General features: G+C 46.7%; 1 protein-coding gene across 6 annotated transcripts; it reads left to right on the forward strand.

The window, feature by feature from the left end:
• Positions 1 to 6,574: 6,574 nt before the first annotated feature.
• On the forward strand, positions 6,575 to 91,959 carry DUSP22 (dual specificity phosphatase 22). 6 transcript variants are annotated; one of them, XM_012768505.3, is made up of 8 exons: positions 6,597 to 6,947; positions 20,433 to 20,466; positions 28,042 to 28,124; positions 50,760 to 50,809; positions 59,892 to 59,966; positions 62,161 to 62,332; positions 62,817 to 62,889; positions 91,489 to 91,959. In XM_012768505.3, exons 1-8 carry the CDS (start codon positions 6,927 to 6,929, stop codon positions 91,515 to 91,517), a joined length of 537 nt encoding a protein of 178 aa, XP_012623959.1. In that variant the 5' UTR covers positions 6,597 to 6,926; the 3' UTR covers positions 91,518 to 91,959. The 6 variants fall into 6 exon arrangements, with proteins under 6 accessions (XP_075866535.1, XP_012623959.1, XP_012623958.1 ...); XM_012768504.3 differs by lacking the exon at positions 91,489 to 91,959 and adding an exon at positions 64,771 to 65,312 and having other exon boundaries at positions 6,598 to 6,947; XM_012768503.3 differs by having other exon boundaries at positions 6,603 to 6,947; positions 62,817 to 63,039.
• Positions 91,960 to 105,586: the final 13,627 nt, after the last annotated feature.

Raw genomic sequence — 105,586 nt, forward strand, 5'->3', positions numbered from 1 at the left:
CAATTGTCTGACACAACCCTTGAGTAGAAATTGGTTTCTGCTATGTGTTCAAAGCAGCTGGAACTGCCTGGCCTGCCCAGTAGTGCTCCTTTCTGACATTCCACACTTAGAACTATTTGTAAATAAAGAGGAAGGTGCTTAAATAATAATGAAGTATTTTTCTCATTTAAGCTAACCCATATTTCACAAAAATATACCATAGATGTAGGATAACCAGCTGTCCACAGGGGGTCCTGGGACACAGGACTTTCAATTATAAAGTCAGAAAAATCCTTGGAAAACCAGAGCTGGTTGGTCACCCCACATGATATATGCTTTACACCCCTAAAACCAAATTATCCCCCTCTTTTATGTGATTACTGAACATCTTAGAAATAAGAACATCTATGAAATTAAAGAATAGAAAGTAAATGATACAACTAAAACATATGTCTCCTTAAAGGAAATGGGAAAAGAGGACCAAGGGATTATTTATCTTAACTCTGTGAGAGGGTTGCACTTAAATCAAGAACTGGCAGACATGTTCTGTTTCAAAGGAGTGGTTCTGCCAACCACCTGGTTAGACATTTTACTTCCACGCCCCTGTGATACTCAGATATGTCATTCTAGCAATCAGAAGCAACACTTACACTTACTCTGAAGGTATAGAATTGCTATTACTCAAAAGGAAAATAGAAAACATACTTTTACACTAAAAAGAAGTACATGCCTCAAGTAAAATGCCAACAATGCTGAGAGCTTCCTGAGAACTTTGTTTGGTAGTTATTGCTGCAACAAAAGTAATAAAATTTTAAAAGCAAAAGTTTATCTTAAATTGTATGTATTTTGAAAAGCATTGCAGCAAGGAAAGATATCTACAGAGCACACTGTCTTGCATATCAGTTATCTATCTTTCTGCCCATCCACGGCACTTGCCCAGCCAATGGGCCATTCTACAAAACCCCAACAAGCAGGAGGGAAACTGCCATTTAAAAGTCATGAAGTTTTCTGTCTGGAGACAGATATTGTGTATCACCTTTAAGACAAATCATGCCTTCCTTTGGGAAAAATCATCATCATGCACCCCTGAATTATATCAGAGATCAAGATAAGCACTGCCTTATATTTTGGGATGAGGTGGGAAAACATTGATTTATTATTAAGCCAAATAAATATAAATGCATTTAGATGAAGACATTGCTCTGATTTGTTCAGTAATGCAAGCTGTACATTGATGAAACAGGGCAAACTATGCCTCAAGCTTTTCTGCCCTTTTATTGGGGTAGGGAGTATCTTTGAAAGGTTAAAGAGAAAAATATCCTAACCTCGTGTGCTCATGCTGTAATTGCTTAATCCTCTTAGAGGTTGTTTACGGGGATCTGAAGTTGAGGGCCCATGTAGAAAGAGCACACAAGTGTGACAGAGGAGGGGGAAAGTACAGGTCTTAAAGGTTGCTGGTCTTCTCTTAGCAAACATGATGTCCTGGTACCAGGCTGTTACTTCAGGTGAGATTATCTTGTCTGGGCCAGGGGAAGCCCCTCTCCTGCAGACCAAGTGGTATTTGGTGAAAATATGCAAGTGCCCTGTTTTGGAGAATAAAGAAACTGATCCTGCATCTATTGCCTAGCCCCAGGAGCTCTTTGTGCATGGTGATTTTCTCATAAATCACAGGGCTTTAATGCTGAATAACTAATCAAAATGATGATAAATATTAACAAATGTAAAACCCAACAGAGAGTATTCATAATGACAGTGTTATGTCATACGAAACGGACTTCCCCTCTCAGGGTGAGTGAAATTTCTCTTGGGAGATCCCATTCTCTCAGGAAACCCCCTGCTCCCTACAGCCCACTACCAAGACATTTTTTAGTGTCTTCAGATCAAGTTCAATTTCAGTTTCATGTAAAAGAGTGAATAGCAAAACAAACAAAAGCAAGGCAAAGCTCTGCACTAGAGAACACTACACTACACTACACTTAGCCGTGTGAGGATCTCCAAGGGGTTGCCCTTGCCCGGTCACTTTTTCGGGCTGGGGCTTACCTTGCTGTCCTCCCTCCTGTCTCCCTTTCTGGGCTGCTCCCCCTGGCCCCTGCAGGCATTTGAAGAAGCAGAAATGTTCTCAGGGAGGGCAGCTGGCTATGCAGGTGCAATAAGCACAGGCAGATGGGACCCTCCAATCAGGGACACTTAGGGGCCATCCTGCTCTCCACAAGATTGCAGCCACATGGTCACTTTGAATAGGGTTTTGTGAAGATTTGGAGACTTCGAAGAGAGTTCTACATAGAAGGCAAGTGGTAAGGGCTTCTGGGCACCCCTCCTTATGCCAGGCGAGCTAGGCTGAGAAAACCAGGGCGAAGTTGCGTCTTATTCCAGTCCTGTCAGACATGGAGGAAACACATAGCTGTTCTCCTGAGATTAAAAAGACATTAGTGGTTCAGATTTTGTTAGTGCCTAGGGGCTAAAGTCATCAACCATGAAAAGTTGTTTTTGTTTTGTTCTTCTAAATCATGAAAATGTTTTCAAGGACCTGGTTTGTTGTTTCAGGTAGACTTTCCTTGGCAGAGACAGGGAAGTACATGGATCACATCAAACCATTCCAGATAAGGAAAATAACCACAGGCAACTTGCAAGATGGACATACATAAATCAAGCATGGCTTCTTAGCCAAATCTCAAAGAATAGCATGATGCCAGGCAGCAGAGCCGCTGCAGACTGGCAAAGTACAGCAACACGTGAAAGCATTGTGTGCAAGGGTTCTCTCTCTCTCTCTCAGGTTAAGTGTGTACCAGTTTCAAAAACAAAAAACAATAGGACTTTGGTCACTCCTAGATCACAGAACCATCCACATGGAAACCACATTGCTATAGAAAAGGAAAGACAGGGAGAGCCAGCATTGATGGAGTACCTGACATATAAAAGGATGAATTATTAGTGATTCTCATAGCTGGACAAATTCAACAACCTCCCAGCTATGTTTCTTTCTTTAATCAAAAAACATCTAAATCTTTTCCTGCATGCTAGGAACTATCTTAGAAGCTGGATGCTAGGGTTGATAACAATTGCTCCCTCCCCTCATGTAGCCATAATTTTGGAAAAAAATCAGTTGTACTGACAATACACAAGTATATACGTTATGACCTGTAGGCTAAGAGTGTCACCTTCCACCTAGTTAGGATCTAGGGCTCTGTCCTATTTCCCTTTTGCCTGACGACTTAATTCCTGAAGCCCCTGCCAACACTCCCAGGAACTCCAGTGACAGACTCTTTTGACTCCCAACTACATGCCTGAGAACATCGCTCCATTTACCTATTCCCAACCCCAACCCTGACCTGTCTCTCTATGCTGTGCACTTCCCTAGATATCCATTCCTTTTGCTGCTCTTCCCTGACCCAGACATCTGTGCTCCGAGATCTGAGCTCCTCAAATCCAAGTGAAAGGAGGGAACCATGTTCATAATCAGAAGGCTGCTTAGAATATGGGAGATTGGTGTCCTGGCAAAGGCTGAGACCGCACACCGCAGGTGCACATCTTCATGCTCAGAGATAGGCACTCTCTCTCCGGACAATGCTGGAGAAACGACGGTATTTTGTGCTTTTGCTTCGGTAGTTCTAGACTCCACCTTTTTTTTCTTTCCACAAATCATTAGATTCTATCTCTCTTCTACTTTCAGTCATGCTTTGGCTAGATTAGCTCCTCATTTTAACTTCTTGTTCTTGATTTGTTAAGAATTAACAAGTGCGGCTTAAGAATTCTGCAGAGAACTGACATGATCTATCGGTGCAGATTGAACTGGTTATGGAGGAGGGGAGGCTGGAGACATTTCTGATTGTCACGACTGAGGGATGCTGCTGGAATGCAATGAGGAGAGGTCAGGGATGCTTCCAAACCCGCTGCAACGCACACGACAGACCTCAACAACAACAGTCTGTCTAGCCCTAAATGTCAGCAGTGATGAAGTTGAGAAACCCTGGACTACAGTAGGTTCAAGAGGCCAAGCAAGTTAGCTTGTTTTCACTTGGGCAGAGGTTTGTCTCCATTCTCTGAAGTTATCACTAACAGCTCTAATGATTTGGATGAGCTTAAGGGTTGAGTTTCTGTTTGTGGGCCTTTACACATCCTCACCTTACAGTTCAAAGCTATTGCTCACTAAATACACCATTAAGTGGTTATGCTTAACTGGCCATAACTTGCAGACCACTCCTCATTGTGCACACATGAAGGCTTTACTTGTTTGGTAATTGTTGCCACATATTTTTGTTTGGGATGTTGAAAGTACTGAGACAGAGGAAAATGGCAGGAAGAAAAGCAGAAGTAAAAATTTTACATGGAGTGAAGATCCACGAGGCTTGTGATTCCTTAAATTTTTACAAGTGAGAGACAACATAAATGAATAGATTCTACTTTGGATGTGAAACATGCCACCTTGGTTTTAGGAGTTTCCTTTCTTCTTTCCATAACTAGGAGCTAGACAGAATTAAAGTCATAGAATTGCAAGACATAAAAAACGGGTAATTATCGTATTATAATAAAGAGAGGTGACATTAGGTTCTAAGAAACCACCCCCCCAAAAAAAAAATCTGACTCTTCTGACTTCTGGTGTCAATTGTCTCTTTTCCAATTTAACCAAAAAGAAAAATCTGAGAATTTGAAATGAGCTCTGGGAATGTGGGCCTTCTAAGATCACACTAAATGCAGCCCAGAGTGCTGATTTTGACTCTAGGAGACAGCCATGGCAGGGTTTGAGCTTAGGAGGGATTGTCACGCACATGATCTGAGCTAGAAAAATAAGTTTATAGGAAGAGTATGAATAAGAGAAGAAATGTTTCAAAAGAATTATAGAAGAAATAATTGCATATGGATTTATCATTTATGGGCAAATACCAACTTATGAACTGGTTGTACTCTTAAAAGTTCATCTGACTACTGGAAATGACAGCACAAGGAGAGTGGAGGGAAATAGAAGTAATGCATTGATTGCTGGGTAGGACCTTCAGAAATTAACAGTTCAATGCTCTCATTTTAAAGAAGAAAAAAGATGGTCCAGAAAAGTTGATCACCTTGCCTAAGACCACTCTGAGTTAGAAACAGAGACTGGTCTTGGAATTCCCCCAGCAGTCCACCAACCATCCTGTGTTGTCTCTAAGCAGGGAGGGAGTAAAATAATTACATAATGGCAGTGTGGAGCAGAGGGGCGGGGTGGGGGGGGGACTAGCTGTCCAGGTGACTGGGAGGCAGGAGGGAGAAGAGGACATGAAGGCTGGAGGGAAGAAGCATTCCCACGGCAAGGGCAGAAAGGGCCCTGCCTGGTCTGGGTCCCATCCTACCTACAGAAAACAATGAAAGTGCACACTGAGTGCAGTTTCCTACACTTGGGTTTCTGATACCTTTGATTGCCCAGAAGTTATGGTGTACAAGGAGAGACATGACAAAAGATGGGGAGTCTACAATCTCTTTCCAAAAGATTAGCATCACTCACAGCCTCATCACTGTTCCCTCAGCCCACAAGAATTCATTAATTTGACAAATATTTATAAAACTCCTATTTTGTGCTATGTGCTCCCCAGGGCTTGTGAGTCTAGCGGTGAATAAGACAGACAAGATGCTTTTTTCTTTGAAGGCTGCTGTCTAGAGAGACAGATAAAAAGTAAGCAAATAAATATGATCATTTCTGATCAATAATAGGGAGGAATACGGGTGACTGGAGTATCAGCTCGAAATTGGGTGGTCAGGAAAAGCCTCTTTGAGATGACATTTGGGCTGAGAACTCACAGACAAGAGCAGGTATCCAGGGAACTGGAGACCGAGGTGTCCTGGTAGAGGGCAGAACTCAGCAAGGCTCCTCGACAGGATCAAAGAACACCGGGAAGGCCAGCACAGCAGTGGCTGCCACTCCATGAGCAGGAAGGAGGAGCAGCTGGCATGAGCTCAGCAAGAGTGAGCCAGGCCACCGCAGATTGACGCACGTGTTCATTCAACAAATACTAAGCACCTACTATGTTCGGGGAAATGCTGAGGATACAAAAATTAAACTTAGAAACCCCAGGCTCAAGGATTCTGTCCTGAGAGGAACTTAAGAATTTAGTGGGGATGACAGAATACCCAACCCAATTCTGCAGGTCAGAAGCGATCCGCGCCAGACAGCATCACAGCGCTGACATGATGGGACAAACCAGCTGAAGTCGCGGGGTCTGCGGTCAGAGGGCCTGCCGTCTACTCCCCAGGGCAGGAAGGTCAGGCCTCCCCAGCAGTGAGTCACCTAGCCCACCTTTCCCCACCGCCAGCCTTCTCGGTCTCAGTGGGCGGGGCAGGGCTGTAGGAATCCCCCAGGCCTAAATCCGTTGCACTCAGAAAACCCAGGCAGGGGAGCCCCAAGACCACGGCTCTGATTAGCACCTGACTCACCCAGGCAGTCAGGGCAGGACAGCTACTGCTGGTAACAGGTCCCCCAGCCGCCCCAGGGGAAGAGGCCGGCGGGGACGCGGGCCCCACCCCGCCCCCTGCCCAGCGGGCTCTGGGACCGCGCAGCTGCCGGGTCTGGCGCCGCCTGCCCCAGCGGCCTGCCCCGCCCCGGCGCCAGGCTCGGGGGTGCGGGGCGCCGGGGCCCGGCCGCGAGTCGCGGTGCTGGGGGCAGGGACGCCGGGCCTGCCCGGTGCGCTCGGGGGCGGGGACCCGCCGAGCGAGACCGTTTCCCGGCAGCGGCGCAGGCGCCTCGGCCCTGCCCCGCGGGAAGTTCCGGGCGGCGGAGGGGAAAGCCCTGCCGTCCAAGCCGCCTTCCCGGAGCGCTCGTTGTCTCCCGCACCGCCCCGATGACGACGGCGACGGCGACGGCGGCGCTTGTTTACGCTGGGAGCTCGCACGCCCTCCCGAGCGCCGCCGCCCAGCCGGCCCCGCCGTGACGTGCGGCCAGCGCGCGGCGAGCGCCCAGCCCGGCGGGTCCGGCGGCCGCCATGGGGAATGGGATGAGCAAGGTAACGCGCCCGCGCGGCCCTGCGGGAGACGCCCCCGCCCCACCGCCCCCGCCGCCCCCACCGCCCCGCAGCCGTCGTCCCCGCCCCCCCGCCTCACAGCCGCCCCCCCACGTCCCCCGCCCCCCAACAGCCGCCGCCCCCGCGCCCCCTGCCTCTCCCCGCCTCACAGCCGCCGCCCCCACCCCCTGGCCCCCCTTGCCCCCTCACAGCTGCCGCCCCCACCCCCTGGCCCACTCCGCCCCACAGCCGCCGCCCCCCCCCGCCCCACAGCCGCCGCCCCCCCCCCCGCCCCACAGCCGCCGCCCCCGCCCCCCCCACAGCCGCCGCCCCCGCCCCCTCCCGCCCCCGCCCCCGCACAGCTGCCGCCCCCACCCCCTGGCCCACTCCGCCCCACAGCCGCCGCCCCCGCCCCCCCCACAGCCGCCGCCCCCGCCCCCTGGCCCCCTGACCCCCCCACAGCCTCCGCCCCCGCCCCCCCACAGCCGCCGCCCCCACCCCCACCCCCTGGCCCCCCTTGCCCCCTCACAGCTGCCGCCCCCACCCCCTGGCCCACTCCGCCCCACAGCCGCCGCCCCCCCCCACAGCCGCCGCCCCCGCCCCCTCCCGCCCCCGCCCCCGCACAGCTGCCGCCCCCACCCCCTGGCCCACTCTGCCCCACAGCCGCCGCCCCCGCCCGCCCCCGCCCCCTGCCCCCCCACAGCCTCCGCCCCCGCCCCCTGGCCCCCTGACCCCCCCACAGCCGCCGCCCCCGCCCCCTGGCCCCCTGACCCCCCCACAGCCGCCGCCCCCGCCCCCTGGCCCCCTGACCCCCCCCCCCCCCCCCGCAGCCGCCGCCCCCGCCCCCCCACAGCCGCCGCCCCCGCCCCACCGCCGGCTTCCGGTGAGCGGGCCCCCGCCCTTGCCCCGCCGGCCGGCCGTCTCCTGGCTGATGGAGTCGTGCGCTTTAAAAGCGTTGACTCTTGCTCTGCAGAGATCTGAGCTGAACTCCGAATGTCTGTGGTTTCTTCCTCTCCCCTTCGCTCCCAGGCTGGGCTCTTGCAGCATCACCGCCCACATCATTAGTAAACTGGCGTGGATGGGTGTCTTCTGTGATTTCCTCCTTCTCCCCAGGTTTGTGTGTGTGCCTGCACACGATGAGCTTCTCTCGTGGACAGGGAAGTTGACAGAGGCCCAAGTCCTGAGCCGTCTTTAAATAACTGGGGGTGAGAGAACAGATTCAGAGTTGCGTTATCCCAGGTTATGTGGCTTTTGAAACTACAGGGACCACCTGTTGGCTGGTGGCTCCTGCTGCGTGTTACTCTTGTCCCTGTCCCGACCCCCATCCTCTGTTCTCCAGCTTCCCTGCTCCCCTTCCCAGCTGCGGTGTGGCCTGTGTCCTTCCTGGCGAGAGAGGTCCTGCCCTTGACAGTGGCTATTCGTGATTCGTGTCAACCGCAAGGTTAAGGATTTTGTGATTTGGTAGTTGCTGGTTTAAAGGAAAGACTTGTAAGACTTTGAAAATCCTTCAAGGAAGACAAATGCCTCTTTATGGGTCTTTTGAATGGTCGGGGTTCAGATTTGTTTCTGGCTTTCTGCTTCTCTCTCCCAATTGTATCCACCCACCCACATCTGGACTCTGGACAGAAATTTGGCTGCCACGTTTGGGGAGGTAACGGCGCAGCATTGTCTCCGTCTGTCTCAGCGTTGGGTCAGCAGTGCCTTGGTTCCTTCAGCTGGAGCGTTGGAAGTGGGGATTCAGGGTAGGGAAGGAAAAGTGCAGTGGGGGTCCTGTGTACCTATGTGACTCTTTTCACTGCCCATGTCTTGTTTATTGTATCCTGGAGATGACGCAGGTATGAAAGAACGTTTTGTTTTGGGGCCTGCATATCACTCACTGAGGTATTTGGTAACCAGAATTTCATTTCTTTCTTTTTTTTGGCCAGTGATTAAGTTTGGAAACAGACTCCTTCTCTTGGTATTATTAGCATTAGAATCCATCAGCACCACGAGCCTTTTGCTTTTTAAATTAAAACAGAGTAATAAAGATGTTCATCACCAGGCTGCAGGCTCCCTTTGCCTTTCCCATGATTGGGGCCATGCCTTAGCCTTCTATTGGTTTCTACAGTTTTTCCCACTTGAGTTGTTCACTCTGTACCTCTTTCAGCATTTAATTTGTAATATTTATATATTATAATTTTAAAAATATACTTAGGAATATAAATAATTGCCTAAGGGATCAACATTCATTTCATGTTTTCCAGTAAGAGCAATAGTATTCATATCTTGCTTTTTACCTTTCAAAGTGAATAATACATTTCTTGGCTATTTTATCTTAATTATTTTATCATAATTATCTTGTATTATAAATGGACACACTATCTCCAGAGTAGAAATGGAGACACATATGTTCAGAGAGACTTAGAGACGTGATTAATTTATAATAACACATTTATTGTGTACTGACTGTGTACCAGCTTGTTGTGCTAGTTGGGAGCAGTGTGTGGGGAGGGAGTACAGTGGTAAATGACACAGGCAAAGATCTTCAAAGAACCCTCTGAATAGACTAGTGCTTATTCAATAGAAATATAACATGAGCCAAATGTGTAATTTAAAATTTTTAGTAACCACATTGAAGGTGAAATTAGTTTTAATAATGCATTTTATTTAACTGAATATTCAAAATACTATCATTTCAACATGTAACCAATATATAAAATTATTCATGAAATATTTTAGTTTTTTACTATGCCTTCAAAGCCTTGTGTATATTTTATATTTAAATCCATCTCATTTGGTACTCGCCACATTTTAAGTCCTCAGTAGCCACTGTGTTGCACAACACAGGTCACGTGTGTGTGTGAGAGAGTGAGAGAGAACACGCAAACATAGGGCAGGGAGGGGCAGAGGCTCCAGAAGATAAGATACAGGCAATTTCAGCAGAGTGATGAATAAATAAAAGAAGTATTAATAAAAAGTATTAAATAAGAAGTATTAATAAATAAATAAATATTAATAAAAGACATGATGAAAGCAATCTAGAAGGAGCATTCAGTCCAGGCAATGGATCCTACTGGAATCAACATGTTTAGTCTGAGACCAGGAGGAATTACCCAAAATTATAATACAAGGTTAGTAAGTGACAAAGCAGATTGCTATGAGAGAGCCTGAACTAGAACTCTTTTCCATGTGTAACTGTGTTACTTGGAACAAGGCTTCATACTTTCCCAATCTGTAAAAAAAGAAAAGAATTGTTGATTTTCAGAATCAGTGGAAGATGCTAACCATAGAAATGCTTTTCTAAGAATATTTATAAATAAAAACATGCAATGCCTTTGGAACTAAAAACATAATTTGGTAAATGTGTGCCCTGAGGTTGCTGGGACAAGATTTCTTTCTAATCTCATACAAATTGGTCATCCTTGGGAAAAGAAAATTTATGAACTAGACATTGCAGACTCCATTCTGACTGCTTTGAGGATAGCAGCTTTTATTTATATTTTATGTTCTCACAGTGGCTCGTCTTCTCACCATGTTCCAGTCTCCTATTTGGCAGAATGTTAAGCCCATGTCAGGCATACACAGTGTGTTATACAAAGGATGAAATGGAAAGAGGCTTCTATATTCTGGACGAGTAAAGATGACGAAGAAATAGATAATGCAGCTCAGAAGTTGTGAGTTATTATTTTTTGATCCTCATATCATGTGCCTGCTCTTTATAAAATCTAAGCCTCACTATGGTCCTATGAGGGCAGGCTGTCTTCTCTTCTTACAGACTGGGAAACAGAGACCCAGAGAGGTTAGGCAGCACGATGAAGGTCCTAATACTAGGACTGGCAGAACTGGGTTTGGACTCTAGTTCCCAATGATTGTGAAGATAGAAGTCTTTTCTTTGAGCTATGATGTTAATTCATCCCAAGTAAATTCTAAAGTCCCTAAAAAATAAGTTGCAAAGCTACCCATAGTTTCAGATTAGTTGTAAAATAGGCAACATCACCTTCCCTCTTCCTTCATGTTTGACATTGATAAAGAAGGGGTCAAGGCAGGCAACCAAACTATCTTTTCATTGATTTTGTGCAATTCCCCAATAGCCGCCCTGAGATGCCCAAAAGTGTAATGGCCAAAGAGCTTATGGTGTGCCAGCCCTGCTCGAGTGCTTCACCGTGTAGAGTGATTCATGTGCTCCTCGCCGTGACCTGTGAAGTAAATGCTGTTGTCTTCATGCCTGTTTTACATGTGATGTTCACAGAGGTTAAGGGACCTGTGCAAGGTCACCCAGCTGGTCTGGCTCAGAGCCACCATGCAGAGGGCCTCACTGTGCTGCTAAGAGATAAGGCTAGCCCATGTCTCTGGTAAGACTAGGTTAAACTAAACAGGCTGTTGTATGCAGATGCCATACTTCTATGGGGCCTTTGAAAACTCCTGATTGACTCAAAGTTCTCTCAAGAGTCTGAACTCCCCCATTTTTAGGAAGAGGGCCTATAAACAAAACTCCTGTCCTCACAGTCATCTTATTAGTCTTAAGTACTACAATACCCCCTTTAAAAACAAAACAAAAAACTAGTCGCTCTAGCCAAGCATCACGTCAGTGACCCCAAATGCTTCTCATGTGAAAATCTATCTTGATAACCTAACAATGGGCCAAAGCCTTATCATCCTAGAGCAGGATATGAGGGCCCTCTGGCTCTTGCCGTCCACTGACTGCCAGGGCTGATTCAGCTCATCAAGCATCTAGCTCCCTGATCTTGCAGCTCCCTCCTTCCTCCCTGCTGCATGTCCTCTGAAAGCATCCTGCCATATGGAAAAGCTGCTGTTCCAGTGTGTTTCATGGCATGCTTGCTTACGGTGCTGGAAGGCAAACACTTCAGTTGGCACATCACTTCTCTCTGAGAAGCCCACTGTTGCAAAGGGGGGAGGCTATGAAAAAGCCTGATTTGGGGCATCTCTGCTACCCTGCCACTTCATGAGTGTGATCTTGAACAAGTCGCTCAGTGTTGCTGAGCTTCAGTTTCTCTCTCTCTTCCTGGATTCAGAAATGTTTAGAATTAAAAGGCCTTCAGTGATTGGCTAATCCAGTCTCCTTTTTGTCTCTAAAATTAGTATAATGATACCTTCTCCAATTATTACTCAGGTTCTCCAATTATTACTCAGGAGAAGAAAATAAGTTATTAGAAGACATTTTTCTAAACTGTAAAGTGTGAATATACTCTGTTACTAGTGTTCTTTTATTTGTCCCATCAATTGTGGCAGTGTTGACATCTGCCTTGGATATGGCTGGCACCTATTTTAGGATAGTTTTTTCCTCCTTAGGAAGATAAAGGGAGTGCAGTTGAGAAACGATTGTAGTTCAGGGGGAATATGGGCTGTATAATTATTTGTTGCAGCAACTTCCTTGTGCATTATGAGTTTAGCAACATCCCAAGTCTTTACCCAATAGATGTCAGTAGCATCTGCTTCCCACATTGTGACAACCAAAAATGTCCCTGGACTTTGACAGATAACCCCTTGGGGAAAGAATCGTCCCCAACTGAGAAACACTGGTCTTGGGTTTTTCATCTCAGAATCTCCCAAGGCCTGTGTGATCTGGACATGGATAGTTATCAGAACGTGGAATAGGGCTTAAAAAGTTGAGAAGCACTGTTTCAGTATAGAAGGGCCTGGAAGGTCAGGCAGCTTTGTGCTGTTAAATGCTGCTGTTTCTACAGGGCAGCAGGTGACTTAGCTGCCCTCATAATTCATTCCTCTGTCCATTTACCTGATCATCCAATTACAGTATTGAACACCTGCTGTTGTCAAAGCACTGTGTTAGATCCTGTAGTGGATCATAAATTTGAAAGACATAAAGTCCCTGACACCCAAATTAGGCTCAGGCAGCTTACAGAAAAGCCCATGCAGGAGATAAACATGCAGCTGCAGGACAGATGGCTGGCTGCACGCTGGTGGTCTCTGTCTTCCCTCCTCCACACCACTCCCTCTTTTATCCTTTTAGTGATACATGTTTATTTCACATTGGAAGAACACATGACATCGTTCTAAGGGCACACAAGAGCGTTCTCAGAGTCTTACCTTTTTAAATGCAAACTGGTTAAATGGCATTAAGAAAGTGTCTGTGACATTTAACCCTTCCGGGAATCCACCAGAGTTTCCTTTCATCCCGGTTTTGAAACCCAGAAAATCCTTTCTGACCTAGAAAGAATTATGATTCCACCCCTCCCCCGCCCCACACCCAGGGCCTTACAGGCGGCCTGCCCAACCAGGGATTTGTCTCTTACATCAGTTTGGGTGAGGTTCTTACATTCCACAGCATCCGGAAGCACTAAGAGGAATGTTTAAAAAATAAATTCAAACTGTTTCCTCCCTTAGAAGCAGTATTCTTTTGTGCTTACGTGCATTTTTGTGGCTAAGGGTTTTTTTGCATTTCTGTGTAGCCAGAGTTAGCACAGTGTTACTTGTGAGTGGGAAGGACAGTGACCAAGAGGAGCCGTGGACTACAGAGAAACTTTAGTGTGGTCTTGAAGGCTTTCTGCGGAAGGATTCTGCCTTCATTTCTGTGCTCAGTCTTGCTAACAGAAAGCTTTTTGACCAGCAGAGTGCCCAGGCCCATCTTCCTTTTTGGTGGGTGCTGTTTCATCACCGTGGTCACTGACTCCCTCCTACTGTGCCAGACTATGTGGCCAGTTTTTGAGATACATCAGGGAACAAGGCAGATGCACTCCCTGCTTCAAGGTCAATCAGAAAGCAGATAAACCATTTTTGGTACTGATAAATGAAGAAAATAAAACAGGGTAATATGAGGGTGCCTGGGAGTTTGGTGGACAGGGGATACCTCCCTAGAAACGCCACCCGTAGGAGACCTGAGGACAAGGAGCTACCAGGTGAACAGTGGGGAAGAGCACCTCCAGCAGCAGGAAACAACTGTAGTTTCAAAGGCCCGAAGATGATTAGTAGTGATTCTGTGCTGCTGCTTTTAGAGTAATAGAATATTCCCAGTTGCACTTACAAACTTTTTTCCTACCTGTCCTTGCTTCCTGCCAGAGCAGGTTTCACTCCTACTTTATTATTCTCTGTGAACAGACTGGTCAGCCAGGTCCCAGATGAGCACTTGTTCTTCCCCATCTCCTTGAAAACCATCTCTCTGCCAGAAAATTATCCTATTTTATTTTATTTTATCTTATTTTCTCTTTTCCTATACTCAGGGATTACCAGCAAACAATAACATCACCAAAGTAGGTGGGTCAGAATTTTTGAGTTTCAAGTTTAAATTACGAAGCTGGCTAGTGTGGAAGTTTAAATATTTGTGGGTTTTTTATTTGTTCTCCTTGAAACCAGCCCTCCTTAATCTCATTTTGCAATTCCATGTGGGAGAGAATCACAGTCTGATACAGAGGTGGGTTGAGCAGTCTGCTTTCTGGTCTGGAAAATTAGGTTAAAAGTTGACCGACAACTTTGTCCTCCTTCTACATCGCTTAAAGGTATTTAAAGTGCATGTAAAATACACATCTTACATTCCTTTTAGCAAATTGCCTCCCTAGGTCTGCTGTCTTTGCTGTGGTGGCTGCTCTGGCCCAGCACCAGCCCCGCCTGGGGCAGGGAGGGCCAGCGTTTGATCCCTCTGCAAAGGCTGCGTCAGGCTTTCCTCACCACTGATTTTTATATCTCTCCTTTCCTCTCACCCTGTTCACATTGTCTATTTGTTCATTTATTCATTGAAGAAGGATTTGAGTACCTACCCAAGGGAGAACCAATCACATTTAGAAAAAATATGTTTACAAATAGTAATGCAGCAGAGAGAGGTCACAGAGGTGCATGGGCCACAGGCCATAGATGTGTTTTATTTGTCTATCACAGTATTTAAGTTATTTTTAAAAATTTAGTTGACAGTATTTGAAAATTACAGTTTCCTGTAAAACCTGTATGCTAGAATTTGGGGGCCCCTGCGTGCATCTCTGCATGGCCACATAGGCTGGCTGTACCGTGGCAACCTCCTCAGACGTGGGTGAGATTGGAGAAGTCACTTAGGGTGGGGCTGAGGCAGGCTTGAGTTGGCTGGCTCACTCCTGGAAGGTCTCACCTGCCAAGGCATCGAAAGTAGGTCTCTGTTCCTTGGTTCGTAAACATATACACCTCTTCAATACCAGAGATATTGTTTACTCCTAATTTGTTTAAGGAGAACTGAAGTTTTTTATCATCTGCTGTAGCTGTTCTGTGAACCACCTTCTTTCTGCAAGCAGTTCCTTTCCCACCAATGTGCACTTGTGCCTACAGTTTGGCAAGTTTCTCTTGATTCATGATAGTTTCTTTCATCTTGTCAGAGTATAAAAGGGGCCACATGGGGGACTAGGGTTGGCGCTCAGAGGGTCTTGGGAAGACCAGCTGAGTTTAGGCGTGCACACACGGGGACACACCAAGGAGCAGGGATCCACTTTAACAACCCTAAAGTTCAGGCATCTGTGGCAGCAAACACTTTCACCATTATGGGCCATGATGAGACAAAGCAGTTCACGGAAATGCTACCCAGCATCTCAAACCAGCTTGGTGCAGACAGTCTGGCTAGTTTAAGGAGACTGGCTGAAGCTCTCTCTCCCCAAACAATCTGTGGATGGAAAAGTATGACTTGCTACTGGAGAGGATGATGATAAGTTCCAGATCTTGTGGAGAATTTTGATGAGGCTTCCAAGAATGAGGCAAAACTGAATTGAGTCAACTTCTGAAGAAGATAAAACTTGAAGAAGTTATTGGGAGCTGCTATTTTATATTATGACTGCTTTTTAAAATTGTTTTGTTTATGGATCTGATAAAATCTAGATCTCTAATATTTTTAAGCCCAAACCCCTTGGACACTGCAGCTCTTTTCAGTTTTTGCTTATATACAATTTGTTCTTTGCAGCTAATTAAGCTAAAAAGTCTGAAAATAAAGTTTGAAACAGAGGTTAGAAAAAAAAAAAGAAAGAAAATGGGTCTCATGCTGAGAGCTCCTTTGAGCCCTAGGAGTTAAGATGAGTCACATGATCAACTTGCACCTTGAGGCGGTTAGATGAATCCCTGGGAGGGATGAGCAGTGATTCAGAGGGTAGGTGCTAAGAAGTTGAGCAAAGGTGCTGCACTAAAGTTGGAGGAGGGGCAGATAAATTGGAGACCTACCGAGTAGCAGAAGCAAATGCCAGATGAGGCATGAGGCATGACGGTTCCTGGTTTTCCTGGTTGGGCTTTCCCTGTTGGAGAGGTAGGTCTTAGCAGGGGCAGAGCAGGAATGGGCATGCTGTGCCTGGGACTTGCCTCAAGGTCTGTGCCACTCTTCTGCATGTCTGCATTTCTCCCCACTGAAGCCCACATCAGGGTCCTTGGTTGTAGGCAACAGAATCCAAACGTGGCTGCTTTAGCTAGAACAGGACAGGTAGCCAGAAAGGCTGGGGAGCCAGACTCGGGGGTTATCCTGCCAGGAAAAAAATTCCATAACTGGTCAGGTGAGAGCATTTCTGCAGCTGCCCCAGGAAGCCAAGGCTGCAGCCAGTGGGTGCTGAATATGCTACCAGCCCCTGTGCCTCTGCTGCCAAAGGGGACACTCCGGGTTGTCTCTGGTTCCTACTCTGCAGCAGGAGTGGGGGCCTGTCACACACCCATGCTGTAGCTGCAAAGGCTTATGTGAGAGTGTATCTGGCATTTGCTGCTTCTGTAGTAAGAGCTGGGCTCTGCTTCCCACCAAGACTTCTGGGAGGAGGGGATTTCCCAAACCTAGGAAGAGGCTTTAGAGGCTGGGACACCAATAAAATAAAATAAATGTCCATCTAGGGTTTGTCATTTTTTAGCATATGCAAGGAATGAGGGACCCCAAGCAGTGAGGACCTCTTCTCTGTTTAGAAAAAACACTGGGAGCAAACAAAGGTGATATTGCCAGGCAGGACCCAGAAGGGGTATTGGGAGAACGGGGATTATGGGGCGTGGCTGGAGGTTGGGGAGAAGGGCAAGTCTGTCGGAAGTAGGTGGGAATTGTCCTGTGGAAGCCACGCGGAATGTGTAATTGCAATGTTTGGCTTGCATTTTCTTAGGAAGGGGGTTGCCAAGTGAGCATTTTGATCTAGGAAATGACTCAGTAAGAATATGACTTAGAAAATTAGTTTGATGGGACAGAGAAGTAAGTTCAGTGGCTACTGCAGTGACCCATGTGTGAACTGAGGTTTTTCAGGGGCCAGGGAGGGCGGTGAGAGGCCTGGCCACTTGCTAGGGGGAGGGAGGTACCGTGGTGGCAGGGGCTCCAGGTCTTTCACCCTGGGTGACTGGGAGAAGGTGGCACCATCAGGGGTCAGGAGGAATTGACAGTGGGGGGTGGATCTGTTTAGATAGTCTTGCAGGGAGTTGAAGACAGGACTGGAGCTGAGTTGCAAAGGATAGTTTTAGATGTCATAAAATCATGGTTTTGGAACATTAGAGCACAGAGATGATCTATTCTCATGCCCTCATTTTATTTTATTTTAAAAATAATATAAAATGTATTATTTAATAGTTTATGTTTAATAGAGAAGGTAGTAGAAATACAAAGAAGAAAAGCAAAAACAGGCCATAATCTTTTGCCTAAATCATCCCTCTTGAGAAAAAAGATGACCTGAAGGGATGCATGTTCACAATTGGAGCTTTCAAACCATACAGAAAAGCTCACAGAAATGCAGGGGTCCTCCTTCCAGACCCACCCCGGTGTGCTGCGCACACTGCTTTACCCTTCCTTTCTTTTTTCATGTTGTTTTCAACGTAGATTAAGTAAAAACATAAGATCTTCTTTGTCACAGCCTCACACAGCTTAGACATCTCTGCATTATTTTGTGTCATAGCATGTAACCTAGCATCCTGAAAACGTCTAGTGGCTATCGTGTCACGTGCAGGACCAACTCCAACTGTCCTGCCTCCTCTCTGCCTCCCTGGAGTGCCCTCCAGTGGAGACTGGGCCCTTCCCCATTTCCTCACTGTTCCACTGTTCTCCTGCCTGTCCCTCCCTCTCTCCTGGCCCCACTTCTCTTGGACTACAGGTCCCCTGAGTGTCACTGTCCCCTAGAAGTCCTCTGTGGCCCCAGAGTGGTCAGGTCACCTCCACCATCCCTACCTGAGCAGCTCTGTGAGCACAGAGCCCTGTCTCTCTCAGTCACACGTGTACCTTGAGTGCCCGGCATGGCGCCCACATCTGACAGGAACCGGACAAACGCTGACTGCCTGGCCGCTGTGACTGCCTGGCTGCTGTCACATGCTGTGACTTTGAGCAAACAAGCATGCTTATACTGTCGTCCATTGTCACTGTCGACTGTAGAGATATGGATCCATTTGCAGCACTGCCGTAAAAGAAAAGTTATGCTGACACTTGTTTAAAACAGCAGAGACTTTATGCAAGGCTGTTGCCACAGGGGAGGGACTGGCTTTGACTCCTAGCACAGCAGGGGCAAGAGGGGGTAGAAGGAGACAGGCAGGGTGAGGGAGTGGGTGGGCAGTGGCTAGGGGACCTGGTGAGATATCAAGGGTGGGGGAGGAGGGGCTTGGTGGGGTGTCAGGGGTTGGGGGTCCTTGATAAAGGGGCTTCACAGCACTCCACTCACATTGTACTCTGTAGGCCAAGGACAAGGCCTCGATGAGAAAAGGACTCCAAAGAGCCTCAGTGTGGCCAAGAAGGGTGTCCTTGTCACCACCAGCCAGAAGAGCCCTTGATGATTATGCCCTTTAGTATGCAGTGCCACGTCCTGATGAAGACAGGACAGCCCCGAAGCCTGGGAAAGGCTCTGTCCAGCAGGAGCTGCCGGAGAGCGTCCGCTTGCTGTTTCCAGGGTGGACCCGCACTGGTCTGCTGTGTATGGGAATGGTGAAGTAGCTGCTCCACACCCTTGCTCCCAGGAGGATCCTAAAGGCGGAGTGTATTTCAAGAAAGATCTGTCAAGTGTTCTAGCTCCTTGGCAGGGTACAGTGCTTTCCTCTGAGATAGTGTCCCGTGTGTTCCTGGTTACAGAGCTAACCCACCTGCTGCCGTGTGTGGCTTCTGTCACGGACGTAACTGACCTCACAGTCCCACAGGGCACTCTCCAAGCTAACTTTGCACCCTGGGTATTGGGTCAGCCAACAGGATGGCACGGCTCTGTGCCCAGTCACTCCTGGGACTTGCCTGTTGTCCTAGAGTAGTTGACAGTGCCTCTTTTCATTCTCAGAGTGTCCCAGTTTGGTCCATACATGACATGGCCTGTGGGCTTTTGTGTCCTTCCACACAAGTACTAGGCTATCCCTGGGCCTAGTACTGCTGCGCTGACAGGCCACAGTAGAGACCCTGCAGTGACTGGACACAGCCACCAGTCTTTAGCAAGGCAGCGGTGGTCTGGGAGATGCTTGAAAAAATCAGTCCTTGTGAGGGATGTTACTATGGGCTTCTTTCCACTCAATGGGAATGGACAAAGATAGGGGAGCTGAGAGGGTGGGGTGGCGCTGAAAGACATGGCTAGGACATCGGGTATCTGTTGTGAAGTGTCTCCAAAACCCACCTGCTGTATGCACTTGGAAAACATCGCTGGTGAACACAGTGAATGTGTTTTATGAGCAGTGCAGTGTCCGTATTTGGATTTCAGAGTGTCTGTGCAAGCACTGGCAGGATGAGGGTGGGCTTTGCAGTCTGCAGATCCTGGTATGCTCATAAAAATACTGTGCCCGGTTCTTCCATCTGCTGAGTCATTCCATAGGGGATGCGGGGGTGCTCTCCAGAAATCTGTATTTCCAACAGATTCTGGGGTTCTGATGGGTAGTCTGATTTTGATAACCACTGCTTTAGAAGAAGTAGACATTTTGATACAAATGTGTTCTCAATAGTTTGCATATGTTTAGATGGCTGATCACTCATATAGCAACTCTTTATTGCATGTCATCGTGGTCCTGGAGCTGGGCTGCTGTGCCAGCGACAGGATGTATTTGCACCCAAGGAGCTTTCCAGTCCAGCAGAGGGACAGGCCTTGCCTAGTCATGACCCCGTGACAGCGTCACTGCACAGGGGACAGGAGGGCTGTGGGTGCTGAGCCAGGGGTGACCCCAAACTCAGGGCCCAGGACAGGCCTCCCCAAGGCATGAGGCAGAGCCAGACCAAAGGGTGGGGGCTGGGAGCGCAGCTGCTGGGCAGTGGGCATAGCATGTTCAGAGCGTGGCAGCTAGGCCGTGGTGGGGGAGGCTGGAGGGGTGGTAGACTGGACTCCAGGGCACCCTTGAGCACCAAAGGGCCTGAAGCATGGGAGGACATGGCAGGATCAGGTCCTGATTTCCACGAGCTGATGGGCACCCACGTGCCGCTTCCATGGGCCATGTGGGTGGGCTTCTTAGTGGACGTGGGCAGTGCGAGCCTGGACAGGGATGCCAAGCTCCCCTGCCCTCTGTCTGGGACATGCCAGGAAGTGGGTGTGGCTGGGATGCACTGTAGGGTACAGACCGCAGGTGGGAGCCCCCATGCCCACCCCTGTGCCAAATGCTATCCTCCGGTCAGTGATGCTCTGTCTCTCTCCCTAGATCCTGCCTGGCCTGTATATTGGCAACTTTAAAGGTGAGTTCTCTCTTTTTTGTTATTGTGGTAAAATATGCATAACATAAAATTTAACATCTTAACCATTTTTCAGTGTAGGAGTCAGTGGCATTAAGTAATTAGCGTTGTTGTGCAACCATCACCACCATCTGTCTCCAGAACTTTCTCATCTTCTCAAACTGAGACTAAGGGCAAATAATATTCCATTTTGTGGATGTACCATATTTTTTTCCATTCCTCTGTCCATGGACATTTGGGTTGTTTCCACCCAAGGTGCATTCACTTTTTGAAAGATAAGCTTTAGACTTCTCAGGTCTGATTGGCAGGCAAGATGGTGACTCAGTCTGCACATAGTCTGTTCTGGAAGTAGCCACCACTTGTGCCCAGGCCCCTTGTTGGGTCCTCATTCTGGCGCCCGACCCCTTGACCAAGGGCTGACCCAGCAGTGTGAGGCCATGCAGTTCCTGCTTGGCCTCGGGTCTTCCTGTGAACTCTCCAGGCTTGCAGGGACATTATGATCAAAAGACGATGGACAACAGGCCCATTTAACATCCACGTGTTGATAACTTATGTATAATCTTTTGCCCCTTTAATTTTCTAGTTTTTGTTAATAAATTTCAGAAGACTGTTATTTTTAAATCACCTGGGAAACATGAGTGACAATTTCATCTCTGGCAGATTATTCTCATCTTGGGTTGTCTTCTCCTCTCAGGTGTTTCCCTGATGCTTATTCAAAATTTATTGATTTGCTGTCAGTTGTTGTGTCTTCATTTTAGCAAAGTACAAGGTGGTTACCAGCCTTGTCAGTTTCCAGGGGCTGGGGGCGTCTAGGCCTTCTGCCCTGTGAGGTTCCGAGTTCGTGTAAATGAAAACAGTGGCTCCTTCGCATTGAGATGAGGTGCACTTAATAGGATAGAAATGTCCCAGGAAACTTGCCACAAGTCCTCAACCGTGTTGGATTGGACAGACTAAACTGTGTCATAGGTACCTAATACTCCTCCCTCCTCCAGCAAGCCAGAACACGGGCAGCCTCAGAAAACACTCCTGTGGGTTTTTTGGATGTTGCTTAAATTGATTGTGCCAGTAATCTTTATTACTTCTCTTCATAAGTTTATTTTCCTTTCTTCCCCCCCCTGTAGGCTCCTAGTGCCTCTGATTGTCTTCAAAGAGAATTGAGTGCAGGGAGCTGACAGCTGCTGGTTGTCAGCCAGGAGAACACGTTAAAAATAATACTTAAAAAAATAATAATACTTTAAAATAATACTAATTTAGTTCCTAAATTAGTCAGCTTTGTATTCTGAAAAAGTGGCAGGCCCTTTTTGGTGGTAGGCTGGGATACATTAACTGAACAAGTATCTTCATAGAGTTAGTAAGTTATTAACTACTTTCATGGGGAGAGAAGGTGTCTTTGTTTGATAACAGAGTTTAGGATAAGTTCTTAGAAGTAGAATCGCTAGGTGAAAGGTTTGCTAATTAAAAATTTTAATAAATAGCAACCAAATTCAATACTTCTGCCAGCAGTATATGAGAGTTTTAGCCTTAGTCATGAAATGTTACCTTTTTTTAGAAGGACATGTATGCACAGTTTTAAGGAAATACTTGAAACACCTTTTATACCAAAATCTCTATGTCTTCTAACTATTCAGTGAGGTGGGAACCCCTCACAATTGCTTTGATTCTTGCTTTGTGGTTCCACCTGTTAGAGTGTTCTAAGCAGCCTACCACCTCTCCTTGTTAAGACAGTTCATGTTTTGTTGTTGCCTACAGTTATTCTCATATTAGTATGTGGCATGTTTTATTCACTCATTAATTCACCAAACATTTATTAAACACTGCCTAGGTTAAGGCTTATGTAAAACAGAGGAGTGAGAGTCCAGTGCGTTGGCAAGAAGTTGGGAGGAGAGGCAGTGTTGCTTCTCTGTAGTGCTGTGAATTGACTCATTCATTCCCCAAGCTTCTGAATGGTGCACATGTTCTTGGAGTTGGATGTGCACAAGGGTCCTTGTCTTTAAGTGCTCAGAGTCTAGGGACAGGTACAGAACAGGAAGGGGCCTGCAGAGTGTCAAGAAGCTGTCAGCTGGCCTGCCTTAGAATCCCAGATACCCCACTGGCCATGAGCCGGTGCGTGTCCTCAGAGGAGTAACACACCTGGACGTGCAGAGTGAGGATGGTGATGTCAGTCTCGGGCTGTGGTGGGGCTGAGGCAGATAGTGCGGTGACACAGTCAGTTAGCTCAGTTAGCTCAGGGCCCGGCCTGTACCTGGTGCCCTCCCTGTCTGTGACCTGGGACCCACACACTTACTGTGGGCTATTGTGGGCACCAGACAGATGCTCATGAAACACCGACAGCTGGCCAGGTCTGCAGTGGGCAGCTGGGTGCAGTTAGCTAGCCAGGGTGGATGCCTAATGGAATGTGGCCCTTTCTTTTTCCTTGACGGTGAATCCAGCTTTTCTCTGTGCTTTAGCCTTTAGTCATTTAGCCTACTCTTTTAAAATTGCAAATAATACATGCCCCTTGTAACAACAACCAATGTAGAACCTTATAAGGAAACAATTAACAGTCACTCCCTTTTCCTGTCCCTCCTCCTTCTTCCCTTCCCTTCTTGTCTCTCCCTTCCTTTACCTTTCTCCCCTCCTTCCTTCCTCTCCTCCTCCCTCCCTTCCTTCCTCCCTGCTTCTTTTCCCTCCTTCTTGCCACTGGGATTCCTCACATGTCTCTCCGAAACTTTGGTGTTTTTCCTTTAACTTTGCAATGAGTCACAGTTTTCTAACACCTGGTGATTTCTCCACCTAGGAAAAAAACACAAACAGGCCATCTCTGGAGCCTGTCTTTGATGCTCTGAGAGCCTCTTGGTTGAGGTACCAGCATTCAGCAGCTTGCTGTGCCCAAATGCTGGGAGGGAAGGCAGTAGACGGACACCCGAAAGAGGAGCCCCCCTCCCAGGCCAGAGGGTGGAGTTCATGGCTTCCTCACAACTTGGCACAGGCAAAAGTGGATGTCAGCTGACAGAAGAAGCCCTCTGTTTGAAGATGTCTACAAAAATCTAGAAGAGTGGGAACAAGCTCAGGCATTGTGAGTGTGGGGGTGATGTGCAGAGATGATGTTCGAGGTCTCAGAGCTTCTGTTCTGCGTTTGCCAGCGAGACAGATGTTCCTGGTAGGGGTCCCCGTTGTTCACATAAGGCACAGCTGGCGAGCACAGGCCTGGGGCGGTCTGCTGTCAGCTTGGCCTGGAAGAGCCGGGTTCCAGTGTCGTTGGCACAAGTGTGCATTTGGAAACATTCAGGGGTGATGGATTGAGGCCCATACCCTGGCCTTGAGACTTAATCTGGTCATGATAATATCAGTAGTAATGATGATAGTGAAGACCACACATTTGCCACAAGCCAGGCACTGTTCTGCATCATTTAGTCCCCACAGTAGCCTGTGGCGGTTTCTCCTCTTAGCATCATTCCCACTTCACGGGTGAGAAAAGTGAGGTGCAGGAAACCTGGCTCAAGGTCAGCACAGTAAGTGCCACAGCCAGGGTGTGATTAGGCAGGCCCTGTCCCCCTTGAATCCCCAGCCGAGGTTGGAAGTGGATCGTTAGAGCTCGAACCATCCTCAGCTAATGTGTGTTAGTTTATAGCTCCAGATGCCGTGAATATGTTCCTAAGGGGGAAGCAGAACTGCAAAGCAGGTGGGAGTCCCGCACTGTTGGTCAGCACATTCTCAATTTGGGAGGCAGAAGGTTTTTGGGAAATGACTCAGACATGGGATGGGTTGTAGAGCAGAGCAGAGCAGGGGGTCCTTTAAGACAGAGCCCTGTCTCCACCCTGCCTCCCCACGCTGCACCGTCCACAGGGCCTGCGAGCTGCTCTGCAGGCACTGCCTTCTTGCCTACCAAGCATCCACTTGTATAGAGAGCTCGTGTTGATGGTGTCAGGTTCTAATGCTTGCTCCAAGATACTTTTGTTAATTTTATTCAAAGGCAGTTCTTCTTGACTTTCACCAGACCGGCTTATTTCCTGTGGGCACTCTGGCATGTCCCATGCCTTAGGACTGGCCACCCCATTCATCTCTGCATAAGACCTACAGCACTAATTCTTCTTAAGGAAGCATGTGGCTGCCACTTTCCCTCTGAGGACAGCATCTTCCAGCAAAGCCACCTGATGTCCCAGCGAGGGCTTCCCTGGGCCACGTGAGGCCTTCCTCTGAGCCAGGGACGGAATGTCCGACCTGAAGGGACGGACCGGGGCATTTCTGTGTCAGTGTTCACCCTGTGTGCAGGAGGCTTCTGCTTTTTCAGAAGGCACATGAGGCCTCTGGGGTAAACAGAGGCAGGCAGGTAGAGTGGGGAAGAGCCCAGAGGCTGGGGAAATGCTGACAGAGAGAGGAAGAGGACGTAGTTAGCTGCGTTTATCAGCAGGGGATTGACTCTTCATTTTCCTCTTTTTATCACTTTTATAATAGATTTTGTGAACAGGAAATTTTTATTTGGTTTTCCAGGTTATAAAAGTAATATGGGCTTATCAGTGAAAACAAAAAATCAAACCTGATAGAAATATGTTAAAGAGAGTGAGACTTCCCATAACCTCACATCCTGAGATAACCATGCTTAATAGGTCATCATGTGTCCCTCTAGATGTTTTTTCCGTGTGAATTCTAACCTGTGGCCTTCCCATTGGTTTCAATACTGACTTGTTGCATTTGAGATTGCAGGTGCCTATGAGAGGTGTTTTGGTTTAGGAGTAGCATTACATGCCACAGCAGTGGAGAGGCCCCTTGGCACCAGGGCAAATGTCATTCCTTGCAGGGCTTGGTGTATAGGGAGTATACTGACTTCTGTGTAGGGAGTACACTTGAGTTCTGTGGTTTTTATTAAAGTACACATTCTGATCAAATAGATCTGGGGTAGGCCTGGGAGTCTGCATTTCTGACATGCTCCATGTGATGCATGTGGGTGAGTACTCAGGAAGAGCTTGTTTAAAGCATACAGGCTTGGGTATATGTGCATTAGTAAGCCATTGTCTCCACAACCCGTCTTATGGATATAGGCACAGCCCATTATGCCAGTCCCCATAGTTGTAGGTCACTATCCAGAACAATTGAGAGCATGAAGTCAGTAAGAATAAAAGCCCCGAATCCTTACCCTACATCTCGGATTAGGCATTCTATGCACTCTCAAGTGAGCAGGCAGAGCCTGGGCTTTCTGGCCTGGGTGATCAGCTCTCATACAGCAGAGAGCAGCGGGAGGCACAGCAGCATCAGGCAGGGGTGGCTTCCCTTGTCTTTGGAATCCAACAGTGAGTTAGCTATTTTGTGGTATTGAGTGGTCTTCTGTATCCATAAATGTATATTTTTATTCTCAAACTACTTTTAAAAAATCTTAATCTGTGTTACAACAGTATAGGTATGGGGTGATGAAAATGTTCTGAAGTTAGATTATGGTGACATTTTCACAAGTCTGTGAATGCACTAAAAACCATTGAATTATATACTTTAAAAGGGTGGTATGTGAATTATATCTCAATACCACTGTTGTAAATTTTTAAAAGTATATCTAAACAAATATTAATTGTTAAAATTCAGATGCTGGGCAGGATCAGAATCCCAAAGAACCCTGGGGGAGAGCATCTCACTCCGGCTCCGTCGGCTGCACCACCTCTCCTGGCTTGCTCACCCGCTTCCTCTAGTCGTCTGTGAGCTTCGAAAGCTCCTGCTTTAAGTTTGTTTCACCATTGTCTAAAACATGCACGCTGGTAGCCACTGGAAAATCACATTTTGGTGTGAATGTGGCAACTGCCCGCCTGTGGATTCCACAATCATTCTAGATCCTGCCTGATTCCAGGCCAGCCTTGCCCATCCCCAGCTTGTGGGAGTGAGTGGGGCTGGCGTCGAGCCCCGGTGCGTGATGGAGACAGCTGTGCACATCAGAACCTAAAGCTCAAAATGGTCAGAGCAATGAAGAGAGTCTTAAAATAAAACCAATATTTTAATATTACTTTTAAGGATTTTTTCCCTGACATTGCTGAATATTTAGAACTGTGTTTCTTGATTTCTGCTCCGTCATCAAGGCTTATTAGAAAGGCAGATTTCTCACCCCCACAGTAGAGCGGGAACTAAGTTGTGGCTCAGGAATCTGCCTTTCTAACAAGCCTCTCAGATAATTTACGGACATGTCAGACTTTTAGAACCACTCATGTAGAATATATGCACATACATGCACAGACTATAAAGGGAAAAGACCCTTGTGATCCCATCTCTTAATTGGCACTGTCTTTATGACAGTTCTTCCCCACCCCCACCCCATGTGTGTTTTTCTCTGTTTTTACATAATGAGTTTACATTGTATTTATAGTTTGGTACCTACTTCTTCCTTCTGCTTAACATTATATCCCAAGCATTTTCCCATGTCGTTAAATATTCTCCAGAAACATGATAATTAAACATTTATGTTTCAATCCATCTGACCCTGTATCATTTTAAAAAGCCTTGCCAAGCTTCCTCATTCCTTGCTGGACACTGTTGGGTAGATTAGCCAGAAGAGTTCCAGTTCAGGGCATTACCACAGTCAGTCTTCTTTCTACAGGAGGAGCATTCGAAGGGAATATAATTTTGGTATCTCCTTAGTTTCAAATGCAGATAATTTAATAGCCAACTGATAATTGATGGGAAATTCTGTTTAGAATTTCCAAAAAATGTTATTTGTTTACTTTTGCTCCAAAATGAATATAGACGTTATAAAAGACAGTCCTGTCTGAGTCCAGACCTGCCCCTGCTTTTGACATCAGAGTCAAGAAGTATCAGGCGGATTCCTCTGTCTTCAGTATTAAGTGGGTCTTTTGTATTTAGTTTTTTAAGATTATTAGTCCTTAAAAAGTAACTAGGTTTTTAATATTTTAAACATCTGTGTTGTTATGTGTTTCATGCAAAAGACTGACCTAAGGGTGTACACTTACAAACTTTGCACTTATACTACAACACGACCTAAATTCACTTCCTTTGAACAGCAGCCATCATGATCACAGTGTTTATTAATCTAAGTACATGTCAAATTTTTTTTTTTTTAATTTTTTTTTTTTTTTGAGACAGAGTCTCACTTTGTTGCCCAGGCTAGAGTGAGTGCCGTGGCATCAGCCTGGCTCACAGCAACCTCAATCTCCGGGGCTCAGCGATCCTGCTGCCTCAGCCTCCCGAGTAGCTGGGACTACAGGCATGCGCCACCATGCCCGGCTAATTTTTTGTATATATATTTTTTTAGTTGGTCAATTAATTTCTTTCTATTTTTGGTAGAGACGGGGTCTCGCTCAGGCTGGTTTCGAACTCCTGACCTTGAGCAATCCGCCCGCCTCGGCCTCCCAAAGTGCTAGGATTACAGGCGTGAGCCACCACGCCCGGCCTAATGTCAAATTTTAGATTAACACTTAGATCAAAAGCTGTAGCAATCAGAAATAAACTTAGGCAAAATACATAAAAGCAACAGCTCTAAATTTCCTAGAGGTACAGTCAGTTATGAAGTTTTAAGAAAGAAATACGCTGTGTTTTTTCTTGGCTAGACTTTAGGAGTAATTAATTTGCAAATATTAAAGTGTCATCCCCTTTCTTCTATGACAGATGCCAGAGATGCAGAACAATTGAGCAAGAACAAAGTGACACATATTCTGTCTGTCCACGATAGTGCCAGGCCTATGTTGGAGGTAAGAGAGAGTTGTGGGGTGTGTATGTGTGTACGCATGCACACATGTGTCTTTTCGTCTGTACCCCAAGTGAGTGCGCATGCCATTAATGAAAGCAACCACTTTCCCTCTGATGCCAGTGTGCTCCTGTGATCTCTGGAGGCACAAATTTGTGCTCAGGCCGTGTTTATGTTACTGCCCTGCTGGTAGCGTGGCAGAGGTGTGTGTTCCAGTGCTAGCTTGGCTTCTTGGCTAAATGCCAAGGAATAAGATGATGCTGCATTTCCCTCTGGATTTTAAGGACATTTAAAACCCATTTTCACTCCTTTCAAAATGATCTCTGGTTTTAAAATTCAAAAGAAATCATTAGCCGGGCGCGGTGGCTCACGCCTATAATCCTAGCTCTCTGGGAGGCTGAGGCGGGTGGATTGCTCGAGGTCGGGAGTTCGAAACCAGCCTGAGCAAGAGCGAGACCCCGTCTCTACTATAAATAGAAAGAAACTAATTGGCCAACTAATATATATAAAAAAAATTAGCCGGGCATGGTGGCTCATGCCTGTAGTCCCAGCTACTTGGGAGGCTGAGACAGAAGGATCGCTTGAGCCCAGGAGTTTGAGGTTGCTGTGAGCTAGGCTGACGCCATGGCACTCACTCTAGCCTAGGCAACAAAGCGAGACTCTGTCTCAAAAAAAAAAAAAAAAAAATTCAAAAGAAATCAGGCTGCTCATTTCCTAATTTCTTTCCATTCAAGCTCATATAGCTACTGTTTGGATTCTGGAGTAAAAGAAAACAGAAGGTCAGTTGTCCGTGGTGGTTTCCCAGGCTGCTCTGGCACACAGACTCCTGGTATAGAAGCTGTTGTTGTGTTTTAGGCTTTCAGGGTAAATAGGGTGTGTCTGCTTACGTACTAATTCCAAAAACCTCTCAATTTTACCCTGATGCACAGTTTGAGCTGTTGGCCAGGGGTGAAATCTATTTCTGTTTATTGGCCTTGACAGAGCCCAGGTTACCTCTTTTTAGAAAATAATGCATGTGTGGTTATAATGTATATGTATTCTTCTATTTTAGGGTAAGGTGTTGGAAAGGGAGGGGTAGCATTTTCTGAAAGAAATAATCCTGATTCAGGCTGTTTTCATTTAAATTCATATTATGCAAAAGTAGGTAATATTTTTTGTTTTAAATTTATCCATTTTCTTTAGCCATCAGAGCTGCCAGATTTTGGTTTGTATAAAACAAGCTAAAAAGAATTGAGAACTTAGAATAATAAATGATTCTAATGAATGTCATAGTATCAGAAAATCATAGGTGGTGAACAAACCTCAGTTCATTGCTCCAGATCTGTGAGCTCCTACTTCCTTCTGTTGTTTTAGCTCATAGTTCTTTTGCTAAGGTGCTGTAATTTGTGTTGCAGCATGATTTTATTGGAAACAACAAAACATTTTTTGAAGCTTAACAGTTCCTTTGAAAAGAGCAATTCTCCATTTTTTAAATCTATCATCAACAGTTTGTATTTAAAATATAGCTATGGCTAAGATGGTAAGTTAAACTGCAAACTGGTGATGATTAACTTCCTCTTAAATCACAAGATGAGGCTTGAGGTTTCCTTTATTTTAATAAATTGCATAGATGCCCTTCCAACTCTCAGCCTCCGGGCTGGCCTCGCTACTTTATGCTGCATTTAATAAAACACATTGTCATGTATCACGTGGCCCTTAAATCTGTTCACATTTTTACTTCTGTCTAGATACAAGCTTTTCCAGTGTTAGAAATGAAAGAGCTCTGGTCCTTATCACCTGGGAAACCATGGGCTGGAGAGTAAAGCAGGTGGGATTGAAACCCAGGTATAAAGAGACCACCAATTGCAGGCAGACTGTGTTCCCTCATCGGCGGTATACTATGTGTTCTTTTTTATTTCCTGTATATCACAGTCTAGAAGGACAAATTCTGCCATGAAGAAGAAAGAGAAAGAAAGAAAGGAAAGAAGGAAAGGAAAGGAAGGAAAGAAAGAGAGAAAGAGGAAAGGGAAGAAGGAAGGGAAGGGAATGGAAGAGGAGAGAGGAGGGAGAAATTCTGCCCCTTTTCTTCACAGGGATGAGAAGAATTTATTTGGAGACATCCTGTTATAGTCTTTGGGTGCTATAGTACTACCTTAGCTAGGTAGTAAATACTTACATGTGACCTTATATTTACTAAGGGTTATACCACCATTGTATAGCATAGTGTACTTTAGCATTGCCCCTCTTATCATTTTATTCATTTTTAACTTCACAGGTAGTTCACAAATACACCCATATTTGAAAAATTAAACAATACCTTGTCTGATTGCACACATGGGAGAAATTGGAAACTGAGGCATCAGGCACTATTAAAACTACCATGCCCACATTAAGTCACTGGAGGCCCAGAAGTTTCAGATCTTTGTTTAGCTGTCTGCCTGAGGCATAAAGGCAGTCTTCTGTCTTGGATATCAAATTCGGTTCCAGAAGCCATGACCTCACTCAGTCTGAGGATGAGTCAGGGAAGCCGTGTGTTTGGAGTCAGCAGGGAATAACAGATGTGTTTGACTCCTTAGCAGCCCTTGCTATGCCATACTGCTCCTTGGAGGGACACAGGGCGGGGTGCAGAGAAGAGGGGGATAGTGTGCAGGGTTAGGCAACACGTGAGCTGCTCCACACCTGGTGGTGAGCCCTAATTGAAAGGGAAGGAACAAATGGAGGGGAGAGAGCTGTGCCCCTGTATTTTCTGAGATCTTCAAAATTTTATTTTATTTTGAACGCCCCCTAGCTTACTCTGGGTGGTCCTAGTTCAGGGCTGGACAGAAGCAGGGAGGGGTCACTGTGTAAAACTGAAGGGTTTTCGTCCTACATCAGTGCAGGAGCTCCGCGCTACGAATCCAAGTAGTGGGCACTACACTGTAGATGCTGGTTTGGGTCATTTCCAACGAACATCTCAATGGGCTTGAAAGCTCTGGGGTACTTAGCATCAATTTTCAAAGGCTTTTAGAATCTCTAGATCTGCTTCGGTTGCCATGGAGGCTAAGTGGGAGAAGGTTGTCGGATTGTTGAATGCTGTTTCTAAAATAGAGGTTGTAGGTCAGGGCATTTGTGGACTCCCAAAGGATGGACTGTTGAACAATAGGCCTAGGGTATGATACTTTAGGAAAAGAAGGAAGTTTAGGGAATTTAGCATACTTTAAGGTCCGCTGGAAGTTTCACAGTTCTATTGATGGAATAAAGGTTTGAAAGCTCTGCAGTGCAGACACATTTTGATCAGCCTTTCTGAGCAGGGATGTGCCTCTGTGTGTGTGTGTGTGTGTGTGTGTGTGTGACATGCCACCTACTAAGATCCCCTAGAACTGTGTTCTATGGAATCAGGGGATCCTGATAAAGAGGCCCCTTTGTGAGCCTCATGGGTGGGGTGCTTAGCCAGAGGCTGCTGGGACAGCTTCTGAGCTGAGGCTGCTGGGCAGGAAGAGCCAGCACCCACCCTGGACTCACTGCTGGCTGAAGCTGCCTTCCTGCAATTGTGAGAACCTGCCTTAGATAGAACGAGAAAGTGTGCAGTTTTTGTACCCATTACACCTTATGTGATATAATAGTGTGTAACCTGTCACAGTTCGTGACCAATGACAATGCTATAGTGTGCACCCACTAGGAAAGGTCTGATGAAGACATTTTTAGTCATTATTCATTTATTGATTTTACTTAGGAAGGAATTAAGGAACTTCTGCCTTGGTTGCTTTTAGGTGGGTTAGATCTGACTGTCCATTATTTGGGTAGTATTTTTAGATGGGAGGAGTTCCCAAAATACTACTCGCAAGGTCTCTTACTCTTCCTGGCATCCTGCCTGGGAGCAGAAAGCAAAGGCACTGTTCTCAGTCCTCCAGAGTAGCTGGGCCTGCCTTCTCACTGACTGGAGCTAGCCAATGATGGGTGGTCTCTGATGCTTCTTGCTGGATGAGATGAGATTTTTTAATGCTGGGACATGGGGCGAGGTGGTCAGCCATGGGAAAGAGGCCTGAGACTCCTATTACTGTCACTTCAGAAGAGTATTTAAGGAGTAGATCTTCCAGAGTGGCGACTCTCAGAAAAGCCATGGAAGCCTGGGCCCTTCAGACTCTGTAGAGTTGACCCTAAACACAGGTGAGATTCTGAAGAGCTGTGACTGCATCTCTGTGCCTACTGCTCTTTGTCTGATGTAGAAATCCCAGCTACGTGGGATCCAGCATCATATGGACAAAGGCCCGGAAGTTGGGAGACATGCAGGGACTTACTTGCCCGGGACCCCACAGCTGGTGTGAGTAGCCTGATGGGCAGCCGGGTCTTCCCTCCCTGGCCAAAGGTGCTTCCCAGCATGCCTCAGTGCCTCAGTCTCGTCCAGCAGGAGTATTGCTCTGATGTCCTCAGCGGTATTGCTGGGTCTCACCAGATCAGCTCTGGAAAGGGCGGTACCATCTGCACTCTGACTAGTGGTGTAAGAAATGCCTTTCCACATACCAGCACCAGTTAGCAGGATTTTTGTTTTTGTTTGCCGCAAATGCCCTCTTCATGTGTCCTGTCCGCCTTCCAGATGGTTCTTCCCTTTGAAAACAAGTGGCTACTAATTTATTCATTCTGTGAGCTCCTACTTTGTGCCAGGCCTGGGACAGGTACTGTAGATAACAGAAGAGCATTCATCCCTGGTGGAGCCCTTGGTATGTAATCAAGATGTGCATTATGGCTACTTTATAAATATTCACGACAGTGAGAAAACAACTGTGGCTCAGGGCAGGTGACAAACCAAGTAGAAACAGAGTCTGTGGAAGCCCACAGAGCAAGATCCTTCTTTTGCAACAAGAATCTGGAGGCATCTGCAGTGACAGGGCATTTGACTGGGGCTGTGGCTATGACTAGGAATTCATTGGTCTGTGACATTCAGCTGACAGAAAGCTGGTAGACAGCACAAGAACGTGGCTTCCTCTGGTGCAGCCTGGACTCCACGCCTTGATCTCCTTGATCCCGTAAGAACTCTGAGTCCAGCAAGGCAGGTGGCATTATCCTGGCTCCTGCAGGGCATAACCCAGCAGGGTGACTTTCTCATGTCACCTGCAGCAAGTGGCAGAGCCAGGGCTGGCACTGAGGTCTTCTCACTGCAGAGGCACAGTCTTCCTGCCAGACATAACCCTTTGGGACTGTACTTTTGTATCAAAACTTTGAAGCACATGATACTTATGTTTTAGGGGGAAAAATCATGGTCACATATGTTACTTTCAAATGGAAAGCAAGCCCAGAATTGTAATTGTAATGTTTAAGGGGGGAAACAAGATCTCCTTTGTTTCCATGCTTAGAACTTGGTTGAGGAATTGCTTGTATTTCCTTAAAAGTGTTTTCTTATTTCGGGGTATGGGTATCAGCAGATGTCTTCAGTACCTACTGATGGCTCCAGATTTGAGGTGTGGTGAAAACTCCTATCTCAAAGATGGTGGTTTTCAAATCAGAAATCCTGTTTGTAGGTGCTGAGGCCTTCCCCTGAAAAAAGAAACAAAGCTCTATCTTTCTAATGTAAAAATTTCAGAGTTTGTTTCAATTTTCATTCTTTGTATTTAACCAGAGCACCTGCAGGAAACAAAACTATTTTTCACTATTAACAAAAATGTTTTAAAAAGTATTCTCATGACTTCACTAGGCTGCTAACACAAAGAATTTTAGTTTTTAAATGATGCATATTGTAGAATTAAATAAAAAATTTACACAAATCAGGATATTGTAAGTATACCAGGTAGATTTTATAAGATAGAGCTTGGCTTATATTTAGATATTTTCTACTTTTTGTATCTTTTACAGTTTAAACCATTTAAGTTTTTTTAAATGTATAAAAATAGGATTTTTTTTCATAGGCAGACATTTATTCTTAGTGATTCTGTTTTCTTTTTCCTTCAACATTAAAGATATTTTTTGATGTGTTAGTACCCAGAATTTAATTTTGTTAGTTTTCTTTGTAGTTGGCCACTTCTTCTTTTCTGATATTTGCTGTTACCTCTATATCTATGCTGCTGTCTCCATTTACCTGCTTGCTAATGAGGAAACCCTCAGCAAGTCTAGATGTCTGGCTAGCTTGGGCAGTCCACCCTTTCCCACTGGGTCTGTGCCCCGTGGCTGAGTAGCCCTGAGGCTGGGGGATCCCCATTTCCTTTGAACAGCAGTTTCATTGGCTCCCCAAGTGTTGAGCAAAGCAGAACCAAGGTGGTAAGTGATATTTATAGTTTTTGAAAGCATGCTTCTATTCTCTCTTCATTTTTCCCGCCGCCTCTTGCCTGCCTGAGTGCCCCCTCCCTCAGAGCTCAGCCAGGCTCCTTTGAAAGAGACACTCCCAGGGCCCTCTAAGCTCAGGGCTTCTTTCCTTTTTCTATAGATCCGTAGTTCGTACTGTTGGTTGGGCCATGAATCATGTACGCTCTGTGACAACTTCTCTGTGTGTCGAGTGCTACTTAACCTCCACTTAGTGATGTGTCTTCCAGCTTGTGCTGGGCTCCTGAGCTGGTCTGCAAGCCCTGGGCAGGCAAGGGCCATGCTGGGGCTTCTCTGGTCCCCACAACATTCAATTTGTGTCCAGAGCACAGGCCCCTCTGCAGACACCTGCAGATAAATGGTGAGCTGTGTGCATTTTCAGCTACATCCCAAAGTGAGAAATTATGTCTTTGGTCACTTGTGGCTCATTGGGGTTCTGAAAGTAAAACCATGTCAAGAATGATTTATTAATCATAAGTAATTTGTGGAACTAGAGGATCCGGTTTGTGCAACTCAGCCTCAATTTTGTGGGCTGTTTGGTCCTTCATTTGTCAGTAAGCCTGGGCGTGTGTGGATGTCCCGTTCTACAGAGCTGCTGCGGCCTCTAGTTCAGAATCGTCTCTCCCTAAGTTATTGCAACCAAGAATCCCCTGTGCAGCTTCTGTATCTTTCTCATTGATCTCCAAAGGTCTTTCAGCTACCCTTGGTTAGCATTAAAAGCTTGATTCTACAAGGAGGACCATGTATCCAAGACACAGATAGTGAATAATCAATTAATTAAGGGTTTCCACAGTCAAGGCTTCATGCCCAGGGTAGGCACACAGAATTGGTGGAGATGTTGTCTCAGGTGTCATGGAGCTTATAGTCAAGTCATGAGAAGCTGAGGGAACATTCAAAGCGTGTGGACTTGTGTTCTGGCTTGTAAAGGGAGGGCCTCGTTGCCTGTTGTCCTCTGCTGGCAGTCCTCGAGGCCAACCTATGGGGTGTCACCTGCAGTTCTGCCTCTCTGCCTGGTGACCACATCAAGCCTCAGCTCTCAGGACCTGCAAGTCATAGAAGCTGTGGGCCGCACTTCTCTGAGTACAAGAAGGGTAAACACCCAAAGCCACACATCTCACACACGTAGAGGTATACAGATGTTTGTGGCAGCTCTCTTTGTAATGGCAGAAACTTGGAGCCAACCCATTATTCAGCAGTAGGGTTGTGGTCAGTTAGGGTTCATCCATGAAGGAATATTTGCTAGTAGTTCCCCAAAAAAGTGGAAGATTTCTGTGTGTTCATAGGGAAAAGTTGACTGTTAAGAAAAAGAAGTTGTAGAATAATACCCATAATATAATTTATGTTGAATGTAAAGTTGTCAGTGTACTTCTATACATGTGTACCAAAGCAGGGAGATGCGTATTTCTGGACATGCGTACCCAAGCAGGGAGATGCATATTTCTGGACGTGCGTACCCAAGCAGGGAGATGCGTATTTCTGGACGTGCGTACCCAAGCAGGAGATGCGTATTTCTGGACATGCATACCCAAGCAGGGAGATGCATATTTCTGGACGTGCGTACCCAAGCAGGGAGATGCATATTTCTGGACGTGCGTACCCAAGCAGGGAGATGCGTATTTCTGGACGTGCGTACCCAAGCAGGAGATGCGTATTTCTGGACATGCATACCCAAGCAGGAGATGCGTATTTCTGGACATGCGTACCCAAGCAGGGAGATGCATATTTCTGGACGTGCGTACCCAAGCAGGGAGATGCGTATTTCTGGACGTGCGTACCCAAGCAGGAGATGCGTATTTCTGGACATGCGTACCCAAGCAGGGAGATGCATATTTCTGGACGTGTGTACCCAAGCAGGGAGATGCGTATTCCTGGACGTGCATAGCCAAGCAGGGAGATGTGTGTTTCTGGACACGCGTACCCAAGCAGAGAGATGCATATTTCTGTATGTGCGTACCCAAGCAGAGATGCGTATTTCTGTACATGAGTACCCAAGCAGGGAGATGCATATTTCTGTAAGTGCGTACCCAAGTAGAGAGATACGTATTTCTCTATGTGAGTACCCAAGCAGGGAGATGAGTATTTCTGTATGTGCGTACCCAAGCAGGGAGATGAGTATTTCTGTTGTGCATACCCAAGCAGGGAGATGCGTATTTCTGTTGTGCATACCCAAGCAGGGAGATGCGTATTTCTGGACGTGCGTACCCAAGCAAGGAGATGCGTATTTCTGAACGTGCGTACCCAAGCAGGGAGATGCGTATTTCTGGACATGCATACCCAAGCAGAGAGTTGCATATTTCTGTACATGCATACTCAAGCAGGGAAATACATATTTTTGGACCTGCATAGCCAAGCAGGGAGATGAGTATTTCTGTATATGTGAACTCATGTATGGAAATCCATATTTCTGGACGTGTGTATCCAAGCAGGGACATTCACCATTGGCTCCTAAGAATGGTTATTCCATGTAAAAGAGGATGAGGTTTGGAGGAGGGTATGGGAAGGATGATTTCTACTTTTTCTCCTATTTTCTTTTGTGTCTTGAGTTTATTTGTTATAATGAAAATATCTCTGAAGCATCTCTTTGAATGGAGAGAGGGAGGGGAGGCAGGCAGGGGGGTGCATGGTGTCTGTGGCAGTGACAGGCAGGTGGCATCTGAATGTCCAGGCCTGTCTGGAAGGAGTTCTGTGTTCAGTAGTGCTGTCTCCATGGTTTTCTTAGTGACGTGTGACATCAGACATGCTACATCCTTGTCATCCATGGTCAATAGATACGAAGCAAGTATGTCGTTCACTTCCCTTTAACCATCTCAGAGGGAGAAGATAGCCTAAAACACATCTCTAATGGTATAGACTTCATCTTCAGTGTCAGTGTGCTCTGCTTCTACTTGACTGATTGTATATTGAATGAGCTGAAGTTCTTTTCTTAGGATTCACAGGTGCCCTGGGATGAAACTGGAAGCATTGGGTAGGATTTCCTAGTTGGACTGGCCATTGTGTCCAGCGTGGGTGATTTCGGTTATTTCACTGGTGTCACAGAAACACCTTAACTATCAAGTTGCTAATGAGGTCTAGGGCCTTTGAAAACAAGTCATTGTTTCACCCAGACTGGTTTTCAGATTGAAGGTTGTTTCCAGTGAACCTCAACTCTTTTCACCTCTCTAGGAAAATGTCTTTGATGCAAGAATTTCTACCAAAGGCTTGCAGCAGCTTTCATGTGTTAAGGCAAATTTGTTTGAAGCCAACCCCAGATTTAAATAGATATGACTCAAATAGAAATGATTATGGTAGGTATCGAAAACTGTCTAGTAATCGCTCTTTCTCGAATTAAGCTATATCTAGGTTCCTCGTGTGTGGGCAGTCAGGTGCACGAGAGCGCGCCCTTCTCTGCCTTCTATTGCTCTGCCGCAGACGCCCTCGCAGATGGGGCTCTAAACCGAGAGTTCTGGGGTGAATGGACCAGAAGGACTTGAGGTTTTCTGGCCCTTAATCACTTCTAGGGAGGAAACAGTGTCGTTTAAATCTCTAAATGAAAGAGCTCTGCATGAACCTCCTTTTGGCCTGGCTTCCACTTTACACTTTAGCTGCAGACCTTCTCTCTGGTGCTGGTGCTCACTGACCAACTCCCATGTAACTGAGGACATTCACAAAACTCCCTTCCTAGGTTTTTCCTTCATGTCAAGCTCCAGTTTCTAGAGCAGTTCCTGCCAAGCCCGCATCTCATCTTATCTCCTGACTGTTCTGCGTGATCAGGTACTAAGTGCGTGTGTGCTGAGTACCCGTTCTTGGAGCGGGCTTCCTGGTTTGCATCTCCTGGTCCTCAGTGGGGAATATGCATGTGGCAAGATCTGCCAGGATCTCCAAACCAAGGTCTTGGAAGAAGCATGTAGTGCATGGTCTAAGTGTAGCATGTGTAAACACACCACAGCTGAATTACCTGTGGGTGCGAGGGCGTGACATAGATGGTAAGGGCGCTGTCCATCCATGCCAGGTCCGCAGGCCTGTAGGCTGGGAGGTTTGGGGAAGATGTTGGGAAGAGAGGGGTGTTGAAATAGCCTCATAGTGGGGAGGAAGGGTGCCCGTTTTCAGCAGAAGCAGCTCTTCAGGGCAGGGCAGGAAGGAGGAAATGAGCCCTGAAGCCCTAGAAGATGCAAAAGGAATTCCACCTGATTATAGAATAGAGGGGGGTGGTCAGTACTGGGGGGTAAAGGTGGTGCCATCTTTAGTTCTCCTTTTGGCTAAATTGGGAGTTCTTCCTCCAGATTCAGCAAATATTTATTGAACACCTACCTCATATCAGGGATTGGGGATCAAATACAAAGAGAAGTGAGATGGGGCCCAGCATTAAGGAGAGTCAGGCACATAAATCCTCACAGCAGTGCAGAGTTGCACATGCATATCATAGACAAGGGGCCTGGGGGCACCCGGGGGAAAATGGCTAACCCCACCAGGGCATTCCAGCAAGGCTTCACCAAAGAGGCGACAGTTCAGTGTGCTCCTAAATGGTAAGAGAGTTTCCCTAGGCAGTGATGGGAAGGAGAGACGTTGGAATTGGGGGTAGATTCTGCCCAGGGAGTGTCCAGCAAGGTGTGTCCTGGAATGTGCTAAAGATTCAGCAGAGCAGGTCTGTAGGTGGCCAGACTGGAGATGCAGGCTCAGAGCAGACTCCGAAAGGTCTTGTTTATCAGGCGGAGGAGTCTGAGCCGTATCTTGTGTAAGCAGAGACTCAGTGAAAATTAATGCACAGAATAGGTGACACACTCAGATTTCTCTTCTTGGATGTTGACTTGGGATGGAATGGAGTAAGGGAGATGGGAGACTCTGGGAAGCTCTTGCCATAATCCAAGTTAGAAATGATGAAGTTTTGGTCTGAGACATCGGGCAGTGGGATTTTTTTCTAGAAGTGAAAGACCCAGATTTGATCTGAAAATCTTCCACAAAGTGACACAGCAACATTGAAAATGAAAAAATAGAAAAAGATTCTCTAGTAAACATGACCCAAAAGAAAGATGGCATAGCAATAGTTCGGTCAGATGAAAGTAGACTTGAAAGCAAAAGAAAAAATAATAATTGATGTAAAGAGGGAAAGTACACAAATGGGAAAAGGAACACTTCGTCAAGAAGTTATAATAGCCATGGATTTGTAGGTACCTGATGAAGTACCTTTAAAATGTAGAAAGACAGTCATGTCTCAGGTGGAGGAGCTGGCGATGCCTGAGGTCACAGCTCAGTGTTTGGGAAGCACCCACTGTGCGCCAGCCTGGACGTGAGCCCCCTAGGGGCGGAGGAGGGCAGTCCTGGCTGAGATGCCCGTGCAGCACCCATGAGTGGGTAGGAGCACAGCTCCAGGGCTCAGGGGAGAGGTCTAGGCTGGACATGAAGACTTGGCCATCACAGTGTATGTGGCTAGGCCAGTCGGGTCAAATAAAACCATGCAGGAAAATGCTACGACAGCGTAACCAGATGAGGATGGGGGATGACAGCCCCGCTTTTAGATGGTGTGAAGTTACAATGTTCAGAGTCTGTGAACAGGTGATCTCATCAGTCAGCACATCTGTGTTGTGAGACAGACACATCTTTGTTACTTCTGTTCACACCTTGTGTGGGTCCTAGTTAGACTCATCTCTTCTGAGTACGGTGTTTGGGTTCCCTGCAGGGGTGTCCCTGGGCACTCTGGCCTAATGGAGAGCCTGTGTTTTGCGCCACCCCACGCTGAGCATCTGCAGCTGCTTTGTCAGCAACCCCAGCCCCAGAAGACCCTCGTGCACAGGCCTGTTTTAGGCTCCGTGCGTGCTAGGAAGGGAGAGTAGGCCACATGAAAAGCTCATCTGGGAAGCTTTAAGAAGGGGGCAAGTCTGCAAAGGAGTTTAAAAGGAAGTTTGGAGAGAACAGCCGAAGACAGTGTCTGAGGACAGTCTAGCAAAGGGAAAACGTGGTTGTGGTTCTAGTCAGGACAACACCGTGTGTGACTGGCAGAGTTGCAGAAACCCCGAGAGTCATGGTGGTGATGAGTGAGGATGTCTACACCAAGGGCATCCCGTGGGCTACCAGCTGCTTGGGTACAAGGCCTTGGAGTCTGCAGTCAGAAATTTGAATGGGAATGGGTGGTCGGTTGGTTAAGAGCCAAAGCAGGATTAAAAGGCTCTTGTGGGCACCGCTGTTGTTTTTAACCATAAAAAAAATAATTATTTAAATGTAGGCTGGTTTACTAAAGACTGGTTTAAGCAAATCTGTTGTTTTCAGGTGCTCTTAGTAATTCATTGCCTGGTAGGCGATGCAGGTGGACCTTGTGTCTGCCCACACCTGCAAGGGAAGTCATCTGACCTTATTTTAAAATTCTGAGAGTGAAGCAATAGCATCTAGCTAGTTTCATCACCTTGGTGTAGGCTAAGTGGACAGGCTCTGCTTTTTAAACTGTGCTCCGGTCTCTGTTTTATAGAACTCCCTGGGATGTTTTGGAGATCTGTGTGTGTTGGGGTGAAGGGTAGTTGTCACACCCTGGGTTTGATCCGAGAGATGACTTCTCTCCTTTCAGTTACCACCACAACTAGTACAAATGTCAAGTTTGAACATTCGTCGCTGAGCAGGGGCATATTTAGCTACCCCTTGCTTTGCCACCTTTTCTGATAGGAAAGCGAATGAAATGCCTGGTGAAAGTTCAGGCTGGCCACACGGTAGGTGGCTTCCAGCGCTGAGCCATGGGAGGGAAGCAGGTGGGTGTGAAATCCGAGTTAGAGCCTCTCTCTCCTGAGGTCCAACTTTTGCTTCTCAGGTATTTTCCCAACTAAAAGGGAATAATGGATAGGGCACCCGGCACCCTCGGTGAGAGCCATGGCCACTGCCAGAGTGAGGGGAGGACCTGTGGGAAGCAGCCAATGGGTTGTCCCTATACTGTCTCAGAATAGCCACAAAGGGACAGGCTTCCCTGTCCTTTGTAATTCCGGGCCAAGGCATCTCCGACAAACAGCTGAGCCCAGACCTTGGCTTGAGACTCCTGCTCTTGGAAACTGTTCCCAATCAGAGTATTTCACAGATCATATCATGTCAGGCTGATGTAATGCTGGAGGAGCAGAGCATTGCAGTGGCAGAACAGGGGCACATGGAACCGATCTGTTTCATAAAATACTTTGTTCCGGGAGACCAGCCCCAGGGTGTCAAGGAGAAGGCACTTTCCAATCTACTCTAAATGACTGTCCCTTTAAACCACATTATGGAATGGCTCTACCCTGTGCCCTAAAGAAAGAAGAAATCTCATGGCTAACAAAAGAATAACATTGCCAAGTGCGTTTTGGTTTTTTGGGGTTTTTTGGTTTCTTGGTTTTCACTGTTCCTTTAAACTGAGGTTTCCTGCCTTTTCTGATTGTAAACCTCTCCAGCTGCTCCCACATTGGTGGCAGCTTTGCAGCTAAATAGCTTTGACCAGTCATCTGGCCTTCCTGGTGATCCCAGTGGGGGTACTCTGGCCTCCTGGGTGGCTGGGGCTCTCTCTGTCCTGTGCTTCCCCACGTGGGCTCTGACCAAGATGACCTGGGGCTTCCTTCTGTGCCACGGTGTGAGAGGATGCAGCTGTCAAATAAAAATAGCTCATCAGATAGCTAGCAATGGCAGGCATGGGGGAGGGACTGGTGAAGTGCTGCCTGTCAAGGGAAGGGCCTAGAACACCATCCTGCTGGTCCTTAGGCAGAGCTGGGAGCACACTTGCCCGCACCTGCTGCGTGTGAACATCAGGCAGTGCTATAGAGCACAGAAAGGTAATACATTCACTAATTATTCACATTTACCCACATCATAGAGGATGTTCCTCCTCCTGTTGAGAAACAGAAGAGCTGCCTTGTTCACCTTACCTCTCTCCATGTGCCCAGCCCATGGGTTTTCTTTCTGCCTTGAGCTCCCGTGGCTGTTCTCCTGTGGCCCGTGACTGGCCCTCACCAAGTCCGGCCTTTGTGTGTTGTGAGCCTTAACCTTGCCCATGTAGGACTGGCCAGCCCTGGAGGGCAGCACCCTGCTCTGAGTCAGTGTTTGCCTTACTCTCAGAACAAACTGTTTCCAGGGTCTGATCCCAGAGGGAGCATTCGGAGTTTGGCTAGAGGGTTCATGCATGCTCTTTAGAAAGGGGTTGTTCAGGGCTGCAGGTCATGTCCAAGCCTGAAGACAAGTGGCAGTCTACAAAGCGCATAACTCACCCACAGGTGATAAATTATTCCATTGCAAGTGAGGGAGCCTGCGAACTCATGGGTTAGTCATCTGCAAAAGAGGCACAAGTAATGTCGAGCAGTGCTATGTGCCTCCCCGATAGAGCTGTGTTGGAGGGAGGCCGTCCCATCCTGCCCAGGGGGTGCTGACCCAACAGGTGTGCTCGTGGAGGGGCAGCTCTCTCCCTCTGGACCCAGAGAGTCATCTGCTCTGGGCATTCATAGCTGGTCTGCGTGACACTGTATTGGCTGGTAACCTGGCAGGTGGGACCATTGTCAAGGGACAGCAACTGCAGACAAACCTGTCGCTGCCATTTATTGAGCATCTACTGTGTCCTGGCACTGTACTTCATGTTTCTCACATATTGCATCTAATTTCCTTGTGTATGAAAGTCCTGTATTCCAGAGAAATCCCTCTGTCCCTCTCTCTATTGGAGTAAGGAAGAAAACTCAGCACAACTACTGATTAAGAATGTTGTAATTCTAAGAGAGTGATATGCTGTTATCAGGTATCATTTAAATGTAGAAGAAATGTGATATGTAAAATGAACTTCCAGTCATTTGAACTTCCAGTCAAAATGACTCTGTGGAATGGGACTATCTAGACCAGGGCTTGGCACAACTTATCTGTCAAGGCCCAGAAAGTAAGTCTTTGGGGCCTTGGTGGTCCTGTTGCAGCGGACCCCTACCCCTACCCTCCACTGTGAGGAGCCGCAGACAATACATAAGTGGAGGGGGGCTAGCTATGCCCTGTAAACACGGGGCCCAGTTCGCCCAGACTGAGCTTTACCCCAAGGCAGCAGGTGCATTGCTGGGAGGGGTCTCAGTGCCTTCAGCAGGCTGGGCCAGGTCTGAAGCTCGGGCCATGTAGCCCTCGTTTTAATGTAGCCCTGAAGATGCCCGGGCATCTTTGCCTTGTCTTCACCTGTTAGAATTCTCCCTTGTCGGCAAGTCTGCTCACCATGCACTGCTGAGCCCACCAGGCTGCGTAGTAAGAGAAGGTGGAGGTGCAGGCCTGGCACAGCCACTTATCCTGGCAGCCTGCACTGGATGGTGACTCCAGAGCCAACTGTGGGTGCCTCAGCCAGCCTGGGAGCACCCTGGGTTGGTGGCCATATGTTTAAAATTCTAGAAATGCATCTCCCTCCTCGTGCATGCCTCCCTTGACGTAGCAGCCCTGTACTGGTGATCTTCACGGAGAGAGGTCCTGGGACACTGATGGAAAGGCAGCTACCACAGCACCTGGTGAGCAAGGAACTGAAGGGCTTATGGGGAGTTCAGCTGGAGTCTGTTGAGGGGGGAGGCCCAGGAGGGGTGGGAAGGCCCTCTGGGGAGCCTCGTGGGTCACATTGGGGCAGGGGTTGACGAGGAGGAGCCCTAAGGCTATTCCAGAGAGAAGACCCTAGGAACTTGGCGGGGACAGGGGAGGTGGGGACACTCAGGACATCTGGGGAGACCCACCAGCACCCAGGCTCCCCAGAGTTAGGTGAGCTGGGGTGGTAGCAGGGAGATGCATGGGGGAGGGCAGCAAGGGCATGGACAGGTGTTGAAGGACTTTGCAGATCGGTCTTCTTTATTTTGCAGACAGGGAGGAGTGACTGAACATTTTTTAGCAACTGGGACACATGATGTATACAGAGAATACTCTTGAAATATTTACTGCTGAGTTCTCCTGGTGACTTCTAAGCAGCATCTTTCATCATGGCAGTCTTTGGGTGTGATTGATTGTCCACCATTAATTTTTATTAAGAAATGCCACAGAATGACATGGAGCCACAGCTGAAACTGGCCCATTTTCATGAGTCACGGTGTGTACATCAGCGAGTCCTCCAGCTGAACCGAAAGCACCCAGGAGGGCTTTCAGTGGTGAGACGGAGCCGAGCGAACATCCCCGGCTGCCTTCCCATACCCACCCGTGCTGGCTTGAGGAAACCCGATGTTCTGACTGTACCCACTTCAGCCTTGCACTGCAGTACCTTGAACAAAAATAAGCATTCGAGTCCTCATCTGTTGATCTGACGAGTCAAATGTATGTCATTTTTTGACTAACCTGAAAGAAGCCAACAGGTGTCAAGGGTTCTCATTTGCATCTGTGTCTCACAAAGTCGAACCAAAGGCTAAATCTTGTCTCTCCACTCGGACCTTCCCACCTGCCCCCCACCCCATCTAGTACCACAGCCGTTCTTGGAAGTTATTTGTAGTAATGTTTCCTAAATTTAGCTCATGCAGGAAGAATCAGGGGCAAGTGGGTGCTTTAAGAAAATACATCTTCAGTTTAGAACCTGTTCTTAAAACCATGACTTAGCCTTAACTAAAGGACCATTTTTATCTTTTGCGATGGATTTCGATTGTAATTTCATTGAGGTTGTTGCTATGGTACAAACAATAAGGAAGAAAGGTGGCCAAGAGCTGTGCCTTATAGAGCTCATCTATTTTTATTTTTAATGCTGGCTTCCAGTTCTTAGTCCAGGGACAGACATAAGTGTTCCCAGTTCCCCTGGAACTGAAGACAAACATGGCCATGAATATGACCCAGCTTTTCAAGCTGTGATCTTTCTAGGGACGTGATTTTGAATTCTACTTTTTCCCTTTAACATTATATAATTTCTACAAATGTTATGGGCTGTGAAAATTCTTAATTGAGGAATAATCAAAATGCATGTGCTGGGCACTGAGTTTGGCTTCCACACACATAAACGAGGTGGAAATGTCCATATGCTCCCTCTGGGGTAGAGACATGCTGCAGAGCGGCTGTGGCGGGGAGACTGGGCCGTGTAGGCGTGAGCACACGTCTGAAAGCAGCTCCACGGCAGCGATGGCCATTTCTTGAGTCTGCCGCCTTCAAGAGTGTGGCCAGACTAATTTTTTAAAAGTTTACTTGCCTTTAGGTATATATATAAGTGCAGAAATTAGATTCCTAAAGACAGAAAGGAGAATGGTGGTTGCCAGGGCTGGACGTGGGGGGATAGGGAGGTGTGTCTAATGGGGACAGAGTCTCAGGTTGGGAAGATGGGCAGGTTCTGCAGACAGATAGTGGTGATGGCTGCACAACATTGTGAATGAACTTCATGCCATTGAACTGCACACCTAAAAATAGTTAAGACAGTAAATTTTATGTGTGTTTTACCATAATTTAAAAAAAAGTGTAGAGCGGTTGTCTCCAGTGGGGGAGGCTTTTGCTGTGTGTGTCTTGTAACAATGTTATAAGCTGTGGTCTTGCTTCTGATCAGGTGAGGGGCAGTCCAAATATAAATTTTGTTTGAAACTTTATTATATTTGGGGGGGGGGTCAGGTTTTTTTTGTTTTTTTTTAAGGAATGTGATAAAATTAGCTCTTGATGAGGTGACTGGCTTGTTTCACTGCACTTGCGAGTGAGTGGCGGCGAGCAGCACTCACGGGGGAGTGTGTGCCGAGAGGCTGCCCAGCAGGGCACGAGGGCGCCCTCCAGACTGCTGGTCAGAGACACCATGCCGTCTCAGCAGGATGGTCCTCCTGGGCCACACGCTGTCGCTGGTGCTGTGTGGGCTAAGATGAGAAACCGAGGTTTGTGATTGTGACATTTTTATTAGCAGCTGAAACAACTTTTCCACTGTGTGGATTTCCTGATCCTGTCCCCTTAGGAACTCTCCTCCTCCTTGTGTTTTGAACAGGCGCCTGCAGGGACCCAGTTATATCCTATAACTGGTTTTTGTTAGCTCTCCTGGGAGAGAGACAGTGGCTTCTGCAGAGCTTGATCTTTCCTTGTGGGATGTCAGCTACGTTCTTCAGAAGACTCTTATGGTGTTTCAGAAAGAAAGGCATAGTGAATGTTAGAAATCATACTTGAAACAAGCGAGAGTTTGATCTCTTTTCCTAGTCTTGAAATCAGAATCTTGGCCCTGCTTTTCAAGAACCTGCCTATGTATTGTTTTAAATGTGATCTTTAGTTTCAGGCCCAAAGAAAGACAAAAACTTTACTTTTGGTGGTTACTATACTTGCTGAAACAGAAAACTGAAAAGATGTTAGAACTTTTGAGAAGGTATTGAGGCAGCTCGAACCTTCTGCCAAGAAGAGCGTCTGGACCACTCCTGCTGTCCTGTACCCAGTGACGGCTCTTGTTTCTTTCGAAACGTGAACACAAAAGCTGCACCAGAAAGCTCTCCCTGGCAGGTCCTTTTTAACTCTTTTGCTTCTTTCCTGTATTTTCCTAATGTTTACACCGTATCACTTACTAATTGACATGCTGCTTGGTTCCGTGAATGTGCAGCTCGATGTGGGCCTCCACATAGGGACTTTTTCTCAATTCTCCCCCTTTGCCCTCCCTCCGGCACGTTGTCATCTGTGTGGGTGCCAGTCCCCAGACATGGTAGGCCACTCACGATGCCATGCTGGTCTTAAAACATAGACAGAGCTCTTGCCCTTCGTTGAGCTTATTTTTGTATTTCAGTGCAAAACAAAACAAGTGCTCTAGATTGAAACACTGTGACTTGACATTTAGTTGCCCTGTAGAACTTCGGGGGCTACTAAATAATTAACAAATGTTAATTGGCTTTCCACCAATGGAAAGTGCTGAATTTTTATTTATTTAGTGAAAATTTTATTTCAAAGGAGAAGATAACCAATTTTATTTTTTTTAAATATTAGAAGTAGTATGAAGGAGTCAATGCCATGTAGCAAATACTATACTGATGGAGACATTGCTGCTATTTTTATTACTTATGAATTTTTCAGATTATTCTACAATTTTTATAAGCTTTTTTTAACCTCTGAGTTCACTGTTGTTTTTGTAATTTAGCTAAACACATCCTATTGCTTATCTCTGTCTCTACAAACCTCGACACCAGAGAGTGGTCCTTTGTTTAGGGCCACTGTTACATGAAACACCTGTTCCACATCACATTAAAACACTTTTGCAGAACTCAGTTTGTTAGTACTAGGGCAATTTTAAGTTGGCCCAGCTTTCTTGTGCTACTGGAGCACTCATGCTGCTTTCTGAATTAGTAACCAACTGTCGCGAATTGTACACGTGTGTAGGCATCCGAAGCCTTTTTCAGGTAGCTCCAGTTCTATGGTCTGTGGTCTCCACACGGGATACTTTCATGCTTTGTTAATGACTAAGCCAAGATGAATGGGTGTTCTTGGGCAGCCAGCAGCTGAACCTTTTCGACAGTTTTGATTCCTTTCTTGACTGAATTTGCATACTTCTTATTGTAGATCACAGGGACTGGGTCTTAGCTGCCTCTGGTTCCAGTGGGCAGGAGGGAGGCTGATGTCCTGGAGTGTGTGCGAGCAGCGTGCCCTTTGTGTGGCGTGGCCCGAGGCTTTGCTTGCATGTCCCTGGTCGCCAGGATAGGGGATGGGTGCTTTACACCAGGATAAGGGATGGGTGTCTTATGTTTTATATTTTCTGTCCTTCCTTAGCAGCAGGGGGTCCCAAACTTGTGGTTGGGAGCCACTCTGTTCCCCTTTAGGAGTTTCACAGATAGAATGTATTAATAGCTGCCACGTGTTAGTGTGTGAGGGTGGGGCCTAGTGTGGCCAAGAGTTGCCTCTTCATCCTCTGTGGCTTGCAGAGGAAGAGACACCCTTCACCATCTTTCCAGGGGCACCATCTTGTCCAGCTCACCTGACAAGGTGCCCCTGCCCTGTGAGGATGACCTCTTTTCCTCTCGTGCATCAGGCACCACAAAAGGGAACGTGACTTCATCCAGGGACTGCCTGAAGGAAGCACAGTGCTTCCAGGCACACTGCAGTTGATCTTGACGGTGAATGCTCTTAATAAACAAGGAGCTATTTAACCCACCCTCTCTGTCTGTTCTCTTCCTGTTCATTTTTTGTTCTTTCCTCCCAATATATGGACTGGGGTGATTTTAGATTCCTCTAGAATAAAGTGGCTGTCAGTCAACATTTGTGACATTTCACCCTGTCTTAGAGGGATCCCCTTCAGTACCCTTGCTTGCTTTGGGTGCAGCCGAGACCGAAGGTGGCAAGAGAAGGGAAGGTGGGAACTTGAGAATCCTTCTGGTCCTTTTGGAATCGCCAGTCTAAGAGGAGGGTGGAGGAAGGATGTGGGAGGAAAGGACTTCACAACCTTCTGGCCTGATCTGCTGCAGCTGTCACTTAGGAGTAGATGAAAAGAAGTGCCTGAGTCATGTCAGTGGTGGCTGTGGGACATGTCAGTGCAGGTGTCCACACAGCACAGTGGTGGGCCTGCATGCAGGGAAGAAGTGAAATGACTTTTTTTTTCTATAATAGCATCTCTTTTTCAGGTTTCTTGCCGTTTATATCACGGCTATAATACCTCTCTGGGTTTGGAGGTGCTCTGGAATTTCAGACAACTGCTTAGTATTCCCAGCAGAGCACAGCCCGCCGAGTGTAGGAGAAATGAGGACAGAGACAGAGGAGGCTGGGGGTGACGAAGTGAAAGTAGAATGAGGGAGAATCTGCTCTTTACTCTGTTCCACCAGCGGATGCTTAAAGCTAACCCCTGGGTCAAAACCTGTGTGGTCTGAAGGGAAATGTTCCCATGTGGACACCACCAGTGGTCAAACTCTCCTTCAGGATCCAGAGGAGCCTTTATTGGAAGATGTAACGATTAAACAAAATGCACACAAACTGTGCAGGAAAAAAAATGTTTTTTTCTGGCCTCTTGTAGTTGTGGGAGCAGGGAAAGGGAGGTCTCAGTTGCAGATGACAGTTCCCACTGTGGGCCAGTTTCAGCAGCAAGGGGTTTATTAAGAGTTTGTTGAACACTTCTGGTTTCCTCAGAGGAGATGGAGAAATAGGCTTTAGGCTGAAGTTCTGGGAATGAGCCACATGACACCACATAACACAGCTGGTCCAACAAGCTCTGCTGTGGGCTCTGCTCGGATCCAGCTCCCCATCGCCCCTCCAGGGCACATGGGCTCTGCACCCTCCCCCATCCCAGCAACAAACTCCTGCTCTGCCCACCTATCTCTTCCTTAACCTGTACCCTAACAGCAAGGGAGACTGGGGAATGGAGTGTTGTGTAGCTTCTGCACTGGAAAAGTGAGATTCACAATGTGAGGAACTATCAGAATGTGCATAAGTTGTGGAAGGATTTGGGGCAGCCACAGATTTAGATGTTCCTCACAAGACTGTATTAGCAAATATAGCACAAAAATTCTTAATGATAGGAGTTAACAGTGAAAGTTTAATAAAAAATTGCAAAAAAATTTTTGAATAATTCTAAAAGACATGTTGTTTTGTAACTTTATCTTCTGAGGGATTACATCCATATCACTATTCTACTTATCTGAACTTTCATTCTTCTAGGTCCTTTATTTTTCTAGCTTCTGATGTGCCCTTCCTCCCTAATTATCCATGACATGGTGGCAAGATTCTGTGAGATTAGACAATTAAGAGAAGAAGGTTTAAAAATGGTTCATCTAATTCTTTATAAAGTCATGTTCTCTTTCAAAGAAAATATTAAATTTTTATATTTTATATTTTTACTTAACATTCAAGACCATTTTAACTATGTTTTCAATCTTTCTGAAAAAGAAGCAACCAGGTTTTTGATAAAACTCAAATTTAGCATGATTTTTGCAGTATGGATTTACGTAAACTGTTTTTAGCATTTTGTAGAGGACTATATGAGATCATTTTTTTCAAATTGGGCCAATGTTTTAAGAAAAAATGTTTTACCATTCTAAAAAGCAATCAAGATAAAACAGATCGTTTCTAGGGTATAAAGCACCTATTGGTGTGTCGGTAAAATTGTAGAGGTCATGATACTAAAATTGAAATAGAAAGCTAGAACATGACATTATAGTTTTCAGACATTAGGTTAAGATTTTTACACTAACAGAGCTTCCTATTTGAACATTCTGGGTCCTAAATGAAATATATAACAAATTTGAAGTACATAAGCAAACATCTGAGATGATAGTTTTGAAACTTGTTGACACTTACTGAAAAGTATACAACTCTTTCACTTTTTTGATATACTCTTTGAATTTTTTCTAAACCTAAAAACTATTTGCAAACTAAAGCATGAATATTTGTATGTATGGTGACAGAAAATAACCAGGAACCTTAATTAAAGAGTTTTTCCCCTGTTCCTTGGCAACAAAAAATGAGTGGAACACTTCTCCTTTTTATTTTTTATTTTTTGACCTGAGTAAATAGTTCCTTTAAGTACTTTTCTCCACTGAGTATCATCTTCTTAATTTTGTTTATTTGTTTTATCATTCCACAGGGAGTTAAATACCTGTGCATTCCGGCAGCAGATTCACCATCTCAAAACCTGTAAGTTGTTTTTTTTTGTTTTGTTTTTTTGTATAATTTGGGGATAGTAAAAATGAATACACGACAGTATTCACTGGATCGATGTGGGTGAGGGTGAGGTGGTAAATCAGGAAAGAGTGGGGAGAGGTGAGAGGTCAGGGCTGCTGTGGGCTCCCCAGGGGAGCCACACAAACTCTTGCTATTTCACAGAAAGGTGAACCCTGAAGATTGAGGATGGCAGAGGAGGGATTTTAGTCAAGTAAGTCCAATAAGTAAAGTCAGAGAAGTAAAGGGTTGATGTCTCCCCAGGGAGAACATGCGCCTGCAGAGGCCAGCACTGGCCACGCCAGCTCCGAGCTGCCGCTGGGCACCTTGTTGCCTGGTGCAGCCTGACTGATGAGATGTCCACAGGAGGGCCTGACTTTAGAAAGGATGACTTAAACCAAACCTTTAGCATGCTCATCTTTTCTCTAGAAGCAAGTCCTTAAGGGTTGGATTTTGTCTAAAGCAGAGCTGTCTGATGGAAATAGAGTGTGAGCCACAAATGCAAGTAATTTAAAATTTTCTAGGTGCCACATTTTAAAAAGCAAAAAGAAACAGGAAACATTAATTCTATTTATATATTTTACTTAATCCAATATATCTAAAACATTATCATTTCCGTATGAATTCAATATAAAACAATGAGGTATTTTGCATCCTTTTTTTTCTATACAAAGTTTCAGAAATCTGGTTTGCTTTTTTACACTCACGGCACATCTCAGTTCATAGCAGCTGCATTTCAGGTACCCGCTGGCCACAGGGCTGGTGGCTGCATCTGGGACAGCTTGCTTCTGAAGCCCGTCTGAGCCAAGGGACTAGATCTTTCTGGTTTAGGAAAGTCCGGTCCTCGGCTTCTTCACAGCCGAACGCATCTTCAGTGTCACCGAGCTCTGTTCGCACTGATGCAGAGAGACTCGCGACCGTTTCCCTTTCGGGTCGCTGCAGCTGCGGGGAGATGGACGGGACTGGCTCGGGCAGGCTGGGGCAGGGCTCTGGAGACTCAGGGCAGTGACGGCTTCACACTCACTCCTGCTGTCCAGAAGGGACCAGAAATACCATGGCATGGCGTAGCTGTAGTTTTGCTGAAGCACGGATTTGACCTGGCAGGCTGAAGGGCCGGGCGGAAGTGGAGCGCTTAGCCACGCGGTCATCCCGCCAGGTCTGTCCTCTGACTCTCAGGCTGGCCTGTGCTGTGTACTTGAGGTGGGAGGGACAGCTGCCCTCCTAGAGTTACAATTATTGCATTTCATCAGGGAAGTTGCGAGCTATGATGGCGTTCGTGAACTTGGGAGCCTGCAGCCTCCTCAGGATTCCTCCTCCGTGCCCCCAGGCGAGGGCACAGGGATCCTGGCCATGGCGAGAGCACAGGCTGCGCTCCCTGATGTTCAGAGCCTTGGGCGTCTGGCCCCTCTGAGAGTCATCCAACACCAGCCATCAGCCAACCTTGAGTTTTCACTGCCGTAGAGCAAAGGAATCATGGGTTGAACAATAATTTTGTGAGAGCTACCTGTTTGAGAAAAAACAGGGCTAGAGTCAGAGGGATTGATGTGGGTGAGGGTTTCCACACAGGGGCTGGGTTTCCGCACAGTCTCTTGCTATTTCACAGAAAGGTGAACCCTGAAGATTGAGGATAATGGAGGAGGGATTTTACTAGGAAAACAAAGTAGTACCCTAGGCCTGGAAGGAGAAGCAACATTAGAGAACTTCCTTGGTTACTAGTCGTGTCAAGAAACAGAAGTGGTTGGAAGGGCATGGTGTGTGCGGAAGGAAGTGAGCCACTGCCTTTCTTTGAAGACCGCAGCAATCTTCTGCCCATGTTTTGGTGGCTATTTTTAGATTGGTGCTTTGCTCTTATCTCAAACCAGGATTCTAATGTGCTGTTGAGCTTGTCAGTATGTGATTGGTGATTTGTATCTTCTTTAGAAAAATCAAGTAGCAACCCGTTCTGGGCCTCTGCTGTCAGGGCCGATGGCTACCTGTCCTGAAGCTGCCCCAGGACTCCGCAGCTTTGCTGGGAGCCAAACACTGTCTTTGATGTCTGTGGCAATTACTTAGGTCTTGAGTGATCCTCTGCTGTAGACAAGTAAACAGTAGACCTGGATGTGAGAAAATCTCAAATTTAAAATAAGTTCCATCCTTGGGCAAATCATTTTAAGCCATCTATGCCTCAGTTCTCTTATCCAAAAATAAATGCCTGTCTTTGGGATTTTCAGAGGCAAGATCATACATGTGAGGGTGTTCTCTGTGAACTCTAGGCACTTTCAAAAATGAGTCTAGTTTTACTCTACTCAAAGTATATTAATGTATCTAGACAGTTACAGAAAAGGGATTTGAAATAACAAGTTTTGGTGCCAGGAACCTACTTTAGTTACTTGGGAGATATGCTTGCTTGGAAGGACAAGGGAAACAGACATAAGACAGCTTTTTTTCTGAGTTCCAGCATCTCATGGGTCAATTAAAATCTCTGTGAAAGCCAGTTTACCTCTGGGGCTGGAGGACTAGCTCAAAAATTTTAACTAGTTCTCTCCTGTCCCAAATACATAAAGAGGTCCTGTTTAGTTTGTGGTTTGCCTTTTTAACCTTTTCCTTGTACCTGGATGACAGTGTGGGGTGGGGACAGATAAGGTTAGGTAGTTGTGGCAGCACTGTATTTGGGGCTAATGTGCGGAGAATGTGCTCTTGCTGCTGTTTCCAGTGGAGTCCTACAGTGGTTAAGACTTCTGTTTCAGCTGGAAAAGGAAGTCAAGACCAAAGCTCATCAAAGGTGGAAAAGGTGGGCACTTTACTGTTGGGAGTCATGTTCATAGGCACTGTGTGATTCTTTGGGGAAATTTCTGTTTTTCTCTATTAGTAATAACAAGGCTTATGCATAAGTAATGCTTCTGGCACACAGATGTACATGACTCCATAAATATTTCTTGTTGTACTGAAGTTACATGAAGATCATGGAATTGACTTTGGAACGTTAAGTGCACTCAGTTTATTGAGAGACAGGCTATGAAATAGCTTGAGTTTCTCTTTATTTGTTGCAAGTGTTCCATGGTGAGCATGCTTTTGTGGTATAATCAAATGATTCACCTAAAATTGGCAGACAGAACACCCACCTCTCTTGGGGTAGCCTGTGTTTGTTACTCACCAAATATTAGGTGCTGACAATGAACTTTTGCTTTCTGTATCGTCAGCCAAAGTGGAGACAAATATTTTCAATAATCTGGTTAACAAAAGCAAGAGAAATCATGTTCATCGCTTGGAAAATGTGCTCTAGGTAACCCAAACAATTAGAAATAGTAGCTGTTTAGCCACGTTTAATTCCTTATACCATAGGAGTTTCTCTATTCAGTGACAGAATAAAGTCTAGAAAACTGTATTGCTTATTGTTTTAAGCTTAGGTACAGATTTTTAAAATGAGTTTCAAGTTGGAATATACTTTAACACTTTATATCTTAAATCTTTCCCTGCAAATCCCGGCACCAAGAGGAATTCTGGCTAATTATGCTTAGAGGTCTGTGGCCTTTGTGGCCGACTGTTGTCAGTTTCCATTCAGTTGCTATAAACTGCTCAGAAAGGTCAATTTTCTGTCTTGGCCTTAATCCTTTTAAATCTCCCCTCTGATCTTCCAGGAATTTAAAATGCAGAAACCTGGCTTGAGATAACATTAACACTTTAGAATTTCAGCTGGTTCCCCTAGCCACCTAGCCTTGCCGAGTCAGGAAATGTAAAAGTTCAAGTTCTCAGAGTTGTAATAACCCCACAGCCCCGGTGTGGTGTTTTGCATGAGTCTGTCATAATTAGAAGCATCCTAGAGTTTGTATCAAATGCACACACTGCATGTTCCCCAAGTGGCCAACTGGGGTGGGTTAGTGAATTAAGGGGTTTAAAGATATTTGCTTGCTTTTGCCTTCTCTGGGGGCTTTTCTTAGGCAAGTCATTTTAACTGCTCTCATCTGTAAAGTGCCTGTCTCACAGGATTTCTGCCGTATTAGGGGAGATGATATAAGTGAAAGTGTTTTACATCAGCACTAAGCATTTCTGAAAATATATTCTGTCTACTCAGTTAAGGAGTATTAATGAGAGCAAATGGTTAGAAGTATATATTAACTTGTATTCACTCATTTTATTATTTGTTAAATTGGCATTTTGTAGTTAGAAATCATGAAGCAAATAATTATCTCTTCTTCTGCTCCCCCTCCTATCCTTCCCTTCCTCCCCCTCCTCTTCCTCCTCCTCCAGCTTTGTGCCTATGTTTTCCTTAATTTAGCTGATATCTTTTATACTTCCAGCTTTCTTTTTCTCTCATTTACATTTTTCTTTTTTCATTAATAAAGAACAGTTTTGCAGGATCAGCTAGCTGGGTTCTTGGACTACTATGGTCCTGCTTCCAGTTGGTTCCTGAGGACTTGGCCAGCCCATAGTGACATCCTCCAGGCAAGGAGAAAATGAGAGCTATCTGGGAAGTGGGTATGCAATTTTTCATAAGCCTTCACTTTCTCAACTTAGAAAACTATCTTTTAGTCTTAGACTATGTTCTTACTTTTTTAGTATAGAAGTATTCTTTTGTGAAATGATGTCGTAGTAAAGGTTAGAGAGGGGTTTTTTGTCTTTGTCTTTTAGTTTGCTTTTTAAATGACCTTATCTGGCAAAATGAAAAGTATGGTGTGCGAATCCCCCAATTTTATTTTTACCCTTGACAGTGCATATCAGAGTTGGGGAATCACTGACACAAGCATGAGTTAGTTCTGTGTGCTTAAGGCCCTGTGGAGGTAGAGCAGCCCCACCCATGTCTGTATGGTGAGGAAGACTCCTCCCACCCGCTTCTGGGTGGGGGGGATTCATCCTTAGATTTCCAGTTGGAAGGTGGGCCAGGCAGGACCAGTAAGAAGCAGCTCTCTGATCTGAGACCACCTTCCAGAGCCTGAGTCTAGTACAATGCTCTCCCTGTTTGCTTTTTTAAGAAAAAAAAACAAAACTTTTTTTCTAAGAAAAAAAAAATATATACATATATATATATATGTACTTGCCTTTCCTGGGTTTTCTCTCCCATACTTGCATTCACACACACACACACACACACACACACACACACACACGTGCACACACATTCATGTTGGGGAGCGGCAGGAGGAGAGAAGAGCTTCCTACCTTCCTTGGCCTTTGCTATCCACACCACCTCATATGGTCCTGCTGGGTCTGGGCTAAGACCAGCTTAGGTCTTAGGGTGCTCAGCCAGATCGCTGGGCTCCCACTCCAGCAAGCATAGTCCTTTCGAACAGGACAGCACCATCTCAGATCCCGCCATGGGGATCCCAGCCTCCAGATCTTACACTCTTGGAGTGAGAAATGCTTGTTTCAAAGCAAGCATCATGTGGTGTGCTTTACAACACCCGTCTGCTATCCTTTCTTTGACTCTCTGAGGGTCTCTGCCTCTTGGCCTCCAATGCAGAGAGGGCAGACTGATGGGGGCACTGACCGATGAGGAGAAAGGGGACAGCTGGCAGTGCTGGGCTGCTTGCTGAGTCCACTGGGAGGATATCTCCTCAGGGACACACACCAAGTGTCCCCCCAGGGCCGTGGCTGGACGGGCGCCATAGCCCTGAGGCACTATTTGGTGAGTTTGTGACACAAGTGTCGTTTGTGCTTCCTTCTGAACCGTGTAGCATGTCTGTGTGTGGAAGTGCAGGTCAACTGCCAACATGGTGAGGAGCCGCAATAGGGAACCCAAGTTCATTGAAACAGCGTGTGGTAGGATGGTGCTTCAGATCTGTGCTTCTGCCTCAGATTGGAGTTGAGCAACAGAAGGACCAGAGCCCTGGGTTTTTCCCACTGTGGGGGAGGGAGTTTAATGACCAGAGCTCAGGCTTATGTCATCAGCTTCCCTGGAAATAACCCCCATCACAGCCCCATACCAAAGCCAAAGTGGCTTGGCTGCCTGTTGGCTTTTCTTGGAAAAGGCACTTCTAGGAATGTCTTCCTGGCTTGGCTGCATGCCTGACTGTGGATGTGATTTAAGCTTCGCAGTGGGGCTCTGAGCAGTCGCCTCCTTGGCGTCATTCACACTCCTGTGCCAGAGCTGCAGGTGGTCACCACAGTTCCTGCCCGGGGACTCCACAGCACAGCACAGTGGTGGACAGGAGCTGTGTCTGGTGGACTGCTCTGACTTGACTCTTGTTGCAGACAGAGCTGAAGAAGGACAGAGCCAGCGGGAGCAGGGTGGGACACCTCCTCACAACTTCCTCAGCTTCTTGCCACACCACTCTGGGCTCAGGTGGGCTTGGACATTGCCAGGCTGAGCACATGCCCACCCTTATTTTAGATGGGCAAGGCTGATTCTTGAACCCAGGTTCAACCCCATAGTATGTAAGAAGCCTGGTTTCATCATGCATGTGGTGTGGGCCATGCAGCTGTAAAAGCCAGCTGTAACAAGTGGTTCCCACTCCAAGGTTTCAGTAAAGGAATTCAGTTGTCATTTTTGCAAGAGTTTGGTGAGCTCAGTAAAACTAATCATGTCCCAAAGACACTGAGTCTGTCCCCTCTCAAAGGGACACTGCTAACCTTTGTGTCGCTGTGTGGTCTTTGCAGTGTGTTTGGAGGTGCCCTGTGTTATTCATCTACTTAGGTGGTTATCATTCATTTCTAGATTTGCTTTTGCTTTTCTGGCTGCTATAGCAACTCTCCTCTACCAGAAGCAGACCACAAAGAACAAAGAGCAGGCAAGAGCATGCATTGCAGCGGGGGACAGACTCTCAGGCACCTTTGGGGACCACACCATGGATGGCCTAGTGGACTATGGAGTGTGCTGTCCAGAGTGCCCCTACAGCCAGCTGCTCAGCTGTCCTAGCCTGAGCACCAGCCTGTAGTTGGGAGGGAGCCCGGGTGGCCTGTCATGTTCCTGCAGTCTGCATCCCAGCCGCTCACACCCCTGGCCCCTGTACTGTGCACCATGCCCTGCAAGGAGGGAGGGCAGGCTGCACTGCATGAGCCATAAGGCAGGTTGCAGACTGGCAGCCTGGTGCCACTTCTGTGCCAGATGGGTTGGCTCGGGGTCTTAAAAATTGTTGAATTAGTTGCTGATATCAGGTAGGGTACATTGGCCGTAAGCAGCAGAATACAGCATCTGACAGTCGAAGGGACAGAGACATTTGCTAGCAGCTAGTGCAGCTCTGAGCAGGGCCTTACTCCCAGCCCCTGACTTCCCTGTCCTCAGGAAGGGGAAGCTTTTCCAGAAGTCCCTAACCATAGCCTTCCTTTTACTATTCATTGGCCAGAGCTAGCGGAAAACAGGTGATTCTAAAGGTCAGGCACTTTGCTGCCCCAAACATCAGTGCAACTGACCATGTCTTGCCATGGTTCCAATACTTTCAGACCAAGAGACTCTACTCTGCTGCCAACTCCAGGTAGCTGGCAGGCAGAGCTTCCCCAGCGCCAAGCCTGCCCTCAGCCTACAGCCCCCTGCCAGGCTACCCAGCACCTTGCTGGGGCCCAGGCTCATGCCTGGCACGTGCCCTCACCGCCCCACTGTTCAGTGCACCCAGCTGCACTGCCCAGCCTCCCTGGGCTTCTGCTCTGAGGTCTCTTTCAGCACTGACACTTCAGATTTCAGGATTACAACAAGAATACTTTCTTGGCTGCTGTATACCAAGCCAGTGTTTGGGAGAAAAGTTGCAATTCTCTTTGCCATCTTATAAATTTACATCTGGGGGCATTTGTCCTGGGAAAGTTAGCAGAAGCAGATCTTGCAATGTTGTGCTTGTTAGTGACTTTGGGGGAGAGTCTGAAGCCCTTGGGTTGGTTGGTCTTGTGGTTCATGGCAGAACACGGGTATACATGTTTGCCTGTGCATGCATGCACATGTATAATTTTTCCCGCCCCCTACCTGTCCTGATCTCACTGAGCACATACAGTTTGGCTGTTGAGTTTCTTCTGCAGTTAATACTCCAGTGAGTTTGTTATGCCATGCCTGAATTTCCCATTCTTATTAAATCTACTTGCCCTGGAATTCTGCCATCAGGAACTACATCATACCATCTGTCTTATGTCTTACAGCTAATCACAGTTCCTGATAAGTGAATACTCAATCAGTGTTTATAGGGAAGTGAATTTAGTCCATGGGCAACTGTTGGTGTTTTGCTGCTTCATAAGTCATTCCAGGTAGAAGATATCAGAGAAGCACATGCCCTGTTTGTCTCCAGAAGTACCCATACTTAACCCACAAACCAGTTCAGAACAAAGTCCAAGTGACGTGAGGTGCATGTGGGAACTTGTCAAAGTGGGCTTGAGTCCTGCCCGGTCTTATATGCCAGGGACACGACACAAGGCCATACACAGGGCTCCCTGAACGGTTATGGCTGAGCGAATGACCAGAGAAAGATGTGGTCCAAAAACCAAAAAGCTAAGGGTGAGAAGAAGGGAGAATTGTGGCGTTCATCATCATTTAGGACTTTAGAGTTTGCAGAGCATGTTGGGATATATTACCTCGTTCACCCTGCGAGGTACCAGCCCCACTTTATAAGTGAGAAGATAAGCGACTTGCTTGAGGCCCCACAGCCAGTAAATGGCAAGGAGGGATTGGAGCCAGAATTCCCATTTTCTCTGATGACAATGACGAGTAGACAAGACAATACCAAAGTCCAGGGAAGACCAATCTGGGAGAGTGCTTTTAGGTGTTCCAGATTGTCAGAAGTAAAGTAGCTTTTACAATGACACAGGCGCCTTCCTCCCCTGGGTCACTGCTGCTGTTCCCGTCCACAGCTGGGTCCTCAGGTGCTGGTGAGCCCTGAGGTGCTCAGATTGAGCAGAGCCCCTCCCCAGCTCCAGCCGGTGGGAACTGTGTGTTTTAGGGATTCCTTACAGAGAAATTCCAAAATTTCCAGACAGCTGACAGCCTTCCCCAGACCTCAGTGTTGTGGGTGACAGATTCTAAGGCTGAGGCAGCTCTGGCCCCAGACAGTGTGACCAGGCTCGGGATGTATGGAACTGAGACCTATCAAGAAACCTCAACTAGATTTTTCTTTTCATCATACATTGAATAGAGTGATGTCACTTCTCTCTTTTTTTCTTCCCCCAGGACAAGACATTTCAAAGAAAGTATTAAATTCATTCACGAGTGCCGACTCTGCGGTGAGGGCTGTCTTGTACACTGGTACGTGTGTCTCTTGCTCAATAATCCTAGCATGTTCTGGTCAGCTTGATTTCTCATCAAGTGTTTTTCTGTGGCATGATTAATTATTTTATCTCCTAATAGTTTTTTCTAAGTTCTGGATCTCAAACACACACTTCACCTCTCCCTGCCGTCTTGTTAGTTGTTGCTCACTGTTGTTACGAGAAACGTTAACTGTTTTAACTGTTTGTGTCATTTCTCCCACTGCTGGGATTTCTGCAGGGACTGTCAAGGTTACTGTCCTTGCTGCTTCTAGCATTTCATGAGCACAGCCTCTTACAGAAGGTGCAGATTCTGCAGGCTCATCCCTAAAATCTCAGTGGCCTTTTCAAAACACCATTTCTTTCAGGAGAGTTTTGATCACAGCTGTGAGTGTTTAGCAATACATCACATAACAACAAAATGACCATTCATGGGGAGGGGGAGGGCTTTATGTGTGTTTGGCTTACAACTTTGCTTTTAAAAGATGTATTAATAAATAGACTCTTAGAATTAAATAGTGTATTGACGGCTGTCTACCTGCATTATGCTATACATTGTGTGGATATATATTTATACATGCACACACACACTGTGCAGAGAAAGCTACTATAACACACTTAACCCAAGGATGATGCTTTAGATTTAACGCTTTTGGCAGTGTACCTGGCACATAGTAAATTCTCAGCAAATGTTGGCCATCATTTTTATTACCACTAGTAATCATACTAATAACATGGCTAATTTGTTGGGCTCTGTTGTTTATCCAAGCGCAGGCTGGACATGTCCCCGCTCTGTCTTGAATGAGGTGTGATATTGATTAAAGCATAACAATCTTTTGACTTCTCGAAAGCAGTTGCTCTGCAGTGTAAGCTCTTTGGCAGTATGAAGTGATAACTCCTGGGGCATATGGCTGCTAAGGTTAGTGGCAGCCCTGCCGGGACAGAGGGGCCCCAGTGCACGATGTCCAGAAAAGGCACTTATGAAAACCGTATGTGTTCTGAGGGCCGGTAACCCGTGCTGGGGACACTAGGTAGGTAGGTCAGTTGCTTTGAGAATGGTGTTCTACAGTTATACAGTTCTGGAAATAGTGTGATTTCTGACTTCACTTTTTTAAAGATGAGGAAGTGTAATAAATACAAATAGTAGGATTTTAATGTTTATTTACATTTGACTTTAAAGCCCTTTAGGGGGCTGATTGGAGCCAATTAGAGGAGAGTGCTGAAGCTCCTGCACCTGGGCTCTCCCACCCCTGGAGAACTTGAATCTCCAGGGCTGCAGCCCCACAGGATCTATCTTTTAAAAGGTCCCTCAGTATTTCCAATATAAAGCCCTCATGAAGAGCCACTACTTGAGAGTGGGGATTTTATATTGTTAATATTTATATTTAAATGTGGGTAGGCCTAATATCCTAGGAATTAACAGCTCATACAGTTGTGTATATCTGAATGAAGATAGGCTTTTCTAAAAGTGAGAAATTTGCTGAACTTCCCCATCTTAGACTGTTGCCAGAATACTCTGTGATGAAGCACAGCCTTTCTGTGACAGCCTTAATTTGCATAGGCATTTAAACTTGGCACCTTCTTCAGCCTGCTGGAGGTGACTCACCTTATTGACTGCACCTGGACTGGACACTACAGACACGTGGACTGTGCCTGCCTGGTATTGTGCTTGTTTATGTCGAAAAAGCACAAAAGTATTATTTGATAGGGGCTTCTGTATTTCACAGGCTTTAAAAATTATAGATCTAGCCCTCATATAGTTAAGAAAACCAGACTTTTAAAAAACAGGAAGCATTCTAAACTAATACAGGTTATAAATGGATTTGTTGCATAGGTCTTAGAAACATAGGTCGATTTCTCTTGGTATATGTCACTTTATCTGTCTGAGAAAATGAGAAATATCTGAGGAAGGGTTCAGGGGCAGTGGAGATTCATCAAGCTAAGGCATCAGGAGCCATATCCCATAGAAGATCAATAATTGAGGCCAAAATGGCCAAAAAAGGCCTGAGATTCTAGTGTCATGAAGTTGAGGCAAGCTGGTATGCTTCAACTGATTTCCTGGTAGTGTGCTTGCTGTGCCCAGTGGGAAGACTTCCTAAAACGAGGTCTCTAGAACCCCCTGCTCCAAATGGATGGGGAGAAGGACCTGTGGATCCGAAATTGCCCTTGCACACGTGTTTCTCCTGGCCCTGCAGCCTGGCCGGGGTCTCCAGGAGTGTGACGCTGGTGATTGCATACATCATGACAGTCACGGACTTCGGCTGGGAGGACGCCCTGCACACCGTGCGTGCAGGGAGATCCTGTGCCAACCCTAACCTGGGCTTCCAGAGGCAGCTTCAGGAGTTTGAGGAGCATGAAGTTCACCAGGTAAGCAATCCTTAGAGACTTCTGAAATGCAGGCAGCTGCTCTTGCATCTGTGCCCACAATCTTTCCATGCACACCCCGAATCATGGACGTTGGAGTTGAAGAGGCCCCCGGAGCACACCGGGTCCAAGGGTGCCCACCCGCATCCCTCAGAAGCTGTCGCGGATCCCTTGTGAACCAGCTGCAGCCACAGGATCTTACCCTTTGTCATTTTCCTTGTTCCATGATAGCCTTATTAGCTTCTGGGTGAAGGACCTTGTTCTTTGTTTGGCTTATTTTCATGTCCTCATGCCAAGGCCCCGAAGAAGCAGTTGTTTCTCTTGCTTGACATTGGCGGGCTGACCACAGAGCTACGATTGCCCAATGCCAGTTTCTTTCCCTGTTTATGTGTGGCAAGACCTCTGCCATGAATTAGTAGGTCAGAGTCTAAATGGCTGCAGGAGTGTCTGTGTGTGTGACATTCGGGGTCTGTTTCCAACCCCCCAGTACCGGCAGTGGCTGAAGGAAGAGTATGGAGAGAGCCCTCTGCGGGATGCAGAAGAAGCCAGAAACATTCTGGGTAAATATAAAGAGCAAGGGCGCGTGGAGTCCCAGCCTGGTGCACGGCGGTGGAGCAGCTTTCCGGTCCTGCCCCCTCTGGCCTACAGCAACTATACAACGGAGACCTGACGCCGAGATCTGGTGCCTGCCTTCCCGCTGCTTGTCTTTGGTGGGTTCTGCCCGGAGTGGTGCAGCGCAATGGTGCCTGACTGCCGCCTCCACCAAGGACAGGAAGGGGAGGTGGCCGGGGCCAGGTGGAGCAGGAGTCTGGCCAGGTGGAGCACCCCAGGCTCCTTCCCAGGTGCCCTCCACTCCTCCCACCCCTGCCCTGCCCGCCTCACCTCTGCTTGGTGTGCCTGGGATGCTGGGCTGCCTCACACTGCCGTGTGAGTACGTGAGTGTTGCATGTATGTATGTGTGATGGTGTGTGCATGAGTGTGCACACTTGTGTGCACTGTGGGAGAGTGTATGTGTGTGAATGTGCACATGCGTGTGTGAAGTCTTTCACGTTGCCGGAAGTCACAAAATTCGTGCTACCAGGATTGATAGCCACCTTTCCCTTTGTCCAAGACTCTACATGGAAGGCATTTGCATTTGATCTCTGAAAAGCTGCTCGGCAAAGAGCAGCCTGTGCCCATGAGCAGACAGTGAGGAGAACTCAGGGGACCAGCAAGGCCACTCCCAGAATCCAGGGTGATGCGGCAGAGGCTGCAGGGATTAGACTCCTCCAGGGCGAGGGTGGTTCCAGGGGCCTAGAAAGTGTGTGTGTCGTGGTGGCTGTTCTGAGCTTTGCCTCAATCCAGTGTGGGTGCGCCAGGCCATGGTTCCCTATTGCTTCGAGTCAAGGCACCTTTTCAGCCCATCAGCCCTGAGTTCTCCTTGGTATCTGTTCTTTGGTACTGGCTGCATCTGGCTCATGGTAGCAGGAGCATCTCCACCAAAGCTGGCATGCACCAGAGGGCCCTCCTCTCTGCTCCTTGCCAGCTATACTCCCTCCTAGCCTCTTGCTGTCCTCCCTTCCCAGGGGCCTTCCCTTCTGAAGGTTCGCATGCACCTGCAGGAATTGGGAAGAAAGAGCATTTCTTAAGCACTATAGCGGTTTGCATTTAAAAATGCCTGAGCATTTATTAAGCTTCTTGATATATGCTGTGGGTTTAATATTTGATCTCAGCTACCTCATTAAATGTTTTTTGGAATGGTGTGTTTTGTTACTCTGGTCAACTCTGCCTCATAGTTGAAAATGTTTGTTCATGATCGATTGCTTTTGAAGCCAAAGGGAAAGGCATTCATATAACTGAGCTAATTTCCAGTGTGGGCTCCAATAATGCTTTCTGGTGGGAAAATTACATACTCAGGCTGTGAGAGCATCTGTAGTTTGCAGTTTGGGGCAGCACATCCTGGGGTGCTGTGCACAGTTCAGTGGCCCCGTCCTTTATACCAACTCAAATTTCTTAAGCACGCAGAGCCACATGAATGAAAAAATACACTTGACCTGTCCCTAAAAAGTTGTTGCCACCCTGTTTCTCTGAATTCTACCACAAAGAACCCCCAAATAAGAAGAGTAGTGTCCCTGTGCGTGTAGAGGGTGTGCCACAGGTGAGCTCCTTGGGGGCAGAAGAGCAGAGTTGCACACACACAGAAGTGCACACACACAGGCCCCGGACGTACGCCGAGAAAAGGGGATGCGGCTGTGCAGTCATCCATCGGCAGCTCAAATAATTTGCGTATAAGGTCCATTTTTCCCTAAACCAAAAAGAAATGTAAATATGTTAAGAGAAAAAAATATTTAGGATATTAGCTTGAATGCTTAAATATGTGCACTTTTACAAATCTCCACATGTATTCTTGTAGGTCTTAAAATGTTTTGATATTTGCCACCAGTGATGTTCTTTCTTCACAGCTGCTCCGCGAATTCTGAAGAACTGGGCCTTTCTCAGAAGACTGTAATGTACCTGAAGTTTCTGAAATATTGCAGAGCCACAGAGTTTTCTTTTGCCAAAAAGAAAAGCAACCTAGAGTTTATTTTTAAGTGTCTAGAAGTGATTTGTAAACATGTTTGTGTTTCATTTTACACCAAATACATGTGTAATCATATAATATGGTCAGAACCAAGGACAGTCTTTGAGGAAATACTTTTACCTTAACTCCACTGCTGTGGCGATTTCTTTACGTTACTTTGATGCTTGACAGACGATCTCAAGAGCCTCGTGGTGCTGTCTTGGTTACTGTTTAGTAACCCTGATCGCGTCTGTTGAACAGCTACCCAGCAAGAAACCTGGCACCCAATGATCGTACTGTTTAAACTCTGCCCACATGTTCTTAAATTATCCAGCTTGAGAAATATCTCGTGATGTGTGTTTTAGCCATGTTTGTGTTCTTCATGGTGGAATTTACCAAAAGCTACACATTCTTGTTAATAAAAGGCAACTTAGCCAAGTTTAATGTCATGTGCAATGCATTCTTCCTGAGCGGGGGTGTGACAGTTGCAGGCCCTCCTTCCATGAGGACTTGCAGGGCCAGGGTGGAGCCGCCTCCTGGCTGTACTTTAGAGGCTATTGTTTTCCTCCGGCAAGTGGTACAGCAGATTCTGGGAAAGGTGAGTTAATGTCTTTGTGAAAGAAAAATTGATCATTAATGTGAGGTGAAAGAAATTCAGAGCCACATTTTGCCTGCACAGAGTGGGAACTAATGTTCAGCACCCCTGGAATTGTATCTAACAGAAGTACACAGCCCAGGCGTGCCACAACCATTGCTGCATGTTATTGAATACAGTTACTCTGATTTGTATCCAGCTCTGAATTTGAAGGAACACAAACTAACTTGAAGAACAGTTTAAGTCAGTTTTCTAAATTTTTCTTGTCCAAATCTAGTGGGAGAGGAAGGAAATTGAACTTTTCACTCTAAGGATAAGTTTGGCTTGAATGACAGGCGAGGCCTCCAACTGCGGACTGCAGACATGTAGGCTCTGATGCCTGGAAGCTCCAGGCTCGGCCCAGGGGGCGCGAAGAGGACCCCCCTGTGCAGGCAGCAGTCCCGATGGGTGTCAGGGGACACACTGCTCAGTTCTAGGCAACAAGAGCACCTTAGGCATGAAAATATTTACCCTGACTCCACGTGCACGCCTGTTGTGGCACAGGGAGCCCCGCTTAGTGCCTCTAAGAGTTTTCGCGTGCCAAACCAGGGCACCCTGGATGTGTCTCCCAAAACCACCTGTGAGGATGTGGGGCCCACTCAGGTGGCAGCAGCCAGGCCCCTGCAGTCTCAGGAGGGCCTCCCTGGCCTCCTAGGGCGTGAGGCAGGGGCATCAGCAGGAAAGCCGGCTTTTGAGCAACAGCTTCAGCCTGGCAGGTCTCCCATCTTCAAGGCCAGACGTCACTTCTCACTGCCTGTCTTACTGTGTCTGACACCAGTGCCCATCTCATAATTGTGTGGTGCTCTGCAAGTCCTAAACCGTCACCCCTCAGCTTCATAAACCTGTGGAGAAGGCGTTGTTTAATTCACTAACAGCGCAGAGAGGCCAAGAAATACCCTTCAAACTGGGAGTGTTAGCGTTGCTGGAACCTGGGCCTGCTGAGTCTTCTCGATCCCAAGTCAGTGAGGGAGTGAGAGAGGGCGGCGCCGCTGGCTGTGTCTGGAGGAGCCCGGTGGGGTCACTCCTGCGCTCCAAGCTCAGGGCTCTGTAGAGCACACCTGCTGAGGGGCAGCATGTGGGACGCAGGAACCCCCACTTGCCTGTCCCCCAGTCTGTCTGGGGAGTCTGCTTTGTGCCACCATGGAGTGGCAGTCAATTTCTGACCTTGTCTGGAAGCTCAGGGCCATTATGAAATGGTGTTGGCCATGCTTAGGTGTTAGAAGCCAGAGGTCCCTTTTCTGTCTATGACCAGACCAGGTGCTCGTGGGCCACACTGGAACTGGAGACCTTGCTGTGTAAGATGAGGCCGGTGGTAGCTGTTTTTCTGCAGTTTTCTTAGAACACAGATCTGTTCTAGCTTGGAACCCAGAAGCACAGCCTACAAACAGTGGAGACTTACCTGGGTCACCTGCACTTCTCCTTCATTCATTTATTCATCCATTCATGTGACAAATCTATCTTCATCACAGCAGGTGCTGTGGGGTCCCAGCTGGGACTCAGACACATTCCTGGTTTTCAGACTGTGGCTTGGTAGAGTTGGCAGTTAGGAAAATTGTCACAGAGTAGTGTGTTAAAGACCATTACAGCTGCCCCTCGTGCCATGGAGCGGGGAGATGGAGAGACACCCCGTGGTGGAGGCAGGAGCATTTAGAAAGGTGTCTTAGAAAAAGTAAAAAGTGATCCCTAATGTGAGACCTGCAGCATGAGTCATATGAATAGAATGAGCTGGGCAGAGTGGAAGGAAGGAGAGTCCAGGCATGGCCCGCGTAGGGAAGCCTGCAGGCACAGGAGACCTCGGAGTTGGGGGAGTTCAAGCTGTTCCTTGGGATGCAAGCCAGTGCCATGGAGCCTGGTGCGATGGGGGTTGTGCTGGCAAGGCTGCAAACATGGCAGGGCCTGGCCAGCCAGGTAGCTCATAGTCGCAGCCAGTTGTGGTTTGCCAAGGACCTGCGCCTCACGCCAGCCCTTTAGGCTAAGCAAACTCAAAGAGGAGAGGCCCCTGCTAGGTTCCCAGAGGGGTGACAGCGGAGCATGGACCCTTGTAAGCCGCGAGGCTGCAGTTGTGCAGACATCTGGGGGCCGGCTGCACGGCGCTGGCCAGCAGGAGGCATGAGGGGTGTGTGCGTGGCAGCCTTACTCGGTGCCCGTGCAGGACAGGGCTGGGGCCACTTAGGAGGCAGCTGCTGTGACCATCCAGGTGAGAGAAGGCACCCTGAAGAGGGTTCAAGCAGGCGAGTGGACTGGAGGGTGGGGAGGGACAAGCAGGCGTTCTTTGTGGCAGATCGGATGTGGAAGAGTGAGGCTCAGCAGCCTGGTTGCCCTCTGGGATCTTGCTCCCGACAGTGGCTCTGTGTCAGCGTCTTCCCACCCTGAAGGGCAGTGTGCGGGCCTCTGCAACCTGCTGCTGGATTTCAGGGAGATGCCGTGGAAGGGCTGGCCTCAGATCTGGGACCTGCGAGGAGAGTATGCCTGCGTGTAACTCAGTGCTGCAGATTAGGTGCTCGAGTTTGTCCCTGTACCCGGGACACACTCCCAGGGACCAGACTCATGAAAATTAACATATTAATAGAATTCAAATTTCCTATTTCCTAATTACTGCGAAGGATAAAATATTGGCTTACCAAAGACTAATTTTATCTCTTGACCATGCTAACTCTCTTCCTCTCATCATCAAGATTTTGGGGAGGTCGACTTAGTCCTTGGGCACGGTGCAGGGAGCATGGGTGGTCGGGACGTGGAGCTGAGGACTGGGGCTGTGTCCTGACGTGCCACACCTGGCCAGAACACAGTTGACACAGACAGGGCTTGTGTGGCCCACAACGTCCCAGGCTCTGTCCCCACACAATCCTGGCTGGGCAGGGCTGCTTGCTCCCTGAAGCCACCTTTGCTGAGTCCTGGGCAGATAACCCGCTTTACAGACTGTATGGCCAGAGTGATTTTTGACTTAACTTGTGTTTTTCAGAGCAGCTTCCTTAGACTTGGGCATTTTCAGGTCTCTTCAGTGCCATTTACGCCATTCCCTGGGTTCCTGCTAGTGGCATTTTTTAGTTTATTGGTGCCAGTTCTTTCTAGTTTTGTCTCAGCAGGGAACTGTACTTCCAGCATCTCGGCTGCCTTGTGTGACTTGTGCACAAGACAACTATAGTTCTGGTGATTGGGCAGTGTGTGTGCACATGCATGCGCAACATGTGTTTTATTGGTTTTTAGGGTTTTAAGTTTTTTTTTTTTATTTTAGCGTATTATGGGGGTACAAGTGTTAAGGTTACATATATTGCCCATGCCCCCCTCCCCTCTCGCCCCCAGGGAGTCACATGCATAATATCTGGCAGCATGCTGAGCTCAGGTACCTAGACGCTCGGGTGGCTCAGAAGGCAGCTGCCTGGCAGTGCCCAAGGAAATGTCCAAGCCCTTGCTGCACAGCCAGAGCTGGTCACAAAGTGCCACTCTGCACACCAGCCTCTAGTTGTAAAAATAGGGAACACACTAAGAATCACGCCCCTGTGATCCCACATCAGATGGCTCCTCCCATCCTGAGTTATTAATAATTTTATTAAGAATGTGCTTTCAACATGCTTGTATTTATATATGTACTTAACAAGAAATCACCAAGACTACAAAGGGCAGTTCCTCTTCCCTTTCCTTTTTATTGCCCAGAGAAAGGGAGAAATAGAAAAAAAAAAAAAATGAACTGCCTCTGACTTGCCCCTGGGAGGCCTCATTCCCTTCTTAGATGTAGCAGGTATCCTTCCACCTCAGACACAGCTTGCTTTGAGCCCTGCAGTATCACACTTCGTGTTCTGTTTTGCAGCTCAGGCTTAGCCAGCCAAAGCACCAACTGCCTGGAGATCCTCCGCCTGTGCCTCTTTCCATCAGGGGAAAGATTTGCCAGCGTGTGTTTGAACATCTGCAAGTTTGGGTTTATTTTGCTCCAGATCTCTAAGCAAACGGTTGATCATGAAGAGTTAGTAGTTCACAGTTAACTGAAGCTTCTAGTTCAGTTATTAGAGTTAGGTGTCAGGAGGGAGCTATTTTAGCAGGTGCCTGAAAGTACAGGCAGTTCAATACTCTAATTGCGTGGGAATAAGGTCTGTTTCTTTAGAGGTAGGTTCAGCAGAAGAAATGTTTTGGATGGGCTCGTACCTGTGCATGTCCTGTGTGCAAAGGCCTGATTCAGAAAACTAGATGCTGGGGGCGGAGCGGGTTGGGTTCTCTTGTGGCGGACAGTTTATTCTCTCAAGGAACAACGTCATTGGGAGATGCTTTTGGAGAAGTGCCGATCCCAGCACTTGCCGTCTTCCTAGCCTGGCCCAAGGAACGCGCCACTTGCAGTGGCCCTGCCACGCACGTTAGTGGCGGTCGTCTCGTATGAATGGAACGTGCCAGATAAGGAAAGTTCAGCCCTCTCTCTTCGCATGGGAGGGCCCTGCCCTCAGCCTCAGGTGCCCACCCCCAGAAGCAGCCAGATTGGCACAAACAGGAACTGTACTTTGCTGGTGAGCAGGTTTGCTGCTTGTTGGCGGCTCTGGGTTTCCCCAAGGCACTGATGGGGAGACTTCTTGGAGAATAAAAATCATAAGGCCCCCCACGTGCATCAGATAAATGTCACCTTCTGCTTTACAAAGGGTGCGCCTTTCACGGAGACAGGCACAGGAGGCGTGGGGCTTCCTCATAACCCGCGTCTGGAGAGAGGCCTGCCACATGCCAGGGGTCAGCTGCTGGCATTCTCCTTGGTTTTGTGTGGTGCCCCACTGGTGTGGTTACAAGGGAGAGGCAAGAAGGAGTGAGGAGACAGGGACCGTTGCTGGCTATTTGCAGTGGCTGTTTGCAGATCCTGGTGTATGTGAGAGGGGCTGCGGGGCGGGCTGAAGTTGCTTCAGACTTGATAGTCACTGTCCCACAGCACAGAGGACATCCCTTCCCATCATCTGTCATCCTCCAGGTCCTCCCAGGAGTGAGGGGCCGGTTAGGGACAGAGGTGGCATTTCAGCAGATGAGAGACCCGAGGCCCTGGACTGGTGACCAGAAGGCCTGGGAGTCACAACCATGTGGGCCTGGCTGAGGCCCCAGAGGATCCTGGTTCTCTGGAATACCTTGGGGAAGTCCCAAGGAGGCAACCCACTCATGTGGGGAACTTCTGCCCTAGACTGCCGTGAGAGAAACTCCCCAGAAGGGATGAGCAGGGCCAGACGGCACCCTGTCTGGTGGCACAAGGCATGGCTGGGGTCTGCCTTCCTGGGTGGTGTGTTGTGCCTAGGAGGGGCACTCCTGACCCTAGAAGACCTCCCATCCAGATGACAGGACAGTCCACCTAATGATGGCCAAGCACTGAGCATTAATTTGTGACGAGAGCTGGCACTGAGACTTTTTCTTTTGAAATTGCGTCCTCACGATGATCTTGTGGGATTGGTTTTACTCTTGTCCTCGTTTTTCAGATGAAGACACTGAGTTCTCGTCTCACAGCCACAGAGTGGTCAGGTCAGGGTTGGTATGCAAGCAGTCTGACCCTCAGTCACAGGCGAGCTGTGCCTGAGATTCCCTTGGCCTTTGGAAACGCCAGTGCCATGGGGAGGGCGAACCGTGAAATGCGAACAATCATGTGGCGAGTCAAAGGCCATTTTCTGAAGGTGTGTTTGCGTTGAAGTAGAGGCCGTGTCATGTGTGGGGAGATAAAGGTGGAAGGTGGGGAGTGGCCTAGGGTGATTCATTTCTTTCTTTTTGCAACCAAAGCCTGCTCGCATGCGCTGTGGCTACCATACATACCTCTGGTTGGACCTTTCTGGTCAGCCTGCAGTAACTGGCTGAGCACTGGGATGTCTTGGGCCCACGATGCCCCTTGCAGGCACGCAGAAGTCCCTATGTGTGCAAGGTAGGGGCTCAGTGTCCGGTGCACTCAGCAGACAGCTCTGTTCTCCAGACTCCCTCCTTACGCAAGCTGAGGAGTGCCAGATGTCCAGCAGGGTATTTGCTCAGAGATTTCCTGTGCTAGTCCACGGAGGTGTCGTTATCATGCAGAATGGCTGAGGTAGAGCCATCTTCCATCCCTTGGTACCAGGGTTCTGGCAGGAAACAGTTCAACTCAAATAGCTCAAATGGACACTTGTCAAGGATGAGACGAGGGAAGCAGCCGTGTAGGGCAGAGCAAGCGGAGACCAGCAGGAGCTCCCTCTAGGCCTGGGCCAAGGGGTGGGACTGGGTGATGGTGGTGGTGCCAGCAGGACCTGAGCAAGGTGGTCTCTAAGCAGTCTGGTGAGGAAGCTGGCGGGGTGGTGTAGACGTGCTGTGTCCTCCTGTCCTGTCTTCCAGGGGAGCCTGTGTGACATGGCTTTCAGGGTGATTGCCTTACACGGGTGGGGCTGAGCCCTTGGTGGTAGGATGGAGGAAGTGCCACCAGCTTCCAAGAAGCATTTGAGTGTCAACAAGCAGATACTAAAAGTGGGTCTGAGTGGGGAGTCTCTCCTACACATATTGCTCCAGAAATGTGCTATTTGCAGCTTTGCCTATGACTCACAGCTTTCATCTTTAGAAAGCATTTAGAAGCATTTGTGCCCATGTGCCCCACTGGTCTGTGCTTTCCCTAGTGACCTGTCTGCAGAAATGACACCCTCCAAGGGAAAATCACCTGGGTTAGGTGGCGTCCAAGCATCTGCTACAGACTGTGCCCTCCTGAGAGGCCAGGCTGAGGGCATTGTCTGCATCACCTCCGGTGTGGTGCCCACGGCTCGTGGTGAGGGCAGAGCTGACTGTGCAGATGGCCAGGAGGGAGGAGAATAACTAAGCAGGGCAGCCCTGTCCTCAGAGACTGTTTAATGGCGTTGGGAGAGAGGGTGGTTACTCCTGAATATTCCGTAGCAGATGCTGAGCATGGAAGCCCAACGTGCAGGCAGAGAGGTGCTCAGTGGAGAGTGCCCAGGGTGGGGAGAATGGATTTGGAAGAAGGGTCAGAGCATCTGGGTGTTGGCCGCCTGTGAGTAAAGACACAGACCAAGAGTGGGCCTGGGAAGGCGTGGAAACCTCCAAGGTTCTATGCAGGAACTGTAGGAGGCAAGAGGCTGGAAGCAAGAATTTGATCCATGGTGCCTGGTGAGGACAGAAGGGGAGGGCCGTCAGGAGGTGAGGAGGAGGCACACTGCACTGGGTGCCTCCGGGAACCTGTCCATGGCAAAGGCTGCCCAATGAGATGATGACCCAGAGGACTATGACCCCCATGTAGTCTTGTCTGGTCATGTTCTACAGAAGCAGAAACAGAGTTACGGGTGCAAGAGGGTTATCCAGAGGGTCACACCCATGTCAAGAAGGGGGAAGAAGCTGATGATATCAGGAACCCTCCAACCATACCTCGATCTCACCCCCTCTCCACCAGCCCATGGGTACTTCCTGCTGGGACTGCCCTTCCGAGGAGCCGGGGGGAAGACATGGCAAGCTCTGAGCCCCTACCTTGCCCAGGTGTGGCCGGGGGCCCCAGAGGTGTAGCTGGCAGGCGTGGCAGGCCCTAAACAGGCCAGAGCTCTGGGGCACCCACCATACTCTCGGGGGCCGAGCAGCGTAGCATCTGGTGCTAAAGGGATACCTTGCAGAGAGATGAGTGTCCCACAACAAGGCTGCCCAGGATGCTTCACATGACAGGCCGTCTGATGTCCAGCATGCAACTGTGGGCTGTTGTTCCCGGTGGCTTGAAGGCCTCTCTGCCTCCTCGTCTCCTCCTTCCTCTTCCATCTTTCTTCCTGCCCACCTAGATTAGAGTAGGGTACAGTGGGGAAGTATGAAAGTGACACCAGGGGTTAGGGGATGCCAATGATCCCTCATCACAGGAACTGCAGCCTCAGGACCCTGTCCCAGTGCAGGAGATTTGGGAATCCATGAGCTATCAAGCATTTATAAAAACAATTTGTAATATACAACTGAAAGTTGATCTGTTTTTTTATTACCACCAGAGCCAGCAATCCTAAAACATTTCAGTGATAAAATATTCTCTTCCCCTGTAAATTTGTTGTTCTAAGTCTAAACAATTACTGCATTTGCTATACAGTTTTAACACTGTATAGGTAACCTTTAAGTTAACACGCTTTTATCATGTCTCCTTTCCTTAACAAAGTACTCTGTACAGACATTACCATGGAGAACTCCCAGTTAACAAGCAGGACTGACTCACAAGGACACAGGCTCAACCACAGTCTTTTTTTCTTTTCCAGTAACTTCAGAATAATTTGGAAACTGAGCTCCATGGGAGCAGTCAGGTCTCCAACACTGCCGTATTTCATTGCTGTACTTAAAGAAGAGATTTGAAATAGCCTCTGAGAGTGCAGACAGTCTGCACTCTCATGCCATTCTGGCATGCCACGTAACCACTTGGGATGTTTACCTTGTCTTCAGAATTCTTTTACAGTTTTGTTATTTTTAGTTTGGCATATTATGGGGGTACAAATGTTTAGGTTACATATAGCTATAGCCTTTGCCCCACCCGAGTCAGAGCTTCAAGCGTGTCTGTCCCCCAGGTAGTGGGCACCACGCCCATTAGATTTGTATATACCCATTCCCTCCTCCCCGCCACCTGCCCAACACCCAATGAATGTTACTACTGTATGTGCACATAAGTGTTGATCAATTAATACCAATTTGATGGTGGGTACATGTGCTGCTTGTTTTTACATTCTTGTGATACTTCACTTGGTAGAATGGGTTCCAGCTCTATCCAGGATAATATAAGAGGTACTAGATCACCATTGGTTTTTATGACTGAATAGAACTCGGTGATATACATATACCATATTTTATTAATCCACTCATGTATTGATGGGCACTTGGGTTGTTTCCACATCTTTGCAACCATAAATTGTACTGCTCTACACATTCTAGTGCAGATTTTTTTTTAATAAAATGTCTTTTGTTCTTTTGGGTAGATGTCCAGTAATGGAATTGCTAGATCAAATGGCAGTTCTACTTTTAGCTTTTTGAGGTATCTTCGTATTACTTTCCAGAGGTTGTACTAGCTTGCAGTCCCACCAACAGTGTATGAGTGTTCCTATCTCTCTACATACACGCCAACATTTATTGTTTTGGGACTTTTTGATAAAGACCGTTTTCACTGGAGAGAAGTGATATCTCATTGTGGTTATGATTTGCATTTCCATGATGATTAGACATGTTGAACATTTTTTTCATATGTTTGTTGGCCATTATTCTGTCTTCTTTTGAAAAGTTCCTGTTCATGTCCTTTGCCCACTTGTTGATAGGGTTTTTTGATTTTTTCTTGCTCATTTTCCTGAGTTCTATATAGATTCTAGTTATCAGCCCATTATTGGATGTGTAGCATGCAAACATTTTCTCCCATTCTGTAGGTTGTCTGTTTGCTCTTGTGATAGTTTTCTTGGCTTTGCAGAAGGTTTTTAATTTGATTAGGTCCCATTTATTTTTGTTGTTGCTGTGATTGCCTTTGGGGTATTCTTTGTAAATTCTTTGCTTAGGCCAATGTCTATAAGAGTTTGCCCACTATTTTTTTCTACAATTCTTATAATTTCATACCTTAGGTTTAAGTCTGTTATCCACTGTGAGTTGATTTTTGCAAGAGGTGAAAGGTACGGATCCTGTTTCAATCTTCTGCATGTGGCTATCCAATTTACCTAGCACCATTTATTGAATAAGAATTCTTTTTTTCCCTATGTATGTTTTTGTCTGCTTTGTCAAAGATTAGATGGCTATATGAAGATGGCTTAATACCTGGGTTCTCAGTTCTATTCCACTGGTCTATGTCTCTGTTCTTGTGCCAGTAACATGCTATTTTAGTTACTATAGCCTTGTAGTATAGCTTGAAGTCTGGTAAATTGATGCCTCCCAATTTGTTCTTTTTGCTAAAGATTGCTTTTGTTATATATGGAGTCTTCTCTGGTTCCATATGAAGCATAGAATTATTTTTTCTAGATCTGTGAAAAATGATGTTGGTATTTTAATAGGATTGCATTTAATCTGTAGATCACTTTGGATAGTATAGACATTTTAACAATGTTGATTCTGCCAACCCATGATCATGGTATGGTTTTCATCCTCTCCTATTTCCTTCCTCAGTGTTTTATAGAGATGGTTAATTTCTGCAGGATAAATACCAGTTCTTCTTTGTATGTCTGGTAAAATTCAGGGATGAAACCATCTGATCTGAAAGACCCTGTAGAGGTCTTTTACTCCCTTAGTTAAATATATTCCTAGGTATTTTATTTTCTTTGTTGCTATTGTGAAGGGTATTGAGTCTTTAATTTGGTTCTGTTTGACTGTTGTTTGCGTATAGGAATACTACTGATTTCTGTAAATTGATTTTGTAACCTGAGACTTTGCCGAATTTGTTTATCAATTCCAGTAGTCTCATGGAAGAATCTTTGGGGTTTTCTAGATATAAGATCATAGTCTCAGCAAAGAGTGATAGTTTGACCTCTTCTGTACTCATTTGGATGCTGTTGATTTCCTTCTCTTATCTGATTGCTATGACTAGGACTTCCAGCACTATGTTGAATAGAAGCAGTGATAGAGGACAGCCTTGTCTGATTCCAGTTCTAAATGGGAATGCTTTTACCTTTTCCCCATTCAATATGATGTTGGCTGTGTGTTTGTCATATATGGCTTGCATCATATTTAGGTAAGTCTCATCTATGCCTATTTTGTTAAGTCTTCTTTTCATAAAAAGGTGCTGAATTTTGTCAAATGCTTTTTCTGCGTCTATTGAGAGGATCGTATGGTCTTTGTTTTTGCTTCTATTTATGTGGTGAATTACATTTATAGATTTGCATATGTTGAACCATCCCTGCATCTCTGGGATGAAGCCCACTTGGTAGTGATGGATTATTTTTTTGATGAGCACCTGAATTTGGTTTGCTAGGATTTTATTGAGAATTTTTGCATCTATATTCATAAGGGATATTAGTCTGTAGTTTTCTTTTTTTGTGTTGCATCCTATCCTGGTTTTGGTATCAAGGTGATGTTGGCTTTATAAAATGTGTTGGGGAGGATTCCTTACTTCCTGATGTTGTGGAATAATTTCTGCAGGATAAATACCAGTTCTTCTTTGTATGTCTGGTAAAATTCAGGGATGAAACCATCTGGTCTGAGACTTATCATTTTAGGAAACTTTTTTATTGCTGCTTCAATTTTGGTACTTGATATTGGACTGTTCAAAAATTCGGTTTCTTCATGATTCATTCTAGGGAGGTTGTGTATTTCTAAAAATTTTTCCATTTCCTCCACATTTTCCAGTTTATGTGCATAGAGGTTTTTATAGTATTCATAGATGATATTTTGTACTTCCATGATATCAGTTGTAATTTCTCCTTTTTCATTCCTGATTGAGCTCATTAGAGCCCCCCTTTTTTATTGCTTCCTATTAATGTAGCATGAGGCATGTCAATTTTGTTTATTTTTTCGAAGAACCAACTTTTTGTTTTATTAATCTTCCTTATAGTTTTTTGTTACCAATTTCATTTAGGTCTGCTCTGATCTTTGTTATTTCTTCCCTTCTGCTGGGTTTGGGGTCAGTTTGTTCATCCTTTTCCAGTTCCTTGAGACAATTCATTAGATTGTTTATTTGTGATCTTTCTGTCTTTTGGATGTAGGCATTTATGAATGTAAATTTTCCTCTCAGGACTGCTTTAGCTGTGTCCCAGAGATTTTGATAACATGTGTCTCCTTTATCATTTAGTTCAAAGAATCTTTTGATTTCCATCTTTATTTTCTCCCTAATGCAATAATCATTCAGTAGAAGGCTGTTTATTTTCTATGACTTTGTGTAGAGATCAGAGTATCTGTTTGAGTTGATTTCTAATTATATTCCACTGTGATCTGAGAAGATGTATGGTATAATTTCTGTTTTTTTAAGTTTGTTGAGACATGCTTTGTGGCCTAGGATATGGTCAGTCTTAGAGAATGTCCTATCAGCTGATGAGAAAATTATATATTCAGTGGCTTTGGGGCAGAATGCTCTGTAAATATCAGTCAGGCCCATTTGTTCTAGAGTTCTGTTTAAGTCCACTGATTCTTTGTTTATTCTCTGTTTGTAAGATCTGTCCTGTTCTATCAGAGGGTTGTTCAAATCCCAAGCTATTACAGTGTTGTTTTGTATCATTTTGTTTCGATCAAGTAGGATTTGCTTTATGAATCTGGGTGCCCCTGAATTAGGTGCATAAATATTTAGAATTGTTATGTCTTGTTGAATTATACCCTTCACCATTATATGATGACCATCTTTGTCTTTCATTATTTTTGTTGATTTGAAGACTAAGTTATCTGAAATCAGAACTGCTATGCCAGCTCTATTTTGGCTTCTGTTTGCATGAAATGTTGTTTTCCATCCCTTCACCTTGAGTCTGAATGCATCCTTGTGGGCTAGATTTGTTTCCTGAAGACATCAGATACTTGGCTTGTGTATATTTATCCATTTGGCTAGGCTGTGTCTCTTTAGTGGGCAGTTCAAGCCATTTACATGTATGGAAAGAATTTATAAGTGGGGCAGATTTCTGTTCATCCTGTTCAGTTGAACTTTGTTGCTTTGTTTTCTCTTTTGAGCCATCGTGGTATCTGGGCTTTAACCTTTAGCTTTTGGATGATTTTACACTGGTGGGTGTTTATTATGGTGATCTGTGTGTAACACTGTCTGAGTACTTCCTGGAGGGCAGGTGAAGTACCGCCCTGAGGACAGTCTTGGTGAATTCCCTCAGTCTTTGCTTGTCTAAGAAGGTCTTTATTTTTCCTTTGTATAAGAAAATTAGTTTTGCAAGGTATAAAAATCTAGGCCAGGCATTATTCTGTTTGAGAAGAGTGAGAATGGGTCCCTAGTCTCTTCTGGCTTGTAAGGTCTCAATTGAGAAGTCTGACGTTATTCTGATAGGTTTTCCTTTGCAGGTGACCTGCTTCTTTTGCCTTACAGCTCATAGGAGGGCCTCTTTCGTGTTTATTTTGGCCAGTCTGATGACTATGTGTTGTGGTGTCTTCCTGTTTGCAATGAATCTCCTAGGAGTCCATTGAGCTTCTTGTACCTGCGTATCTAGATTTTTAGCAAGGCCAGAGAAATTTTTCTCCATTATATCATCAAATATTTTTTCCAACTCTTATGTATTTTCTTCTTCGCCCTCTGGGATGCTTATAATTCCCATGTTAGGCCTCTTAATATAATCCCACATTTCTTGTAGACTTTGCTCTTTTTTCTTATTTCTCTGCTCTGTCTCTGCAACTGACTTATTAAATTAACAGGTATTATCTTCAATCCTTGAGATTCTTTCTTCTGTTTTATCTACCCTATTCTTGAGGCTTTCCACTGTGTTTTGTAATTCCTTGAATAAATTCTTCATTTCCAGAAGTTATGTTTGATTTTTCTTTAATATTTCAATTCCTTTATTGAATTTTTCTTCCAAGTCCTGGATTTGTGTGTGTGTGTGTGTGTGTGTGTGTGTGTGTGTGTGTGTGTGTGTGGTTTCTTTGTGTTGGGTATTCATTCTCTCTTGTATATCATTCAGTTTTCTTATTATGCATGTTCAAAATCTTTTGTCATTTTAGTGTTCTGACTTTGGTTAATGTTCATTTCTAGAGAGCTGGTGTTCCCCTTTGGGGCTGTGCTTTCAGTTTGATTTTTCATACTTACAGAGTTCTTTCGCTGATTCCTTCCCATCTGGAGCAGCTGTTGATTCTTACCTTTAGATTTTCATTTGGATAATGACACGCCCTGTTTAGTCTCTGAGCCAGTAGGTAGTGTTTGTGGGTGAGATTCAGCCACACTCTGTATAATGAGTCAGTAAATGCAGTAAAAGGATGTGCAAATTGACCACACTGTCAGTAGGAGGTGCTTGCTGGAATGAACAGGCTGTAGAGTTGTTTTGGGGTCCTGTAACCAGCTCTCATTCCTCTGAAGAGGCACTCTAATGCCTCCGGTGGTGGATGGGGCCCTGGGACTTCCAGGTGTGTCCTTATTCTCTACCTCAGTGAGGGCAGGTCTGGGAGAGAGTCTGGGCAGAGCAGGGTTGGGTGGGCCTACTCTTGAGCACCACAAATGCTGTTAGCAGGCGTCAAAGTTCTGTTCTCTGATTCTGGGCAAAGCTGTCAGGGAGGGGCTGGTATAGCCCCACTCAGCCGAAAAGTCTGTGTGGGGGGGCTGTCTGAGACCTGCAGTCTGGAGCAGACCTCGCTCCTTTCCATCCTCTCCAACTCTGTGGTTTCTCCTGGGCCTCTGCCAGCAGGCAGGACCTCATGCCAACGGGTCTCCCCTGGCTGTGATGCGGGCTGGGAGGTTCCCCGCCCGGATCACAGCCTGAGCTGGGCACATGGCCCTCCCGTGGGAGCAGGGTTGCCCTTCGAGGAAGCTGATCTTCCCCTGAAGGCACACACACCTCAGTAGACTCATTCACGAATATCCCTTCTGTACCCCCGGGCAATGCAATTTGAGACCTGGGTGGATGGGATCTGACCTGCAGGCCTGTCCCCTGGGCCCCAGAGATCAATCGCTGACCCTGCCAGGGAGAGGAGTGCTGGTCTCAAGTCACCCATGGGGAGCCCAAGCTGGATCAATGTCTCTCTGCCTCGGGATTTGCCCCGTTCTGCTGGAGTCACTAGGTAAGGAGCACCTGGGAGAGCTGGCGGGTAGGGAGCTCACAGTCTGAGTTCCCCTCAATCCACTGCAGGGCCCCAAAAGGAAAGGTCCTATTCCCTGAAGATGCCTCTGGGTGGTGGCTAAATTGTCTCTCTTGGCAGCCATGGGGAGGGGAGGGGAAGGGAAGAATTAAGCAATATGGCGCCTGCCAATCAGCTCGGGTCTGCAGCTTGGAGGTCCCCCAAGGAAGCTGGGAGCCTGGTGCCTCTGTCTGCAAAAAGCTCACCGCTCACTGGTGGCAGCGTCTCTGGGCTGGTGGTAGCAGGTCTCTCTAGCAGCTTGGGAGCCCAGCAGCAGTCCCAGATGCAAGGGAGGGGAAATTAACTGCTCCACCTCCCGTTGTTGCTTGTCTGCAGGCCTCTCGGGGTTTAGACCTTGCCGATGCCTTTCTTCTTCCACTTCTGCTCCACAACTTCTTCTCCTGGAGGCTCCTGTAGTTTCAGGCACCTTCCTTCCTCATCCAGTCTATGTTTGCCTGCCTGTTTGTTTCTTTCTCTTTCATCTAAAATCTGTCTTTCTTGCAGAGACACTCTGGTTGGCAGTTTTTCTTGTCCACCATCTTTTATGACATTTGTCTTCAAACTTTCTTGACTGAAGTAGTATTTGAAAGCCACTATAATGGATCCCTAAAACTCATGGGAATGCTACGATGGAATGTGCTATAAATGGGACTTTTATGAATGTCTCCCAATCTCAACGTTTCACTTAATACTTCTCCTAACTATTTATATAAACCTTGCTTAATGAGAAAGAAACTTTTCAAAGTGAAAATAAATAAAAAGTGTTCCCTGGTTGGTGAATGAAGATAGAGTGCTAAACCTGATATAAAGAGAAGTTCAGTCTTGACAAAATCATTGGCAAACTTGCAGAAGTTAGGGCTCAAAAACAGAAATTGTAATTATTCATTAATGGGACAGGTTAACTTTTTCCCCATTTTTCAAAATATGAATTATTGTAGTTAACAAATCTTATTACATGACTTTTCCCTTTTTACTGTAATATTTATTTTATTTTTGTTCTTTTTTTACTAACATGATAAATATAAAATTCAATGGAAGAAAACTGCTTCCACATACTTTTTTTTCTATCCCTTATTATTTATTTGAGTCCATGATTGGTAATCATTGTCACATAGAAGGGTGTCAAATATACTAGATATGCCTGTGTTCACAAGCTCCTGCAGAAGAACAATACACATTATATGTGCTTTACTTTCCTCTTTCTGTATCAGCTCCCTTTGTCTTAAGAAATATTGGAAGCCCATCTGATTTGTGACTTTGCAGGTCCCCTGTCTCCCTATTCTATTAATAATTTGGTTTTGTCAGATTTCTCTAACACCTGAGACTTGGCCAACTGGTTCCAGTTCATTTTTTCTACAGAAACAGAAGTGAAAGATCATGAAAATCTCTAAATTTTCATTGTTCCTTTCATTTTTTCTGGTCCTTTCTTCAAGATAATTGAAGATGACTTTGGTTGTTGTCGAGGACCCTGGATGAGAAAGCTGCTTGATTTCCCTGTGCTGTGTTCTACTGTGGGTGTCTATTGCTCTCAGAGATGCAACACGTCAACATGGGATGGTCCACCTTGCACAGGAGGTCGGTGGAGGCTGAAGCTCCCCCTTTCTCTGTCAAAAAATTACCTCTAAGATGTCTTTAAATTACCATCTCCCCAGTGAATTTCAGAGTCAAATTTATAATCTATGTAGACACAACTTATTAAGACTACTTCTACTGCCAAAAAAAAAAAAAATTCACAGGACACCTCTATTTGGTGATGTGCCCTAATTTAAATGTTTGTGAATTTTTGAGGACACCCAATCATAAAACATCCTCCTGTGCCTCGCATAGCCGTGCGTGTTTCTTTAAGGTAGGGCTGCAGCCTTCCTGTTTCTCAAGGGCAGGGCCGACTCTCGCCCGCCCTTAGGAAGGGACTGCCACGTGGCAGGTGCTTGGTCGTGGTCAGGCCATGGACTCTGTCAGGTCACGGATCCCAGAGGGTGTCTGTTTCTTCCTCCCCTTGCACGTTGCCATGGCCTCCCTGCAGCCTTGCTTCACTCAGGCAGCTGCTGCGCCCCTGTGGGCCGGTGAGGACAGCTGCGGGACGCCCTGCTCATCCCTTAGAACCTCATGTATGACTCCTGTGTCTCCACTCTCAGGACTTCGCTCCCATGTCCACAGAAGTGCACATTCCTGGGGCCACATGTGTACCATCCAGGCACCTGTTTGCTCCCTGAGAGTGCAGCTGAATGTTTTGCCTGGGAGCAAGATCCCCTCTGTGCACAGAGTCTTTCCTAGGCAACCAGTTTTTAGAAATATGCCAGGACCTTCTTTGCCCTCCACATGGTGTGCACATCTGGACACACCGTGGCATGGGCATGGCCTGGTGTAGCCTGTCTGCAGCTTCCTAAGCTTCTCCACATGCTCACATCATTTGTTTCTGAGCCTTTCTTTTAAAAAATGTTTTGGAAATTAAATCTTAGCCTCTTATGCTTTCTTTTTATCAAGGGAAGAAGTAGCACCCTAAGTTTGTTTTATTTTGCTTTCTTAAGCCAAAAACAAGACAAAAAAATCATGCTGAAATGTTCATTTCCTTTTCTGTATTTAAATCAGTTAATCAAAATAGTTGGTGGCCCCCACTGCGCACCCGGGACCCCCAGCCAGCTGATCCATGTGCCACCTGGGAGGCGGGGATGCGGAAGGAGGCCATCCCAGCGCCTCTGTGACCCGCAGTCGCAGCACAGCCGAAGCCCCTCCGCTTCACCTGCCTTCTTCCTAGTTTGGATTTTTATACTATTAACTATTTCTCAGTGTAACATTGACCTTATTCTTATCACCTTTCACTCAAATCCATGCACTTTCTGTCTGATACCCTTGCTCTGTTTCCTGGATTTCATTCACTGCCTTTCTGACAATTTACACTCATTTCTTGGAAGACTGTGATGCTGATTATTTGCCGTAAAACTAGCTCTGAACAAAGTTCACTGCATCAGTTGAAATGGTTGTTTGGAGCAACTTTTCTTTTAGAGATACACAACTTTTGATATGACACCACATAATACATTTATGCAGGAAAGTTGCCTTTCTCCCAGTGTGCCATGAGGACCTTGAATCTGAAATGATCTTTGAGGCTCTCACTAGCCGCGAACTGGACGCCACTGAGGAAGTCTGGCACAAGCCGGCGGGCAATATCTGTTAGAAGGGGCAGCAGGTGGCCATGGGTCTTTCTGGGGAGGACCTTGCTGGAAGAGCCAGAGACAAAACTAAGAAAGACAGAGGAGTTTTAAAGCAGTAAGAGGCCTCTCAGAGTCTGTGTGGGAGAGCGGGCGAGGCCCATGTCCCAGGACCGAGCAAATGGAGGGTTTAGGGGCGAGGACAGCCGCCTGGGTGCAGGCACCCCGACAGAAGGGAGCTCCTGGGATCACTCCTAGGTGGGCCGAAGCCACTGCTTCACCCGCAGTGGGACAGGACAGGGTGGAATTGTGTGCTGTAAGAAATACAATTCTGAACCAATAACAGCTACTCTAACACAAAATCATCCAACATAATTGAATGTACTTTTAAGGCCATATAGTCAATATCTTCTTGACCAAGAGGTAAGAATTGTTTTGCCCCAAAACTTTTCCAAAAAGAAATTCTCAAGTCCATTGAAGAAAATAGACTTTAAAAATAAAAAGTTTTAGGAAAAGAAGCAATAGGACAATTAAAAAGTAGTTATGACAATCAACATTTTAAAGAGCCCTAGTGAGGTAGAGTGGTGGATGTCCCTCTGCCTTTCTAGGTAGATGAGCCCAGTCACATGCTGGATCAGCACCCTCCCCCCTCAATTTCTGTAAGTTTATTCATTTGTTTATTTGTTTGTCACTCTGTTGCATGGGCTAGAGTGCAATGGTGTCATCAGGCTTCTATAAATTTGAAACTCAAAAGTTAGAAAGCAGAAAACCATGATTCTCTTTGGAAGGAAAAGACAACTTGATATTTTGGAAATTAGCCTGACATGGATTGCCTGGGTGGCAAAGATTTGACTTTGACCCTGACATGCGCTTTTTGACCTGATAATGGTGCTTGTCAGCTGTCCATATGTGGAAAGAAAACTTCAAATGACTTCTGGAGCTTATATTTATTTATTTATTTTTTTTTTTTTGAGACAGAGTCTCACTTTGTTGCTCAGGCTAGAGTGAGTGCCGTGGTGTCAGCTTAGCTCACAGCAACCTCAATCTCCTGGGCTCAAGCAATCCTACTGCCTCAGCCTCCCGAGTAGCTGGGACTACAGGCATGCGCCACCATGCCCGGCTAATTTTTTGTATATATATATATATATATATTTTTAGTTGGTCAATTAGTTTCTTTCTATTTTTAATAGAGACAGGGTCTCGCTCAGGCTGGTTTCGAACTCCTGACCTTGAGCAATCCACCCGCCTTGGCCTCCCAGAGTGCTAGGATTACAGGCGTGAGCCACCGCGCCCGGCCTATATTTATTTATTTGGCAAAAGGAAGCAGGCATGATTTAAGGGTAAAAAAGAATTTTTGGAACATCTCTAGTGATAGCACCTTTTTCTTATTTGATATTTTATGAGATCCTTGTTTTGAAAGTGTGTCTATTGCCCAAATCCCCCTCAGTGAGATATCACTGTAAGATTACAGCGTGTGTTTCATGGTATACTCGTGGGGCAAACTCAGCTGTCCAGCACATCTTTTGGTGCCTGTTGACCAGAAGAAACCAAAGACAATGTTCTACATGACATTTTCTAGGAACGTGAGGGACTTAATCAGGTTGATAGTGCCTTTCCTAACTTCCCCTTCCAGTTTGCAAGTGGGGCATAATCAGAATTATTTGTTCCTTCAGTGGCTTTTCTCCACGGAGTCACCAGGCACTGCTGGGCTCACGCCTCCCTGCTGCTTTCCTGCCCAGATCTGGTGTGACTTCTCAGTCTTCAGCATAACACACCTTAGCATAGGGCAGGATTTCGCAGAATCTCAATGTTCTGTAACGTATCAGAGGGAGAGTTGTTCAAAGAAGAAAGTGCCTTTCTTTGTGTGGCTGTTGGGGGAAGTTAGAATGACTAGAATGGTCTCTTCTCTTCGCTGTCCCCATAGTTTCCAGCTAACGGGGGGAGGGGGGAATGAATTTGCTGCCATCACTTTTCTTTACCAAAATTTGACCACATGGAGGTTTGGGGTTAATTTATACAACAGCCCCAATTTCTAACCCATTTTTACTTTGCTTAACTCCATCAAGCTGAAGATTCTAGAAGCGTCAGGTGTTGCCTCACATAGGGCTGTGTGTTCAGCCAAGTTAGTGTTATGACGTGACCAGAAAAAGCCCCTCCAGCAATAGAAAACACCCCTCCCCAGCGCACAGACAGGCCCTGAACCCTGAAAACCACTAGGTCTCTAACATAAAAGAGTGAGTATCTCTTACAGTAAATTAGACGCAGCTGAGCATTCTCTAAGAACACATATGCTGTCCCATTTGTACTAAGAGTGTCCCCAGAATTTTTTTGAGTAGCAACAGCAGCTGTTGTGTAATGCAAACCAAAAGAGAGACCCTTTTTTTTTTTTTTTTTTGCTATGGTAGCGTTTTAAGTGGGCAATGGGGAATTCTGGGTGGTTTCAAGCCTTTTTTCTCTTTATATAGCATGTCACACCGAGCATGTTTTATCATTGATCTGAATTATTTTATATCTGCCTTACAAGACATGCCAACCCTGCCTGGCTGCCTCCCTGGCCATGTTGCACATGGGTGCTCATGTGTGCACATTATTTTCCACAGAAGGATACATACCAGAGCTAATTAAACAGCCCGTTGGGTTGTATCAGGTGCTAACAGACATTGCAGCTGTCTGACCAGCAAAAATATTGTGGGCTGCCGTAACGGTCATTTGGGTGGGTAAAAATGGGGGGTCTGATCTCTGTCTGTAGGGGGTCATTTCCCAATGTTGAAGGAAACCACTGGTATTGTTTTTATCTATTGTTTTGGTTCTCTTCTTATATAATGCATTGTCCCCTCCTAATTATTTCAGTTTTTAAAAACAGCATTATTGAGGTAAATTTTACCTACCATAAAATCCACCCATCTAAAGTGTACGATTCAGTGATTTTTAGTAAATCTGCATTGTGCGGCTGTCACCATAATCCGGTTTTAGAACATTTTCATCGCCCCAGTAAGATCCCTCTGCCCCATTTGCAGTTAATTCCTATACCCAACCCCAACATTGACAAAGTGTTTTTTGTCTCTATCAATTTGCCCTTTTAGGACATTTTGTACACATGGAATCATACAGTATGCAGTCTTTCCTGCCTGGCTTCCTTTGCCTCACGTGAAGTGTTTGAGATTCAGCCATGCTACAGCACGTATCAGTGTTTCTCTTCTTTTTGCTGAATAGTCTGGTTTGTTATCTATTGGGGTTAATGACTGGTCACCAGTGGGTTGGACGAGTGGTTCTCTACTGGGGCCAGTTGTACTCCTCAGTGGACATGTGGCAGTGTCTGGAGACACTTTGGTTTTCACACCTGGGGTGGGGCTGCTCTGGCATGGAATAGAGTGAGGCTGGGAAGCTGCCCAACAACCTGTCACACACAGGACAGCCCCAGGGCCAGGAGTGACCAAAGGTCAGCAGTGCCAAGGTTTAGAATCTGTGTTAAACTTGACTGAATTCTCACTTACCCCCGGGAGTGCCTGTTTAAAACCAAGTGGTACAAGATGTAAACCTTACCTTTGAATGTACTGGGTGTCATTGCATTGGGATTTTGTCTAAATTTTATGTATATTTAAAATATAAACTCTTTTGTGGCATCAATTATTTTTTTTTTACCATTTGAGTAAAGTCTGTAATCTCCTAACATATTATTCAGTAGTATGCATTGTCTGCAAGACAAAGATGAGGAGGAAACAAAAGCATAACTCTTGTCTCCTGGTTGAGATCTCAACTGACTGGGTTTTAGCAAAAAACAAATAGCAGGTGCTATTGGCCAGTGCAGGCGGAGACCCCAGCCCGCTGCAGGGAGAGCTGGGAGGGTAACAGCAAAAGCATTTAGTAACACACAGTCTGTTCAGCAACAAATTGCACCATAACTTCTGTGGTGCAAGGACCACATTCCACACTCCGATTCCATTTTGCCAGTGCAGCTCCAGAATTTTAAATCCACTCTGTTATTGTAACCGTGAGGGAATAAAGTTCACACAGGGCAGAGGTTAAAAGAAAACGGATCTTTAAAAACAAAACTAAAGAAGTTCTTATCAACCAGCTCTGGCACAGCATTGAACTCCCCTGGCAGTAAGACAGATTCAGCCTGAACTTAAATATTTTGCTTTATTTGAGGCCAGGGACCCGCTGACAGCTGGCTTTTTCCCTCTGGGGTGGTTCAGATGCCAGGAGATGGAATTCGATCTCTCAGTTCTTTGAAACTCTGTGTGATGATGAATTAGAAACAAAGTATTCTGTTTGGAGCTTCATAGCATAAGAGGAGACTGCTGTGATGCGAGTGGCAAACTGTACTAGGCAGAGGGTACCTAGGGGAACTTTACAAATAAACAGTGGCGTTGCAGCTGCCCCTGGTGATTTCTCCTCGCTCTGACCCCGCTCTTGCTCTGGTGGGCAACTTCTCTTCAGCCCTGCCTGGAGGGTGTGCTGGGGGAACAGGGGAGCGGGTTCCTGGCTGCTCTCCTGTGTCCTCCTGTCCCTCACCACCTCTCCAGTTGACACCAATAGTAAACCACACCAGAGATTTGTGGTAGAAGTAAACTGACAGCCAAACACACACACACACATACACACAATGAATGCATAGACATAGTGTGTGCACATATGCACACACATACATGTACATAGGGCATGCATACCCACAATGTGTGCATAGACACACATGTACACATATGCAATGCATGCATACACACATGCACATATTAATACATATACATAATGCATGGATACAGAGTGTGCACATGCACACATAGTGCATGCATGCACACACACAATGAATGCATACATACAATGTGTGTGCATACACACATAATGCATGCATACACATATACAATGTATGCACAGACACACGATGCTTGTGTTCACACATAAAATGTGTGCACATATACACATACAAACACACATTCTTCATAATTATTGTAGGCACATTGATACATTATTTACTCATCACTGCCAGATTGATGCTATGTCTGTGTTGCAGTTGAGGAAGCTTACGCTCACAGAGCCACATAGCTAGTAAGTAAACAGAACCTAGACTGAAACTACATTTTCTCCAAATCCAAATCCCAAAGAGAGAGGCAGCACAAAAAAAAGTATTGCCTTTAAAAAGATGTAACTCCTCACAAGGATTCCAGCCCGTCCCTCTAGCACTAGTGAACACCATTCGCAGGTGACTCAACAGGGGCAGGCAATGTCCTACCTGAATTTGAAGCATGAGAGTGTAATAAACTTAATTCTCTCTCCACCCCGTCAAAAAATTAACATTTTTTTCTGAAAATAAAAATAACAAATATTTATTGCTGAAAGAATATATACATATATGAAATATAAAGAAGAAAGAAAAAATTATCTCACCCCTTCCCCTAAAGATAAGCTATCTTAACATCTCGTGAACATTCCTCTTCCTGTCTATATCATTATCACGACCACACTGATTCATAATCAAGATCTATTTGGCCTCTATTCTCTTTTCTGGACTTGGAGATTGGAGTCACTGATTTTTTCAATGTCATTCGTTCTTTTGGTAAATACTAACTGACTGCCTACTCCGGGTCACGCTGTCTTCTAGGTCTACCAACACATTGGCAGATCCTATCCTGGGAGCACCTGTGTTCAGTGGGAGGGGAGAGAAGTGACATATGTCGTTGTAAAGAGGTTGCAGGTTAGGTTAGGTGTGACACCTGCACGCAGGTCTAAGTGATTTCCTTTTGCAAGTAATTTCCCAGAAGTGCCATTATAGGTCAAAGGGTCCGCATATTTAAATACCCTCCGAACTGTGGGCTCAGACTGCTCTTCACACAACAGAGCAGAGCAGCAGACCACGGCTTTCCTCTTAATTTCAATAGATACATAAATAGATGATTGATGCGACAGTGTTAGATGATGTTGATAAAGACAGATGGTTGATTGATGATGATGATGATGATGATGATGATAGACAGATAATTAAAAGAAGGAGATGTAAGTGAAGCCCCTCCCCCTACCACCACCAGTTTTCTCTAAACTATTCTGGGAGTACATGTTTTGATTTTTGGCCCTGGGAGGCAGTGGCGAGAGGGGAGTGTCCTGAGAAGTGTCTCTGTGCTCGGCTGTCCCCAGAGTTGATTAGAGGACAAAGCTCAGAACCCCAAGGAGGAGGAGTCGTTACTAGCAGTTGTCACAGGCCTGTCAGGAATGCGTCTGTTTCTCTGTGAGGGTGTCACTCTGCGCCCCTGGAAATGTTTGCCCGACTTGGTAAATGGAGCCCGACTCTCCAGCAGCAGCAAGCTCTCAGTCAAGTAGGAAGTTGTTGCCTTCTAGAACTTTCCCCCAGAGCTGTTCCCAGGCAGAGCTCAGCTCGCCCCCTAGAAACTCCATTTTCAAGCTGCCCTTCTGCAATCATGTCCTCATTCTTAGATCTTCTTTGGAGACATTTTATTTTGTAAAGAAAAGGGTTTCAAATACTATTATTTTTTAAATGGGACTCTGGCACTCAGGAAATGTTTATCCTGACTTTGGAGACACCTGCAACCTAGAGTGCAGCCAGGGAAAGTGACCCCCCATGTGCTGAAATGCCTCCAGCCACCCAGGCTCTGCCCCGCCCAAGCAGGCTCTTCGTGACCAAGGGACAGGCCTACTGTTCTGTGTTCAGGTACCATTTTTTCTACCAACGAGCACAATACATTTTTTAAATTTTTTAAATTGACAAAAAGTGTATTATTTATGATGTACAACATGATGTTTTGAAATACATAAAAATTGTGGTATAAGTTCAAGAGATCTACTGTACAACACAGTGAACATAGGTCATATGAAATGTCTGATTTCAAATCAAAAGCTTAGTTTATTATGTCTCCAATAAGAAACAGTACAATTAATCCAAGTACGTGCCTAAACTAGCGACAGAGTTTTGCCATCTTAACAGTAGCTTGTTTATGCCAACAGCAAAGAGCCTTGAGAAAAAGTGGCAATGAAATCACAAAAGGTGTTTTCCACAGTTTGTTGAGAATCTAGTATTTTTCCTGGCAAGAAGTGGTCCAAAGCCTGGAAGAAGTGGTAGTCAGTTGGTGCAGTATCTGGTGAATATGGTAGATGACAGAGTTTCCAAGTCCAACTTCTGTAGTTTGAGCAGCATTGTTTTCTGTGACAAATGGTCTTGCAAGAGGATTGGCCTGTCTCTATCGATCAATCTCAGCTGCTAAATCACAAGCATCCTCAGCATTTCATCCACCTGGTTGCAGTAGACACCCACTGTAGTCGACTGACCAGTTTTCAAGAAGCTGTAGTGGATAATAACCAGTGCTGGACCACCAAACAGACACCATTAGTGGTTTTTGCTGAATTTGGTTTGGGACTGTGTTTTGGCACTTCATCTTTATCCAACAGTGGTGCTCAACACTCGAGATTGTCAAAAAGAAACCATTTTACATAACACATCACAATGCGGTGTAGAATGGTTGGTTCTAAATGTCATGACAGCAAAGAAAGGTAAGCTTCAAGACGATTTCTCTTCTGATGCTCATTTAATTCATGTGGTACCCACCTACCCAACTTCTTTACCTTGCCGATTTGTTTCAAATTTTCCTATATTGTTGGAATAATAATGTCAAACCTTGCTGCTAATTTACACATAGACTGAGATGGATTCGCTTCCACTACAGCTTTCAGCTCATCATTATCTCAGGTTGCCCACGTGGCTCATTTCCAAGATTAAAATCACCAGAATGGAATTTCTCAAATGATAGGCATATTGTGCATTCATTAGCCATACCCTTCCTGATATTTCAAGCTGTCTGTGCTGCTTTGTTTCCACAATGGAACTCATATTCTAAAATAACATGAAATTTTTACTTATCTTTGGTTTCACAAAAGTTGCTCTAAAAATATTTTGATAGATAATCACAAACCAAACTGTGAGTTTGAAAGTACCTTCACAATAAAAATAAGACAAGAAGTGTCAAAGTGAAATGTCGGAGATAGCAACTGTCAAACTTAGTACTTAAGGAAATTGGACATTTCATACATAATAACCTATACTTGAAAATTGCTAAGAGAGTAGGTTTTAAGTATTCTCAGCTCCCAAAAATAGTAAGTATATGAGATAATGCATATGCTAAGTAGCTTGATTTAGCCACTGCATGATGCACAAAGCATTTTGACAACAGTATTTTAACCCTTATCTTATTGTCCTTAGGAAGAAGAGACACTTTTGGTGATGCCTGAAAGGAAAAGAGACCCGTCTTATTTCCCCTCCATCACAGAGGGCAGGATGACTACTGGATAAAGATGGCACCAGTGGCCTCCTCCTTTGTACCAGCAGCCCCTTTGCCAAGGGTTTTCAAACCTCACATCCTTCAGTGTCAGATTGGAGCTGAAATTTCCATCCTCAGACTGTTGGGAAACTTGCTCAGGGTCACAGAGTAGAAATGGCAGAGCCAGGACTCAAACCGAGCTATGGTGCTGAAGCTGCCCGTGTGGTCCTGCCCAGCAGAGCCCAGGTCACCTGTGGCTCACAGCACTCGAGAGGGTCTGGGTGAGGCCCCTGAAGAGCTGGTGACAAAGGAGTTCTGGATTTTGGGCTGTGGGATGTGAGGAGAGGGGGCAGGGAGGGGCTCAAGATTTATTAGCCTTCTTTTGAAAAATAAAAGCACAATATTGTAAACAACCAGGTTTCTACTATAAGAATTGATAATTTACTATTTTGTCATGTTTGCTTTTTTTATTACAGTAAACATACATAACTACAAATATAATTTCTATACATTTCAAACATATTGTCTATAACCTTTCAAAAACCAGCAAAAATTACTGTATATAGTTCACAGATGCTCATGTAAAGGTTAGAAATGGTGTGGGGATCCTGGAACAATGTCACAGCAATGTCTCGGGAGGCCAGGGCAGGGTCTGCGGCAGGGTGGAACGGGCAGCACTTGCCCTGGCTCCCGGTGAAGCTGAGCATATTAGTACAGAACGTATGGCACTGCCCTGTCTCCCCAGATGCTTCTGAGAGTCCTTGCAAACCACAAGTTCTATGGGCAATTGTCTGGAAGGTAGGTCACCTAGCATTAGTCACAGCCTTTCTGTCCTTGGAAGGCCCTGGATGTTGGACGCTTTGGCAGAGCCAAAGCCAAAGCTGGTCTCCCCAGCTCCAGCCTCCTTCCCAGAACGTGTGGCTGTCCCTTCAGTATGCCAGGTGTACATGGGCTTCCCGCTCCTGCAGAGCTGGCCGCTCAGTCTGGTGGCTCATCACAATCTCTCATAGGAAGCCTGCTGAGCGCCCTGTCGTCCAGGACAGAGCCCCTCATTCCAGAACCCTCCCTGCATCCCCCAGACATATCTCTTGCTGTACCTACAGAACTTTATTCCTGCAGAAGTGTTTGAAGCCTTCTTGCATACCACACATCACACTGTACATGCGTGGGGTGGGTGGGTGGGTGTGTATGTTTGTGTGAGCTCCATGGAGTCAGGGATGGTGTCTTTTTCATCTCAGCACCCCCAGCTTCCACCATGGTGCCTGGCATAATGTTACTGAATGAGCCATTCATTCAGGGAGTGTGGTGTTTGGGTGGCTCTAAGCCTGCATACTACAAATATTAACATATTGCATGTCCACTGGGGGTGGGGGAGCATTCAGCCCTGAGATCAGGGTGATATCATTAGCTAATACCTCAGGACAAAACACATGTCCAGTGTGAGGTCCATCGTTGCCAACAGAGGGTAGAAATCCATATTTCAAATGGCCATTTGAGAATTCCACACGCAATCTGATCAGTGTTGCATGTGTTCGGTCCCAAAAGGCAGCCGAGGGAGCCTGTTCCCAGCAGGAGGAGACCTGGCTCCGCTGTTTTCCAGTGTGCCTGCTCTTTGGTAGGATTATCTTTCATTCACAGTTTATTTGCTAAGAGTTCCTTTTGGAGTTGTTTGCTTAAAACCAGAACCCACAAATCCACTGCAGTGGGGCTGTGGCAGTCGCCAGGGAAGATTCCTGCCAGCCTTCTGCCCTGGGAGGCCCGGAGCACCTGGCAGCCCCACAGACAGCCATGTGGGCCAAGGGCGCTCTCTACGCTAAGGATGACTTCAGCACATTTTTAATATTTTAGATAAAACAAGTGGAAACAGATGCCCTGATACATTCTTTTGGAGACCCTGCTTATGCTCTGCCCACTGAGCTGTAAGCCCCGAGGGGCTGGGAGCTGCCGTTCCCTGCCTCGCTGCTGGAGCAGTACTGCCATGAGGTGGGCACTCAACACATGCGCATTGAACCGGCACGTCGCCTTTTCGTGAACCCAAGTCTGACACAGTGGCAGGGAATAAATGCCCATGGGGAATCACTGCCTTATGGTAGCTGCAAGTCTCAGGTGTGTTCTCCAAACCAGAGCTTTCTATCTGATGGAATGGCCTCTCCCCAGGCTCCCTGACATGCTGCACCCATCGAGTTTGGACAACTTCCTGAGAGTAACAGAAGGGATTATGGAGTGACCAGGATCCAGTTGGGGGGTCTTCAGATATGCAAAGAGCTCACTAAAAACGAACTCTGACTATAGCTTCCCAAATAGGGGTTAATGACAAAGGCATAGAAGCAGTAGAAGTGACCACAGTTGTAGGAGCAGTGGCAGCAGCAGTAGCAGCGGTGCTGCAGTAACTGTAGCAGCGGTAGCAGCAGTGCTATACTAACAGCAGCAGTAGCAGCCACCCTTTACTGAGTACCTCCTGTGTGGCAACGCTGCGCGAGGCATTATCTCATTTAACCCTAAAACCAGCCCTGCTGACACCCGCGATGGCCGCCGCGTTGCCCTAGTGCGTCAGCCCTCCTCCTGCCCAAGCCCCACCAGCTCCAGCCAGCATTCTCCTTTCACTTCCTCAGAGGCGCTGTGCCCTCTCCCCTTTGCACTTCCACCCCAACCCCAACTGGCCTCTCCCCTCTCCCCCTGGGCCTTAGCTTAAGCCATCCCTGGGGCGGAAGCTTCCCCACCGCAGACATGGCGGTTCACCCTCCGCCTCCTCCCCGCGTGCAGCGGGCAGAGGGCGAGCTGGAGAAAGAAGGGAGGGACCTGCCCAAGGGCGCCAGGGCCAACCTGGAACAAGCTGAGCGGAAGCCAAGGCGCGCAGGCCAGCCCGCCCTCGAGTGGGACGCGCGTCCTTGTGGCCATGCACCTGGCGCCTGCGAGGAGGACGCTCGGGCCGCGCGGGGTGCGGGCCGGCCCCGGGGGGCCGAGGCGGGAAGGCCAGAGGGGCTGCGCCCGCGCAGGTGCCCCCGTGCCAGGCAGGGCGGGCGCGGAACTCCGCGGCTCTGTCCCTAAGCTCTGCTGCTTTCGGCTGCCAGGGCGTCTCCACAGGCGCCACGGCTCGGCGGGCTCCGCATTCTCGTGTCCCGAAGCGAGTCAGGAGCCAGGACTGACGTTTCATGGCTTTGTGAGATCCTGGCACCCTCCTTGTACAGCACAGGACCAGTCTTTACATTTGATGGCCACATTTCATGAGTCTTTGTGACTCCACACAGAGAACTGCCCCATTTTAGCAAAGCAGTAACGACAAGTGGAGAGACTGTCCTGGCCTACTTTATCTCGTTCGGACTGCATTTCTGAGATGCTCAGGTAGCTAGAATGTTTTGCTGACGGTAACGACACCGAATGCATTTTCAAGTGCTTAGTGTTAGGAGGGCTGCGTGGCCCTCGCTGTGCTCAGAGTCAGTCCTGCTCCGCAGTTCCTGCGGCCCGCCGCGCTCCGCTTCCCCGTGGGCGTGGCGCGTGCGGCCGTGCACTCTCCGCAGTGCCTGCCACTGCGCGTCACGCGCCACCCGGGACGAGGAAGCGTTGTGATGAAGGGCTGTCCCCGGCATGCCCCTCTCTCCTGGCTGATGGCGGCTGTACGCGGCTCTGCAGAGTGCCTTTTGCTCTCCTGGGTCCTATTTCCTTAACCACTTCAGTCCGGCGCTCACGGCCCACGCCGCGCCCACAGTCCGCGGCGGTCTGTGCTGCGTTCACGACGCGTCCGTCTTGCTCTTGTGTGATGAGGGAAGCTTGAGAGCACTGACAGCTTGTTTTACTTCACAGGCTGCTTTACTTGTCATGTAAATCAGAACAGGCAACATATACATATATGTTTTTTTTTATTTCGGCATATTATGGGGGTACAGATTTTAAGGTTTCAATAAATGCCCATTTCCCCCCCTCCCCCCACAAGTCTGAGTCTCCATCATGACCATCCCCCAGATGGTGCACATCTCACTCATTATGTATGTATATACCCGCCCCCCTCCCCCCTCCCACCTGCCCAATACCCTATTACTGTAGTATTTTTAAATGTTCACAGTTTTATTTCGATAAATGAAAAATTAGAAAAGGCATATCACGGCTGTCGGCTAAAGTTGCTGTGCCCGTTCATCTGTGGCTGACTATAGTTGATGCTGGTACCGAAGTGGTTAAGAACTATTTTTAGAAAAATTAGGTTTCAGATTCCCCAGGGTGGCAGTAGCTGGAATTGCTTCAAAAACAGCATTCCTTCTTTGGCCACTTACCAGAAATCTTTCTGCCACTTGATGAGGAGCTACTGAAGGAGATAGGAGTGACTGAGCCCAGCACATCCCACTAAGAAGGCAGCGAGCTCCTAGGCTGCTGCATGGGCTGCTCTGGGCATGTGGACAGCTGTGGCCAGACAAGCCTGCTCCCTGCTCACTTGGGGCCAACATCTCCATTTGGTTATGACGCAGATGACTGCGAAGCAGATTAAAAAAATGTGGGGATGGATTTCATGAAGAAGTGGTTAAGTCCAGAGCTGGAGCAGGGAAAATACCAGATGAGCCTCAGACATCTGTGGGGCCAGAAAATAAGGAAGTACTTGAAAAAGAAAGGGGTGCACCAAGGTACCACAAGATCCAACACAAAAGAGCTCTCAGTGGCCCAAACTGGAACAATTTGAGCAACAAAAAATAATGAGAATATTGGATTCTAACCCACAGAACAAAATAAATATCCATGAGTCCATATTGATGCAAATAAATACTTGAATAAATAAATGGCAGAGAAGGGACAGTTCTTCCTTATAGAAGTATTCAGGTTAATACATGGGGAGGGAATTAGGAAAATACAAAACCACCAATAGGCAAACATTGTAGTAGTAATTGTTGCCGGCAAGACACACTGGTAGATTTTAGTATCCAGTAGGCAAAGCTTTGAGGAGAAACAGGTTGTTTGCATAGTCTCAGCTTACCTCCCTCAAGGGAGTGATCAGTTAGAAAGAGAAGGGCAGTAACTATGCAGTGGAGAAACCCTACAACGGGTCAAGGGTAACAGCCCCATTCACAGGACCTATTGACATCACACCCCCTGACAGGAGGCACTGAGGAGGACATATGTCACTCTGCTGGGACTTGTGCCAAAAAGGCACTAGCCTCAATGTAGCTAGAGTAAGCCGCGGACAAACCTGAAGCAAGAGACATTCTACAGGAGGACCTGGCTGGGACATTACTAGTGGTAAAGTGTCGAGGTCACGAAAGAAAAGGAAAGACTGCGGCACCATCAGAGGCACCAGTAACAAACTTCCAGTGACCTGCTCTCCTGCAAAGCACCATGGCAGGAACTGGCCAAGCCCTGTCGGGGGCCAAGTGTTGGGTAGAAAGCTTGGGACTCGAGTGCGATGTGTCTCTGCGGTTGCCATCAGGAAAAAGGGAAGCAGAGAAGGAAAAGTTGTCAGAGTTTGGCCAGTGTAGATAAATAATTAGGATAGTGCAGACTCAAATTGCTTATTTTTTTTAAATATCAAGTTTTAAAAAATTATCCTTATTTGAAAAACTGTCTAAACTCTCTACTTCGTTTTATCTGTCAGGTAGCTGGCTTTGTGCAGAACACTATTTTAAGTCATGTGAAAAATAATCAAGAAACAGAAGATGTGATCCTTGCCCTGAGAACTTACTAGGGAGAAATAAGATACACAAGAGAATTACATAAATCAAAGATTAGGAAGCATGCCCATCAAAGCAAAGGGAGCCCTGACACACTGTTGACCAGAATGTAAATTGGTACAGCCATTGTAGAAAACGATGTGGAAGTTCCTCAAAAAGTTAAAAATAGAACTACCATATGATCTAGCAATCCCACTGCTATGTTTATGTCCAAAGGAATTAAAATCAGTATATTGAAGAGACACCTACTCTATCATTTTCATTGCAGTATTAACCACAATAGCAAAATATAAAATCAACCTAAGGGTCCATTAACAGATGAATGGATAAAAAATATAATGTAGTACATATACACAACGGAATACTATTCAGCCTTTAAAAAGAAGAAAATCCTGTCATTTGTGACAATGCAATTAACCTGGCCGATTATGCTAAACGAAACAAGCCTTGGGAAACTGCTGCCTTCTGATTTCAAGACGATTCTTTTTTAACCACTTTGGTGCGGCACTCGCCGGCGCGAAACCTGGCCCGCAGCCGCACTCACGGTCCGCACGGCGGTCTGTGCTGCGCGTTGACCACGGATCCGCTTTGCTCTTGTGCGATGAGGGAAGCTTGAGAGCACTGAAAGCTTGTTTTTCTTTACAGGCAGCTTTACTTGTCATGTAAATCAGAATAGGTAACATATACATATATGTTTTCATTACATTATTTTTAAATGTTCACAATTTTATTTTGATAAATGAAAAATTAGAAAAGTCATATCACGGCTGTCGGCTAAAGTCGACGCTCGGCTGTGCGCCTTCATGTCGCGGCTGTCAGCTACAGTCGCTGTGCGCGTCCATCTGTGGCTGTCGACTATAGCTGATGCTTGTACCAAAGTGGTTAAGCACCAAAAGAAGCAAGGAGAGCTTCATCTTTCTATGCTGCACCCCTTTTAATAAAAGAATTTGTTCTGTAAAATTTGGATTCAGTCAAAAGGCCACACTTAAGGGCCTAGCAGGCCGCGAGCAGGCTTAAGGCCTCAGGTTCCCACCCCTTAGACTCTAAGGATGCAAAATTTCAGTTAGGAGAAATAAGTCCAAGAGACCTATTGTACAACCTGGTGACTATAGTCAATAAAAACAAACTGTATACTTGAAAATTGCTACAAGAGTAGATTTTAAGGGTTCTCAGCACAAAAAAATAAGTATGTGAGATAATGCATACATTAAGTAGCTTGATTTAGCCATTCCACAATGTATACGTATATCAAAACATATTGTACACCATAAAAACATACAATTTTTATTTTTCAATGAACTAAGAATTTCATGTGAAAAAAGAAAGGAAATAAAAATAAATAAATAAATAAAATTTAAAAAAAGAGAATGGAACTGAGAACTGCACGTGTAAAAAAGAAAGGAAATAAAAAATAAATAGATAAAAAGAAAGATTATCTAACCAAAGTAAGTAGCCGAGATAATCATGTTATGCTGTTTTTAGAGACTAATTACATTGCAGAAAAATATTTTAGTTTGGTTAGAAAATATCTTTTAAAAATGCCCATAGATATTCATACATATTTGGAGTTATGACTGTGGGCAGCCCATTCAAGGTGAATGGGTCAGACAGGACCATCCAGGAAGAGGAAGCTGTGGTTGAATTAGGGCTGCATGGCAGGAGGCATGCCTGTTTCTGCTAAAGACAGAGCGCTGGAATCATTAGGAGATGGCATGGAAGTGAAAGGGAGCAGTGAGGTTTTGTTTTTTTAATTTTTGTTGAAGAAGACAGCTTGCCACTAGGCCCAAGGCTAGGAGAACAATTGGCGTCCTGAAGATAAAAGTCTTTCTGGTATTGGTCAGATAATTGGTGTTGATTCAACAGCATTATGAGGCCTAGAGATTCTAAGAAGGAGAAAAGGAGTTCAGTTAGACACCCAACGGGTCATGAAGACGTCCCAAAAGACCACACTTCACAGGATGTCACAGAAAAAGAGGGGCTGTCACTTTGTCTGAAGGCTAAGAGGCCCAGAAAAGGGATGAGACCATTGGATTTTTGCCAGAAAAATGTCACTGGTGGTTTTGGTAGAAGTAGTTCCTCCAAGGTAAAGACCAAAGAACTAGAGTGACACAACTGAAAATTTATTGAGGGCAGGAACAGCGCTCTAATTTATCTTTGTATTTCCCCCAGACACCTCGCCCAGAACATCATCTTTGCATTTTGACAGTGGAGTCATGTTTTCCTGGTTGATGAAAGGCAGATTTCAAGCAACTCAGAAAAAGGCACTAATGTGAAAATAAGAGTAACTGGCATCAGTGAGATATTTAAGGAATACATTTTACAATAAGAAGGAAGAAATGAACGACTGGCATAGAGTGAAGGACTAGGAGTCCTAGGTTTTGGCAAAACTCATCATTAACATTGATAAGTCAATGTTAATGTGTTAATTTTCTGTTCTTGAGAAGCTACCTTTATGGTTCTGATAACAATATATGTTTATCCCCCCCAAAAGTGTAAAATTCGGGGGGGAAATGGAGATAAAAACAATTTATGTCGACAGCATGTGACACCACACCACCCATGCTGGTAACACTTGGGGATTTCCCTAAGTCCTGCACAGCTTTCTCAGAGTTAAGATCCTATCATGCATGTGATTTTGCATCTGCTTTCTTCCCTTGATCTCATATCATAAGCATTTTCCCCAAATTAACAAAAATTTTCATAGTGTTCCAGCTGTGCAGATGTGCTAAAGTGTATTTAATTGTTCCCCCATGTTGAGATATTTAAATCATTTCTGAGTTTCGCAGTAGCCAGCTCTGGGCTGACGTCCCTGACGCCTGCCACTCTGGGGAAGGAATGCCTGCGTTCCAGCTGCGCGTGCTGTCTCGTGTGTTCTTGTCTGAATGAGTGTGAATCTGCTTTTTCTTTTAATGACCATTCACCCACTTATTCATTTATTTCAAAATGAGCATCTAATATGTGAGGGATTGTTCTAGCGCTGGTGGTGCCAGCGGGCAAGGGAGGCAAAGCCCCGGCCTGGCGGACAGGCCACGCCAAGCGCCGACACAGCTGGAAGCTGCGACTGAGAGGTGCGCCGGGGAAAATCAGGGCGCCTGCCTCGTGGAGTGCTGGGCTGGCGACGTGCCTTGAGGGCACGTGGGGCAGGCGGCCTTCTGAGCAGGGTACCAATGCGTCTGCACGTGTCTTCAGGATCCATCCCACTGGGCTCATTCCTACTGAGGCACGTGGCTGGGCTGTCAATGCAGCTTCTGCCTCAAAGCAAGCCTGGGAGAAGACCCCCACCCAGTGCTGCTCGGACAGGTGGCATTCCGGCCTGGCCTGCTTGCTGCTTGCCCACCCGGCCTGCTTGCCCACCGGGCCTGCTTGCCCACCCGGCCTGCTTGCTGCTTGCCCACCAGGCCTGCTTGCCCACCCGGTCTGCACTTGCCCACCGGGCCTGCTTGCCCACCCGGCCTGCTTGCCCACCGAGCCTGCTTGCCCACCGGGCCTGCTTGCCCACCCAGCCTGCTTGCCCACCGGGCCTGCTTGCCCACCGGACCTGCTTGCCCACCCGGCCTGCTTGCCCACCGGACCTGCTTGCCCACCCGGCCTGCTTGCCCACCCAGTCTGCACTTGCCCACCCGGCCTGCTTGCCCACCCGGCCTGCTTGCCCACTGGGCCTGCGCTTGCTGGGCAGGCACCCCACTTTGCGGCGCCCAGGCCTCTAGGGAAGCGGCCCATGGTTCCCACCCAGGGCGCCTCCAGAGCCTTGCCAAGAAAACCTGCTTGGAGGGAAGTGATCGGCGCCCACGGTCAAAGGAAACCTAGTTCCTCCTGACCTCCGCTTGGCCCCTGCCGAGGAGCAGCCTGCCCTCAGCCGCGCGGAATGGCGAGCTCCGGGCTGCTCTGGGTCTCCTCGCCTCCACCAGCTCCTCCCCCCGCATGCCCAGGCAGCGTCCACCTGCCTAACCTGCCTGGGAAGTGAACTCCATCTGCTTTCTACAGGACCGAGTGGCCCTCTGGCCCTGCAAGCCCGGTGCCCAGTCAGACTTCCTACTTCCCGTCCTACACGCCTCTCCTCCCTCACGGCTTTTTGTCCCTGGTGATGGCACGGAGTCCCTGGGGCTCAGTATCCCTGGGGGCTCGCCTCCCCCTGCTGGAGCCCAGCACACTCCTTTTTGGTGCCCTCCCTACCCCCAGGTGTGACCCCGGGCCCAGCAACACCCTGTCCTTTTGCTGGGGCTCTTTTGCACCTCCAGTCCTGCCTGTCCCCCCTCCCCCCCCGCAAACTTGCCTTCCTAAAATTTGAGTAGGGCTGTGTTACTTCCTACTGCAAAACTTCTAATGTGCCTTCTTTGGCCTCCTTTTCCTCCAGCTGTGTGACGACAAAGTAAACACAAAGTGTGTGATCCTCAGACCCCCTGAATCAAAGTCCCAGGCTGTGTGATGGAAATACAGATTCCTGGGTCCACCATCTGAATCCAAATCTCAGTGCTGAGGCCCTCAAGTGATTCTGATGCCCGGCAATGATGAAGAACCATGCCCCACCAGCGCAAATTCCACAGTTGATTCTGAGGCTGCCCACCGCCTTTCCTGATGGATTTCAGGCCTCCCTTCTGGCCCCTTTGCTCTGGGTTCCCAGCCCCAGCCCAGACTCCTTGCTCTTCCACTGACATCCTGCCATCACATGTCAAGACTTATGGCCATGCTGGTCTTTTAGTATAGACTATTCTTCCCCTTCTTCAACTGTATTGCAATCTTTGCCTTCAAGGTTCAAGCCAAATGCCATCTTCTTGATGATGATTTTGTTAGCTCCCTCAATCGCCCCTCCCCCTTCCATTTTGTCATCATGATATTTTATTCTACTTTGTACTTCCCCCGCTGGGTGACACCTTCAGAGGGTGAGGTGGCTTGTGCCAGTGCCAGGCCAAGGCACGGTCCCTTTCGTGATGGCTCCTGTCTTGGCTGTCCTTGTGGACCTCACTCTGAGCCTCACAAAAGTTACTGAGTTGAATCAATCACACAACCTCAGGAGAACATCAGGCTTTGTTCAGACTCAGGCTATTATTCTAGCTTGAAACTGTTGCATGAGAAATGTCGCCAATTTCAGGACCCTGCTTTTGCAAGCTCCTCCCGATCTGCTGCAGAAAGTCTCAGTGTCTCACAGAGAGAGGCTCTGAGCCCCACACAAGTCAGGGAACCCCTCTGGAGCAGGGACTCAGAAACACACAGAGACGTGCTCACTGGCACGTGGGGAGGACAGCACAGGACATCATTCGAGAGGGAAGGAGGTCCTGGTGGGGGGTAGGATGGACAGTGCCCCTCACACCCAAATGTGGCTGCTGCATACATTTCTCTGGTCACATGATGGGTTCACAGTTCCTAGAAAAGTAAAGTACCTCCTGGGCTCATACTGTGGCATGTTGGGACAGCTTCCTCCACAGAACAAATGGAAAAATCAATAGAAATCTCCCCCAGACAGTGTGAAAGAGTCTCTGTAATTCTCAAGTGTTTGCCTGAGCCCTGAGGATGCAGCTGCGCAGAGGACGTGGGCAGGGCCTTTGGGCCTTGCCGACAGAGGCGGGAATCGACAGGCATGACGGGGCTGCTGAGGACAGAGTCATGTCGACTGAGAGTTGAGAGCTCAGTATTTCAGAAACAGACTTACATTCTGAAAATTATCTGATAGACTAAGGCAAAAAAACCCAATGCCTGCTAAATCTGCTCTCATCAACTGGATGTTTTAACATGGGTATCAAAATGAACACATGCTAGGGCTTATCTTTGCTGATAGAACTTGAACTTTATTTTTAAGAGGAAGAAACAGTGAAGGAATTGGGAAATTTCTATGAAAAAAAAAAAGATGTCAATTTATAATTTATAAAGGTAGAGGCAGAGGGGAAGAATGTATTAGGGGCCTTTTATTACAAACACAATAAAGAGAAGCCAAGAAAGAGTACAAACTTACCTCCAAAAAGGAGGGTATGTGATTTATGAAATGAAAAGTTCATATAAAACACAAATTGGCAACATTCAACATTTTAAGCTTTCCCAAAATTCTATGCAGTTTACCCTTGACCAACATGCCAAAATGCAGCCTAGAAGAGTTCATTTAGGAAATTGAGACTATATCATTAGAGATTATAGTGACACATTGATTGTTCAAGATAAAGCAAAATACATCTGCCAAAGAAACTTAGTTCAGATGCATAGCCCCTCTGAGGGCCTGTCTTTGATATAAGTTGGTTCCTTTTACGCTTAACAGATGATATCACATAAAAACAGAATACATTCAATGAGCAGAAATAGCCAAGGCCATGGGTTTATTCTAAATGTCCTGCCTACTGGTTTTGAATGATGATTTTGCAAAGAGTTGAAAGAAAAAGCACAACATTCAGAAGGGAAAGGGAATTTCTGAAGGGAGTTTCAGAACAGATGTCAGTCTGCACTGGATGAGGGCACTGCTCAACTCAGGGACTGGTGAGGGCCTCTGGGGACTGGGCACCCGTGGAGGCTGCAGAGCATGAAAACACAGGTGGGACTCGGCCCTTCCCAGTGGAGGCTCCCAGGGTGGCAGGGGAAGGTCCCACAACACAAAGGGGCTGAGAAGGGACGGAGGAAGAGAAGGACAGCTAAGGTGGCCACAAGCTTAGCAAGAGAAAGCTCACATCTTGCTGGAGGTCTCAGGAAGTTTCTGGGCAGAATTGTCCTCTTAAAACACTCTGCTGTCATTCTCTGGCACAGTCTAATATGCTTTATGAAAACAACTTGCAATAACATACACCTTTAAAGAATGCCAAAACATTTTGGCATTGCTCACACTGTCCCTGTGAGTTGAACACCCCCCATGGGACACGTGTCCATCCCTGTGGGGCCATGAGTCCAAATGGTTGTCTTACCACTCTGCTCATAGAATTCAGAAGGTGTGAGATGAAATGGCCAGTGGCCCCCAAAGCCCAACTCTTCTTGAGCACCTGGGGCTGCCTGCAATGGGTGCCTTGAAGGTGACAGAATAAGCAACACATGGCCAGTTCTTCCCTTATTCACTCATTGGGCTATCCAGACAAGCTGTAGGCAGCGGTAGGACCCTCCTCTAGGACAGGAGCAGAGGAAAGGAGGGGAGCTGCCCAAACAGGTGCGTGTCCTGCCCCAGTCTTCTCCATGAGTAGGCAGGTGTGGGGAGAGGCAGGTGGGGCAAAGGCAGGGCCAGTGTGTCCCATCAGGAGTAAGAAAGGGAGAAAGCTGGAGGCTCCCAAAGCCAAGGCCGCCACCAAGGCTGCACCACCCAGAGACACAGCTGGCCACGTCTGCCTAGCTTTGCTTCCCAGGACCAGCCTGAGCAGGACGAGGAGCAAGCAGAGGTGGACAGAGGGACGTCCTAGGTGTGGTCAGGTAGAGATGCTGGAAGAGAAGTCAGAGCCTTGGGGCACAAGCAAGGCTCCTGGCCAGGCCTGTCCTGGCTCCCCAGCTCCCTCTGTTGACATCTGGCCACTCCAAGTGACCTTCCATCTCAATGTGCCCATCTCTAAAATGGATCATAATTCCTGCCTTGCTTCCCCACCAGGGTATAGTGGAAAATTATTAAGGGAACTACCGACAAATGTATCGCACAGCCCCGATGAAGTATCAGAGATGAGACCAGCGTGGCTAGCAGGCTGCCTAGGAAACACAGTGCTGCCAGGACATGGGAAGCCCAGGGAGTCTCATTGCAGCAGAGCACATATGTCCACAGAGTGGACCGGCCTTCTATCAGATAGGACAGGCCTCAAGTCACCATGTCCCAGAAACGTCTGGGCCACTGCCATGCCACACTGCCCTTGGAAGCCCCCCAAAGAAACAAAAGCTCTAGGAGGCTGGACCTTAACTCAAGCTGAAAGGCCCTAAACGGGGATCCCATGTCAGGCTCCCAAAGGTGTCCATTTCCAGAGATGCTGGTGGCTTTGCAGAACAACTGGAAGACACACATCTGAGCTCCTGGCCAAATAGAACTGCCATCTGGCATGGCCTCAAGCTCCTAAAACAGGCAAAATCAGCTCATTCATAAACAGGAGGCTTATAATATTAAAGAGATATGTTCAGATTTTTTAAAAGCTATACATATGTGGAGAGAAGCTGAAAGAGGACTTTCTAAGCATCACCTAATATTGATGCTAAAATCAGTTCATACACTTAAAGCACTTGAACCGTTGTGTTCCAGAGGCTGTTCTCACACCTATTATATAAAGCACGGGGCAAAGGAAGGCTCCACAGTTCCCAACCTAAAGTCCCTCCGGAGTCCTCCCCAAGCTGCCAGAGGGACAACTCCAGAACGCAGAACCCAGAGTGGCCCAGAGAACCTGACCTGTTTGCCATGCCTGGGTCCCTCTACCTAGACTGCTCCTCCACCTTGTCCTGCCTGGAGAAGCCCACATCT

This window comes from Microcebus murinus, chromosome 15, assembly GCF_040939455.1.
Source record: "Microcebus murinus isolate Inina chromosome 15, M.murinus_Inina_mat1.0, whole genome shotgun sequence".
NCBI lineage: Eukaryota > Metazoa > Chordata > Mammalia > Primates > Cheirogaleidae > Microcebus > Microcebus murinus.

Coding starts and splice junctions, on each gene's coding strand:
- DUSP22 (XM_012768503.3), top strand. CDS start 6,927: ATGGGGAATGGGATGAGCAAG. Junction 6,948..20,432: donor TGGGGAATGGGATGAGCAAG/GTAACGCGCCCG, acceptor CTCTCTCCCTAG/ATCCTGCCTGGCCTGTATAT. Junction 50,810..59,891: donor GATTCACCATCTCAAAACCT/GTAAGTTGTTTT, acceptor TTCTTCCCCCAG/GACAAGACATTTCAAAGAAA.